Source organism: Pleurodeles waltl, chromosome 11, assembly GCF_031143425.1.
Source record: "Pleurodeles waltl isolate 20211129_DDA chromosome 11, aPleWal1.hap1.20221129, whole genome shotgun sequence".
Lineage (NCBI taxonomy): Eukaryota > Metazoa > Chordata > Amphibia > Caudata > Salamandridae > Pleurodeles > Pleurodeles waltl.
This window is the reverse complement of record NC_090450.1, coordinates 931944824-932089002: the sequence shown is the minus strand read 5'-3', so window position 1 is coordinate 932089002 and position 144179 is coordinate 931944824. Positions and strand designations below refer to the sequence as shown.

The window sequence follows — 144179 nt, the reverse complement described above, 5'->3', positions numbered from 1 at the left end:
GAAAGTTGCATGAGCAAGTTGATGTTAGGGTTTGGAGCAGCTGTAAGTTTCACTTGTGAACTATACTATTTCCTGGAATGCTGTAATTACTACCAGCAGTTTGCAAAGTTTACTGCATGTTGGCATTCATATTAAAATCAGATATTTTGCACTACAATAAACTCTTGCACGGAAAAAATACCAACATCCATCTATCCATGTTCTTTGTGCCGCAGAAAACAGTTGAAAAGTTGCAGGAAAAACTTGTCAGGGCACAGACCTAGGAAACGTGGAAAGCTTCGGAACTACAGGTAGCCCAATAGTCTGGATCTATACAAAACTTCACTAGCGTATTCAAAACGTCACACGCCCCTATCCAGTACCCATGGCCCTGGCGGAGAATTCCTTCCCGAGCTTAGGGCTCATTTACATCTCCCTTTTCTCATTTTCTTTGACGCTATGGCAGCATAAACAGTCCCCCACACAGAGGCGCATTTACAAACTGACGCAATGGTACCATTGAGCCGGTTTGTAAAGCCTTGCGCCACATTAAAGCTGCACCAGGTATAATGTATGCAAGGTAGGCGTTCCCCTGCAAAAGGGAGCTGCAGAAATTGCGCAGTGAAATCTACACAATTTCATTGCACCATTCTGCGCTGTCACAGCGTCATTTTTTTAACACCTGCTCAGGGCAGGAGTTAAAGTGACCCTGTGCTGCTTTCAATACCCCCCCCCAGCATGGCTGGACTAGTGTAAAAATGTTGACATTAGTCCAGCAATGCTAACGTTTAGCCCCACAACTGCGTCGGAATTTGTGATGCAGCTGTGGATACTGTGCGCTATGGAGCACTGTACTGTAAATAAAGCGCTCCCATGGCGTCGTTAGGGGGGTGCAGGGCAGTGCCAGAAAACTGGTGCATTGTTCACGATGCACCAGTTTCTTGTAAATGAGGCCCTTAAATCTGCCCAGGCTCTGATTCACTAATGCTTCTGTGTCTCTAGGAAAGTTACCCACAGAGGTCAACGCCAGTTAGGAAAGCCTTCAGATGGATATTGACACCCCCTTAGCAGGCTTTCATTCTCAGTGAAGACCACTGAGAGCTGAGCAGCGGTGCACCTAAACACTTTCATCTCTGGTGATAGCATGCTAGGAGAGCACTAAACAAAATTCAATTCGGACTGAGATGTAGCACTGAAACCACAGCTCTACAGGTAGTTGACAATGAAATGTATGCTTTGCAAAGGACAGACTTGCCTACATATCCTCCTGGAGCACTCTGCAGCGTTTGATTCAGTGGATCCTTAGAGATGTTATGAAGTCACAAGCTGGTGACCTTTCATCCAATAGGTAACCTACTACTCCAGGCTCATGCATGCTTGTTGAACATTAAACACTCAAAGCCCCATCCAGTTCCCAGACCATATGGGGGTCTCCCAATGTCATCTTAAAGATTAGTGGGGCCCAGGCCAGACATTTTGAAACCGACTGTTTGTAATTTTGCTACCCATTTTCTGCTGATTGTAGCCTGCATGATGCCAAACTTTCAGGACCCCAGAGAGCACAAAGACTCTCACCCTATGAGGTCAGAAACTTGTCTGTTAGTGTCAGGCTGGTACAGACTGGTCAGTCGTGCACTAAAGTTGTGGGTTAAAATACAGGGGGCATGTCTAAGATTTCCTCTGTGTGCATTGTACAATAGATCCAACGCTGGCAACAATGTGGGTTTATTGTGCTGAGACATTTGATACCAAACTTCCCAGCCTTCAGTGAAGCTATCATGGAGCTCTGGAGTTCGTAATGACAAACTCCTAGCCCATGTACTTAAAATGGCCTCACTGCACTTACGATGTTTAAGATTGGACTTAGACATTGTAGGGGCATATTGCTCATGCAGCTATGCCCTCACCTGTGGTATAGTGCACCCTGCCTTAGGGCTGTATGGCCTGCTAGAGGGGTGACTTACCTACGCCACAGGCACGGCATGGCACCCTGGAAGGAGTACCATTTTGACTTTGCCTTTTACTCCGCACCAGCACACACAATCTGCAATGGCAGTGTGCATGTACTTGGTGAGGGGTCCCTTAGGGTGGCACAATACATGCTGCAGCCTTTACTGACCCTCCCTGGTCACAGTACCCTTGGTACCACTGGTACCTTTTACAAGAGACTTAGCTGTGTGCCAGGGATGTGCCAATTTTGGAAACAATGGTACAGTTTAGGGAAAGAACACTGGTGGTGGGGCCTGGTTAGCAGGATCCCAGCACACAGTCAGTCAAGTTAGCATCAATAGTAGGCAAAAAGTGTGTGTGTGGGGGGGGTGGGTAACCATGCCAAAAGGTGCACTTTCCTACAATCTGGACAATTGGTCATGAGTGTCTTTTGGTTGGTTCTCTTTGAACTATACAAACCTTGTGCAAGCAGAGTCCTCAGAACAAATCTGGGTAAAATGTAACACAATCGTTTTACCCAGTAACTTTCAGCAGGTTTAGGCTGCCAAAAAGTATCAGGGGAACATTGCATGGGTGCAGTGCTAACTACAAATCTCTAAATTCTGATACTGATACCTGTGCCAAAAGAAGTTGACATAGGCCTCTGAATCTACCTCCACCTGTAATTAGGAGCTGAAAATGCCTTTTGCTAGATAATATTTCATTAAATAAGGCAATGAGAGATACCCCAGCAATATACACCTAAGGAGTATCATCTTATTAGGAGGTTTCCACCAGTCAGCCTGGTGGAAACAGTACAACTGCATTGGCCTTGGCTTCTCTGACATTCCTCCTGAGTGTAGTACAATCATCCCACTGGGCTGACCGGCGGGAACAGTGTTAGAATATTGACCTCGGCACCCTTGAGGGGGCCGAGGCCAATATACTAGCACGCCAGCACCATAGGAATGCCAATAGCAGATAGTGAGCATTCCGACAGTGCTGGGCAGGGGTCAATTGTTTTCTTTTTCATACTGACATGTTTTCTTGATGGTAATTGCAGAACTTTTTTCTGTTTTTCATTGGGGTGTTTTAATGTGGATCAGGTGGCTTCTTTCTGAGTGATGAATAAAAAGTTGTTTTATTTTTATTTTAAACACTTGTTTGTTAGTAGTTAATATGGGCTGAGGGCTTGTAGTTTTATTTTTAGCATTTAAGGGTGACATGCTATTTGGAACTGTTGCTAATTCACTTAATTTTTATGTGCCTTTTTACAGGTAATTGATTGCTGTAGTTTTTTGGTGGTTTGTAGTTTGTCGATGGTGTAGTCATTTCTCAGCAGTTTCTAAGGGTTATGACAATGTTTTTTTAATTATTTATAGTTTATTTTTTTTTAAATTGGGCATTGTTAAGTTTATTTAATAACATGTTTTATTAACATTCGAAGGTAGTTGTATGTTTTCTTCCATTTCTGTTTTCTGATTTTCCGTAGCAAGTATGGTAGAATATCATTGTCTTGCAGCTTTAGTAGTTTTTGGTGGAATACGTAATTACATTTGCGTTCCTTTTTGTGTTTTTAGATTAATTCATAACAAAGGGCCTCATTACGAGTCTGGTGGTCCAAGGACTGCCAGACTCATGGTGGTGGTCGGACCGCCACACTCCAGGCAACAAGCTTCCTGATGGGCTGATGGCGGTCAGACTTGTGGTCGGCCACAGCAGCACTGAACTCAGTGCCGTCGTGCTGATCACGACTCCTGTTTCCGCCAGCCTTTCCATGGTGGGGACCCCATGCCCCCCTGACCAGCACCATCAGAATGCGCACTGGCTGTAGACAGTGCGCATTTCGAGGGTACTGTTGTGCTACGTTATTGGCCTCGACTCCCTTAAGAGAACTGAGACCAGTACCGTAGCACTGTTCCCACCGGTCAGCCCGGCCGGAATGTCGTAATACAATGTTCCTGCCGGTCAGCCCATAATATGATGGGGGAACGCCGCTGTCATGACTGCAGCATCTTTGGTGGTTTCATGGTGAGACTGCCAAAGTCATAATGACCTCCATAGTTTTATTGGTTAGTTTGCTCTATGATTGTTTTTACTGGTTGGTGTTCATTTAGTTTGAATTTCTTTTAGTTATTGCTCCTCCTGGTGGACTAGTTAGTGTTTATTTTGTAATGTTAGATACATATTTCAGTTTTTTAGTGTCATTTTGGGTGCAATATTTACATATAAATATTAACTTACTTTTGTTTAATATTTATATTTTATAAGTTGCTGTAAGCATTTTTATTTTAATTATAATTTGATGTATTCAAATGTATATTTTTGGGGCTTTCAAGTTTATTTTTGTTTAAAATGTTTACAATGGTATTAGATTATTTTTATAAGGTTCTCAAATGTATTTATGATTAACGGAAAATATTGTTACACTATTTTATCAAATAGCTTTATTCTTTGCAATATTTATATGGTCGATATTGTGTGTTGCGATATTTGTGACAATTTATATGTGCATTTAAAAGTAACAATATTCTTGTTTCCGATATAAGGAAAAATAGATATTTTTAACATCAATATTTTCGCTATTGAGGTTTGTGTTTTTATTAGTTAAGCATAGGAAGACGATATTTGTGAGAGCAATGTTTATTTTCCAATATTTTTGTGCATTCGGCAGCATGCACGGAAAGAGCAACATACCTTTGAAGATTGTTCTTGTGCAGGAAGGTATTCCTGCGCAATGCAGGCACACTTGCACCATGATGCAAGGGTGCCTGCTTTGGCACTAGGCAGCACACAAAGCACCATTGTGGGGAAACAGCAGCAATACACCATATCTTAGTTGATATGGCGCATTTTGGCTGTCTCCCCTTCACACAACGCAGAGCATCAACATTCTTTGCTGCTCTGTGTTGCACGAAATGCAAGTAAAAACGCCCCGCAGTTTTGATGATGGCGGAAGTAATTTCCTTTGTATAGTCAAAATGTGCCTGGAACACTCCCAAAATGTGTTGGAGTCCAGGGGAAGACATTCTCCATGAGGATAAAAAGAATTAGTTAGAATTAAGGAAATCATATTTTCCCATGAGTACTTGAACAAGATGTACAATTACACATGCAGAAATGAAACTGGATTGTCAGAAGCAGAAATTCACAAAGTTTTGCCAGAAGTACTTAGAAACCGCTGACTGTTGCAGAGTTGTAGGCGTACTTCTGGAAAGCTTTGAGAGTTACTGAAATGTACATCTTCAGCCACCTGAGGTCGTAGACCTGCAGGTGCACATTTATGACTTTATTTGTGATTCACGCCCTTGGGCCCGTATTTATACTCCGTTTGCGCCGAATTTGCGTCGTTTTTTTCGACGCAAATTCGACGCTAAACTAACGCCAACTAACGCCATATTTATACTATGGCGTTAGAGGCGTCTAGCGCCAAAGTTCCCGGAATGTGCGTCATTTTTTAGCGTGAACCCCTTCCTTGCGTTAATGATATGCAAGGGAGGCGTTCCCGTCTTAAAAAATGACTCCCAGGCCTTTACGTGGTATTTATACTCCCGGGCAAAAGAGACGCCCGGGAGTGGGCGTGGCTAAAAACGGCGCATTTGCGCCGCTTTTTAACGCCTGGGTCAGGCATGGCGTTAAGGGACAAGTGGGCTCAAAATGAGCCCAGAGTGCCCTCCCCTGCCCCCAGGGACCCCCCCTGCCACCCTTGCCCACCCCAGGAGGACACCCAAGGCTGGAGGGACCCACCCCAGGGACATTCAGGTAAGTTCAGGTAAGTATATATATTTTTTTTTTAATAATTTTTTTTGGCATAGGGGGGCCTGATTTGTGCCCCCCTACATGCCACTATGCCCAATGACCATGCCCAGGGGACAGAAGTCCCCTGGGCATGGCCATTGGGCAAGGGGGCATGACTCCTATCTTTACAATGATAGGAGTCATGTTGATGGGGGATGGGCGTCGTTAAAAAATGGCGCAAGTCGGGTTAAGACGATTTTTTTGCCTCAACCTGACTTGCCCCATTTTAAGACGCCCTAACGTCATTTTTGCCCAACGCCGGCGCTGCCTGGTCTACGTGGTTTTTTTCCACGCACACCAGGCAGCGCCGGTCCGCTTGCGCCGGCTAACGCCATTCCATAAATACGGCGCCCGCATGGCGCTTCAGAATGGCGTTAGACGGCGCAAAATCTTTTGACGCTAAACTGCGTTAGCGCAGTTTAGCGTCAAAAAGTATAAATATGGGCCTTGGTGTCTAGTTGAATTGTTTTGAATTTACAAGTAATGTTGTGCAGCAAAAAAAGTTCATTATTTAGGTTGTCTCCTTACTGATAGGTTGCCCATAAACTGAATAATAGGCTGACTGTTGCACTGATATCTGCAGGTGAGGTTCAGGCATCGGGTGTAAAATTAAGCTGGGTTATTACAGTCAAGTGAATATTCATAGTGCTTGGGTGCGCATGGACATTAAGGCGTTTTGTCTTCTTGAGAAGCAACTAGTGCCGGCCCAGAATCTGCTGCGCAGCTGACTTCTTCCTTGAAATTCACAAATGTCCCCATGGGGAGCAGTCAAGACTGATTTGCATATGGCTGGGTCCAACCTGGGCTGGCATGATGAGCAAAAGAACGATGGATTAAACCCAGATCTGTGACTGGGGGTGAGTGTTTGAAAAGTTTCAGCACTCCGTCCATCATCCTTTTGTGTTGCTAAAGTTGCCCTAAGTGGCCAGGGTATGCCCAGACGTAGGTCCCTTGCTCACTGTGCCACTGAATTCAATCTAGCCTGTCAGATGAGGGGTGATACCCTGAAACTGGTCCCAGGATGCTTGTTTCCGGTCCAGGAAGGACCTGGCCTGGCAGTTCGGGCTGGACTGTTCCCATGGGGAGCAGAATGAAGACTAATTTCTATATGGCAGGTTCCAAACTGGGGTGGCATGGTAAGCAAAAGAACAATGGATTAAACCCAGATCTGTGACTGGGGGGGTGAGAGTTTGAAATGTTTCAGCACTCCGTCCATCATTCTTTTGTGTTGCTATATTTTTTTTTAAATAAGTCTTTATTGTTTTAAGAAACAAGAAGGGTGCACAATTCAGTAAATAATACTTGCTGCAGTTATCGTAGATACATTCATGTCAGGTGATTTCCAATCACGTTGTTGTTGATCAGCCAATTAGCATTATACATCACACTTATAGTACATATGACTTAACTTCCCATTGTATTAGTGCTTGCTGCAGCGCTGGTTCCTACAATTTTACCTATATTTGTGCAGTACCCTTACCAACCTATACAACAAACATTTACAGCCTTAAGCTATGGAGCGTGTGTGTCAGGGGTTGCAAATAAACAATACTTTGTGTATAGTGCTGTGGCATGGGGTGGCGAAAGGAGGGTTGTCTCATGTTGTGTTGGGTCTCCTGTGTGGTGAGCACACATGGGTCACCTGCATGGTTGAATGTCTTTTGACCTCCTCTAAAAGTCTCTGCCAGTCTGGTAGCCTGGTATGGGGGTTGCCGCGTGTGGTAGCTGTATGTGCCACTTGCTGTTCCGTGAGTATCCCTATCCACGAGTCAGATAGCTACAATGTGATAGGTAGAGCTGTGCCTGATTTCCAGCACATAGCTAGTTGGCGTTTTGCCAGGATCACCGCCAGATCCATGAATTTGTTAATAGGTTTGCCTTTTGCTGTGCAGGTCGTGATCCCTATTATGTAATGTGCCCCTTCCCTATGTAGAGGCTCTTCTATTATTGCATTTAAAATCCCGGTAACGGACTCCCAGTAGGTGACCACGTGGGTGCATGTCCATACCATGTGCAAAAAATCGGCTTTGTTTGATTGACAACTCAGGCATATATCCTCTGTTCCCAGGTATATACTCACCAGTCTTTTGGGAGTGAAGTAAGTGTGATGCAGGTAATAGGATTGTGTATATTTAAGCCTGGAGTTTGTAGATATGATCTTCAGGTACTGAAAGTCCCTGCAACCATTGTTTATCCATGAGCGTTATATGGGAGGCTGAGTCCCAGTAAGCTCTGAGCGCCTGAAGGGATTGTTCCTTGTCCATACGTAAAGCACTATATATATGTTAGTGACAGCTCATCGTGTACCCCCCTGAGTCAACAGTACCTGGAGTAGTGCAGAGGGTGTCGGTTCCCCTTGTGTTTTGCCTCAGTAGTGTTTGAGGTATTGTGTAATTGCGGCATATGTTAGGAAAGTTCCCAGAGATATGCCGTAATCACCCACCAAACTATTGAATGTGGCCAAAATCTGGTCCACAAAGGGGTCTCCCCATTCCGTTATGCCCACTCTCTACCATGTGGCTGCGTCCGACCCAGAGTGCATGTCTGCACATCCTGGTAGTACCCACAGAGGCAGCCCTGGTGCATATGGGAAGGTGGTGTTTGATGCGTGTATATGTGTTTCAGCATTTCTTGGCAATTTTCATTAAAACATTTGCATCTTCCCCTGAGGTGTCTGGGTCATTTTTCATGAACCACCTCAATACCTTAGTGGGTGGGGGGGGCAGTCCCAGTTGCTATCTCCCAATTCGTTCTGGTTATGTGATACCAGCCAGTGCATAGGCCATTGAAGTTGGGGAGCCGCATAATAGTGCTCATAGTTTGGTGCATCTAGTCCCCTCCTTGTCAATGGCATATACATTTTGTCCAGTGCCACCTGTCTCCTGCCCTAACCCCATATCAACGTTATCAGCATAGAGCGCATTTCGGTTACAATTTTGCGTGGGAGCAAGGCTGAATGGCTGAGAAAAAATATAATAACCTAGGAAGCACTAGCATTTTGGAAATGGCGATTCTGCCCATTGGGAAGAGGGGGAGAGATGTCCAAAACTGCAGTGAAGACCTCATGTCTGTAAAGACCCTGCCGATGTTTGTGTCTATAAGGTCCCTTTCCGAGTGATATATTCTAACCCACAAGTACTTAATGGTATCACAGGCCCACGTCAGGGGAGTGGGTGGTAATCATTCTCGTTGCTCTTCAGATGGAGGCGCTAGGGGAAACAAGCAGGATTTCTCCCAGTTTACCAATAGGGCAGACACGCTGCCAAAGTGGTGTAGGAGAGCCATCAATTGGTTCAATACCCTGACCTCATTGCAGAGACATGCGGAGACATACAAGAGCGTCATCGGCGTATAACAATATAATATGCCAGCTATCTCCAACCCATAGGCCCCATTCAGGTGCACGTGCCCGAAGGGCTTTTGCCAAGGGCTCCATTCCCAATGCAAAAATCAGTGGAGACAGAGGCCATCTCGATGGTGAATGGGTCTGATATCATGGTGCCTGTCTTCACTGACGCCAGTGGGGTGTTGTGAAGAAGGGCGATCCATTTAAGGAAGTAGTGGCCAATGGCAATTTTTTTTTTATACCGTCATCAGATACTCCCCAGCCCATTGTGTCAAATGATTTTTCTATATCAAGTGACGTAACCCAAGCCTTATCCCCCTCAGTTTTCGCCCAGCTGATAAGTAGGACCAATCGATGAAGATTCATAAACGTGTTCCGGCCCGGAATTAATCTATTCTGATCAAGATGAATAATTCCTCTAATTATGGGTGTCAATCTATTTGCCAATACTCGGCAGAGTATTTTATAATCTGTATTGAGCAGGGAGAGAGGGTGGTAGGATCCCATCAGTAATGGGTCTCTACCCGGCTTGGGTATCACTACCAACGTCACCTTGCACATGGATGCAGGCAGGATTCCCTTGTTATATGCAGTGTTTGTATGTTGCCAGTAGTTGTGGGCATAATAACGTTTGATATGCAGCATAGAATTCAATCTGCCACCTGTCGGTTCCAGGTGTTTTACCTCGCTCTTTGTGCTTGATTGCCTCTTCTATTTCCGAAATCGGCAACAGAGTTTCCAGGGCATCTTGGGCTTCTTGTGCTATGCGTGGTATGCTAATGCTGTTCAACAATGACATAATGTGGTCACCCTCACCCTTTTCCAGGGTGGAGTATAATTTCGAATAATACAAGCAGAAGGCAGAATTAATTAGACACCTGTGTGTTGAGTAGCTTTCCAACCCCATCTTGGATAGCACTGATTGGGACATGGGCTGGACCAGACCTCAGGAGCCAAGCTAACAGTTTGCCAGCTTTGTCACCCTCCAAGTGTTTCTGTGCTTGGTATTCCTTGTAGTCTCATTTACCGAGCCTACCTAGAGCCTCCTTATATGCAATCTGAGCTTTTGCTAGGGGGACTGCTGCTGACCCGTCTGTTGGTAAGAGTTGTTCATAGTGCTGCAGTTCAGGCTCTAGCACTTGAAGTTCCATGAGTAATGTTAATCTGGCACCATAAGTCGTTTTGATCGCATGACCCCTAAGTACTACCTTGAACGCATCCCACTCGATCCCTGCATCGGTAGCTGAGCCCTCGTTTGTCTCAAAGTAAGTTACAATGTGCTCCCTAATGGAGTCCCTGAATGCACCATGTTGCAGGGCTGACGTAGGAAGTCTCCACTAGGGTATGCATGGGGGGCTTCAGTTCCACATCAACCAGAGTTGCAGGGGAGAGTGGTCTGATAGCGTGCGACCAAGGTATTCTGTGTTGCCACTCTTTGTCAGTTCCTCCAAGCTACAATAAAAAAGGGCTATTCTAGTATGTAAGTTGTGCAACCCGGAATATTCCCGGGTAGTGGGATATAGACCCTTCCATGCATCCGAAAGCTGGTTATGTGTCACCCATCATCGTACGTGTTGTGTGATAGTCGTGGACTGGGCACAGTATACAGTAATAGTGGGCACGACAGGTCTAGGTCTATATCCGGGACACAGTTGTAATCCTCCCCCGTAGCATGGCACCAATATATTACGTAAGAGCGCTGTGGTGAGTGGTTGTAAAAACGTGGCCTGGTTGGAGTTGGGGGCACAAAGGGAGACTATTGAGATTAGTGCACCGTCTAAATTGCCTTCTAGTATTCCATATCTTCCCTGTGGGTCAGTCTGGGTGTATAGTATTTCTAGTGGCACCCCTGGTGCCACCCAAATAAGAGCCCCTCTGGCGTACCTGGAATACGTGGTTCCCACCAGTGTGCCCCGCCAGCGTTTGTGTACCTTCTCCATGTCCAGGGCGGTGAGGTGGGTCTCCTGCAGCAGTGTCACATGTATTTTACATTTACGCAAGTATTGATACTCTTAACAAACCCCGCCAAACTTCTGGCATTCCATGTCAAAAAAGAGTATTGAGACATTTGCATATTTGACTGTTAGTTCTACAGGTGTCCCATGATGCATCACTAGGACTACATAGAGACTTTTCCCCACGCCCGCCAGCCCCTCTCCCATCTCCAGTCTGTTCCCCTTCAATCATACACCTATGTATATGCAAACAACTGTATATACTTTGAACAATTAGAACAATTCCCCTGCTACATTCCAAGTGTGGCAGAAAACTCCCCATCCCAGGCTGCTGAGCCAGCGCGAGTTCAGCCAATAGCACTATGATGCAAGCAAGTGACACAGCTAACAACTGATCAAATTTGGATACATCTTTCATGTATGTGGGGAGAACAAGGTCAGGAGGCTATATGAATATCCTCTAAAATCATGTACTTCAATACCCAGCCCTTATAATGCGGACATAATCTCCACCTCTTATCACATGCATAATTAGGTGGAGCTTCCCTGATTGTGTTCTTTTATCTCTAATTCAGGCAGTTATTATATAATCTCATCTGCTGTTTGCAGGGTCACTCAAGGGCCGTCACCCAGCAGTGTATCTGCCAGGGCCCTAGCAACCTCTAAGTTGTCATTGTCTATGTCCTCCTGGACAGACGAAGGCGGGACGGTGACGACGCCCAGTGCTCCACCTCTGCCACCGCCTGGGCCCTGTCCTTGGTTGCCTGCTCCCTGGATGGGCCATCTGTGCCTGTTGTCGGCGGGCCCCGGTTCCCACATCTCAGGTCCCCTGACACCTGAGCTGGTGCCTCCACTATCCTGTTAGATATGTCCCTGTTTTCCATCCATATCCATGCCTCCTCTGGGGTGATGCAGAATATGGTGACCCCGTCGTACAGGATTCGAAGCGTTGCAGGAAACTGCAATGCATACTTAATATTGTGGTCTCTGAGGGTGTATTTGGCCAATAAGAAAGAGGACCGCTTGTGCTGCACCTCCAAGGTGTAATCTGGGTAGATTTGTACATTTGAGTCTTGCACTATCCACGGGTTCTTTGCGCGGGGTACCTGTAATATATGATCTCTACCTCTATAATTGAAAAGACGGGCCACCACCAGGTGCGGCGGTGCTCCGGGGGGGGGAGGCCTGCCTGGCACCCTATGAGCTCTCTCAACTGAGAATAAAGTTGAATGCTTACCCTGAAGTACTGTTTCCAGTACTCCATGTATAAGTCCAAGCTAGGGCCCTGCACTCGTTCCGGAAGACCCACTATGCGTATATTGTTGTGGCGGGATCTGCCTTCTTGATCCTCTGCTCGTTGTCGTAGTTGAGACATTTCCACCCTGATGTGGGAGGTGGCATCTGAGACCATTGGTCTAAGGGAGGCCATTGTAAACTCTGTAGCTTCAACTTGTTCCTTCAGTTTCTTGTGGTCTTCCCGCATGTGGCCCATATCGATTCGCAGTGCGTCAATCTTGGGTTCCAGTGTTGTTTTGATATCGAGTACAGCATTTAGGATCTCATCAACCCTTTGAGAGTGCTCCACTAGAGTCACCTCCAGCGGCTCAGGCAAGGAGCGCATAAGTTCTCCAGTCACACCACAGCCCTGTGTCCCAGGGGCACCCATCGTTGGTCTTTCCTGCTTAGTGCGACCCATCCCTGTTCCGGAGTTAGTGCTATTGTTATAACGGTTGACTCATCAGCAAGAAACAGCAGGCCTAGTTAGTTTTGTGTGTTGAGACTGTGCTGGAGCAAGGGCACCCCAGGGGTTCGTGCTGGCCCTCACCGAGGTACAAGGTTTATTGACGGGTACTTGCCCATGGTCTGCTTGCGTCAGGGAGCTCTCAGCCTGCTTCTGCCCACTGGGGTGCTCTTATTGCACTCCACACATTATACGGGGGGCCATCCGGTGCGGCTCAAAGTGAGTATCTGATTTTTAGGGGATACCCTACCCAGATCTTTGCTGTATAATGACATAGTCCCCGCACCCTGGTGCCGATATCATTGGCAGCCCTTCTCCCATCCCTTTGTGTCCTCCTTACTTTTGTTCAATGTTTGCTGGCATCGCACTCCACCTTGTCTGGTCTGTGCCTTCTCCAGCCGGCAGTGCATTGACTGTGGTGGGTGCAGGGGGTGCACCGCAGCGTGCTTTGCACACTGTGCCTCCACCTTCTGCAATGCTTCTCAGGGCCTGTCTCGACGTTCCGGGGCTAAGGAACAGGGCGCTTCAGTTAGGCCCCCAATCCTCCTCCCTCGCCGCTGGGGTTTTGCCCTCTCAGAGTGCGTCTTGTCTGTTCTTGGACAGCAGTCTCTGGTGCCTTCTCCGGTTGTCCCTTCTCACACACATTGTGCTCTCTGCAACTCTCCCCTCTATGGGCCCCAGAGGGCCCGCCACGGCCCTTGGGAGCGGTCAACTGTATGCTTCTCTGGAAAGCACCACCCGGAGCGATAGCTGGCACCCAGGTCTGTAGTTTTGGTGGGCCAGGAGCTCTCACATCCGGGTCCCCAACGGGAAGTCCAGCAACGGGGGGCACCCGGTGCAGTCCCTGGCCTGATGCCGTGATCGCTCTCCTGATGCAGACTGCAGCAGCACTCCTCCGCTCACGGCTCACGACCCCTGGGCCCCGGCGGGTCTGCCACCACGCCACAGCCCTCAGGAGCCACCAACTGCACTCTTCCCAGGGGAGCAAGCCCCAAGCGCCAGCTGTTGCCTAAGTCTACGATTGTGGCAGGCCAGGTGCTCCCGGGTCCCTGACAGGAGGTCCAGCCACAGGGCACCCGGTGCAGCCCCTGATACGATACCACGACCGCGTTCCCAAAGCAGGCCGCAGCAGTGCTCTTCTGCTCGCGGCACAGGCCTATTATATTCCACCTGTGCTGGAGGCGATCGGGTGCAACTGGTGTTGGGGGCTTCCATTTCAGTTGATTTAGGGGTCTGGTGGGGTGATATAATCAGGATAATCTTAGGGCCTGGCGCAGAGCCGATTTTCAAGCGTCCACTCCGGTCGCCATCTTGGCCACACCCCCCTTCTGTTGCTATGGTTTATAACTGCAAGAAGCACTGTGCACTGCATTTGTAACGTACCTCTAATTGCTGCCTTTCACGGTACGCAAAACTTTCACCTGAGAGCAATCTGCACATCAGACAGAGAACCTCTAGATTAACTCTTTGTTTAACTGGTGATCAGTTTATGCTTCTTTGAAAGATGGAAACATGGTCACGTTTTTGAAAACCCCATACCAATCTGACAGTCATATCTGGAGTCATGGCAGCCTCTTGATGCCTCGCTGTGGGCACCCAAGACCTATTGCATTTCAGTAACCTAAGTGGACTAACCCACAGACCCTGATCGACTGTCCGTGCTGGTCCTGAGGAAGATCTTAAAATATCAATACATTCACTTCTACACACCCAATAGACAATCCTGCATCCGATCAATCATTTCCAAAGAGGAATGATCAAATCTGAGGAGCAGCTGAGCGAGAGTCAACCCATGCAGCACTCCAAAGTGAACCAATACTTCAGCCCAACTGAAAGGGTGGAGGAAGACAGATTGGGACCTGTTCGCTAGAAAGGAGGACAATGATGATACAGCACAGCGTTCCAGCACACCGGTCCTGAGATGATCCAGCAGAACAGAATGATTAACCTATCAAATGCCGCTGAGAGATCCAACAGCAGAAGACCTGCATCTGTCTTTCCTCCAACCAGCCGTGGGCATCCACTTTGGAGACCAGCGGTGTTTCTATAGTAAGTCCTGCCTGCAATCCCGCTTGCCCTTCATCCAGGAACTTATTTGTTTCTAGGTGTCTCCTAAACCACTTTCTGAAGTGTTCTTCTACAATTTTTGATACTGCAGGTAATTGTGTGATTTGGCAGTTGTTCCTCAGGTTGGAAGCATTAAGGCCCATATGTACGAAAGCTTTTTCCCATAGACACAGAATGGGTAAAATCCTTTGGTACATCTGGCCCCAAGCCTTTAAAGGAATCAGCAACAAGACTGAAAGATATGTACGAAAGCTTTTTCCCATAGACACAGAATGGGTAAAATCCTTTGGTACATCTGGCCCCAAGCCTTTAAAGGAATCAGCAACAAGACTGAAAGGTCTGGCAGTGGCTGGAAAAAAGTCCTTAAGGGCAGATACTGGGCATGTTTCATCTGAGGACCCTGAGTTACATGTAACGTCAAATACTACTTAGTTGAGTAATTAAGGCCCAGTTAAGAAAGAAATAAAAATCTACGAAATAGACATTCACCACACCTAACTCAGATGTAGTCCTTTATGCTTATTTAAAAACTCAAAAATGTAAGTTTAGAAATACATGAAAATCACAGTTTTGTAGGCCTACTACTATTGCCCCAGGCTGTACTTAATTGAATTGTCTGTAGTGACAACAATTCAAATTTTTGGATGAAAGGCAGTGCGCACAGCACATTTTCCCTGTTTTCAATCCACACAAAAACTATTTGCTATGTAATGTGGCCATGTTTGACATATGTTCTCAACCCTAAGTGCAGATGTATCCCAAACTGTTTTATAAGTAAAGTTAGATGTGCCATTAGCTTGTGAAAAGCCACTGGGAACCGCAGGAAATACCCAAAAGATTATCTAACATTTGTAATGCCTACTGTGGGTAAGGGTAAATTTTATTATGAAGATTAGTCCCAGAGAGAAACAGATTATTCGGGTGGCCCTGGTACACGTGCTAGCCCATGTGCGTATGCTGATCATGTAGTTTTCCCTTGTTAGACTTGTTTGGGAGCAGACCTCTGCATCTGGATGTGTGCTGCATCTTTTCTCTCACTGCAAGTCTACTTTGGTAACTTGTAGGCATTTTGAATGTGAGTATATACTTCATGTACCTTTTTTCTCACAACTGACTCACCAGGTGTAATTTCTGTATTTTTGTGGCAGTTACAGGTAGTACATAAGGAAAAAAGCTCTAGGACTTTGCACACCCCTAATGGCTACACCCAGTCCCTCCTCGGTCATTGAAATCTCAGCAAGTATTAATCAATTGTTCCTCTAAAAAATCAACAGAAAACATACGGCGCATCCCAATAACATACAGAGTTACAGAGGAATCTGTGACATTACCCTCTTGGACGCTACTGTACATGACCTCCACACCAAGAGTGCTCCAAGCCAGGTGTTATTGGTGTGGAGGACATGTCAAAATGTTAAGGGCAGGTAACCCAGCTGGTGCTGACGGAATAGGCTGACTCCACAATGGGGGCAGACATTGCTGCATGGTAAATTATAGGGAAAAATACAAAGTTTATTTAACTTAATATTCAAGTATTTACAATGAATATTCAAAACATGTTATATTAAGTATTCATGCAAATTCATTTTAAATATTTATTTTAAATGGAGAGCAAAAAAAATAAATGATGCATAATTATTAAATTGATTCTGGAATAAATCTTTAATGGAAATATATTAAATTCATTTTTTTCCCGAAGTTTAAAATAAAAAATCCCACCTAGAGAAGTTTTTTTATTATGAATGAATTATTATTAAAAGTGATGTACATAATTAATTGAAGTTAATTTAGTTATATTTTAATACAAATTGCTGTTACATTATTTTTTTAATTTAAAATGGGATATTCAAATATTTTAGAATTAAATAATAAAAAATAATTGTTTATGTTTTTTTATATTGGGCTATATTTATTTATATGTTTAATTATTTAAAAAAATGCAATTACATTTAACATTATTTCCTATAGACTTTTATTTCAATTCCCTAAGTCCATTATTTTCTGTGGGAAAGTGTTGTAGTACCAGTAGTTGGCCATGTGTGGAGTTAGACTTACTACAATTCTTTTTGTTTTTTTAATAGAAACTTACACTCTTATTTTGTGACTAGCCAAAAGCAGTACAAATACTCAAAAGTGAAAATTACTCAAAAGTGTAGGTCACCTTTGTGAATTAGGCCCATAGATCGCAATCTTTTAAGCAAGTCGGTTGTCACGTTAAAATGGGATCTTTTGTGGCCTTTTAACTTGTAGAATTGAGGATGTACATTTTTCAGTTTGCAGCACTTGTTGCTTTGAGAGACAAAATATCAACATCATCTATTTAGCTGCAAAACTGCAAGGAAAACGGTTTCAAAGTAAACTCGAGACTGTCTGACCCCATTTGGGGCTCAAGCTGCAAGAACAGCCTATTGGACCTCAATCGTGGGGGTTGAGGTTGTTCACCTCTAATGTCCCTGAATCCATCCTTCAGTGGCTCTGGAAAGTGGGCCAAGGACAACCATTTCCAAGCTTGACTCTCAGGGGCTGCTAGAGTGAACAGTGATAAACTTTTCGGGAAGGTGGTGTAGGAGTGCACAAGCTCAAAGCTCATCAATCAATAAACAATCCAATAAAGTGAATGTCCAGCCCCGTGCTTGACTTTTCAAAAACGAAAGTACTTTATTACAATGGCATTTAACGCTACACACTACAAACAGCTGAATCACTGTAGAGTGACTGGGTGGTACTTTGCAGGTGCTGTGACCACCCCACTTCCTCACTGTCTCTCAGCTCTTTCCCTGGGTCTACATAGCCCTCTCTATCCCTAGAGGACCCCATCCTTTCCCTGTGGCACCTGTGTCCATCGACCAGTTCACCTGTATCCCCACCTGTATCCCCTGGGGGAAAAACAGTAATAGTCTTAATCTAGCACAGGTTTCGTTTTATCATGCCCAAATACAGTGCTTACTCAGTCTTTAGTGTCTCTTACATGCCTATGGATGGTTACAGTCCTTTTAGGGTCTGCTTAGTTTGCCCAAAAAATTGGAGTGTTCCCACACTCTTTCATGAGTGCTGGTGCACTGCCAAGTAATCTGTGAGTGTCTCCCACCTCAGGTGTTGGCCTGTGTTCAGCTGTGCACCTGCTCTGGACCTTCTAGTGTGCAGGAGCGGGATGAGGCAGTCCTGAAATAACACAGTCCTGTCTGGACCAACATTAAGGGCCTGATTAGGAGTTCGGTCTTCCCTTCCTCCAAACTTTTGACAGGAAGGTTGCCGCCACACTGGCGATCTCCCCGCTAGACCCATTACGAGTTTCCCACTAGGCTGACAGGTGAAAACCGAGCGGAAAACTGGTGGCAGCATTGTCTCTGGCTCAAAATCGAGCCAGCGGCAATGCGGTTGCTGCAGGGGGCACCAGAACCCTTGCAATGTCCACTGTCTGCACAGCAGACAGTGAACCATGTGAGGATGCTGGGCCGAGGGACCCCTGCACTGCCCATGCCAGGCAAAGGCCTTGCCACATATCTAAAGGAAGTCTGTCTCCACTCTCCTCGCTTCAGAGTCTGAATCGTCCTCCAGCAACAAGAATGTGAGAAATACACTTCCACAGTATGGGAGCTGAATCTTCACCTCCTTCTGGTGCATGGACACACCATAGATATCCAGAATGGATCCTATTGGCCTCCATTACGCTGGCTCACTCATACACATCATGCATATGCCACACAGGTTACATGTATCAACATGCGTAATACACACTCGAGTGTTAGCCTGGAGTACTGGGTAAGCACATAGAAATGGAACTTTGCACTAGTGGGCCAGTAGGCCTCCACGTCAGTGACTCAGATAAAAGGTAGGGTCATATTATGGATCCTCAAATCACTGTAGCTGCCACCAATATCCGGTATGCGTGACTCTCTGTGCACACCCTAAAATAGCATACTGCCAGAGCCAAAAATCGAAAGTCTAGGTAGATGATACGTACGTTGGGCTCTATAGGCAGTTGAACAAAATATTTGTATACCAAGCAAGAGATATTAATGCACCCACAATCACAGGGAAAAAATTGCCTGTTTAAGGAAAAAAAGTACTTAAGTGCGTACATGTAAGAAAATCAGAAAACTCAGCGAAGTATGGGTAGGTCAGTAATGTTGATTAGTGCGCGCGCTCACTTAATAAAAGCTTGGTAACTCTCCTAGCAGCCTGCGGCTCGGTTACAAACCCTGCGTTGCTCCTTTAAGCGATAAAATGAAACCATACCCAGGACTCCCCACTTCAGCTGCAAAAACAGTAGGTGGTTTCCTAGAAAAGAAGCAATGCAGTGGTGTACCAGAGAGGAAGAGGCCAGCTGATCACAGCATGGACTGATTGATGCCTGCCAGGCCTGAAGCCCAGCCGAAGAATCCGTCTGTGACAGGCAAGGCTCCCACCCCAACCTTCCACGGCTCCCTCCGCAAAGAAATAATGTAAAATCCTATCTGGGCATTTACTTTCCTGAGATAAGGTTACTTGGAATTCGGAGCCCTCCCACGGAGCAGCAGCGCAATAACGTTTATGTAGTCTTGCGAAAAATATTCCATCTGCTAGGGGAGGGGGAGTGAGCAACATACATCTTGAGAAAACTAGGGCACAGGGCAATCCTGGAAGCTTTAACCCATGCACTGGGACTACTCCACCCCCACTCTATACATAGCTGGGCTACAACAACTTGGCCAAGTCTCTTGCTGGGGGTTGAAAGGTTGCAGTTTCGTAAGATTTCTCCTTCACTTTTAGGTGAGTCATCACCGTAAATATTAATCAATATTAGTTTTAATATTAACAAGAGAAGGTTACCTTTGATTAAGTTGCTGCCACGCTGGATAACTGAAAATCTAAATAAAGAAGTTAAAAATTAAAAAAAAGCCTAGTAATCATCAAAGCAACGAGACCTTCTGATGTCTGTCAGTGATCCTTCTCACATTACTCAGTGGCCGCTTGCGGTATTTCAGGCAGCCCCTCTCTTGCAATCTACCTCTGATGGACCTGCGGTTTGGCACCCCAAAGCCTGGGGGTAAGGCAGGACCACAACATCTGGTCGTTCGCCACCTCCTCCCACCACGGCGCCTGCGATGCCCCTTCAGTTCTGTGCCTTTTGATGTGAGTGGGTGGGTTGACTCTTTGTGGTAGAGCAATGTTGTTGTGCCATCTGGAGGTACCTTTGAACCTCATCTAGACACCACCATATGCCTTTTTAGTGTTGAGCGCACAAGCGCTCCCTCCCTGTTGTAATCTCTCTTTGGGCTTTTAACCACGCCCATGTCAAGCCTGTCACTTTCATTGGTTCGTGAGCTATCCTTTTAAAATCCACTTGATTTCATTAGTGAAAGGCTTGCATACGTCATGCCTTTTCCAGTGTTTAGCCCTCCTCGAGGGCACTGGCCAACTACTGAAAACATACAAGGATCCATGTTTTCAGCCTGGTTTCTGGACTACTTTATCTTTTTATTTTCCACACAGCGCGATTGCGCTGGGTTTTACATAGCGCAATCACGTTTTGTTTTTTTCTTTCAATTTGTTTGGCAAGAAAAGTCCGGTTAGGAGTTTACGACGCAAATTGCTCTAACTCGAGCAAATGCGAGACCCGTTGCATTGCAAATGCTTGTTAGAAATTGCTGCTCTGCTGGTCTTTAGCCATTAGCTACATCTTCAAGCCTTTTATTTGCTTATGAAGACATTTATCTTGGCTTTCCTAGGCTTTTTCACTCTGCCCCTTTCATCCCTTAGTCTTGAAGAAGGAGGATAGGTGCCTGTGGGTCTGGGGTTGAATGACACTTGGGGCCATAATTAGAAGAAAGTGGAGCATCACTGGTGATGCGCCACTTTTCTTGTGGCTCCCTTACGTCCCCTAATGCTACCATGGTAGCGCCACATTTACAATATAGCGCACCATGGCACATGTTAGGGGCAATAGCCTAAAAAAAAAGGACGCTAATCCAGTATAGTGTTAGGCAGGTCCGATTCTGACCGATATGTTGACTAAGTCGCTGTCCACTAGCATCATTCCTCATCAGTGGAAGCACGCTATATTGAAACCTCTGCTCAAGAAACCCAATTTAGATGTGGCCGTCCTCAACAATTACAGGCCAATCTCCTTGTTGCCGGCCTTCTCTAAGATACTGGAAAAACATGTGAACACTCAACTCTCTAATTTGTTTGAAGAGAATAATATTCCTCATCCCTCCTAGATGGGCTGCAGACCTCTACACAGCACGGAATCAGCCTTGATTGGAGTCACGGAAGAGGTCAGGAAGCGCCTTGATCATCAGCGATTATTCTTGTGGATCTCAGTGCCACATTTGACACTGTCGATCATAACATTCTACTTCAAAGAATAAGGGAGATTGGACTGACAGGCAATGCACTGAGCTGGTTCTACTATTTTTTCGAGGAAAGATCATTTTAGGTGCTAGCTCGATCTTTCTTCTCCAACTGCTTTAATAGCAGCTGGGAAGTGCCACCAGGCTCTTCATTTAGCCCTACTTTATTTAACATCTATATGTCGCCACTAGCAGAGATAGTGGAACCATATGGTCTCTCTTTAGTTTCATATGCTGATGACACCCAGCTGGTGGTCTCATTTTCTACTGAGCAGAACTCATCTGTGTCCGCACTTACCCCCTGTCTATGGGCATTATCGGAATGGATGTCTGAGTGAACTTAAGTTAAATGGGGTAAGACAGAGGTCATGATCTTAGGCCATTATTCTCAGCCGAATCTCATTTCCCCTGTACTTCACTCGTTGGGGGATTTGCCTCCTACCAAGGGACACATCAAAAGTTTAGGAGTATGGCTCGACCCATGTTTGACCATGGATCATCAGAATAAGAAAATTTCCTCCACCTACTTTAGTACATTCAGACTCCTAAGAAAGGTGTTTGAAATACTTCCACCTATTGCCAACAGACTCATCATCTAGGGACTCATTATTTACCATCTAGATTATGGGACTGCCCTATACCTCGGTGCTCTGAATTCTGTGAAAAAGAAGCTACAGGTTGTGCGGAATACTGCTGCCCGCCTTCTCTTCGATATACCTAGGAATGAATCGGCCACATCAGCTCTTTCTTCTTTGCATTGGCTCCCAGTGGAACAACAAATAAAGTTTAAAACATTGTGTTGTATCCACAGAGCACTCTATAACAAAGGCCTGCCGCTTTTGCAAACTGTTGCCTCTTTCCATAAGCCTGCTAGACATCTCAGGTCTTGGCCGCCCTAGCCTCAATCCCTCAAATAAAAAATCTAAATGGGGCGGAAGCTCTATGGCCTATCTAGGTGCCAAGTTGTGGAATTCTTTGCCCCTGGGCCTACGACAAACCAGTTATGAACTCTCCTTTTGTCATCTACTAAAAACTTGGCTGTTTTAATTCCCTTCCCTCAGTCTGTGTTTTGAAGATGTCCGTATAGCACTGGGAGGCTTTTGGGTAGCCATGTGCTTTATAAGTCCTCATAACATAACTTAGCTAACCTACAGCACGTGACATGGATTAATCATTTGTTACCGATTAAAAACACCTCATACCCTTGTGTTCGCTAACAGTGTACTCACTAACGGATTGACTAGTCTCGATTTCACTGACCGTTGCAGATAAATTAAGTTTGTAGTTAATGGTGCATTTTTAGTATACCAGTTTAAATGTTTTGAGTTTTTGTTTGGTACACTGGTGTTTAGAGCAGGCAAGTCTCAAGCATGATTATGTTTTGAGGTTTCTGGCACAGAGCAAGTTTTTAGCACATGGATAAACACGAGGGCACTTTATCTATTTGTTGATGAATTGTTTTTGTCACTATTAATTGGTGTTAAGGTATTCAATTAATTTAATCTTGCTTAATTCTACCTCCCTCTCCCACTTATTTTCTCTTTTCACTGTAATTTTTACTACCTTACCTGGTCTCCCCACCATATCCATGATGCCGACAAAAGTCATCATTCTAGTTCTCCAGTGTGCACCTCAGCTACCCGGCACTTCCTGTTTGTTCAGCCCTCTGTTTTTAATGCAGTGAATTCACACATATGGCAGCTAACTTTTTTGCTATTTCCTAACAGTTTTTCAACTGCTCACCAAGTTACAACTTACAACAAAAAACAGCTGATTATTAGTCACATAGGTGAAACCTAATGCATTTACCAATGCTTGTTTAGAAAAGCATTGGCTTCCGTTACGTTGGCTCCCTCATACACATCATGCATATGCCACACAGGTTACATGCATCAACATGCATAATACACACTCGGGTGTTAGCCTGAAGTACTGGGTAGCACATAGAAATGGAACTTTGCACTAGTGGGCCAGTAGGCCTCCACTTCAGTGACTCAGATAAAGGTAGGGTCATTCTATGAATCCTGCTTAAAGCAGAGGGCGGTGGCTCAGACTTTGTGGTGTTGCTTTTTTGCCTAATTTTTTCTTTGATCAATTTCTTTTGTTGGGCTGCTTTTATTTCCACGTAGGTTCACTAGGTTGTGTGTGTCCCCTTTTAACTCATAGGGGTTTTGCTAGTTTTTTTCCCTTTGGGTTTTGTGAAAATCAGAATGTTTTTTTGTCATGTTTTTCAGGTAGTATTAGTTGCAGAATGTCTACATTGTAGTAAGATCCTGTTATTGGCTTTTCTGCTGGGGATACGAATACCAGGTTATCTGCTTGAAGCAGGCAGTGAATATTTGTATGTACTAATAATCCCGGTGTTGTTGACTGATTAGGTTGACTGCTAGGTCAGTCATCTGCATGTTGAGCAAACTGTGCTTCCCTATTCTTATTTGAACCAATCCGCCTTTGTGTTCACTATTTCCACACTCCATTCTGTCTAGGTGTACACTCACTTGATTATACCATAAACATTTCATTTTATGACACTTGATAATAACATATACATTTAATTTCAAGGGGGTTTAGGAGGATTCTATTGTGCCATATTGTAAAACGACTAACAAGTATTCATTTTATTTCAGAGAAAACTGGTTTTGATTGGTATTTCTTAAATAGCAAGCAATCTTCAGTGTTTTTCACGTTCCTATATTGTGCATTTTTCTGCCATTTAATCATTTTCAGTATATGTATATGAGTTGCGTTCTACACAATCTGTAAATTGTATGCACACAATAAATATACATACACGTCACACTGAATATGACAATTTTTGTATATATAATTTTTTCAACACTTTTTATTTTATTGTTTAAAGCAATTCGATTTTTTTGTGCGGTTACTGTCCATGTTTGATGTTAGTAATTTAAACAACTTTTTGGATGAAAAATCTTTTGATCAGAATTTACTATATTTTTCTATACATTCATCACTACAGAAGGCATATAAGTCGAGTTGGCAGTGTCCCAACAGTCTATCTTTTATTTTTTGGGAAGCACTGCTACTGAGTGTTGCGTGTTGCCTTTCAGCTATGTCAGATTGCTGTGGTTGGGCCAGGAGTCCTACATTTTATGGATTCAAAGTTTGAGTCCACTGAAACAAGGGCAGGTTGGAGATCAGATGTAGGCTCTGACCTCAGGTTTGGAATGGATTAAGGTAATTTTGTAGCCTGGGTCCCAGGACACAAAGTGCCCTCTCTCTGCTACCAACAGCTTGAAGAATATATGGCCCATATTTAAGAAAAAGTGGCGCATCAGAGCTAATGCGCCTCTTTTTCCTGTGCCCCTCTACGGGCACCTAACGACACCATGGTTGTGCCGTATTTATAATACGGCGCACCATGATGGTCGTTAGCACAATAGCGTCAACATTTTTGACGCTATTGTGGCGCTTTGCTAGACTAGCATCAAAAATGTAGACGCTAGTGTAGCAAAGTGCAAGGATGCTCCTAGGTTTCTAAGGGAGCATCATTTTAACAAGTGCCTGTTAAAAATGACGCCAAAGATGGTGCAGTGAAATATGTTACATTTTACTGCACCATTTTTGCCGGCCTCCTAGCGCCAGAATGCCCCCCTTGCATACATTATGCCTGGTGCAGGCATTATGCAGTGCAAGAGTTTACAAAGTGGCGCAATGGATGCATCAGGCAAGGGTCGCTCCCCTGGGGGGGCAAATTGTATTTAGACCATTTCTGCCCCCCTGGGGGCAGATTGGCCAATTTTAGGTCAATCTGCCCCCAAGGGGGCAGAAACCACTAGGCACCGGGGATTTGTTTTTTGGCGCCAATGTCACGCAGGGGGAGCGACCCCGTAGGCAAGGGTCGCTCCCGGGGGGGGGGATGGGGGTTGGGGGGGGCAAATTTATTTTAGGCCATTTCTGCCCCCCCGGGGGACAGATCGGCCTATTATTAGGCCGAACTGCCCCTGGGGGGGGGGGCAGAACACTCTAGGAACCAGGGCAATTTTTTTTTTGTGTTTTTTTTTTTTGTTGTTTCTTTTTTTAGAGATGGGGAGCGACCCATCAGGCAAGGGTCGCTCCCCTGGGGGGGCAAATTGTATTTAGACCATTTCTGCCCCCCTGGGGGCAGATTGGCAAATTTTAGGTCAATCTGCCCCCAAGGGGGCAGAAACCACTAGGCACCGGGGATTTGTTTTTTGGCGCCAATGTCACGCAGGGGGAGCGACCCCGTAGGCAAGGGTCGCTCCCGGGGGGGTGGTGGGGGTTGGGGGGCAAATTTATTTTAGGCCATTTCTGCCCCCCCGGGGGACAGATCGGCCTATTATTAGGCCGAACTGCCCCCGGGGGGGGGGGCAGAAACCTCTAGGCGCCAGGGGAATTTTTCTTTTTTTTCTTTGTTTTTTTTTTTTTTAGAGATGGGGAGCGACCCATCAGGCAAAAGTCGCTCCCCTGGGGGACAAATTGTATTTAGGCCATTTCTGCCCCCCTTGGGGGCAGATTGGCTGAGTTTAGGTCAACCTGCCCCCAAGGGGGCAGAAACCACTAGGCACCGGGGATTTGTTTTTTGGTGCCAATGTCACGCAGGGGGAGCGACCCCGTAGGCAAGGGTCGCTCCCGGCGGGGGAGGGTGGGCAAATTTATTTTAGGGCATTTCTGCCCCCCCCCCCTGGGGCCGGCTGAGCTACAGGCCAAACACCACAGGTAGGCACCTTGCAAAAAACACCTCTGTTTTCTGTGAAAAAATATGTTGTGTCCACGTTGTGTTTTGGGCCATTTCCTTTTGTGGGCGCTAGGCCTACCCACAGAAGTGATGTACCATTTTTATCGAGAGACTTAGGGGAACGCTGGGTGGAAGGAAATTTGTGGCTCCTCTCAGATTCCAGAACTTTCTGTCACCGAAATGAGAGGAAAAAGTGTTTTTTGGGCCAAATTTTGATGTTTGCAAAGGATTCTGGGTAACATAACCTGGTCAGAGCCCCGCAAGTCACCCCATCTTGGATTCCCCTGGGTTTCTAGTTTTCAAAAATGCACTGGTTTGCTAGGTTTCCTCAGGTGTCGGCTGAGCTACAGGCCAAAATCCACAGGTAGGCACTGCTTTTTATAAAAAAATGTGATGTGTCCACGTTGTGTTTTGGGCCCTTTCCTTTCGTGGGCGCTAGTCCTACCCACACAAGTGAGGTATCATTTTTATCGGGAGACTTGGGGGAACGCTGGGTAGAAGGAAATTTGTGGCTCCTCTCAGATTCCAGAACTTTCTGCCACAGAAATGTGAGTAACATGTGTATTTTTAGCCAAATTTTGAGGTTTGCAAAGGATTCTGGGTAACAGAACCTGGTCCGAGCCCCGCAAGTCACCCCTCCTTGGATTCCCCTAGGTCTCTAGTTTTCAGAAATGCACAGGTTTGGTAGGTTTCCCTAGGTGCCGGCTGAGCTAGAGGCCAAAATCTACAGGTAGGCACTTCGCAAAAAACACCTCTGTTTTTTTCCAAAATTTAGGATGTGTCCACGTTGCGCTTTGGGGTGTTTCCTGTCGCCGGCGCTAGGCCTACCCACGCAAGTGAGGTATCATTTTTATCGGGAGACTTGGGGGAACGCTGGGTGGAAGGAAATTTGTAGCTCCTCTCAGATTCCAGAACTTTCTGCCACAGAAATGTGAGGGACATGTGTTTTTTTAGCCAAATTTTGAGGTTTGCAAAGGATTCTGGGTAACAGAACCTGGTCCGAGCCACACAAGTCACCCCTCCTTGGATTCCCCTAGGTCTCTAGTTTTCAGAAATGTACAGGTTTGGTAGGTTTCCCTAGGTGGCGGCTGAGCTAGAGGCCAAAATCTCCAGGTAGTCACTTTGCTAAAAACAGCTCTGTTTTCTGTGATGTGTCCACGTTGTGTTTTGGGGCATATCCTGTCGCGGGCGCTAGGCCTACCCACACAAGTGAGGTATCATTTTTATCGGGAGACGTGGGGGAACGCTGGGTGGAAGGAAATTTGTGGCTCCTCTCAGATTCCAGAACTTTCTGCCACAGAAATGTGAGGAACATGTGTTTTTTTAGCCAAATTTTGAGGTTTGCAAAGGATTCTGGGTAACAGAACCTGGTCCGAGCCCCACAAGTCACCCCTCCTTGGATTCCCCTAGGTCTCTAGTTTTCAGAAATGCACAGGTTTGGTAGGTTTCCCTCGGTGGCGGCTGAGCTAGAGGCCAAAATCTACAGGTAGTCACTTTGCTAAAAACAGCTCTGTTTTCTGTGATATGTCCACGTTGTGTTTTGGGGCATATCCTGTCGCGGGCGCTAGGCCTACCCACACAAGTGAGGTATCATTTTTATCGGGAGACTTGGGGGAACGCTGGGTAGAAGGAAATTTGTGGCTCCTCTCAGATTCCAGAACTTTCTGCCACAGAAATGTGAGTAACATGTGTATTTTTAGCCAAATTTTGAGGTTTGCAAAGGATTCTGGGTAACAGAACCTGGTCCGAGCCCCGCAAGTCACACCTCCTTTGATTCCCCTAGGTCTCTAGTTTTCAGAAAAGCACAGGTTTGGTAGGTTTCCCTAGGTGCCGGCTGAGCTAGAGGCCAAAATCTACAGGTAGGCACTTTGCAAAAAACACCTCTGTTTTTTTCCAAAATTTAGGATGTGTCCACGTTGCGCTTTGGGGTGTTTCCTGTCGCCGGCGCTAGGCCTACCCACGCAAGTGAGGTATCATTTTTATCGGGAGACTTGGGGGAACGCTGGGTGGAAGGAAATTTGTAGCTCCTCTCAGATTCCAGAACTTTCTGCCACAGAAATGTGAGGGACATGTGTTTTTTTAGCCAAATTTTGAGGTTTGCAAAGGATTCTGGGTAACAGAACCTGGTCCGAGCCACACAAGTCACCCCTCCTTGGATTACCCTAGGTCTCTAGTTTTCAGAAATGCACAGGTTTGGTAGGTTTCCCTAGGTGGCGGCTGAGCTAGAGGCCAAAATCTACAGGTAGTCACTTTGCTAAAAACAGCTCTGTTTTCTGTGATATGTCCACGTTGTGTTTTGGGGCATATCCTGTCGCGGGCGCTAGGCCTACCCACACAAGTGAGGTATCATTTTTATCGGGAGACATGGGGGAACGCTGGGTGGAAGGAAATTTGTGGCTCCTCTCAGATTCCAGAACTTTCTGCCACAGAAATGTGAGGAACATGTGTTTTTTTAGCCAAATTTTGAGGTTTGCAAAGGATTCTGGGTAACAGAACCTGGTCCGAGCCCCGCAAGTCACCCCTCCTTGGATTCCCCTAGGTCTCTAGTTTTCAGAAATGCACAGGTTTGGTAGGTTTCCCTAGGTGGCGGCTGAGCTAGAGGCCAAAATCTACAGGTAGTCACTTTGCTAAAAACAGCTCTGTTTTCTGTGATATGTCCACGTTGTGTTTTGGGGCATATCCTGTCGCGGGCGCTAGGCCTACCCACACAAGTGAGGTATCATTTTTATCGGGAGACGTGGGGGAACGCTGGGTGGAAGGAAATTTGTGGCTCCTCTCAGATTCCAGAACTTTCTGCCACAGAAATGTGAGGAACATGTGTTTTTTTAGCCAAATTTTGAGGTTTGCAAAGGATTCTGGGTAACAGAACCTGGTCCGAGCCCCGCAAGTCACCCCTCCTTGGATTCCCCTAGGTCTCTAGTTTTCAGAAATGCACAGGTTTGGTAGGTTTCCCTAGGTGGCGGCTGAGGTAGAGGCCAAAATCTACAGGTAGTCACTTTGCTAAAAACAGCTCTGTTTTCTGTGATATGTCCACGTTGTGTTTTGGGGCATATCCTGTCGCGGGCGCTAGGCCTACCCACACAAGTGAGGTATCATTTTTATCGGGAGACGTGGGGGAACGCTGGGTGGAAGGAAATTTGTGGCTCCTCTCAGATTCCAGAACTTTCTGCCACAGAAATGTGAGGAACATGTGTTTTTTTAGCCAAATTTTGAGGTTTGCAAAGGATTCTGGGTAACAGAACCTGGTCCAAGCCCCGCAAGTCACCCCTCCTTGGATTTCCCTAGGTCTCTAGTTTTCAGAAATGCACAGGTTTGGTAGGTTTCCCTAGGTGGCGGCTGAGCTAGAGGCCAAAATCTACAGGTAGTCACTTTGCTAAAAACAGCTCTGTTTTCTGTGATATGTCCACGTTGTGTTTTGGGGCATATCCTGTCGCGGGCGCTAGGCCTACCCACACAAGTGAGGTATCATTTTTATCGGGAGACGTGGGGGAACACTGGGTGGAAGGAAATTTGTGGCTCCTCTCAGATTCCAGAACTTTCTGCCACAGAAATGTGAGGAACATGTGTTTTTTTAGCCAAATTTTGAGGTTTGCAAAGGATTCTGGGTAACAGAACCTGGTCCGAGCCCCGCAAGTCACCCCTCCTTGGATTCCCCTAGGTCTCTAGTTTTCAGAAATGCACAGGTTTGGTAGGTTTCCCTAGGTGGCGGCTGAGCTAGAGGCCAAAATCTACAGGTAGTCACTTTGCTAAAAACAGCTCTGTTTTCTGTGATATGTCCACGTTGTGTTTTGGGGCATATCCTGTCGCGGGCGCTAGGCCTACCCACACAAGTGAGGTATCATTTTTATCGGGAGACGTGGGGGAACGCTGGGTGGAAGGAAATTTGTGGCTCCTCTCAGATTCCAGAACTTTCTGCCACAGAAATGTGAGGAACATGTGTTTTTTTAGCCAAATTTTGAGGTTTGCAAAGGATTCTGGGTAACAGAACCTGGTCCGAGCCCCGCAAGTCACCCCTCCTTGGATTCCCCTAGGTCTCTAGTTTTCAGAAATGCACAGGTTTGGTAGGTTTCCCTAGGTGGCGGCTGAGCTAGAGGCCAAAATCTACAGGTAGTCACTTTGCTAAAAACAGCTCTGTTTTCTGTGATATGTCCACGTTGTGTTTTGGGGCATATCCTGTCGCGGGCGCTAGGCCTACCCACACAAGTGAGGTATCATTTTTCTCAGGAGACATGGGGGAACGCTGGGTGGAAGGAAATTTGTGGCTCCTCTCAGATTCCAGAACTTTCTGCCACAGAAATGTGAGGAACATGTGTTTTTTTAGCCAAATTTTGAGGTTTGCAAAGGATTCTGGGTAACAGAACCTGGTCCGAGCCCCGCAAGTCACCCCTCCTTGGATTCCCCTAGGTCTCTAGTTTTCAGAAATGCACAGGTTTGGTAGGTTTCCCTAGGTGGCGGCTGAGCTAGAGGCCAAAATCTACAGGTAGTCACTTTGCTAAAAACAGCTCTGTTTTCTGTGATATGTCCACGTTGTGTTTTGGGGCATATCCTGTCGCGGGCGCTAGGCCTACCCACACAAGTGAGGTATCATTTTTATCGGGAGACGTGGGGGAACGCTGGGTGGAAGGAAATTTGTGGCTCCTCTCAGATTCCAGAACTTTCTGCCACAGAAATGTGAGGAACATGTGTTTTTTTAGCTAAAATTTGAGGTTTGCAAAGGATTCTGGGTAACAGAACCTGGTCCGAGCCCCGCAAGTCACCCCTCCTTGGATTCCCCTAGGTCTCTAGTTTTCAGAAATGCACAGGTTTGGTAGGTTTCCCTAGGATGCGGCTGAGCTAGAGGCCAAAATCTACAGGTAGTCACTTTGCTAAAAACAGCTCTGTTTTCTGTGATATGTCCACGTTGTGTTTTGGGGTATATCCTGTCACGGGCGCTAGGCCTACCCACACAAGTGAGGTATCATTTTTATCGGGAGACATGGGGGAACGCTGGGTGGAAGGAAATTTGTGGCTCCTCTCAGATTCCAGAACTTTCTGCCACAGAAATGTGAGGAACATGTGTTTTTTTAGCCAAATTTTGAGGTTTGCAAAGGATTCTGGGTAACAGAACCTGGTCCGAGCCCCGCAAGTCACCCCTCCTTGGATTCCCCTAGGTCTCTAGTTTTCAGAAATGCACAGGTTTGGTAGGTTTCCCTAGGTGGCGGCTGAGCTAGAGGCCAAAATCTACAGGTAGTCACTTTGCTAAAAACACCTCTGTTTTCTGTGATGTGTCCATGTTGTGTTTTGGGGCATATCCTGTCGCGGGTGCTAGGCCTACCCACACAAGTGAGGTACCATTTTTATCGGGAGACTTGGGGGAACATAGATTAGCAAAACAAGTACTATTGCCCCTTGTCTTTCTCTACATTTTTTCCTTCCAAATATAGGAGTGTGTGTAAAAAAGACATCTATTTGAGAAATTCCCTGTAATTCACGTGCTACTATGGTCACCCCGGAATTCAGAGATGTGCAAATAACCACTGCTCCTCAACACCTTATCTTGTGCCCTTTTTGGAAATTCAAAGGTTTTCTTGATAGCAATTTTTTACTCCTTATATTTCAGCAAATGAATTGCTGTATACCCGGTATAGAATGAAAACGCACTGCAGGGTGCAGCTCATTTATTGGCTCTGGGTTCCTCGGGTTCTTGATGAACCTACAAGCCCTATATATCCCCACAACCAGAGGAGTCCAGCAGACGTAACGGTATATTGCTTTCGATAATCTGACATTGCAGGGAAAAGTTACAGAGTAAAACGTAGAGAAAAATTGATGGTTTTTTCACCTCAATTTCAATATTTTTCTTTTTCAGCTGTTATTTTCTGTAGGAAACCCTTGTAGGATCTACACAAATGACCCCTTGCTGAATTCAGAATTTTGTCTACTTTTCAGAAATGTTTAGGTTTCTGGGATCCAGCATTGGTTTCATGACCATTCCTGTCACTGACTGGAAGGAGGCTGAAAGCACAAAAAATTGCACAAATGGGGTATGCCCCAGTAAAATGCCAAAATTGTGTTGAAAAATTGGGTTTTCTGATTCAAGTCTGCCTGTTCCTGAAAGCTGGGAAGCTGCTGAGTTTAGCACCGCAAACCCTTTGTTGATGCCATTTTCAGGGGAAAAACCACAAGCCTTCTTCTGCAGCCACTTTTTCCAATTTTTTTGAAAAAAACGAAATTTTCACTGTATTTTGGCCAATTTCTTGGCCTCCTTCAAGGGAACCCACAAAGTCTGGGTACCTCTAGAATCCCTAGGATGTTGGAAAAAAAGGACGCAAATTTGGCTTGGTTAGCTTATGTGGACAAAAAGTTATGAGGGCCTAAGCGCGAACTGCCCCAAATAGGCAAAAAAAGGCCCGGCACAGGAGGGGGGAAAAGGCCTGGCAGCGAAGGGGTTAATAAAGGTAAACATGTTTCTACAGTTGTGTCATACACTGCATCCTCTGTGCTACAGCTCCTCTCTCCCAGGTACCATTCTACCAGGTGCTGACCTCTCTCAGGCACCTAAGCACACCCAGGGGCCCATTTATCAAGGGTTTTGCATCACCCTTGCATGACTCAAAAGGGTGCAAAAATGATGCAAAACCTGAGATTTATCAAGCCACAAAAGGACACCTTGCTTGGTCCTGCATGACTTGATAAATCTAGAGTAATGCAAGGTCGTGCAAGTCGTTGCCTTGCGTTACTCTGCCCCAGGGTGTTAAACCTGGGAATGTGTCAAAATGATATGCCTTGCCAGGGGAGGTGCAACAAGGAGAAATATCCTTGTTTCTTCTCGTTGTTTCCTCTTTCGAAGTGTGCTGTATTCTGCAGCACACTTCAAAAGAGGAAAATGCCTCTGAGGAGTGTGTTTGTGCAGGAAGGAGCCCTTCCTGGACAAAAACAATCCTGCCTATAACACAGGCACCCTTGCAGCACGGTGCAAGCTTGCCTGTGTAGTTCTAGGCAGCCAAAAGTGTGCCAGCGCAACGCAAGGACAGGAATGGGTGGGATCATGTTAAATAATGCGCATTCCTGCCCTTTCATGCAGCGTAGCAAGGTGGCTTGCTGCGCTACGAGAAAGTTTGATATATGTGGCCCTCAATGTCCACAATGCACAGGGCAGTTCGAAGGTCATTGTTAAGCATCCAGCCTTAACCGCTAGAGCCATTTGAGATGGCTCCTGCTTTCTGTATGTGTCCTGGGTCTCTGCCCAGTAGGATTCAAGTGCAGTGCAAAGTACACAAAGAATCTTGAGTTTGATGTTTGCTGATGCTAGCACTCACCAACAGCCAGTGGAGAGCTCTCAGCACAGGGATTCTGTAGCCTTGGGCATTATCTGGCAGTCTCACGCGGAAGCCTTGCACCATTCGGATTAGTTTTTGGGAGAGCAAGGCGCAGGTGATATTGCAACTTAGCTATTGGCAGCTTAGGCTTCTGTCCTAGTGGTGATGTGAGAGACATGCTGAAAGGAGGGAAAGCAGCGATTGACACAGCTGATCTCCATATTGCCTCCAATTAAGGATCAAGTCATATTCATCTGAAAATAGCAAACTGTAAATCCATGCTTCATCTTGTTTGAGTCTTGGCAGCTGACAGATGTGCAAGAACCACTGATCTCAGTCCTGTCCCAACCCTTCTACACATTGGCCGAAATTTCCTAACCTTTGTTTTGACTGCTATACATGTCATTCTCCTCTTTATGAAATCTCATTATTTCCGAAGGTGGCAGATGGGTTGTGGTTGTAGTGTCATTTTAAAGAATTTTGTTTGGTCCATTGAGTTACAGATTTTTTTACCGCTCAGGTCTTGTGTATCTTGGCTTTCCTGAGCATCATCGAGGCACATTTCAGGAATAATGACAGTCAAGAATATACCCTTAGTGGTCATTTTTCTTTTTTACTTGTCTTGGCCCATTGTTAGATATGTGAATGGCACTGAGCACGACAGGGTATCGATTTCAGATCTGCATCATGTTGCCCTGTGTTTTTTTCCTAGAATAGAATTCTGCTAAATTAGGGGAAGCATTACTCATAAAATGGTGCAGTATTAAGGTTCAAGAGTCCTCAAGAATCCACTAATATTGAAAGACTTTTGTTAATCTAAGACCCGCATTCTTCCAAGGAATATCCTAGAAGTCACTCTTGGGTACAGAACGGATCAGAAGATCAAGTGAAGGTACAGGTATACAGGTGGCCAGGCCTTTGCATACAGGTGCCCAAAACTCCAAAATGATATCCCACTGCATGCGAGGAGGCTCTCTTCAAATTAGTTTCATAACCACACTCTCTCACTGGCTTGACACACTGCTTTGGAACGCAACCACATGACAATATTTTAGTGGTGAGAGGTAGTACACCAAACTGTGCAACAAGATGCTGGAAAGTAGGTTAACTTGGCAGTAGGCATATGTTCAAATGTGAGTTTGATAACATTGCAGGAAAGAACACACATCACCTTGAAATATCTTTAAAATAGTTTAATAAGATAGACTGTCATTTTTATTAAATTATTTTTATTAGTTGTGCCAGAAGATATTATTAAGAAATGTATATACAAAAATAAGAGTGTATCGCTAAGTACCTGACCTCCACATATACAATATTAAAAGTGCTGCATGAGCACTTCAACAACTGTATTTAGAAAAATAAAATTATTATACATCTGCAAGCAAGAGCCAGTTGCATTTTCTATCTCTGACCATTCACATATTTAAAAGCCCAGGGCAGAGCACAATTTAGATATTAGGATATTTTACATATTATTATATTGGCTGAGAAAGGTATTGAGACAGCACAATGGATAAGGCTAAGCAGACACAGGTGCATTTTAGTAAGTTGCCTAATATTTTCTAGTAAAGTAACAATGCAAAGTCACATTTCTTTAATGGCACTGCCAGATAGATTGCCAACTAGAGTTAATAATATCAAATGTATTCTATCAACATTTTAATTGACGATTCCACAATAAGATGATTGAAAACATGTAGAGCCATTAAACATCTCTCACTCATCCATCCCTGCATACAAACAGACTTTTTATTATTAATCCCATGGAAAATAAATAGTCTATAAACATAAACACAAACAACTGGTTCCCACCATTGTGGATTTTGGGAATGTACAAAAGAAGGACAGCTTTCAGTCCAACCACAGCTGTAATTGGTAATGGTGATGAATGACTTCTACACAGTTCATTGGAAGCCGACAAACTATTTAGCATGCCCATCTTTAAGAGGGATTTCATGATTACAAATTTAAATATCATATTTTGTCATTCTAATATGCCATTGTTGGTATTAACCTCCTTCCCACTTCCCACTAATGTTCCAACCTCCAGTGTCATACCGCATCACTTTCCACCATTAATCTCTTTCTTCAATACATGGACTCAGTTTTGATTTCCAATTTAATTTCTTCAATTCTATTTTAATCTTTTTTTGTCTTTTCCCTCAACCTTTTATGATTTTCCCTTTTTGTATTGCCTTTTTTCTTTTTCAGCCTTCCTCTTTTCTTCCTATCATCTCTTCTATATCAGTTCCTTACCTTCTTTTGTTTCATAATCATATATTTCATTCTTTCCTGTTTTCCTTTCTAAGATAACCTTTTTCTGTTTCTTTTTTTAATCCGTCCTTCTTTACTTTATTCACTATCTCCCTTTGATTCCATCTCATCCCTTTCGGTTCTCTTTTTTTTAATCACCTCCACACCCCTTTCTCAGGGCCCTTTTTCCTCTCTATTTACTTTGGCTCTTCATCTCTTTAAGCCGTGGTTATCATTTCCGTGGCGCTATGCTGTGCCACTCTGATTAGAAAAGAATGGTTGACAAGGACCAATCGTTCATGAATGTAGACCAGCTTCTACAAGAACTAACAACATTCAGTTTCCTTCTTTGTGCCCTGAACTTATTCCTTGTTTCTCTTTTGACACCCGTGGACGAAACGTTGCTAGTGTCTTCGGGAGGAATGACAGAAGCAGCAGGGGAGGTGTCAGAGCCCATCTATTAAATGATGTCACAATTCACCTAAAACTAACTGTTACATCAAACAAACAGAGCATTGTGGAATCCTTATTGCTGGTGTTTGTTTCTATTACAGAATCAGAGAAAAAAAATGTATATTTTCTCTTTATCAGGGGGCCAAATGCAGGCAATTTAAAATAGGTAAGGTGAGAATGAAATTGAAGGAGTGCCTCTAGTCTTGCTGGTGGACTTGCACATCACACAACATGGTGCAAATATATGTTCTTCTGTATTTTTGTGATATGCCCATGACAGATAACTGCAAATAAAACGTTGGTCTCAAATGGAACATTTAATCCCTGAGTGACCATGCTGATCCACAAAAGCCAGATTCATGCCAGATTTACAAAGTATAAATTTACATACAATGATTTTGAATGTGAATCATTCCCATAATCAGTGGTTTTCCTAAAACGTGGCATGACGCTGACATTTATGGAATATAGTTTGAACGCCTCGTTTAAATCCTTCAAGACAACCAGACATTAGGCATGGTCTTGGTTCCTTTGGCACCTCGGTGCTTTTTAGGAATTTGCTTTTTGCCTGAAAATGATTTTAATTTTTCATATTTGAGGATGCCAATCTAACAAAAAGTATGACCCATTACTGATTCAATGGTTATGACACTGGACATTGGCTATTGTAAGAATGTGTATACAAAATGATTATCTGCGATATTACCTGCAATTTTTGCTACTCAAATTCCTTGCATTTTTGGCCTCACTAGACCTATTTTTTTTTCCTTTTACAGGCACTTTTCATTTTTTTATTATGTCTCGCCTTAAATATCTTTCATTGGGTCTTTTGCACAATGACATTTGCTGACATTATTTTTCGGCAAATCTTTTAACTTTGACAAACGTTTATATTTTGTCTACTTTGAAAATTCTGTGATGCTACAATGTAGTTTTCTGAAAGGAGATGTATTAACAACCCTAGCTATCTTTTTTCGAAATCTGAGGGGTGTATTGAAATCTAAAATGTTCTTTACCTACTGACAAAAACAATCCCAAAAAAGTTCAATTTTAATATTTACTGTGTATGTGTAAAATAGACTGCTAGTAGTCCTGCACCAAGAAGTAAAATATGTGACAGATCATGACAATGCCATATGATGATTCAATCGATGGCAGTGAATCACATATCTTGAGTATTTCCTTTTGCACATTGCTCCATCTACTATCAGGTTGCAGTCCCTTAAAAGCAGTTGCTACTGGTACTAATGCAGGTGCCGCTCTGATTGCTCAGACCTCAGCAGTCTTCAAGTAACTCCTGAAATTATTGCCAGGGGAACATGTTAGTTTCCATTAATGGCACTGAATGTTTTTATGCTTACAAATCCATTTGAGGTACATGATAAATTTCCAAACACCAGAATGTGGATGACCACCAAGAAAAGTACCATGATGCCATATGATACAGACTGATGGATTTCAATTATCGGAACCAGTTTGAGTTATAGGAAGCACGAGTACTTTTTTTACATCTTCCTTGCATGAAACAGGCAAGAAGCATCACCAAAGGCCGTAGAATTTAAGTCCATCAGAAAAGGATTAAGAGCGCATGAGGTTGACAGTTTCCGCCAAGTAGTACAACGAAGAAATAAAATTCATCTTATTTTCGAATTGCATGAACATCGAACTGCCTGAATGCCTTCTGACCACATCTGGACCTTGCGTCCAACTCAACAAACTCCAGCTTTATGGTTCCATTGTTTGATGTTAGAGGTGCTCTGTGTATATCATGCACGGACTGGTTTCCTCACAGTGCTGTAGTTGCACGCTCGAGGCAAACCACCGTTTACTACCCCCAAAGGTGTAGTTCAGGGTGGTCCTGTAAATGTTCTTGGTGTGCTTTGGGAAGATGATGGTTGTGGTCTGGAACCGTAAGGGCTTTTGTCGAGGTTCAAAGACCAGCTGTGACTTATAATTCCTCCACGTGCAGTTTGGGGTAGCAATGACTGTTTCGCTGTATGAGGTGACTGTAGGGACCTGGGCGTAGAAGATGTGGTCACTGTAGTGCTTTTCTGAGTCATATTTTACCTCTGAGTTACATCTGTGGAAGAAAAGATAAGAAAATGCGAGAAGTTTGAGAAGGCTGTTGTAAGAGACAATAAACATACCTACGACTCATTAGATGCCTGTCGTCCAATAATAGCACAGGAGGCAAATTATCTCTTCCGACTTTAACAATATTTGTATTTTGTATTCACTGTTTGTATAGCACCCATCATAAACTTCATTGCCTCTTGGGCCTTGACTAATAGTTGCTATTGGGGTAAAACTCAATGGTACTCATTTATTATATCTCAGAAGAAATTAAGGCTGTGGGGACCTATCACTCACCCAACTGAGCAGCCCCACTGTCTTTTTACCATAATTTAGTTTTTTAGCTCATGGAAAGAAAGAGTCAACATGGCTAGATCACTTCCAATTGCTCTTTTTGATTTATGACCTCCACCGTGGCTCATCCCTGACACCATGGGGCATATTTATACTCTGTTTGCGCCGGAATTGCGTAGTTTTTTTTAACGAAATTCCGACGCAAAACTAACTCCATATTTATACTTTGGCGTTAGACGCGTCTCGCGTCAAAGTCAATGGAGTTTGCGTCATTTTTTAGCGTGGACACCTACTTTGCGTTAATGATATGCAAGGTAGGCGTTCCCGTCTAAAAAATTGACTCCGAGCCATGTGCGCCGTATTTACACTCCCGGGCAAAATTCACGCCCGGGAGTGGGCGGGTCAAAAAAAATGACGTACGGCCGCTTTTGCGCCGTTTTTTAGCGCCTGGACAAGGCAGGCGTTAAGGGACCTGTGGGCTCGGAAGGAGCCCAGAGGTGCCCTCCCATGCCCCCAGGGACACCCCCTGTCACCCTTGCCCACCCCAGGAGGACACCCAAGGCTGGAGGGACCCATCCCAGGGACATTAAGGTAAGTTCCGGTAAGTATTTTTTTTAAAACAAATTGTGGCATAGGGGGGCCTGATTTGTGCCCCCCTACATGCCACTATGCCCAATGACAATGCCCAGGGGACATCTCCTGGGCATGGCCATTGGGCAAGGGGGCATGACTCCTGTCTTTGCTAAGACAGGAGTCATTTCTATAGGGGTTGGGAGTCGAAAAAAATGGCGCAAATCGGGTTGAGGCGAAAAATTTGCCTCAGCCTGACTTGCCCCATTTTTTGCCGCCCAAGCTCCATATCCCCCTACGCCGGCGCTGCCTGGTGTACGTCGTTTTTTTTCACGCACACCAGGCAGCGCCGGCGGCTAACGCCGGCTAACGTCATTGATTAAATACGGCGCCCGCATGGTGCTTCAGAATGGCGTTAGCCGGCGCTAATTTTTTTGACGCAAAACTGCGTTAGCGCAGTTTTGCGTCAAAAGGTATAAATATGGCCCCATGTTTTTTAATTTATTTATTTAACAGTCTAATGTAGGGCTTGGTGGCATATTTTCAGGAGTAGATGGAAAATAGGGGCTTTTGAGTCTTTCTGAAGGTGAGGAGGGAGGGTTTCTGTTATGATCTGTTTTTATGTTATGGGTGTCAGAGCTGTGTCAGGGCCTTTGGAACTTTTGCTAGGTCATCAAAGGAAGGTTCTGGGGTTAGCACCTTCTGATGAAGAGAGCTGTGTTGAGGTTGGTGGTGTCTGTACATCTTGTCTTAATGAATAAACTTCAACTGACCTGTGATCGGAGTCTGGCTAATTTAAAGTGAGTACGAGGGAGTAGAACAGATCATAACTCAAAGGTAGATTGCCTCGATCGAAAATCAAACTTTTGCTAGGTCATCAAAGAAAGGTTCTGGGGTTGGCAGTTACTGACGAAGAGAGCTTTGTTGAGGCTGGTAGTTCCTGTACTCCTCGTCTTAATGAGTAAACTTCAACTTACCTCAGATTGGCGTCTAGCTTATTAATGGGGAATACATTCTTAACAGTTTCGTTTTAAGATTGAGAGATCAGTGAATTTCAGGCGGTGATATGACTTCAGATGTATGTAGGACTTCTTCTGGGCTAGGGTTGTTCTGAATTTTTGGAACCCCAATTTACTGGCAATTCTGCTGTTGCCTCCCTTCTAAAAAAAGGCGGTCATCATTGCCTTTCACAGATATATTGGTAAACAACCCTTTGAAAGTGTGACTGCAGCTCCTGTTGATTTGAAGATTTTGGATTTATCAATGGTGGAGGGGAAACAAGGGTGAGGAAAAACACTGTCTGTTTGGGCACCTCATCTCAGAAAAGATGCTCCCATGAATGCCATGATGATGCTATTTGGGACAGTCCATCTCGCATCAGGACCACTGGGAAGTGATGGCGAGGTCGAGGTAGTGCAAGACATACTTTTTTTTAAAAGCCTTTATTTATGGAATTTTCAATACAAAACAAGTACCAAACAAACAACAACCACCTGCGTCCAGGTGGAAGAGGCATAGCGGACAGAATACTACAATAACACTGTGACAATATTTGTGACTCCCACACCCTGGCAGCCCACATCTCTTCTGACCCTTGGATACATGGGTAGATTTCGCAACTGGCCCAGGACGCCCTCCCGCTGGGTGCCGCACTAATGCAAGGCACACTTAGGTCCTCATTTACAAGAATCTGATGCATCAGCTCTGATGCGTCAGATTTCTTGTGCTGCCCTACCACTCCCTAACGACACCATGGATGCGCTATATTTACAATACAGAGCTCAATGGCGCACGTTATCACAGATGCGTCAGAATTTCTGACGCATCTCTGGAGCTCAGCACATGCGTTGCTGGACTAGTGTAAAAAAAATGACGCAACTCCAGCAATGCCAAGAGGCCCTCGTTGAGAAAAGTGCTGCGTCGGTTTTATGCCTGCTCTGAGCAGGTGGTGTAATTCTGATGCAGTGAAGTCTCAGAATGATGCAGTGAAATGTTGTAAATTTCACTGCGTCAGTTCTGCGTGGCTTTTCCTGTGGGAATGCCTACCTTGCATATTTTATACCTGGCGCAGGTATAATGTGACGCAAGGCTTTACAAACTGATGCATTGGGCCCAATGCATCAGTTTGTAAATGTGGAGCAGTGTAAAGCACTGCTTGCTCCACCGTTGCATTAAAAAAAAAAAACTCAAGGGTGGCCCAATGGCCTTGTAAAGAAGGCCCTTAGTGCCTCACATAAAGTGTGATGGGTTGGGTTCTGATGGACCGTGACAGTGGTAACTCCACAGCTGCACAGCGGCTGGCCTGCCATAGAGTTCTTGCCTGCTCCTGTAGGGAACTTTTTTACCCAAACTGCGCACTGCGGTACTGCGAGGGCACTTTTGGAGGAAACACATTACCAGAAATGTTGCCATATATATGTTTTGTTTTTCAGGAACAAACTCCTGAAAAGGGGTTTTGTTTCTGAAAAATAAAACATAAATGTCTCGGAAGTTTTCTGCCATTGTGTGTGGGACGTTTGTTATGTTTTTTGCTGAAGTGGCCGAACGCTACCAGTGTCAGAAGCTATGCCCTAAACAGGGTAGGACATCCAACGCTTTTTTTTTTAAAGATGCCATCTTACCACCATATTTTAAACGACGCTCTTAGTAGTCAGCAAGGTTATGACATTTTACCTAAAGATCTGCATTATTTAACAGTTACATAATGGAATGAAGCGTAGTCTCAACTCTTGGGACCGAGTGGGGCAGTCCCAGCACTCTACTGTAATAGGCCTTGCCACTGACTGGCAGTAGTGCCTTCCCATTACCAAAGGACTGGCTCAGATACTTCGAACGGAGTGGTCGCTTGATATTATAAAATATAAGTGCTATTAGTAACTAATGTAGATCTCAGAAGTACAAAGAGATGAGATATCAATGCCAAAATGTGCTTTCTGACTTGTACAAAGATCTCTATGAAGGATGTGCGTGACCCTCTGACCTATAAAACTGTTGTTACTGTATCCTCCTTGTGAAATAAATATGATCTTACTGGCTTCCCACCTCTTCCGGATAAACCCTTTCCTTGAGCTCCTTAATACGATTTTGTATATTCGCCTGGATGGTGGGATCCCTGCAACAATCAGAGCCTTACAGGCTTCAGCTATATTACGCTCTAATTCCCTTAGCCTATTACTCTTCTCTTTCTTTCTAGAGGCAGCCAGGCTAATCAGCCTTCCCGGATAAAAGCTTTATATGTGTCCCATTTAACATGGATAGGGGCTGAACCTTCATTGAGCTAAAACAAAAGTCTAGGGTATCACGTTTCAACTGCAAAACCAATTTCTTCTCCCCTAAGAGCAATCTATCAAGGATCCGCCTAGGAAGAAAGGAAGGGTGAACCTATTGCAACTCCAGTTGCACAGCAGTGTGATCTGACAGATGTGAGGACAATAAGATATCCCCTTAGCCTTGTTCCTCAATCTAGAATCTATTTTTTAAAATCTATCCTCGAGGCGTGGCCGTACTTCTTATTAAAATAAGTGTATTCTCTTCTGTGACTCTCCCTCCTACCCCAAACGTCCAAAAGGCCCAAATTCCTCATCATCCTATGAATACACTCCTGCATCTTTGGGCAATTAGCTGTTGGTCTAGAAGTGGACTTGTCCAGAACGGAGTCTAATACAACATTAAAGTCACCGGCCATATAGTTTCCGCTTCCTGCTAAGTGTGAATACAACTCCGAAAGAGGAGTGGGATCATCTGAGTTGGGGCCATAGTACTCCACATATATGTATCCCACACCAAATATTTTAATATTGGCACTTAGCCAAACTGGCTTGCACCGATCTTTTCACTATAATAGCCAACCCTTTGACACTACAATTTTGATCTGAACCTGCAAACTGACTAATCCATCTCTGAGATTTTAATACTTCCTTCCATTCCTCCAGACGTAAATGAGTTTATTGTAATAAAATAATATCACTATCCAATTGATTTAAGTGTTCCAAAATCTTCCTCCTTCTGCCAACCACCCTATGTTTGTTTACATTCCAAGTTAAAATCTTCAGGCTACAATCTTTAGCTTGTTCCTTAATTATATTCTTACTATCTCAAATGTTACCCTCATGAGATCATTATCTTTGCCATGGACGAAGACTATCATTTTTTTGTTTTTCTCCCACATGCTCCCCACCCTGTGCCTACCAATATCCTAACCTCTACCACCTGTGCAAATTTCCCCCTCAAAAGTGTGCACCCCATACCCACCCTTCTAACCTGGGGGAACCCTCCCTTTATCCAAAATTACCCATATCCTTTGAGATCCACCTCTCCGCTGCAGCTATTTCTTTGTTTTAGTCTGCTTTATCAAGCTCTCTACCTCTGAGGGCTCGCTAACATTAAACATTTTGTTGTTCCACATTACCCTAAGAGTGGCTGGGAACTTCAATTGCGGTGTTGCACCTAGTGACTTCAGTTCCTATATATTCCTCCCCAGTTCCCATTGGCGGGTAAGGGTAGTCTTAGAGATGTCAGATCTAATAAGGAAATGCCAATCCCCCTCCTTAAAGCTCTTTGCTTTCAGGGCCGCAGAGACCATCTGTTCCTTAACTGCATAGGAGCGAAAGTTGACCAAAATGTTCCTAGGCATTTCTCTGCTAGTGTTGGTTCTAAAGGGATCCCAATGTATTCTCTGTATTTTTGATTCGAGGTCCAGTGAGGCGACTAAAGGAATATGTGCCTTAATTAACATTATAGTGAAACCTTTAATGTCGCCACCTTCTGCTCCCTCTGAGATGTTCAAAAATCTTAGATTATCTTGCTTAGAGTTGTTTTCCAAAGCTTCTAGTTTGTCCCCTAGTTCTTTTCCTCCTAATTTCAAGGTATGAATCTCCTTACTATTGTCCTCAACCTCCTCCCTTAATGCCCATAGAGAGGTCTCCATACTACTCAAACTCTTGGGGCCATATTTATACTTTTTGACGCACAACTGCGCCAATGCAGTTGTGCGTCAAAAATTTTAACGCCGGCTAACGCCATTCCAAAGCGCCATGCGGGCGCCTTATTTATTGAATGACGTTAGCCGGCGCAGCTGACTGGTGTGCGTCAAAAAAAATGACCCACACCAGGCAGCGCCGGCGTAGGGGAAAATGGAGCTTGGGCGTCAAAAAATGGGGCAAGTCAGGTCTGAGGCAAAATATTGGCCTCAACCCGATTTGCGCCATTTTTTTTTACTCCCAACCCCCATTGAAATGACTCCTGTCTTAGCACAGACAGGAGTCATGCCCCCTTGCCCAATGGCCATGCCCAGGGGACTTATGTCCCCTGGGCATGGCCATTGGGCATAGTGGCATGTAGGGGGGCACAAATCAGGCCCCCCATGCCACAAAAACAAAAACAAAAAAAATACTTACCTGAACTTACCTTAAGTTCCCTGGGATGGGTCCCTCCATCCTTGGGCGTCCTCCTGGGGTGGGCAAGGGTGGCAGGGGGTGTCCCTGGGGGCATGGGAGGGCACCTCTGGGCTCCTTCCGAGCCCACAGGTCCCTTAACGCCTGCCCTGACCAGGCGTTAAAAAATGACGCAAAAGCGTCTGGACGTCATTTTTTAAGGCCCGCCCACTCCCGTGCGTCATTTTTGCACGGGAGTTTAAATAAGGCGCACATGCCTTAGAGTCATTTTTTAGAAGGGAACGCCGACCTTGCATATCATTAACGCAAGGTATGTGTCCACGCAAAAAAATGACGCAAACTCCAAGATCTTTGGTGCTAGACGGGTCTAACGCCAAAGTATAAATATGGAGTTAGCTTTGCGTTAAAAAAAACGACGCAAATACGGCACAAACAGAGTATAAATATGCCCCTTGGAGAGCACAGTAAACTTCTTATCCAAGCTATCACAAGAGCACTGAATTTTTACTTGATTGCGCTTGGAGATCTCAAATCTATCCTTAACCTCTTTCGTCAAGGAACGGAGTAAAGATTCTAGACCCTCGTTCTCCCCAGCCTTCAATAATTCTGGTGGGCTGTCCTTGCTCTCCTGAGGTGCTATGTTTTTTATGGCTACTGCTTCCTCCGTCCCCTCATCTAGTTGTGCAAGGGTTTGAAACCTGTTAGTATGTGCTGAGACCGAGACCTCCCCCATAGCTACCTGAGGCAAGTTAAGTTTCTCTGGGTCAGGAAAGTGTGTGACATTTACCCTGTCAAACTAGGGTGGGACGTGTCCATCTAGGGTGGTCCAACGTTTTTTGAATCTTAAACCTAAGAGAAGATGTAAGTTTGGCTCCTCCCCCAACTATATTCGCAATGCCATCAATATGTCCCAAATCTTCTTGCGTGGGTGGGATAACCCCACTGTGCCTTTTTCCTTCCAACCGCAACAGACCTAACCCAGCTTGATTATTTCTTGTGGCATGACCCCACTTCTCCGGGGACTTACTGTCTCAAAGTCTGGTGGTCCTAATGGTCCTGACGATGATGAATCAGTTTTGGTGCCCGGGGCCCTCCTAGAGGTCGATGCAGCAGGTGAGTTGGCAGCTCACTTATATCTAGACTTGACTCTGCGCCCGACCATGCTTGCAGAACCCCTCACAGGGCTCATGTGTGAGAGAGACATAGGGCTCTGCTCTGTTATGCTTCTCGAGCCTGCAGGCACAAGGCAGAATGGTGGAGACCGGCTTGTGCTGACCCTGCTCACTGGGCCCCGGAAGCCAATCTGGGCCATGGCATGCCGATCCTGGCTCATTCCTGAGGTGGCTCACAACCAAAGGAGTCGGAGCGCCTCTCTCTCGCTGTGCTGAGGGGGACAGCAGTCCTGAATACGGCCGCCCATGCAGTTCCACCAGCGCTATCGACAAACCTCTGAGGCAGGCGTGCCTGAATTACACGGCCGCCTCAGATCTTATTGATGGAGAGGTGGAGCACTCGCGGCCTGCACACTAGCTAGCTGCCATGTTCCCTGTTCAGTAAACCATGCCTTGCCCAGGTAAATCTAGGGCTGGCTAGATCTCGCTCTCATGCTCAAGGGCTGCTTTAATGCAAATTTGCTTAATATTTAGGGAAATCTGCACAACTATTGATGTCCAGTTACAAACATTTATGCTAATTATGTCTTCTTTAAAGTTTTAGACTTCTGTAGTTAGAGCACTCAAACATTAAACCTGCTTCATTTCCCTGTGTGCACTTCACGTTCTGTCTGTGCCTTGATGGGCCCTTCCATACACTATCCCAGCTGCTCACAACAGTTGAAGCAGTAAACAGAAACTGCAGAACCTACATCTGGATTGTGGAATAGGCCAAATTAACAAAACGTGTGCATTTTACCCTAGTCCTCCAGTATTGAATGCAGCTGGTCACTGCCTAACTGAAGGCAAAGGCCTGCATGGTTTCAAGAAGATGCGAGTTGTCGCGATTCTGGTCTGTCCATCCACATACTGAAGTCACCCGCTATAAGGATGTTCTTGGCTCTCTGGTGGTACAAGGTCAGTTCAAGAACTTCTCCAAGGATGAAGAGCCAGGGCCTTTGTACCATAGATAACTGCAGCAAAGAGGAGCCGCTTGATTCTCCACTCCAGTCGAACATCTTGCAACCAGTGGTGAAAAATGGTCAGCATAGGTGATTGCGTTATCACCCAACCAGGTTTCTCTGAGGTCCATCATGTTGACAGTGAGTTTAGCAAGTAGTAAAGAAGAGGGTATGGTCAACCACTCCTGGAAACAGGTAGGTGACAGCCAATCAATCCAAGCCTCAGGACTTCACATTATACATGCCAACATGACACTGAAGATTTTTGTATAAAAAGTGGTTGTGAAGTTGACTCTAACTGCCAACCTTCAAGCCACACCATTCCAACCATCCCATAAAGAACATCCCAACAATACATTTAGGGTAAAAGATAGGCAAATACCAAAACAGCAATAATAAGGATGACAATACCACAGTGGTGTCACCTTATTTCTTGTACGGATTCAGGGTTGACCTCAATGCTTTCTCCGAAGAATACGGGACACATTCTCGGCCTCGTGTCGGATGCGGAAGAGCTCAGAAGCAGGTAAGGTATCTGAAAGGAGAGAGAATGGATAGTCAAGGTAGGGGAAACACTACCAAGCCTTTACTTTCTTTCAAACTCAACAAGGAAACATTTTGATATAGGAAAGCAATGCAAGTAAATGCACGTAATGATAAAATAGACTACACAATTTCCCAGAGGGCTGAGTTTGGTTTTGAGTTGGTAAGCAATTTAAACCTTTTTTACTTTATGAAGGAGGTGATAGCTATAGAGGAAAATCCCCTGGTGATTTTTTTTCTGAACCATACAGTATTGTAGTAAAAATGTAACTGGTGGATTTTCCGCTGCATTCTGCTTTCCCTCCAGGATTTAGTGGCTATTCCATTAACACCCAACCCTAAGGTGAGCTATACCTCTTAATGGAAGCTACATTGCGGGTGCCCTGTTGAATTAATGTATCTTTAAACTGAATATAGCCGACGCCTTGAGTATATCCTACGACATTCTCTTGGGCTCTCAGATACACCCTTTGATGCCAATTTTACCCAGAAGCCATTACGATTGTTGTACAAACAGCATATGTAAAAAAAAACTTCAAGAATTGTGATTTCTTAATTCTGACATAATTATATGTAAATATAGCAATTGATATGACCCAGTCTATGGCAGTTGTCACTATAATCCAGTGTGACAACATTCTATTTCCTTAGCCTTGCTGGGAGTCAAACTCATGAACTGCAGGCCACGACACATGGCAGCAATGAGCGATTAACTCACTCAGCCACTTTGCCAGCTTTAAACATACAACCAGTTTTATTTATGATACTCGCTCTATTTCTATTCGGTTCACTCTTCTGTTTTATTTTACAACCAGTTCTTCTAGCACGGTTCCTCCCATACTTTTCTGGTAACAGTTTAATTACTGTTGCATCCCTAGTCCTGCATTTGCGTGACACAGAGGCATGCACATGTTATATTTTTATGAGTCTGAGGTGGAAGTTATTACCTACGGAAATTATTTCTCGTTCTAAATTACCATACTAGACACAGGTCAATATTCAGAACAGGATATGTGCTTTGATTAAGGCTTAGGCTGTTATATGATTGTAAAACTCTGACATAGTCACAAACTGAGAGATAAGGAAAGCTGGTCGGGGGGAGATGATGAAACAGGTGACCATGCGAGAGATGTCGCTTAGAATTCTCTGCTACTGCCGAAACCTCAGAGTAGCTCTGTCCTCTGCAGAAACCATGCCTTTTCTGAAAAGTGAGCCAACCTGTGAAATTTTGCAGAACTTTACAGAGAAAGCAAATGATGCTATCACAGCTTTAGAAAAGTAAATACAAATTCTTCTGTAAACTTATCACTTAGCCAACTGTAGTGCTTTGAGGATAAAGGACATGTTGGTTCATGAATGTGTGCAATTTTTCCTCCTAAAAACCTAAGACTCTGCAAGAAACAAGATAAAAATGTTAAGATGAAAACGTATTCCTTTCAGGAACCCATTACTTACCTTCTGGAATCCTCCATATTACCTTCACTGTCCTGTGATTCTCCAGGAAGAGGTGGAGCTGGACTACATAATCATTCCAAATCCAAGATGATGGAAGCAGTAGATTCTTATGGCTGCTTCCCAAATCAGGGCGGTTCCTTTAGTCCAGTGATGGTACTTCCTGTTTTCTGGAATCTTGCACTGGCCATAGTCTTCCAGAAATAGGTGGAGCTCGACGAAACCATCATGCCCAATCCAATATTGTGAGCACAGTGGATTCCTATGGCTGCTCTCTAATCCAAGACAGCCTCTGCATTTCTTGTGATATAAGTTCACGTTTCTTTGTTATAAAAGACTTTTGAGGAATTCAGAGGAAGGCATGCCAGAATGCAGCCTATAGAATTTGTAACTGTGATCTTTGTTCCTACTTCTGGATTTTCCTTGGATTCACAAATCTTCTGCCAGTCTTTTGTGCATGTCTTATGATTCCTGATTCTTCTCTGCACAGTGCTAGGTAGCTTAATGTCTTGATCTGCAGTTTTAAATCAAAATCGACTCTGTTTCTCTGAACGTCTTCTTCCATCTGCCTCTGGAGGTTTCCCTACCCACTGCATGCCCATCATTATCACTTGTTCATGGGCTTGCCTTTCAAAAATCCTTTATCATTGGTAAATGCTTTACGTTTGACCCTCCTTGGGGCAGTTTTGTGACCGTCTTGCAGACTGCCCCGTTACATGGATAATTGCACGTTTGCCGATACGTTTGACTGTGAGCAAACTTCTTTTTCCCTTTGTGTCTCTCCTTTACACTCATGCTTATGGCTGCAATGGCGCTTTGAACGGACTTGCTTATGTGAAACTGTTTTACTTTTCATTTTCAATTTCTGTGGCAAGAAAAGTCCAGTTAGGAATTTACAACGCTACTAGCTCTAACTCGAGAAAACGCGAGACCTGTTGCATTGCAAATGCTTGTTCCTGCCTTGCAAACTTTCTTAAGGGCACCTGCATACCTCACACTGCTGCTCTGCATAGGTGGCTTCATGGCTACAGGAAGGAACTCTGCTAGCAACAGGTAGTACTGAAGTTAAGCCAGAAGCCTAAGTCACTTCAGAACCTGACACCAACAGCATTTTGACATGAATGGGTTTTATGAATAATCTGAATTTAGCAAAAAAAATTGCAGAATTCCAAAGTTGTCTTTATCGTTTCACGCATTATTTTTTACTAGAACCTACACTGTTCAGCATTTTCTATCAATGGTGCCTCAAATGCAGTAGTGCCAGGATCCAGAGGCCGAAGGGTTCCACTAAATCCTTAATAATGCTGTATTTTGCCACCAGCAATGAACTTAGGGGACTATTTTCTTTGCTTGCCCCAGGGCCCAAGACACACTTCCTATGCCAGTATTTTTGTATAATTCGATTGTAAAATTAAATACTGATGGATGATTCAGCAACTGTGTACAACACCTACAAAAAACTATTTGTTCCTGCCTAATATTTGTAAAGTCCCTGGACACTACTGTTTCACCAGAGGCTGAAATTATTATAGAAGAGGTTTGGGCCCAAATTTGCTAAAGGTTTGCGCTGGTGCTCACATGACACAATGCATAATCACAAATAATAGCAGGCAGGGACTAATCAAATCATTAATTGTACTAACCAAAGCACTCACTTTTGGTTAATCGGGTAAATTACTTTCCCATATTTATTTCATTGATTTTCAAAAAGCAGTGTGTACCTCAACAAGATATCATATAAAATCATAGGTAATAACACATCATATTACTAACTAATTTCACAACACAGTGTCTAAAAACTAAACACATACAATACATCGAAAAGGGAAATGCCCAACGGGAATACTCAAAAGGGTCACTATGACTCGATTTACCATGTGATCCTGTCTTAAACAAATGACCAAGGAATTAGCACCCAGCTGTAAACACCTAACAATTTTTTAAGGTATTATAAATGTTAGTACAATTAATGATTTGATTAGTCCCTGCCTGCTATTATTTGTGATTATGCTTTGGTAGTACCCTGAGCAGGTTGGGGTTATAGGGTATTCCCCTTCTTTGTTGTGCACATGACACAATGCGACACAAAGTGTCGCAAAGCATGGCCAAGTGGTGCAACCAGCAGCAATGGATCAACTTTCATGCACAAAAGATAATCTACCTGTAAGTCAACCCTCGCTCTGCGCCCAGACCACTACATGCAGTCCCCTGCTAATGTATGCATAGACAGCATATCTAGGACAGGTTGACACAAAAAACCTTAGGTTTCGGTGCAAAATCAGATCTACTAAAATAGCGTCTTCTGCCTCTGCCCCAACCCTAATGCTATGTGGAGGCAGGCACAAGCAAGAGGTCAAGGGTTATATTGCCTGATATAACTATGTGTAGCATGTGTGCTTAGCCCTAAACCACACAGTTTACATGTTTGGCCCTGTGGGGTCTACAATGTGTTTCACGTCTGTATTCATTGTCAAAAGTAGCAAAATACAGAAGATTGTGTGTCTTTTCAAAGACTCTCCATGTTGTCATTCATAAGATAATTACAAATAGCTGTAATGATTGACAGCATGTAGAGTTAAAAACCCGAAAGAGATTTCCTTACATAACAGAATATTTCAACATGTGTTTGTGTTATAATGAGAATATTTTCATGTGGGTTTATTGTTTTAGTATATTTGGCTACTTAGGGACTCATTACGAGAGTCTTCATACCGCCACAATTGTGGTGGCGGTCAGGACCGCCACTGTTGCGGCGGTCCGCCCACCACATTAAAGCCCTGGGAGTCAGACTACCAAGGAACTGCCAGTACAGCAGGATCCATGATCCCGGCGGCTTGGCAGTTGCGGAGATCGTAATCCGCAGGGCAGTAACACCACCATGAAAAGGCTGGCGGAGAACAGGTGGAGGGGGCCACCGGGGGTGCTCCTGCACTGCCCATGCACTTGGCATCGGCAGTGCAGGGTCACCCCTGCCCAGAACTGTTGCAATGCTCACTGTCTGCTTTGCAGACAGTGAAAATTGAGAGGGTGCTGGTGCACCCTACAGGCTACAGCATTGCTGCTGGCTCGATTACGCGTGGAGGAAAATGCTGTAGCCTGTTTGCCTCTAGACCGGTGGGCGGAAACTGAGGTTTCCGCACCCCGACCTAGTGGGAAAGTCTTAATAACTCTGGCGGGGTGGTTGCCACGAAGGCGGCGGCTACCCTGTCGGGAGTTTCGCCATCCGCCAAACTCTTAATTAGGCCCTTAATGTGCTAAAACCTGACAGGCATTAAAGTATAAGTGCACATCTATTGGTTAAATAAATGTGGAAATATAAGAGTTACATCTTAATTTATTCACAAAACACAAAATAAATATTGATAAATACTGACAACAATTGAGGCAACTCACACACTGAATAACAAGTTTACACCAGTCACTTTGATTCACAGGTTTAAACATCTCCACCCCGGAACTTATTCTTCGGATAGCTGTGCTACAGCTTATAAGGACAACCAGGCCTGTCTACATCCGCCATATTCCTGCTTATTCTAACACAATGATCTGTAGTTCATATATTTAAAAAAATTATTTTGTGGGTGTGTGCGTGCGTGTGTTTGTGTGTGTTCATGTGCATATGTGTGTATTTTGGTGTATTTGAATGTGTTTTTAAAGGAGCCCTCTGGTGTAGAAGAAGAACAGTTCTTTTTACTCACTCCTGCTAGACAAACACTCACCAACAATAGGTATTTCCAGAATGTGGTTTGGTTTGATGATGTTTGTTTGGATTGTGGGACCTAATGTGAAAGTATTTACCAGATGGCCTTACAAGAAGGTGTCAGGCTTTCCACTAGCATTAACTGTCAAACCAACTTCTCCTGGTTTACATCTGCAGCATCACCTGTGGGCCCTCGCTAGTCCTCTTTAGCACTCAAACAGAGGGACTACAGGCGCAGTCGTGTGGTACACTATCTTGGCACTCATCAAATTGTCACCTGGTGAAGAGTTGATTTCACACAGAGAGCATAAGCTGAGCTGCAAACAGCTACACAGGGTGGTTTCCAATTCAAATACGTTTTGGACTGGGAGGCGGGTTGTGTTTTTGGACAGCATAAGAGTGGCTGTTAAAGCTCAAAGCTCCATCTCCTTTCCAGATCCCGACCTCTCAAACATCCCTCCATGGCTGCCACACGGTGGAAAATATTTCAAGGTTGGCATGCCTGGGACTGCAGTCACAGGACAGGGATGGCTCGCACAGTTTATCAGTGGGCGCCATATTTGGTCTTACCCATTTCCCCATGATGTCTCCTGTGGGCTTCATTAACCAGGCAGTGAGCATATCAAGCTTTTCATTGGTCGGTGCTGCATCGTGAAATTCTCACTGTTGCACTTTGATGTTGCACCATCTGTGTTTCGGCCCAATATGCGGAAGTCCCTGATCAGTGAGGTGGCCACTCTGGAGTCAGGAACAAGGACTGACAGCAATGCAGTGGAAATTTTAGAGTTAGCCTCTCTGCATCTATTTGTTACTTATGTGCCATCAAACATTCATATTGCGTGGCAGACTCCTGGCATGCTTGCAACATGCATCATGGTAGCCAACAGCCAAATGCTAACCCGCTGCTACCTGGTGTGGTGTTTCTTTGGTGTGCTCACAGCACCAGCCACTGGTAAGCCAGTCTGGCCTGCCCAGCTCTTTGTGTGTTGCATTTGTGGTTTCGTGGCCTCTTCCACGCTCCCATATTATATTCCTCTCTCTGACAACCATCTCAGCAGTTCTGTCATGCAACAGAAGGACTGCTTTCTGCGGGTATGTGTGAGTGGCCGCTCTTCAGTGTGTCAGGTGCACTGTGTGTGTGTGTTTGTGTTAGGAACACCTAATGTCTGTGTGTAAAAGGAGAGATTCTTATCATACCGTGGCCAGATTATCTGGTACATAATGTATCCGCGTGTATGATAGCACAAATGCATATGGCAGCAGTACCTAAGCCTATGGGGCTAATGCTTCCCAGATGTTGAGGTAATCTGGGCATATGGTGCCTATGCCTAGAATCTGAAGAGAATGCCTCCCTACATTAAAGCACAACATGCAGGTCCTATAATGCAACACCACATCCCAGGCATGCGCAATCCATCCTTCCAAGCACAAACACATACATACCTGAATACAAAACCACACCCCAAAGCTCCCCCAAGCCCCCTCCCCAATATATGTTGTATTAGGGGCAAAATTATAGTGACAGCTATTAAGTGATGTCATGACATGTCTTAAAGTCAACCAAACATCTACTGACAAGGGATCATTCTAGAATTATAGCGATTTTGGTACTGCAAGAAAAAGGACTCTTGTGTGAAGCCCCTGCCCTTCAACTACAACAGAGACTTTTAAACATCTTAAATGACTCGCCAAGAACCCTCGAAAAACAAATATTAAACTTAAGCTTCTATATCCAAAGCATACCGCAAGGCATAACATATTTGAGCTTATCTGTTTTATATTTAAATATAGTATCTCTTCGCTTTTACTTGATCCTGAGCAATTATGAAGGCAAAATATGCTTCAGTCTCTTGTGTCGAAGAAAGGAAAAAATAAGAAAGGCTCGTATCAGGTTTTATTGCCGGTGAGGGAGAGAGGTGTGTGGGGGCACAGACGGCGCGAACCCAGTTCAAGGACGGAGGTGTTACAGCGATGCCAATCTCCAACGGGAAAATGCTGTCTTATGGCATTCCTCCTGGCTCCACGGCGCCCCTTTCCTAATAGCGGAATCTGTCAGGGGAGGCTAAGTGCCTTTTTAATGACTTTCCACGTAACCGCCGTCAGCTGGGACGGAAACATTCCTTGCTATGAAGTGAGATGTGACTGAGAGATATCCGTCATCCAGGAGCCTCCGAGGTTTCCCAGAATGCTCTCGTCTGGTAAGGTCTTGTTTGGACAGCAGGGAGATGCATTGAGTTCACCGCTGAGGGGAGGCCTGCTAGAGCCAAGGCCCGCCTCCCGAGACGGGGGCGTGTAGACATTGGACCCACTGTGACAAATCCTTGCCAAGTTTCCAGGATAGCCAATCACTGTGTAAATAATTTCCATTAGCATCTATTGTGTATGCGGGTCTCATGTGGATAGCCTGAAAATCTGGCATGGTGCCAACCCAGAAGGAAGGCGACGTTGGACACCGCAGTCTTAGACTCTCCTGGCCTTGGAGACCGCCACAAGCCAGACTTTTGCTACAACTCATGAATATGTAAATATACTGTGTCTAGTTCCATTATATGAAAATTCATCTATGAATATGCATTAAGCAAATGCTGGAAGTATAAGGCTGGCCCCAAAATGTTGTTCCTTAAAAGAACGTTTTGTCTGCAGACAGTAGGAACAAGCATTTGCAATGCAATGGGTCTTGCATTTGCTCGAGTTAGAGCTATTAGCGTTGTAAACTCCTAAGGCCCCTTTCCCTGCAGTACCTTTAAAGAAGGGGTGGGGTGGCCGGGAGTGGGCATATGGACGGGGGTAAATTATAAATAATTTTGTTTTTTTTAAGCGAGCGCAATTGTAGTGTGTCAAACCTTGAATTCGCCAAGGTAGCGCTAGGATAAACAATGGAATTAAACTGGTAGTGATGCAAAGCGCTCAATTACTGCCCAGCAAGATTGTGCTGCATAAGAAATAAAAATAAAAAGTAGTCCAGAAATCATGTGGAAAACATGGAGTCGTGTATATTTTCAGTAGTTGGCCGGTGTGCTTGAGGAGGGCTAAACACCGAAAAAGGCCGGACATATGCATGCCTTTCACAAATTAAATCAAGCAAATTTTAAAAGGCAAGCCCACGAAATAAACGAAAGTGATGGGCATGACATGGGCGTGGTTAAAAGCCCACAGAGAGATTACAACAGGCCAGAGCGTTTGCGCGCTCAACCCTACAAAGTAGCCGCTGCTACACCATGACTGCTTACTTGTTACACTTATGACAGTCTTTGCTACACCGATAGTGGCCACTGCTGTCCCTCTGACTGTCTCTGATGGCGCTTCCCCCTCTATGGTAGTCTTTGCTATCGACATGCTAGCCTTTATCACCCCGTGCTAGCCTTTGCTAACCTTATGATGTATTTTGCTACCGCTTGGTGGTTTATGATGGCCATGATGGCCTCTGTACCCCTTGAAGGTCTTTGCTGCCCTTATGACAGAGTTTATGACCTCTATAAATGTCCCCAGATTTGTTACCACCTTAAATTAGTTGAAATGTTTAGACTGTTCGCAGGGACAAGCATATAGCTCATACTGAGAGTTGTGTGTAACATGCACCTATAGTTGATAAGGGAGGAGATTCAATCTATCTTTTGTGGCTAGATCGCTCTTCTAAGGAAGGGGGGTACAGGGTAAATATTGGGGTGGCTGCCACACAAAGGGATCTGGGAGGAAGATCTCATAGTGGGCCAATGAGTGTCATGATACTGTTTGTGGCACACGTGGCAACTGGGACCCTGTTAACATCCCACAAACATCTTGTTTAATATACCTCATGGCCTCTGCCCTCCAATATACCCCGAAATCATCCAGCCCACCCGAGGGCAGGACTGATCTCCAAGTCTTAGTGACCTAATTTCCTGCAGTTTAAAAAAAAGAGGCAAACCCCATATCGAGTGATGCTTCAGGCACTCCTGTAATGAGACAGCCTGATCCAAAAGTACTAGTCAGCCATTAGTGCCACCTTTTAACAAGGTCCTACCTGGCCTGTCTTTCCCCATCAGCATGTGGTGTACTAAGGATGCAAGTGCAAAAATCACAGTGAGGCCGGGTGGCCCTATTTTCTGCTGCGCCTGCCCGAGGCACGCCCACAACACGTTTGCACACACCATGCGAGCTCTTAGTGTGTTGAGATCCAGGGTGCATGCGCGTCCAGAGAGTATGTGCTGCGCGACACACAGCAAAGGTTCCAGAGAGAGAGACAGAGATGGATCTCTGTCCTTCCAGCGCCCCTGTGGCTAGATTCCCGCTACATTAATGACCGAAACATGAACAATTGTGAACAAGGAAGTGGAGAAAGAGAAACAGGAGGCAATGCAGACAGCAACGCAGCGCGGTATGTTGTTTGTAACAGCAAATTTAAGTCACTGCTAGTGCCTAACAGGAAAGGTCTTTTCATAGCTTGTGCAAGGTGAGAAGTGATGAAACAAGCCTGTTATGTGCTCAGGGTGAGTTCCATCCTTTGAGATCAAGGCACCAGAACATCTGACTTGTAGTCCTGGAGTTAGTGCATTTTAGCAATTCAGGTAAGGAACTACTGTTGTACCTGCAACAAACTAGTTGATGGTGTGCCAGCTTATGGGATCAGCATATCCTGGAGATATGCTGACTGTTTCAGGTATGAGCCATCAACTATTAAGTAAGGACTTTAACATTTGTGTCAATAAAAGCAACTCTCATTAAGAAATTGCTTAAAATGTATTTTAGGGCCCGATGTACGACGCCTTTTTGCAATCGCAAAAGGCGAAAATCATTGTTTGTGACCTCAGAAAGGCCAGGTACGTGCCAGGCAGTGGTATGTATGATTGTTTTGTGACCGTGAATGCAGTTGCAAAAGAATCACAGTTAACACCAATTTGAAATTGGTATTAACCCATTCGCCAACGAGAAGGGGTCCCCATGGAACCCCTTCGCCGTTGTGAATGCATGTGAATATATTTTTTCAGAGAAGGCAGTGGTTCCACGGACTTTTCATTTTTCTTTTTGAAATGCTTTCCGTTTTAAAAGGAAAACGGGCTGCATTTAAAAACAAAACAAAAAAAAATGCTTTATGTTTAAGCAGTCACAGACATGGTTGTCTGCAGAGCCCAGCAGGCCACCATCCCTTTGAGTGTGGCCATTCCCAATGGGGTCGCAAATTGTGACCGACCTCATGAATATTAATGAGGTAAGTGATTTGCGACTCTACTGGGAATCGCTAAATGTGTCTGAGACACATTTGTACATTTCATTTTGAGAGTCTCTAATTGCGATTCGCAATGAATTGCAATTAGGTACTCACAAAATGAAATGGTCGTACATCTGGCCCTTAGAGCTGTCTAAATTATTGCATAGTGATTATTAAAGCAAACAGGATGATAAATTATTGCTTAATGATTATTAAATCAAACAAGAGGATAATTTCCATATTAGAAAGGAATACTTATGATTTTAAACAAATGCATTCTCACCTTCCTACCTTGGCCCCATCCAGAACAGCTAAACATAAAAAATGGTCAGTATTTTTGTTTCTGGGAGGTGGCAGCCCTACTCTCACAGAAGGTCAATAGCATTATTTTCCTAAACCTATGGCAGCTCAGGGCTCCAGATACTTAGAAGAATAGAAGTAGTTCACTGAAGTGCAGAAGCTAGTGCTTTGTTTGTAGAAAGAAAGTTCAGCGGCCAAGAATGTTTCTTAGGAATCTGCTACTGGGGCTGCCGAATGGCAAAGATGCTGAATATCAGGGGTGTGTATAATTTGTATACTTTGCTTTCACATTATTTTACAAAATGTTGGTAAAATTGCATGAAATTACACATAAAAACATGAAATGCAAATCTGTTATTTTGCTCTATATTTTAGTGTGAAATTAATTCTTGTGTCAATTTTCGATGCAAGGATGCATTTCATGCACAAAATAGTGCAAAAAAAAACATAATGAACAACAGCGGATTGCAGTCTTTTGTTCCTGTGCAACTTTTTACTGATAGTGGCATGTTCGCAAATTTTGTTTATGACAAGTGGTGTGTAACTATGCAAAGTGACGCAATTGTGTAATTTTGGGAATTGCATGCAACAGTCAAAATTATGCAATTTATGCTGACGTAATTTAGAATTTTCCGAGGCCTATTAAAACCAAGGATGCCCAGTTTTGATTCCAACTCCTACGCCGATGACACACAACTTATACTTTTCCTTGTGGACAAGACACCCAACACAAGAAGCAAGTTTACCATCTGCATGACTGAAGTCAGTAACTAGATGAAAGCCAGCTGTCTCAAGATGAACATTGACAAGGCAGAAGAAGTGATCTTTGACAAGAATATCTCATCACAGGACTCCAACTGGTGGTTGGCCAAACTCATATCTACACCCATTCACAGCTCCCACACTAGGAACCTCAAAATCATCATCAACAGGAAACTGGACATTACCTCACAATTCAGTGCCATCAATGGATCCTGCTTCCAAACCCTGATGATGCCGAGGAAGATCTTCAAATGGCTCCCAAGCAACACCAGAAAAACCATCACTCACGACCTAGTTACCAGCAAGCTGACTACACCCTATATGCCAGGATCAGCAAACAACTCACCAGAATACTACAAGCCATTCAGAACTCAGCAGCTAGAGTCATCCTCAACCTCCAACACAGAACTCACATCACTTCACACCTCAGGCAGCCCCACTGGCTCTAAATACACAAACATGCTCATTTCAAACTCCTCACACACATTCAAGACAATACACAACTTAGACCCCACCTACTTGAACACTCACATCTCCTTCCACCAACCACCCAGGCGCATTCGGTCTGCAGGACTCCTACTCGCATACATCCCATGCATACACAGAACCAGATCAAGAGGATGGGTGTTCTCTTCCATCGCTGCTAAAGCATGGAATGACCTCCCACTCCACACCAGAACCTCCTCCTCTCTTCTTGAATTCCACAAAAAGCTGAAGACGTGACTTTTCTGTTAACCAACCTACCCTAGACAGGGTTAGGCACACACACTGCTCCGCAAGAAGATAGCCTCCCTGATGATAGTGCACTTTACAAATATGCAAACATAACAACATAACTCATGCCTCTTTCTTCCACCACCCCACAACCATCATCCCTGTTTTCTCTGTTTATCACTGTTTTCCTGTTTTCTGTTCCTCCTCCTTTTTCCCTGTTCGGTCTCTCAAAGTCTGATGATGGGAAGTAAGTCACGGATCCCAAACAATGAGTGCTGCTGTCGACAACCTTAAGGCAATAGCACAAATTAAACACTCGCCAGATTCAAAAACACAGGGCAGCACTCCTGCCCTACCTTGCACTCGTACAGCGGTGTAAATATGTTATGTCAGGTTAATCATACTTCTAGAGCACACTGTGACCTAATAGGCATCCAGGCGATGAGGTTAATAAACAAATTGACCCATCGAATTAGAAGAAACAACTAAAATAGAATGAAAGAATGAATTAATTTTGTGTAAAGCAAGGTCTTTAAGGCTTTTCTGAATGGCAGTAAACATTGCAACTTACGCAGAAAGGGGGGTTTTGAGTTCCAGAGAAAGGCAGCCCCCGACGAAGACGGGCCTACCCCTTAGTCTATTAAGGTACTATGACCAGATGGGAAACATAAGACCACAACTTTTGAGAAGGAGAGTATTGAAGAATTATCTGTTGGTGATAAAGTGATCCCTTTCCATAAAAGGCTCTGTGACCAGACACAAGGGCTAACAGCTAATTTGTTTCACCATTGGGAGCCATTGTAGAGCACTGAGAGCTGCAGAGGCAGATGTTATAAATGCCACTGTAAGGCCAGTCTGGCAGCAGCCTTCTGAATACTTTGGAGCTGTTTTAGGAGCCCGGCTGGCGAACTGATGTTCAAAGAATAACACAGTAGTCCAGCGACTAAGGATGGTTACCTGGGCCACCAACGGTTCTGCAGAGGGTGGTAAGAAAGGTAAGATTTTACGCAACATACGTAACAGTGAAAAACAAACCGCAGATAGATGGTTGACCTGGCTAGTCAGAGGCAGCTCAATACGAAGATAAATGGCTAAATTAGGCACAGCATCTGTTGAAGGAGGGCTGCTGGGTGAAGCTGGCCAAAGTCTCTTAGGGATGGCAGAGGAAGGGCAACAACTGGGATAAAATAAGACCTCAAACTTTAGTGACATGTGTCATCCAAGAAGCAACAGCTGCCATACAATTTGAGGAACGACATACGGGGTCGACTCCATATTGTCAACAGAAATCAACCTATGGGTGTCATCAACATAATTCATACAATGAACCCCATAGGATTGTATCATCTGGGTCAGTGGGAGATGTTGATATTGAAAAGGGAAGGCCAACGAGGAGTCCGATGGTGTGCCCTGCGCGAAGCCTTGAACCGAGAATGAAAAGATGGTCAATGCAACTGACCTGAGACAAACAAGGGTCCTTCTGTGCAATAAAGGAGAGTTCTTCTGGGGAAGAAGCTGCCTCATGTTAGTGAACATTTTGAGGCATGTTTTAGACATTTTGTCACTAGGTTTCAGGCCAAACAAGTGCTACTTGAAACAAATTGGTGACATTTTGAGAAGTGTCTGCGAGCGAGGTGTTGGAGTCAAACATGGGACTTTTTCCAAGTCAAAATGTTGGTAATTATTAGAGTCCAGTGAGTGAAATTAAGGAGGATCCGAATGGGATGACTTAAAGAATGTTTCTTGATGACAAATTATGGACACTTTAGGCCAAAAAAGAGACTGAATTTTAATATTTCACTTCGCTCGCTTGATCACTGGTGCTCAGTACAATTCACGTTATGTTTTTGGCTGAAGTGATTTAAAACAGCAATCAACGCATAGTTCTGGTAGTAACTGCAATCTCTAATCAGGTGGTTATGTACACTAACATTACCCACCAATATCTAAAAAGTATTCTCAGTCCAGAGGGGCACTAATATATTCATGATAACCTGCTTAATGTAGCGCTTCATGATTCCCTTCTACTGTTTCTAACTTCTCTGAGTAACAAACACTACTTTTACCCAGTGGCATAACGAAACTTGAGCCCCCTCTGCAAAGTACCTTGTGGGGGGCCACTGCCCCCTGGACCCAGTCAGAGCCCTGCCACCCTTGCACAGTGTACTGTGCTTAGGCGGGCCCGTGGAGCTCGAAATCACCCCACCTCCCTGCACAGAGGGAGCTGCGGGGGCCTTTGTTACACCACTGCTTTTACACACTTTGATGTTAATCAATTTACAAACTTAAAGAAAGATCTAAGGCTGAGTCAGGCTTGCTAAGATTAGAACGTGTCACCTGACGAGAACCACGTGTCAGTGGTGAGCGTTCAACTGGTTGAGCAGTTCTTTTGCTTTCTACACAGGAATTTTCTTTTATTATTTTCACAATACAATAAAGTACTCTTTGAGCTCGGTTTCCTTTAAAGCCATCATGCTAGTAGTCTGTGAAGGCTGCCACTGAGGTGGTACCTTCCTAGGGCCCGCTGCAGCATCCTTCTCCAGCCACCTCCGGGTGGCCTTTAATTGGACCATCTGGATATGGAAGCGTCTGTTCCATCTACCTCCAAGAGAATAAATACTATGGCCCATATTTATACTTTTTCAGCACCGCATTTGGGTCATTTTTTGACACAAAAGCGGTGCAAACTTGCAAAATACAATTGTATTTTGTACGTTTGCCCCGCTTTTGCGTCAAAAAGCGGCACAAATGCGGCGCTATAAAAGTATAAATATGGGCCTATGTATCAATCAGTGCCGGATTACCAGATAGGCAAAGTAGGCACTGGCCTATTGGCCCCACTCCTTTGAAGGGCCCCGCAACAACGGATCAAAATAATATTGATTTGATCTTGACAGAAAATTACAATCAAGCTTTCTTAAATTGTTTCCAAAAGATAGGAAAACATGAATCAACTCAAAGAATCGAAAATTTTAGAGACTGCAGAGAAAATACTATATTAATGTAAAGTACTCGTTAACAACTTAATAAACCATAGACATCACATTCACATAACAGTTTCTCTCTTAAAAGCTCATCTTCTGTCAGCTATCAGCTTTTAAAAACATTTGGTGCAAACTACATCTGCGTAATGTTTCGTTTTGTGCAATAAAATTGGTTTATTTAAATTTTTGGTGGGTAAAATTAAAAATGGATTAGGAGATCATTTTTGAGGGGGCCCGAAATTTCGGGTGCCTAGGGGCCTCCACAGGGTTTAATCCAGCACTGGTATCAATGCACTATGGGCCTGCTTCACAGTGTCTGTAAATTCAATTTACACATGAAAATACCCTTCATTGTGATTCACAAAACTTCAGTTTACATTTGTAAAAAGATTTACTGACAAATACTCTTCTCGTAAATAAAAATACTGGCAGGCACGGGGACTAGAGTTTCCAAGGAAGGAGCGCCCTGAAAGTTTAGAATACACCAAAATTAACCTTTTGTGGGTAGTCACCGAGCTTATCTCAGCCCACTGCCATTATTGATACAATCAGGGGTTTGTGATGGCCTCATGTTAATGTGTTAATCACTTGCTCTGCACCTTCTAATGCTTTCTGCCAGGATTGGAGTGGATGGAAATCTGGGCCTGTATTCGCAAACTGGGAAAGTGCACCCTAGTATGATGAATGCGCTGACCTCACGACAGCTGTGAACTTGTGGTGCCCTGGGGCAGCGCATTCAGTGAAATACAGAGCGACTGCTTTCAAGCCGCTCCATGTTCCTTAGTGCAGATGGCACACTGTCTGGGCCTGATCCTCTAGCAGGCAGGCGCAATGAGAGAGTGCACCTGCCTGATGGGTGATGTATGGGGAGAGTCCATGGGACCCCCTGTCCACAAACCAGAGGGCTGCCCGCAGGGTGGCAGTGACTGTGCATTTTCAGTGCACCTCGTAAGGGGATGTTTGCCTCTGCACCTGGGTCTGTAATACGATGCAGGAGCGGAGGCAAAGTGATTTCCTCATTTGCATGGGGCCACGCCCCCATGCAAATGAGTGAACGTTCTCTCACGGTAGCGCTGGTGCTACATGTCCTCCAGTGCTATCAGTATTACAGAAGGGGCCGCACAAGCATCTCTTAATCTCGTGGTAATTACAGATTCCCAGAGTATCAATAATGCCTGTATGAAATTACCGCATCAGAGAAGCCCCAATGCACTAAAAAGAGGAGGGCATGTAATATTAACAAATTTCTCTAAACCCACAGGAATGGTTGACATTTTGGTGACCTGATTACCGTGCATTTCTGTTAGGGCAAAACCACAAAGAGACTCATGAAATTAATAAATTAACATTTTTTTGAAAGGTTTGAAATTTTGTGCAAAGGTTTCAAGATTTGAAAGAGCTCAAGTATGTGCAGCAGTGGGATAATGAAATTGGTGGGCGCCCCCCTGAAAAGAACAAGGAGGCCCCCTTTCCCTCAAGACTCACTCAGGCCAGGTGCTGTGCTGAGAGCCCCCCCTAGAGATCGTCCCCTCTCCCCCCACCCCACCCCTCTCTCCAGGGGTCGTGGGGGGCTTTGTTACGCCACTGGTGTGCAGTTCCTTGGATTTAATTTATTTAAAGGAAATTGTTGCTTTTTAATCCACCCCTGCTGCGGTTCTGCCTTCACCTTTCCTTTCGGTGTGGCTGTCCCATTCGTTTTTACGTCTGTGAAGAATGTTTTGCACAAATGTGGCCAGGCAAGCAAGAAAAGCAGCAGGTGTTGACAGTTATGGACGAAAATTTGAAGACAACAGCAGCTCTCCTTAACAAGTTTCATATTTTATTAGAAAATGTGGAAAACTGAGCGTATTCCAATCCACTGCTGTTACGTAATTGGGCGACCCTTTCTCTTCCACAAACTGGAAAAAAGAAACATTTCCTCGTTGTATAGAAACCAGACCGTGGGTCGGAGTCAGCAGCATTGTTGGGGTACGGCGTCTCCATTCGGGTTCTCTGGTGGTAAGCAGGCCACAGAGAAGCGAAACGTGAATTCTATTTTATTTCAAGACATTTTAAGGATTATTTCGCTGGGTAACATACAAGAGCGTGGCAATACATTCACATTTTTGGTCAATTGTGCTACTTTTTAGATTGCCAAACGGAGTTCGAACTGAAAAACACAACTACAGGCAGCCAGACTATTGGAGATGGCAGATCTCGTATCAGAAGACCAACGCCGTCCAGGGAGACGAGGGCTACCCACGGCTATTCTGGTTGCCTGGCAGCAGCCTATTAGTATGGTCCTAAATCAGGGACCTTCTCTGATTGGATGAAAGAGCAACCGATCAGTTTATGGATGTTTCAAAGTCTGATGTCGCCAATTCCAGTTCCTACCATTTTGGCATTCTTTTACTCATTCGGCGCCATCTGTTTGTAGCATAATATGCCAAATGGATTACTGGCCCTTCTCTGATTACTCCCTCTTTTTGGGGTACATCTGTAGAGCACCCTGCTGCTCTTATGGCTAGGGTGGTGCTGTGTAGCTACCTATGTGTTGTAGTTCTTATTACAATTCTAATTTGCATGTCTATCTTTTACATAGTCCCACCCATCACACCTCCAGGAGCTGCACCCATAACCGCACCTCAGTGGTCATCGCTCACAATATGAAAACACTTCCCACATAGGCTCAAAACAAGAATAGCACATTTCAAACCGCACAAATTAACTTCAATAAGAGACTTGAATCATTCATCATATTCACTTGTACTGTTACCAGATGCCAGATGCTTAACGCAAACAAGGAAAATCCAGCAGAATCTCCACCTTCCATGAAGCCCGGTTCATGACTACCACTCTCTACTCTACTCGCTACAGGAAGCGGAGCGGTTGCAAAAGCTGCTGATGGGACCATACACTTTACTACTCAGACACTCAATAACCTGCAAAAAATTGCACATCTGCCTCTTCAAAAAGCACCTAGCTTGCTAGCAAACAAAGGACACAATGCAAATAATTCGCCTTCATGGTTGGATTGCACACCACTTCGTAACCTCACAACTTATCAAATGCCACACCCCATCACACTCTTTATGCTCAGCTGACCTCCACCTCATTACCGTGCTCAGGGTAACCTGTCCCTCTTATAAACCACATTTTTCAAGCTTCTTCATCTTTTTTTACTGGAATGCCAGGTTACACCAGTCTAAAACCACCCTCTTCTTGACTGAGTTGAAACAAGAAATTAAATTGGACCTCCAGGCACGATAATGGCCAATCGTTGTGAACCCTAAAATCCCCCTGACTCTTCCTACATAAGGTAACCATGCACACATCTTAAATATGCTTATTTCATTCATGTTCTGATGTTAGAATGTACTTGTATTAAGAAAATTACATCACTACTACCTTGTAACAATTAGCTCCACATATGGAGTGACATCAAAATGCTTCTGACGTGACCTCTTCTACGGAAGGATGGAACCATGTTTTAACTACTAGGTCCTTGGATCAGCTCCACCTTCAGGTGCCTCTCCCATTGGCAGGAGTGGCTGTGGGTTGACAATCAAGGCTAGAAATGACAAGGACCACACTACCCTGCAACCAGGATACCAACTCGGGCCCCACTGCTTCTTTCAGGGACTGAGGTGGCTTAAGGTAACTCATTGGAGCTGGTCCATACAATACAACACATGTGCATTCACCTTCCTTTATTACACAGGTCGAACACACTTGCAGCCACTATAGAGACCATCTCAAAACCCCACCTTGTTGCCACCAACAGTCTACATGCCCAACAAAACAAGGCCAGAAGGTAAACCATGAATCAAACAGACTTGTTGTGAAGGAGGCTGCATGAGGGTTTTGTGCTGTGTTGCACAAACTAGGGAGTCACAATTAACTTTGCTTTTTTGGGGGATCCATTTATAATGTGGGATGACATTTCCCCAAATGTCAAATGATATTGCAAGTCTCCTTGGTGTTCCATGGCCTAATAAAACCTCTTGGTTTGCAATCTTTTATTTCTCTGTTGTTGTTGTTGTGAACTCCTAGGCGATTTGAAATGTCCTTAGAATGTACACTTGTGTGTATGTTATGCCACATCTAACATCTGACCTGTAATATATTAATCCTCATGTCTTCCAGCCTACTTCAGCCCACCATTGCAACTGCTTTGTTAGGCACGGAGGGGCAGATTTATGGAAAGTGGCACTGCACCGATTGCCGCGCCACTTTCCCTGCGCCCCTTTGCACCCCCTACCACCACCATGTGTGCGCCGTGTTTAAAATACAGCCCACCATGGCGCAGGGTAGGGGGCAATAGAGTCATTTCTCATGACACTATTAATGTACTCTGCAGCGGTAGTGCCAAACTGTTGGCGCTACTCTTGCAGAGTTCATAGAGGCCCATTCTAAAGAACAGAAGCCCCCTTTAAACGCCTGCTCTTGAGCAGGCGTTAAAAGTGCCGTAATAAATAGCACAAGGAAATCCCATAGATTTCCTTGCACCATTTTACCAGCTCCCCTAACGGGGGGATGCCCCCCTTTGCATACATTATGCCTGGCGCAGGTATAATGTAGCACAAAGGGTTACAGAGAATGCATTGCGTCACCCTGTAAATACAGTGCGGGGATTTTGGCCTTGTTGGGCCACATTAATGTCAAAATAAATGACTTTAATGTGGTGCAAGGTGGTGCTAGGGTCCTACAAATATGCCCCAAAGTGTGTACACTGCTCCTGTGTACTGCCTTAATAACTATGTCCAGCTATTCTGTCAGAAGAAGTAATTGATCTCCCAGTGCATGCAATACATCTGATGTGATCACTTTTCCAGTTAAGGGCTATTCTTTTGTTAGGCTTTGTAAGTAGATTTTAGTTAGGCCTGGGTAGATGTTTCGTATGAGGTCATTTGCTAAGGCAGACTGATGATTCGGATGTGCCACTTTTCTGACATTAGCAACAGAGCGTCATGCTGGACTCCCGCTCTACCTTGTAAGTAGGATTTCCCAGTGGTCATCCCAGTTAGGCAGTGAGTGTTGCTTCGAAACACCTCTAAATGATGCTGAACTACCTCCGAGCTCCATTGAAACATCTCAAAGTTACTCTGGGTATTTCCAACAAATCATGATAATGTAGGAGGTCAGATAACATCACATTTCAATGATGTTGGAAGGGCAGGGCTTGTGCAGTCATTTCTGGACCGAAGTTAACTGTATAAATATTATTCTTGGATCTGCCACTGTGCTCCCTCTCTCCTCTTTCACTTATGCTTTTTCCAGCTGTATTTGTAACAGGGAAACAGTGGTGGACTGGGAGCTAAAAACAGCCGTGCAAATGTGTGCATGGCAGTGCGAAATGTGCTCACGCTTGCCACTTAGTGTGTTCCAAGTACAATGAGTCCAAGAATTTGAGAGAGGGGCTAGGAAAATATATTCATTGTCAGCAGATGCCTCACCGACCACCCCAGCAAACACCAGTTCCTCAACATCACTAAGTACAGTTTCAGACCCAACCACAGCACAGAAACAGCACTCATCGTGTCTCTGTGTAGCATTTGACAAGGTCTCCCACCTCATTCTCGTCCAGAGCTTAGATGAGCTTGGCATCCAAGGGCCCGCTCATGGACATCATTTAGAGCTCACAAGGGGTCACGGCTGCAACCCCTGGTGTGCCCCTAGCAACCCCTGGCACTGCCTTTACGACCCCTTGGCCCCAGAGGTGGCAAAATGAGTGCCTGGAAAACACAGGCAACTCGTTCTCATGGACGTCAGTGAGGACCCACATTCCTGGTTCCCAGTCAATTTTTACTACCCAAATAGTGAATAATATTATTCACTATTTGTGTAATAAAAATGGAGTACAATTACCTGAACTATAACCCTAAGGCAGCTAATGTAAGTAAAACATGTTTTCAAATGTATGTTGAGAGTGTGTTTATGTGAAAGAGAGTGTGTGAATTTGTGTGTATGTGTAACCATGTGTGTGAGTCAAAGTAAAGGTCAATTGGTGTGGTGTGTGGTGTCACTTTCGTTACAGCTGGCATTTCGGTGAATTGACACCCATGCGCCTGCTCTCCACTGGATCTGTTCCTTCTTGACAGGCAGAACACAAGCTGTTACCCTGCTCCAATACTCGTTGGAAAGCCGCAAACTCATGTGTGGAGTGCCAAAAGGTTTGTCCTTCATCCTTAATCTCTTCAGTGCTTACATGATCCCTCCAACCAGGGACATCACCCCCACAATATGAACATCCTCTCCTATGCCGTGACATGCAACTTGTACTCTCCCTCTTGCAGAAGATCCAACACACGGAGCAAGTTCACTGCCTTCATGACCTAAGTTGCCACCTGGATGAAGCCCAACTGCCTGAAGCGAAACACCAACAAAACAGATGCAGTGATTTTTGGCATGAACAGCTCACCATGGACTGTACCTTTTGGCCAGCTGAACTCGGACCCGCACTTAACACCCATGCAAGGAACCTTGGGCTCATCATTGACAACAAACTGGACATGACCTTGAAAGTCAACACCGTCACAGTATCTTGCTTCTCCATTCTGGGATTGATGGTGAAAATCTTCAAATGGCTCATGAGAAACACCTGAGGAATTGTCACACACATCCTTGTCACCAGCAAGTTGGACTATGGGAACACCCTTTACACAGGAATCAGCAAGTAACTCACCTGAAGACTTCAAGCCCCCAGAATTCGGCAGTCAGATTCACCCTTGACTTCCTTCACAGAAACCACATCACACCACACCTCTGGGAGCTCCACTGCCTCCCAATACACAAACATGCACAGTTCAAACTCCTCACTCATACTTCCAAGGCACTTCACAACATTGGCACCATCTACCTAACCAGTTGCGTCTCCCTCCACAAACACCTCTGCTTAGCTGGGCTCCTACTTGCACACATCTCACGCATACACAGAAATTGCTCCAAAGGCCAGGCTTTCTTCTATGTTGCTCCTAAAGCTTGGAGCGACCTCCTATTTCACATCAATTCCTCCTCCTCTCTTCTTGAGTAATGTATGAATCTTAAGACCTGGCTTTTCGCTTAGCCCCGCCCACCCTAGGCGAGGCTAGACTCTCACCTACTTAGTGCCAGAAAACCCTTCCAGGTGCGAGTGTGCTTTTAGAAATCAACATGTCTACAAGACAACTGAGTGTGTTCCTTCAGGGCTGTTTGCAATGCTGGATAGCTGACGACCTCTCCATCCAGCCACCCCTTGGAGCAGCCTCCTAGCGCTCAGCCTACTATGTATTATCCTGAGTGTTACCTGGCCAGTACAGCCCTGGAAGGTAAACTTCAAACATTGCCAGAGATGAGAAGACGTGTTTGCATCTTCAAGAGCATTAAAACATCTTTAACTTCATTGAATGTATCACAAGTTTCCCAGATCTAACATCCAGAATACAAAATAATTGATTTTGCAGCCAAGTATGTCATGCAATCCAAGAACAAATTCAAAACATAAAATCATTACAAAATCAAGACTGGATTCCCTTAATACAGCCACACATACTCGAGGGGCAAGATGCCCATTATATATGTGCACTCATATTTGCCCAATAAACAACTGGGATCTGTGACCTTGGACGTGCTGTGTAGTGAGTGAGCAGGGATGCAGTGGTGTGCTGTGGTGCAGGTCTAGGCCCGCTGTCTGTGCCCACTGCTCATGCCCATTGGCTTCCATGAGTGACTTGGGTATCAAGATGGGCATCAGTGGAGCGGGCATGTGCAGTCTAAACATAACTTTAAAGAGTGACTAAAGCAGAGCTGTCGAAGGTTTTTGCAAGGCCCAGGTCAAAAACTTAATGAATGTTTCTTCCAATTATGTCAGGTGGCAAGAGCCCTTAATTTTAAACATATTAAAAACATCCTACAGGGAGGAGAAAGAAAACATTGCAGCTCCAGCATGTGATACCAATTATTGCTAATGTCTCTCTCTGCCTCATCATTATTGAACAAACAGGCTTGCTTTAAAATAAATCAATCAATTAGTTTTGCAGCAAGTATGTGGGGAGCATGGGTCCTGAAAAAAGTACCAGGCCAGGAGCATAAGCACATGGCCTGGAGCGGGGAGCTACCCTCCCTGTGTGACGGCCCTTGATACAAGAGACTCCAGATAAAACTGGTAACACCATTTAAAATATTATTTTCATTACTCTATATATTTCCCAATGTGTTGATATTGCCTGCTTTCATTGATTTCTTTGGGAACGTGTTGCAGTGCCAGTGGTTGGCCATGTGTGGTGCATGATTTACTCCAAGGATTGGCAAGACATTAAGGCCTATTATTCAGCAGTACAATTGTAGCAGATTTAAATGTGTCTTTTGCGAATTGCAATGGTTTTACGGATATGAGGATGTGTGTTTTGAATTAGCATGCCCCTCTCTAAAACTATTCTTCAATTGATATTATCCTTCCCCCTTTAATCAGGATTAAACATTCACCAATTTCAACCCCTCCTGCTTGCCCCTACCACATTTACAACTAAATTGTATGCCAATGTGAGCGGAGATCTCTGCCACCAGGGCAGAGATTTCCACAGAGAAATGCCAGACGAGACAGAGGTGAGGTTACTGGCAGGGGGCTTGTGAAATGCATTTAGGTACTCAATATAGCTTTGGTTCATAGGTCCCAGTTTGCTGACATAACCTATTGTGTGACTTGGTAATATAGAGGTGCACATACTCACTATCTAGAGTCACTGTTTGCTCCAGAGAAGTACTGGTACTCTTCCTTTCACATTTAGGAGGTGCTGGCACTCAGTTCCTGACAGTACCTGTCCACTTAAAGCGCTCACTCTTTATTGAACTGAATTTGCAACATGGCCAGTATTGTTAACAAGAGAAAGTCAGATAATATTTCCTGTCTCTAAATATGCTGAGCAGAACTACCACTTACCTAACCTTTGTAATATTTTTAACAAATATATACTCTTGGCATTGCTTTTGATTCAGATTCATGGCCAATCGTCTTTCTTCACAACAAATGGCCTTCGATTACTTTACAAAATAATTTGAGCTGACCATATGTCAACACTGTGTTTGTCTAGGAGAAAATCTGTGCTGCAGAGGGCACGATAGCTTTTATTGATGTAATGTAAGTATTACACATATGGGCTGACCAGTATGATTGTGGGTCCATTGAGGCCTCTTCTTCAGGTAAATAATATGATGACAAAGTCATAAATTGGTTTAAAAGTTATGGCTTCTAAACAAGACTCATTCGGTCTGATTACAAGTCATGCTTGCATTAGTTAATTTCGCTCAGCCTGATAAATAGTGGTCAGGTTTTTTCGATGTAACTGGTATAGAAGTATCTGACCCGTATTAATGGCCAGAAAATTGCATAGGATTTTGGCGAAAGGAGCAGCAGCTCATAGCAGGTGGTAAATATGTGCACCAAAACCGCATAGGATAGGGGATTCCGTATTTTAGGATTGGAATAATCTCCATCCCACTATCATAATTCCTGTTTCCAAGGGGTTTTACTCAGTGCTTAATTTGTGCTTGTTGTTTCCGGTGCTGAGCACCGGCACTTATTTTTGAGGGCCGGCGCTTATTCTTCTGCCTCAAGTATTTGCTGCGAGCAAAAGACACATATGGGAAAGACGGAGGAAGAGAAAAACGAAAAACCACCACAAAAGTAGAAAGTTGCAAGCTGCAAGAGTGAGCTGGAGGGGCAGGGAGTGGCTTTAAATGGATTGAAGAGGCCCGGGATGGCTTCAGGGTTACGCTGCCTCAGTTTTCCTTGTTCACACATTTAATTGCAGCAGCCGCATGTTTAAAAGGAAGGCTTTGAGCACCGGGACGTTTTTATTTACAAATTAATCACTGGTTTTACTCGTAATTGCATGGTACTGGGGTGATCTTACAGCATGGAAATGGTAAAATCACATTAAACATTAGAGACCGAGAAAGATGTTCCTAATGTGGGTGGTGAGGAGAGATCACCTGGCCGCTAGTAAGAATTGCGCTTGGAAAACCTTCTTCCCAGTCCAATTTTCTTGCCTTCGAAGAAACCTCAAGCATTCACTTTCAACCACCCTTCCCCCAACAAGGAGTTACTGCCAATAAAGGGTTAACATGTTGCTGTAAGTACTGGAAGGAGCCATTTCTGGTCTGACTGCATTTTTTACCAGGATCCTGTTTTATTCCTACCTTGAAGGCACTGAAAAGCCCAAGACGCCCCCACCATCCTGCAGTCTAAACAGAGACAAGAACATTTACAGAGCAGGTGGGAAACCCTCTGGGAGCTGTCTGACCTATTCATGTGTCACTGATTCAGGTCACCTTACTAATTTTAGGTTTCTGATTTCAAGTGAGGAATCATTCTGCAGCAAGGGGTGGATTTTCACTACCTCCACTGTGGAATGGGCCCATGTGATGAACAGTTTCAAAGATGCCAAGTTAAAACTCAAGCCCCTTTAAATTCAGTTTTGCAGATGTAGTCTCTGTATGCTGGAAAGGTGATCACCTCGATACAATCCTAAATTCTCTCAACTGCCTTCCCTCAGAAGCCTGAGGCTCCGTTGACAGTGCTTGTCTGGCCTATAAATCAGTGCCATTGGCATTATGCATCTCTTGGGCAGCTCCATTTTCCTCATAATGTAAGTTTATAGCAGTTGCCATGTACTACTGCATAATGGTTCTAGCTCAAGTGTATCAAAAGGTTTCTGACAAAATGCTGTATGTGGTGCTGTGATGTGCAGTGACAGACCCTTTGTGTAAGTTACGCCTTCACCTTTTGGTAGCTGATTGCTGTATTTGGGTGTTAAACATGTATTAACATGAGTGAAACTTTTGCCCAGGCTCTATTAATATCCATTAAAATAAAAAATGGTACTTTAACAATGCCACAAAAACGTGCTGCTTTAGGCGTCATACTTGAGTCAACCATGCCACATAATTTGGTGCACCATTGCTGAATAATTGCAGTGGCCCTGTCTATAGTGTTGTGCGCACAGACCACACCAAATACTTATTTCGAAAACTTCCCTTGTCTCCTGGGTGGTGATCCATCTGGAGTAGGACAATGGTGCCCAAATGCATGCAAGGAAAATGGACTCCCATCTCCTGTTTTGAGTGCAAAAAAAGAGCCCTAACTGGGGTGCAATGGGCTTCAATGCACCTGATGCACTATTGATAACTATGATCCCAGAGAAGGGAAGCCCTGTGTCCTGAAAGCCTCCAAGCTCAAGAAGCTGAAAATATTTTCCAGGGCCCTCCCAACTTGTGCTCATCACCTTTTACAGATTCCTTTTTCAAGAAGGTTGTGGAACTGGCTCAGCCTTCCATTCCCAGGCGAGGCTGTGTATTACAAAATCAGCTTTTCCATGTGCAACTAATTCACACCATTCTTTGTAGTAGCTTAGCAAAGGCACCATGGACCTTAATGCAACAGAGGAAATTGGCTCTCTGATCACATGCATGGCTATAAAAGCTACCAATAACTGGGGTGCAATGGCTCTCATACCCCTGTGCCCTGAGACCACTGCACCTGCTGCACTATTGATACCTCCCACTAACTGTTTGACCATCTGCTTTTCATAGCTCACTCTGCTCAAGTCCTCTGCTGTCCTTCTGTATAACTAGTACTGTACATTTTATAGAATGATTTCTTTTTTTTTTTTACAAATTTCACAGGTTTTTCTCGAAATACATCTCCCTATATATTCTAAAATTTCAATAATTTGCCAACCTGTTCTCCCTATTTCAGCCCTGCTAAGTTTCCCAGGTCCGTGTGTGATGTGCTGCTCCAGTCCAGGTTTTTTCTTTGAATTTTGGGATTTGTAATTGTATTTATTCCATTGTAAAACAGGACTACCAGTCCCAGAATTCAAAGGAAAAACCTGCACTGGAGCTGCACATCACGCATTGGACCTGGGAAACTTGACAGCTATGCTACTCTACAATTTACATATATTCAACTCAAACTATGTTTATGAACATGGTATATAAAACCACAACATAGGCAAGCATTGACAAAGCCAATAGGTCTGCCTTGGATTTTGGGTACTGACTTATATATGCAGTAGACACATGGTTATGTTATGTATACAGAGCCTCTGTGAGAAATATAGTTCCTTGTACTTTTCATATATATAATAAATATAGTTCAGTGTACTTTTGAGATGTAAAATAGACCCTCATGCATTGAAATGCAAACACTCCAGTGGAGTTAGAAAAGTGCACCAAATAACCAACAGCATAAGATGAGAGAGCAATACTCCAATGGGAGTATCCAAAGTCCATTCTGTATATTTTAAAGACTCAGTAACAGTAGGTCATGCAAACAGCTGCACTGTCAAGCTGGGCCTAATAAAAATGGCTGATCTCCTGATACCACCGCTCCATTCTCCACGACCACCAAAGTACACTAATCTTTAAGACTGTGACTACATGACAAACATATTGCTAATCCTAAGGTGCTACTGTGGCACCTTGATCACACAATCATCCATGGAATGCACAGTCAGCCATACAAAAAAAGTTGGCAGTATAGGAAATAGTAGTTCATGGCCAGCATTACACGTAGGACTCACTGAGTTGGTCTGCCTTTAACTGGATACACCAAGCACAGACCTGCTCAGTGTCCCCTCCCTGATGACTGTGCTGTCCTCAGCACAGCTGCAAACTCACACCTTCCTTGGGGGCAGCACATCAGTGAAAGGTTGACCGGATGTTTCAATCTGGCAATCTACCTTTCACTGTGCAGTCTTCACCCCAGGCTGACTTTAATAGGTGGGCAGCGATCCCCTTGCAGTCACTCACTGCACCTGCCTGTAGGGGAATGTGTAGGACCCAACTTCTCCCTTTCCCCCTTCCAAGGAGCACCGTCAGGGGTGCATTGACTCTGGGTTCCCTCTATGTGGCACACAGTCTGTGTGCCTCTTAATGGCCTCTGCCCATGTCTCTAATATGGCCTGGGCAGAGACATGTAGAGATTGCATGGTGCCCGGCCAATACAAATGAGGAAATGCCGCTTGAGATTGTGCCACATTCAGCCGTCCCAGTGCCATCTGTATTACAGAAGGGGTCACACAAGTGTCTTGGGCTCCTTCTGTAAAGTGTCACGCTGGCACAGAAAGCAGTGCACATGACCCTTGAGTTCCCCCTTGCACTTAATAATATAAGGTCCCAGACGTACTCTTGTAAGTACTCTTACATGCTTTTTCCACTTAGTCTGAAAAATCATACTCCCATTAGTTAATGTTCAAAGAGGGCACAATCCTTTCTGTTTGTAGTACACAGTGAAAATCCCCATCTCATTCCCATCTTAGATGTGTTGGGGAAGTCACAAAGGCTTGTAAAGGTATCTGAAACAACCCTACTCCCTCTTTAGGTTCTCCAGAAGGCATTTGTGAATAGGCCCCAATAAGACCCAAAGATTTATTTTTTTGCAGCAGACCCGCTGGGTGCAGCTGAGTCTGTGGACTTGGTGCAGGAGCATCTTGTCCAGGCTGCTCTAGGTAGTCCCAAGGTATAGCAAAAGTAAGTGTGTGGTTTAGGGATGGGGTTGCTGATTTCCAAGACCGAAAGGGGGCTCTTATTGCATCGTGATGTAGACTCCTCTACAGAGTCAGGTCTTCTACTGAGTAGGATTGGGGCAGTCCTGATGGATACAGAGATGTTGTTGGAGATTCTGGGTACATAGGTGGAAAAGGCCTGTTGCCTTGTTTTTATGTTTTTGCACTTCTTTGCCCCATTCTGATGGTGTCCTGGCTGTGGGTGTGCCCGGAGCCACTGGAAAGGGTGACCTTCTGAACTAGAAAGGCAGGGGTGCAGGCCATGACGGCTTTATAAATGATGAAGCTGGTTTGAAGATGGTGCAGGCTGGCAGGGGCAGCCAGGGGAGTTCCATCAGGTTGGAGTGATATGTTCATATTTTTCAGGCCTTTGTGAGGTGTGCTGCTGCATGTAGGATGCCTTCAAGGGGGCACTGAGGAACCTGGGATGCTGTGGAGAAGGGCAGTGCACCCCCCAAATGCAACAATACAGGGGCTTGAACAGCAGTTCGGAAGCCACTTTCTAGGTGAAATGGTTTCACTTTCTTGAGAATAGTGGTACCAGGCTGCTTGGATTTCTTTGTAGTGTATTCTGAGGGTGAGCTTGATGTCCAGGGTGAATCCATATGACCTTACATTGGATGAATGTGGTACCTTTCTAACTATTTCTTCTCCAGCAGGTATCTATCATGCCAACCGTTGCTTGCAGCCTCAAGGGGTCTACATTTAGGTAATGGTAGCCTTAATGATGCTTTGATATTGTTGTGACACATTTGTAATGAGAGATTCTCAAAACGCAGAAACCCTGAGTCGCTCTGAACATCTGAGGTGATTCCTGATTGGCTTATACTTTACCAGTTTTTGATATTATACCCAAATTGCCTTGAATTTCATTGTCAACCCTAGACCTCCTTAAAACGGATATATTTATACTTAAGTCTCCATGAATTTGATATTCATGGCTTTAGGTCATCATGTCGAAACTGAAAAGACTAAAAACAATTATATTGAAAACAAAATACCGAAATGTGAATACCTAAAAGAAATTACAACAAAGGTTATAATTATAATACTGAAATGAGTGGAAAAAACCTATTTGTTAAACAATGCTAAACTTAAGCCAGATGCTAGCCCTAAACATGTGTCTTAACAGCGTTTAACAGAGTTCCAGCTCTAGCAAGGACAATAAAGCTAACCTTAAAACCTTAAAAAAAACCCTAGCTCTATGGCTTGACCCTAACACTGACAGGAACCTTAACTCATGAAACTATGCTCACGGTTAAGCCAGTTGTTAACCCTAGCCTGTGCCTGGACCCTAAACCCTGAGCCTCAGCCTACTGGCAGCTTTTCTTTTCAACTTCAGAAATTTAAGTTAAAAAAGGCTTTACATATGCTTTCAACTAAACTCTTTTAAAAATTGAAGTATAATAAATTTACATCTCAGTATTTTTGTTTTAAATATTTTCATGATATCTATTAGTGTGGCATATTAGTATAAAAGCTGAGAGAGATGGCAAAATAATATTTTATTATACCTATTAGCTGTATATATTTTAATAATTTTTGCAAACTACACTTAAATGGGCATCAGAATGCTGTACAATGTGCAATTCATCTTTTTTTATATATTATATTTGTCCTGGGACAATGCATTGGATCCATTTGGGCCTGATATACGAAGAGACATGTCGCAAAAGGTGGTTGCAAATTGCACACGGAATATTTGCAAACAGTCTCAGATTTTGTGGTGCAAACTATGTACTAACAGACCAGGTTGCACAATCTCCAGTTGCAGGGGGTCACCTAATGAATAATAATTATTAAAGTTGTTATTCGAGACCCCTAATATTTGCTACAGACACAGCTATGGTGGCATGTAAGGAACAAGAGACCACCATCTTCCTGTTTGCATTCCCATAAGGGAAACTCTTTTTTTTTTTTACTGGTTGTGTTAAAGGAACTGGTGGTTCATCGGGGATCCCCTGGACCACTGCCTACTTCCCCGAGGCAGCTGCCACCTTTCACAAAGAGGAAGGTGTCCAGTCATTTACTACCTCTTTTGAGATGTTGTTGGTAACCGAACAATGGTTCAAACCATTGGTGTATAGAAAACAGAATTGCAATTAGGAAGGAATGTGTTTTTCACACACCTTCCTAATTGTGAGTAAGTATGGGTGTGTAAACCCACTTAGCACATACCAAAAAGCCATCTTACAGTCGCAAACTATCTGTTTGTAAAACATAGGCTCTACAATCACAAAATGGCTTAGCACATCAAGCCCTTCATTTTGATTTTGGTGTAGCACAGACCTAGCTCCTGGAAGCACCAGAGTGCTTTACAGTAAACATTTTTATCGGCATCTTGGATGTGGTCTAGAGATACATGTTGTGGAAAATTTGCACATAAGAGAAACAGCTGTGGACAACACAGTTCCAAATTAGATTTTACACATTTACACTACCAATATTTACTACCTGCCTCACATGGAAACGGTGATTTTCCCAGGATCACACAACAATTTAGTCAAGTGCATTAGCCAAGATCAGAACCCAGATCCCCAGGTTGAAAAGTCAGAAATGTAGCCAGGAGGCCATATTGACTCTTTATGTGTGGCCTGACAGCCTTTTCAGAAACGTGGCCTGTTTGCGGATGCTACTAAACAAAATCTGGAAACTGCTACTCCATACCTTGCTGTTACAGGAGATTGTAGTGAATTATCTCTCTTTGGCTGATCTGTTCCACTGATGGTTTACAAAAAAGAGCCCACCTGTTATTCTAGAGCAGGTAAACGTGTATTTTCTTCCTCTTGTAATGACATTGATTTAAAGACCATGGTCACAGGCAAAAGTGATTGCGGATTCCGCTCTTTGGGCTTCCCATGTCCCGCTGGAGATTGTGGAGCTCATAATTACTACAATTACTTCATTACAGGGAACTGAGGCTCTGCCTGTGTGGCAACAGCACCTTCTTTGCAAATGTAAGTGTGTTTCTGGCGCTGCATGGCCTTTGTGGGGGGGGTGGGAGAGGAGGGGAGAAAAGACGAGAGAGAGAAAGAGAGACAGAGAGAGAGAGAGAATGGGTAAACACTGTCAGTTCAAGACACACACTATACTTGTGAGGACCGGTCCCCGCAGTGTGTTTGGGTAGACTCAAGCGAGTGTATCAAAAAACAAAAAGTGCAGTTATATTTGCCTCGGTCCGCTTTATAACCTTCCCTACTATCAAACCGCACGTGGAGTTAGAATATTAAATACACACCTTATTACGGTCAATTGTCGGTCCTCATAAGAGTGTGTGTGTGTGTGTGTAAGTTATATATATATATAATCCTCAACAGATGGATGGAACAATATCCACCAGACGGCTGCACTAAACCCTTGATCGTCTCCAGATCGTAAGGACGAAGTCAAATTCAAAGTTCAGAGTTGAATTTCATCAATTTTATTCCATATAATGGTTTCACAGTTTCCTGCACAGAATGTCTACATATATACCCAGGGAAAAGCTTTCTCAGCTTCGAGCGCTAAGACTGACATGGGGATTTTTCTCTTGCTGGATTTCTCAAATGTTTGGCTATTTTTCATGAATCCTGATTGTTCTGGTTCTGCTAATCATGTGAACACATATTCCATTCAGATTGCTCATATTATAGGATATATTTTAAAATCATTACTAAGAGTGGTTGTTAGGAAGAGTGGATCTCTTTTGGCTTACCTGTGTTATGTATCAGTGTAATATCTGCTTCCATTCTTGATTTGGTATCTCTCCCTTACTCGTGCATTTTCATAGCTGCCTGTTTTGAACTGTTTATGAAAAACAGGGGTAAGGACCATCTGTATTTAATCTGTCTGTTTCTCAGCTCTCTCATTATCTCCTGAAGGACCCTTATGTTTATTCAAAGTTCTTTGCGGGAGGTCCTGGAACACCTGGATCACATTGTGTTAATTTTTAACATTCTCTGTCCATCTTGATTCTTGGGATATCCCGTCTTCCAACGTTGACTCGGCTAACTTCACTGTATCTCTAGGGTGGGCTTTCCATTCATTTCTCTGCGGCCCACCCTGAGGACTCAGACTATAGGATTTGAAATTCGTCACCATCCTGAAAAATGTGGGAGAGCAGAGTGGCCCAATAGGTCTGACCATCATCTTGTTGTGTATTTTCCTTGAAGTTCCTAAGCCTTATATTGTTCCACCGAGAGTGATCTTCGAGGTTGTCACTTTTCTCCAATAGTTATATTGTCACACAGGCAGAGATCTTCAAGATTGTCACATTTGTCCCAAAGTTCCTTCATCCTGTCACTGATACTTGACAGTGTCAACAACCGCCCTTACAATGTAAAGTGGTGCAAACTTACAAAATATATGTGTATTTTGTAAGATTGCGCCGCTTTTGCATCAAAAATTACACAAATGCGGTGCTAAAAAAGTATCAATATGGGCCTTAGTTCTCCATGAAGTGGTTGCTGAACGAAAGAAACCTTAGAACTTTTTCAAGAGCGTTGAAGGATGTGGTTTAAGCTGCAAAGGGGTATGGTGACCAGGGGGTGCCTTCCAGACATTAATTGTAGGGTGAGAGGTTAATCTGCAATACAAATTGAAACTAAAAAGTGTGTTCTGAGACCCAAAGTTTCAACAGAAGCCCACTGTTGGTGCTGCTGAGTGCCAGGTTTGTGGATAACTAAGGCCATTTCCAGGTCATGCCTCGTTCTCCCACCATCCTAGACTTCCCGTCTGTTTACCTCACTCTTGTAGGTTCTAATTCTTCTCAGATTTCTTCATTTGTCACTGTTTTTTAGGTTGAGCGCGTGAGCACTCTGGCCTGTTGTAATCTATCTGTGGGATTTTAACCACGTCCACCACACGCCGATCACTATCACTCGTTAATGGGCTTGCCTTTCAAAAATCCTTTGATATCATTGCTAAATGCTTCACGTTTGTCCCTCGTTGGGGCGGTTTTGTTACCGCCTTGGCCATCAACCCAGTTACATGGATAATTGCACGTTTTCCGATACGTTTGACTGCGAGCGAACTTCTTTTTCCTTTTGTGGCTCTCCTTCGCACTCATACTCATGGCGGCCGTGGCACTTTGAATCGGCTTCCTTATGTCAACTGTTTAACTTTTCATTTTCAATTTATGTGGCAAGAAAAGTCCAGTTAGAAAATTACAACGCTAATAGCTGTAACTCGAGCAAAAGCGAGATCCATTGCATTGGAAATGCTTGTCTGTCTTTCTTTCTCCTTTACTATCCAGGGAATATTACTCTTTACACTGCCAATTTGTGGCTGAGGTATTAAAGGATGCGCAGTGGTCTTTCTTATGAGCCACGCCAGCAGCTTTGAAGATGCACCCACCTTCCTATGTCAGGACAATATTATGCGTCTGTTTGTCTGAATTACACTGCATGCAGAGGACTATCTTTCCACTTAGGGCCGGATGACCAGTTCCTCGTAATTTTTGACCTATGTGCAAAATGGGTCAGAATTACAAATTTTAAGGTATTTAACGTATCCGATAATTATCAGACACGTTTAATAACCCCACCTTAGATAAATTTTGGCAGGTCAAACCTGCGAATTTAAAAAAAGGAAAAACATATGGGCCCAGATTTATGAAAAAGTGCTGCATCAGCATTGATGCGCCACTTTTCAGCACCCCCGACGGCACCTAACAACATCATGGTTGCACCGTATTTAACAAACGGCTCACTATAGCGGTAGTTCGAACAATAGCGACAGAATTTCTGACACTATTGTGGAGCTTTGCTACAGACGCCTCAAAAATGTTGACGCTCGTGTAGCAAAGTGCAAGGAGGCCCATTGATTACAATGGGTGGTCATGTTAACACTTGCCCTTGAACAGGCATTAAAAATGATGTCAAAAATGGTTACAGTGAAATCTTGTAGATTTCACTGCGCCATTTTTGCTCCTTCTAACGCTGGAACGCCCTCCTTGCATTCATTATGCCTGATGCAGGCATAATGTGGCGCAAGAGGTTCCAAAGTGGTGCAATGCATGCATTGCAACACTTTGTAAATATAGCGCAGCGAGACCTGCCTCTTTGAGCCACACTAGCATCAAACAAATGACACTAATGGCGATCCAAGGAGGTGCTAGGCCTTCTTAAGCCTCGCCCATGGTATTTATCATGCCATGTGGATTTTGGAGAGATAAGCACCAAAGTCCACTGGTATTCCAAATGAACTTGTGATAGGTGTTATCTATTTCACCTAATAAATAACGTACCCCGTGGTATTGCTATTTTCCAGATCGTAATAGCTCGTAATTAAGGCCATATTCTGTGACTGAAGGATATTATGTGGCACGTTCAGTGGCAGTGACCTTTGTCAATGTCTAATGACCTATCCAGGGATGTTTAGGGTACCAGGACCTCTTCCTCCCAGTGGGCTCCAGCACTGGGCAGCTTCAGGCTACACTGAGGCGCAGAACAAGAGGTCATTGTGTGCACTGGAAGCTATGCCGCATAAGCATCTTACAGCCCTGACATGTGCCTACAGAACGAAAGCTCCTCTTTTGCTGGCCAGTATTCATACTGCACTGCAAATATTACAAGAATTCCAAAAACTCTATTTGCCACCCCGATCCTGGCTTCACAAGCATCCCGACTTCTGCAGTTCAAAATCCAGGTTTCACTTGCTAACCTACACACCACCAAGCCCCTGCCTGCGACTTCAAATTGCAGGATTTTATTCTAGATAGCATCAAGGCAATAGCAATAAACGCACATTACCATCGGTATACAGTGTTTGCTGTGTCAAACATTACAATGACAAATTATGCCCTTTTTAGCCTCCATACAGGTGAGTAGTATTTTTATATGTAATCGTTCTCCACCCTGAAATTACCACCTGGCGGTAAAATGTATATTTACGAAAGTGTGCCATTGTTCACAATTCTTGTCTTTTCTATCACAGATAATTCAACAGAAGCAAGCGGAGACTACAACTCCCAGAATGCATGACATTGTGTGATGAAAGACCAGAACCAGAAAATGGTAGCCTAACGATTGAGGTTCCAACCCTAGTTCGTTTACCAGATTACTCAGGATTGGAAACACAATGTCCCGGTGGCATCAAGATGTCAGGTAACTCCACATAAAAACACTATTGGTTAACTACAAAACAGGTCTGTGTAAAATAGAAGTTAGTATTCTTGAAAACCCATTTCTCACTCACTTTGAGGATGATTGGTTCCGGTTTTGTGATGTCTCTCTTATGCCAGTCCACAGTTCTTCCCTTTGAATGTAAGGGGGGGTGGGGCAGCCAGTGCACTGGAGATGCTCAGAGATTTTTAGGTTTTGCCTAAGATAGCACATGTGCTGTATCTTGTGCGACAGTTGTCCCCTTGTAATGAGCTCAGAGGCCGCTCGTTGCTTACCATAGGTTGGCTTCGTTGTCACTCTCATTTGCTTACTGTTTGTTTATCAGCTTCTGTGGGCTTTCCTTCCTCTTCTTGTGTTTGTACTTTTCCTGGAGCATGGATGCACCACTGCGTCCTCCCACTGCTCAGTTTATCTGGCGCTACACTTTTCTTCTTGTTTAAGCACTCTACGAGAGTGCATGTGTTTTCCAGCTGTCTCCGCCATGTACTTCTCCCCTCTCTGTGTTCCTCCATGGACAGGAATGCTATGTAGCCTGGTTAATAACTATTGGCAAAGCCAAGAGGGCACAAATGCAGGACCTATTAGCTTTGCCAATGCTTGTTCTTGTTTTCATCCCCTGCCCTTTCGCCTTCTTTCCATTCTTGTTTCTTTTTAGTCATTCACTTCTTTTCTATTATTTCCTCCCTCTCATCATCCTTTCTTCCTTTTTCCTTCCATCTCTGATTCCTTCTTTCATATCTATTTTTTTTATTTATTATTCCATTACATGTTCCTGTATTCTTTCCCTTTACATTTAACTGCCATTCTGTGATCCTTCCTTCTTTATGTCTTTCTTTCCTTGGTTTGCTATTCCTTTCTCTTTCTTTCGTCTTTGTTTTTCTTTCCTTCTCCTTCCATCTTTCTGGTCTTCTTCCCATGTTTCGTGTCCTTCCTTTCTTTCCACCGTGCTTCCTTTCTCTCCATCTTTCGTTCTTTGTTCGCCTTTTTTCTTTTCTTGTTTCATGCTCTCTCAATCCATTAGCCTGTCACTTATTTTCTTTGCCATTTTCATCATGCTTTTCTCTTTCTCTCAGTTATGGTTCTGGCCCCTTTGGCACCACTTCACCTCCTCCCCACAGCTGTGTTATGATAGCTTCTTTCCTGCATCATTTAGGAGCTTCTGTTTCTATCTTGTGACCCTGAGTCATAGATAAAAGTCAAAGAGCAATCTAATCTGACCCAGTGGTACCAGGTATAGAGAGATGATTCTACCTTATGTCCTTGCCTACTAACAAAGCCACCTCCTGCCATCAATGAGTCCATCTGCAGGAGCTCTGACTCCTACACCCAGGACTGCACCAGCCCTTGCAGCAGGTGTACCTTAATTAAACAACAACCAGGCACCCCACCTCGACTGTGGCCTCAGATGCTCTGCCTACAAGCTAGGAAGACCACGCTCTGGCTGCAGTGGTGTAACAAAGTCCCCTGCAGCCCCCACGGTGCAGGTGGGGCCGAGCTCCAGGCCCCCCCCCTAGCACAGAACACTGTGCACGGGCGTCAGGCCCCCTGACTGAGTCCGGGTGGGGTTGTGGGGTCCAGCTACTTTGCAGGGGGCGTCCCCTCAAGTTCCATTACGCCAGTGACTGGGTGATGACTAAATATCGCACCGACTTCATGCATCTCTGATTGGACCACAAAGCCTACCATGGCCTACCCAAGGTGGCCTCACCAGAGGTTCTCTGCGCTAGCTCTCTCCAGAATATTTGCGACTGAATTACAGAAACCAGGTTGTGATGGTAGCAGGGGTTGGTGGGATCATGAAACTGGGACAGTACTTGACAGAACATTTTTTGTTTCTGCCTTACATTTTGTGTACACTTTAAAGCACAGAATACATGAGGGTAGAGTCACAAAGGCATTTGTGAGTATGTGAAGTAGAGCTCCTGTAGTATGCTTTTAGATGCTCTTACACAGCTTTGTGAACTGCCTCAAAACATATAAAATGGGAATCGTCAAATGGAAAGAACACAAGTTTTCACCAATGGTTTTGCCAATGCTTGCGGGGAAAAAAGTAACAATAAATTGCTTTCTGTGTAAAATGCCTCTAGGGGACATAGAAGAGAACAGTACAATGGTTACGTTTACTTTTCTGATGTGACACAGTCTCAGCTCTCTTCATACGCAAGACTCCTTATACAGTCTTACCCAATATTTTATAAACAAATTATACACACATAAAAAAGCAGAAAATTAAGTAGTTACTGAGTCAGAATTAGTTATGTAGTAACACTGGAGCACTGACACTGGGACACAGACATACTATCCCTGCAGTGGCATCTCTAGAAGGGGCCACTTAGGGCCTGCATCTCAGCACCATTTATCCTGGTCCCCCTTTGTGCCCCACAGCCACAGTTGGTGAATGTGCCAGGAAACTACACAGAAAAAATCAGACAGAGTACATTGCATGTCACATTAATTTGTCAAACTACCTTTCATTGCAAAATAGTGTTTGGTAAAAATGTTTAAATCTAATTTTGTATAGCCTTTGTAGATGGGCCCCACCAAATCTGTTTGTTTCCCGATGTCTGCTCTCCGCTGCTGAAATTCACTTCTAGAGACCAGTGTCAAGAATATGGTGTAGACCCTGGGAAAGACATTGGGAATTAGGCACAAAGATGCCAAACCCTGATGTAACAGTCACTGAGGTCGAGGACACCAGGGTGGCAGAAAAAGGGTCGTAGACGCGAGCACAGCCCAAAGGCACGCAACTGTTGACAGCCATCAGTGCTTAGAGGCAGGGCTGGACTGGTCTACAGGCAATCTGGCAGTGCCAGAATGGCTGGTCTGACAGATTAGTGTATGGGCAGTTTTTTTGGCTGCTTGTGGGCCAGTTTTATGGTCTGGTGGGAGATGTTAGTGTTGATTTATCTGCAGTGCGTAATTTGTAAATAAAAAGGTGCTGGTGCTTTAAGCCCTCCTCTTAAACGACATCTCGAACCTCTTCAATCCATTTAAAGCCACTCCCTGCCCCTTCAGCTCATTCTTGCAGCTTTCTACTTTCTCCCTTTGTGACACTTTTTCGTTTTTCCCTTCATTCGTCTTTCCCATATCTGTCTTTTGCTCGCAACAAATGCTTGAGGCAGAAGAATAAGGCCCGGCCCTCAAAAATAAGTGCAGGTGCTCAGCACCGGAAAGAACAAGCACAAATTAAGCACTGTTTATCTGACATTATCACAAGCATTGTCTGCAGCAAGCACAAATGCATGCAGTCTCCCATACCATGAAAGAACCTTATAGACCTTGTTTTTACAAGTTTAAAATTCACCTATGTCTCCCATACCATGAAAGACCATATAGACCTTGTTTTAAAATTCACCTGATATGTGGCCTACAATTTCTGTTATCTGATTCGCTAATGGAGACCTCTTTTAATTTCTTGCCAGGGCCTATTTTCAGTACTGACACTGCTTAGAGCAGGAGTATTCTAACTGGGGGACGAGAACCCCTAGGGGGGCCTCAAGTGACCCCGGGGGGCGGGGGGAGGGGGGGCGACAGGCTCCAGCCAAAAAGCATTAAACAGATGTTTTGTTTTAAGCAGAAACATGTTATTGCATTTTTAAAAAGGTTACAGTACCCAACTACAATGTTTAAATATGTCTAGACATATTTAAACATTGCTACCTTTATAAAATATTTGTTAAAAATTCTGAGGGGGACCAATCATTTTTTTTTTCAACTGGGGGGGTGGCATTAAAACGTTTGGAGACCACTGGCCTAGAGGCAGAGCAAATGGTGTACCGAGTTTACAAAAATGCAGAAAAACACACACGATTGTGACACCATGAGATATTGGGATATACCACTCTGTGTAAAATGTCAGTACTGGTAAGAAATTGCACACCACATCGTCGAGAGATTTCAAGTTACAAGCAGGCCACACAAGTGTTTCATTTGGTATTGCTGATTTCTTTTTAAACTAATCACAGTCACTTAAACACAGTTTTCGCCACTAATCTGTACATTAAGTGCAGCCATTGCGTCGAGGTGCAGGTGAACTGCACGTGACCACAGGCGCCCCCGCATCACCAGGGTGACAGCCTGTAAAAATGTGTGCAAGGCCAGAGCGAGTTAATTATTCACTTTTTGGGGAAACAGCAGTCACATTCCTCCTGCGAAAGAAACTGCAGTATAATTACCACGTGCAGATTTGCTCCCAGAGGACAGTCAGCAAAGTCAAACAAATCACAGAAGGCGCTCTCCTTGCTTCTATGTGTTATAATGCCTGATGAGTATGACCAGGGCCACTGGAATTATGCGATTCCTCGGCTGTGCCTTTTTCACAAAATATTGCGTTTGCCAAACAGTACATTATCTGCTGCAAAATCTGCAGCTTTTAACAAAAAAAATTGTTTCTGGCTCAAAAGGATCAAAGGCTACTAAAAAGGCAGCGAGGTGGGTTCCTGCGCAGAGGAAGACCCTTTGCAAAGGTTTACTGGTCATCTTCCTGTTGCTTTTACCAGTATTTCGTTTTAAACTGGTACTAATGATGTGAAATCTTTGTCCAGACAGTATTTCGAAGTGTAAAAATTACAAAATAATGTAGTGTCAAAAAATGTGCTGCATTATGCCGCATAATTTGCTTTTTTTCTTGCTGCATAATTTAGTCAACCCTGCTGCATAATTTGATGCTCTACTGCCGCATATTTCCAGGGGTCCGGAGTATTACTAAAAGCCATATTAAATTGATTCTCCTCTGCCACATAATTCCAGGGGCCCTGAGTATTACTAAAAGCCTTGTTTACACCATGGCAGGCTGTTGCCAGAAGGTCAGAGGCCATGACCTTTGCCCCCTGGTGGTGGGTCGTCTGCCTTATTTTGAGATCCCCTCCAGCCTGACAGGGCTTTCCGTGAAGGCAGCCACCACAGTGATGTCTCCCTGCACAGGGCTGCAGCTTCGCCGAGCAAGCACCATGTTTAAAGGGGCCAATGGGTACATTTCTTCCTTATTTAGAGGAAGGGAGTTTGTTTTCTCTAAACAAAATACAAATGTTCCCAATGTGCAGGAAGTTATCTCCCTGTCCCTGCATTTTCCCCGACTTTTAGTCTGTCACGCCTGACATGGAGGGTAAAGGGCATGAAACATCTGCGACCCTAAACACACCTCATTAGGCAGACCGGCCTCTATGTCAGAGGTTTACCAGCGGAGTCTGTTGTGGCAGACTGTAACAGGCATTTGCAATGCAACGGGTCTCGCGTTTGCTCATGTTAGAGCCGATAGCGTTGTAAACTCCTAACCCGACTTTTCACCTATCGGGCAAAAGTGCATTTATATACGTAACCCGAAAAAGTGCAATTAACTATGTAAAGCGCTCGACTTCTGCCAAGCGAGATCGTGCTCGTAAATTAGAGAAAAAGGAGTCCACAAGCCCGATGGAAAACAGCGAGCCTCGCATGTTTTCTGTACTTGGTCGCTGCGCTCGAGGAGGGCTAGCCACCGGAAAAGACATGACATATGTGTGCCTTCGACTAATGAAAGCAAGCAGATTTTATTAGGCAAGCCCAAGAAACAATAAAAAACACTGACGTGACGTTGACAGGGCTCCGAGCCCTTTTCTGAACACTAAAGAGTCTCGCTGCGATACGCATGCGCGAGCGCATGCAACGCAGGCTCGACCCTAAAAAGAGTGTGGCATGTGCATCATTTAGGGGTCGCCCCGCAACCCTGGCTTGCCCGCTGTTGCCCCTGGCACTGCCCTTGCGACCCCTGGACTTAGAAGTGGCAAAATCCGTGCCAGAACACAGTGGCCGCTCTCGGTTGGGGCTCCACTCTCTATGTTTTCTGTCAATTTTCTTTTACAATAATAGTGAAAAATACGATATTATTCACTTTTAGTGTAATACAAATGGGATACAATTAGCTGGAATATGACCTTCCCTAACAACGGAGGTATGTAAAAACTGCTTTTAATGATATATCGTGTGCGTTCTTGCCAGTGAGTGTGTGTTTATATGAGAGTGTGTGTAACTGTGAACGTGTGTATGTCTAAGCATGTGTACGTGAGTGTGGTGAAGGGCAAAGCGTAACGGAAGTGATGTCACTTCCGCTACTCCTGCCATTTTGGTGATCGATGACGTCTATGAAGTGGGGGGGGGGCGAGTTTGGGGGCGGTGCTCCTACGTCACCTAGCTATAAATAAGGCGTTAATCATGGGAGATCTTTTTGAGCCTTCTTGGCAATGCGCACTGTTATACCCTGAAGTCCTTTTGCAATTGGTAACATGCCTTGACCCTAAGGCCTACTTTACTGAACGTTTCCCTGTGTTAGGGCCTAAAGATTGTTTTAAACTAGGAGAGTTTACTCTGCTTTTCAATCGTTCCTCCTTGTCTTGAAGCCGTAGTAACAGGCCATTAAGCCAGAAAAGACAGTTTAAGACTGGCTAAAACCAGGAAGGCGAGTCAAGAGACTCTCATCAGTTAGGGAAGAGAGATCTTATTTATGAAATGTGGCCCTGCTTTAAAGCATCCTTCAGACTGTCCTAAGCAACAAAGACAGATTTAAGAATGTTTTGAAGCATGAGGGACAGTCCAAAGGCTGTCTCAAGCTAGGAAACGTGGAACTGTTTTACAAGGCCTTTCTTTTGCTTAAAACAGTCTTTAAGCCATCTTAGGATCATTGGGTCCCCCCTGCAGTAGTAGTGACATGTCAACCAAGGGTGGATGAAGTCCCTCCAGTATGAGGACGGGCTCAACGTTACAAATCTGTTGTTCACAACGATTCTGTCGTGAGATCCCCATTTTCACCAACTGTTCACAAGTATAAATGACCTTGTCGCTTACCCTCATGACTGTACGCGGCCTGTCAGACAGCAGACCAACGCACGAGTGGAATGCGCTTCATATAAAGGTTTTGAAAGCTATGTCCATCCAGTTCTATGTAAGTTATGGTTAAGGCACACATTTAGTTTCACTCAACAATAGAGACATTTCCCTCTGGCTGATGTAGCAATAAGAAAAATGGGAAAATTCGTGAGCCAGGGGTAGCCTAATAATTGGTATCTAAGCCAGAGAACCTTAGCACTCCCCTAGTTGCAACTTGGGTTCGTACTTTCATTAGGGGCGAGTGAAAAGCGCTCAGTCCCCTGATGTAATCTCTCTTTGGGCTTCTAACCACACCCATGTCACGTCAGTCCCTTTTGTGGACTTGCCTTTTCAAATCTGCTTGCATTCATTAGTGTAAGGCATGCATACATCATGCCGTTTCCGGTGTTTAGCCCTCCTCGAGCGCAACAACCAACTACTGGAAACATACAAGGCTCCATGTTTTCCGTATGATTTCTGGACTACTTTTTCTCTTTATTTCGCAGCGCGATCGTGCTATGTTTTACACAGCGCGATTGCGCTTCTCTTTTTTTCTCCATTTAATGTGGAAAGAAAAGTCTGGTTAGGAGTTTACAGCGCTAATAGCTCTAACTCAACGTAATGCGAGACCCGTTGCACTGCAAATGCTTGTTTTTACATTAGTAGCACTTTCCACCAGGACTGCAACACTAGTGATCGACAGGAAGTAGTCTCCCACATAGTGCTGCTGTCTATTTAGCGTGACACAGCTAGGCACTGATGAATGTAGCCACACCAGTAATGCACAGAACCAATGCTTCTCAGCAGAGCTGGCATATTAGTAATTCATCTTTCCAGTACTTCCCAGGAGTGCTGTCATACTATTAATGCATAGAACCAGTACTTCTCACTAGAGATGGCATACTAGTGATGCATTGAACTAGTACTTCACATCAGAGCTGTCTCGGCAGTGATGCACAGAGCTGTCATACTAGTAAAGCACAGTACCAGTTCTCCTCAGCTGAGCTGTCCTATTAGTGCACAGTACCAGTACTTCTCAGCAGTGTTTATACTAGTAATGCACAGTACCAGTTCTCCTCAGCTGAGCTGTCCTGCTAGTGCACAGTACCAGTACTTCTCAGCAGAGTGTTCATACTAGTAATGCACAGTACCAGCAGAGTTGTCATACTAGTAAAACCCAGTACCATTTCTTCTCAGCACAGCTGTCTTACTAGTAATACACAGTACCAGTACTTCTTAGCTGAGCTGTCATGCTACTAAAGCACAGTACCCGTTCTTCTCAGCAGTGCTGTCTGACTAGTAATGCACAGTACCAGTACCTCTCAGCTGAGCTGTCATACTAATAAAGCACAGTACCAGCTCTCCTCAGCTGAGCTGTCCTATTAGTGTACCGTACCAGTACTTCTCATCAGAGTGTTCATACTAGTAATGCACAGCACCAGGTCTCCTCAGCTGAGCTGTCCCGCTAGTGCACAGTACCAGTACTTCTCAGCAGTGTTCATACTAGTAATGCACAGCACCAGGTCTCCTCAGCTGAGCTGTCCTGCAAGTGCACAGTACCAGTACTTCTCAGCAGAGTGTTCATACTTGTAATGCACAGTACCAGTATGTCTCAGCAGTGTTGTCATACTAGTAAAACTCAGTACCAGTTCTTCTCAGCACAGCTGTCTAACTAGTAATGCAGAGTACCAGTACTTGTCAGCTGAGATGTCATACTAGTAATGCACAGTACCAGTACTTCTCAGCTGAGCTGTCATACTAGTAAACCACAGTATCAGTTCTCAGCAGAACTGTCATAGTAGTAAAGCACAGTACCAGTACTTCTCAGCACAGCTGTCTTACTAGTAATGCACAGTATCAGTACTTCTCAGCTGAGCTGTCATACTAGTAATGCAGAGTACCAGTACTTCTCAGCTGAGCTGTGATACTAGTAAAGCACAGTACCAGTTCTCAGCAGAGCTGTGATGCTACTGAAGCACAGTACCAGTACTTCTCAGCTGAGGTGTCCTACTAGTAATGCACAGGATCTCATAGTTGGTATATATTTAACTGCATAATGCCACCACTAGTTTACAGGACTGCTGTGCTTTTAATAATAAGTGAAAAATAATTTCTGGATTTAGCGAAGACTTTTTGATTTTACTAACAATTCATTTTATGTATATTATACTTATTGGCACTTCCAAACCTCTTCATCCACTGGGCTGCTACTGTGTCAATCATATGTATCTTCCACCCATCGCAGCATACAGCATTTGGCAATGGGCCAGCCCATTTTAGCCACTGACTAACTTCACTTTCAGTAGCAGCATTCTGCCCTTTCACAAGGAGCACATCCGCACACCAAGTGATTCCCTTAAGTGTCAGGGAGTGCTATGACAATGTGTGTCTTTGAGATCAAACAAAAAATAATTTTGCTCTTAGACAATGTTTTTTTAGATGAATGAGGGTCCATAGGCTTCTCACCAATAAAGTTTTGCAAAAACCATGAAAAAACGAAACAAGCACTGACATCCAAAAAGGCTGATGGCCAACACCAGACCCACAGGCTAGCCATTGCTTGATTGTACTTGGAATCATCAAACATAAACAAGCATTGCAAATCTTGAAATACTGCACATCAAAGCATGACAGCAGATGCCACTGACTGTAGGCAGCCTCCTTTTTATATCAAACATTTTTACTGACTTTTTTGGCACATGATTAAAAACTTGGGCATACGCTCTGGAACATATCATAATAAACCAAGGAGAAACATCTGCACATCCCACAGTAAACAAATGGTACATGTTCGTCGACATCGTCCCCAACCCTTTCAATCCATCCCGTAATAGGCCGGCCATTCCCCCTCTTCATGTCTTGGCATAGCTCAGAGGACACCCATGTGTGGAGTATAGACGCTTCTCCTGCTTCGCACACAAAACAGTGTCCGGTCTCCGCTTCGCCAGGGAGGGGGCTCCAGCAGATTTGCAGTGTTTGGCGATCTCTCTTTTTGCGATCAGTGGCCCGAGCCCCACAAGTGTCCGGTGCCCCTGAAAGCCCCCAAAGGTGATCCAGGATGCTCAGCAGGGCAACCTTCAGCAAGGCTTTACTCGGGGTTCCCAGTAGGCAGTGAAACAAGTTTTTGTGAACAGTATTGTGTCACTTGGTTCCCTAGCCGTTCCAGGCATCCAAAGCAGGTGGGTGATGGAAATCTATGGGCTTTCCCCAGCTCACTGGGTCATAAGGTGAGTGTGATGGAAGTAAGGCAGCCTCATAAAAAAAAAATATATATATATATATCATTATACTTTCAGGAAACCTGAGAGTATAGATGTGTCTGTGGCCATGATCACATGTGAATAGAGACAATTCGTATTTCTGCATGACAAAGATTTTGGGTGCCTGGCAATGTCTAAGAAGTATGAATCTACATAGGTGGATTTATATTGCAAAAACCGAACTACAAAGTTAATGAACTCACAGAACAAGAGACGGGGTTTGCAGGTTCCTCCCTCCCAGACAGGAGGTTGAAACAGCACCCCTGCCCGTACACAGCACCGAGGTTCATTGCAAATGCTCTGTCACAAAGTGCATGCTGGACACGTGGACAAGGCAGGCGCTCTGCATTGACTCCCTGCTAAAGACAGTACCAGCACTCTCTTTCATAGCAGCACAGTACTACTTGCACATGCAGTGTCAGGGGCTGCTCGCTGGTAATAGCGGAGGAGGGTTGCCCCCCTTCTCAGTCAGGCAGTGGTAAATAAAATGATAATAAAATAATTTTATTAGCATTTTATTTGTCACTCTCTGACTGAGCCATGCAAGTCTAGGGCGGGGTGTGGCCAGGCCATAGGGAGGAGGTGTGATGGGCACCGTAAAGTGCGCATGTCGGTTTGGGCGGGCATTGTAGGCCGGCCAAACTGACAAGTGCACTTACATTTATCCAACCCAGCTGTGTTACACAGCCGGGTCGGAGAAATGAGACAGGCTCCCTGTGCCTGAGCGAGCCTCAAACCAGCCCGCTCAGGCCAATCCCAGCGCTGCTCTCATGCTTGGTGTAGCATGAGAGCAGCATCTGGATTGGGAGTCAGTGCCTCAGTGACTGCCGGGAAGAGAGGAGCGACGGAGGCAGCAAGGATCGGAAGCGGCAGGTACGATTTTTAAATGTATTTTTAACCCCCTCCCCCACCACCGATCATACCCCTCCTCCCCCCAGTGCCCAACCACCCTTGATTGGCTGCAGCCTCCACTGTGCAGTGTGCTGGTTTCTGGAAAGAGACAGCACGGATGTGTCCTATTGGTGGGTGCTGGCTACCTGAGAACTTCCCTGGGGCACTGCCAGAGTGAATCCTCCTGGTTTGTGGGTCTGTATGTATGTATATGGTAGTTCTATAGCACAAACCTAGCCAAAAGCTAGCGGGGAGCGATACACAACCAAAGATAAGCATAAAGTCAATGAGTGATAGGAGAGGAAACTCAGCTGTGGTCTCTCCCCTCGGCTCTAGTTGCATTTCAGGGCAGTGCGTAACTTCTGTGATCCAACCTAATGACAGAACTATACACAATACATTAAAATATACAATTGAAAAACGGCCAAGTTTCCAACACAATTATCCCATTTTCCAAAATCACCTATGACACCTAACATGAAAATGTTGCTGAAAGTTAGATTACAAGACAAAATAAAAAATACACAGTAAGAGGTACATTTTCAAGGAGTTGCCCAGCACTTGCAGGGTGAAAATAAAATGTCAACAAATTCAAGAAGTAGCAAAGCCAATAAATAGCTCTCGACTTTCGGACCTAGTGCTTGGACAGCACCCCTAAAGCTGTGCATTGTGGCTAAAAAAGAAAAGTCTGAGTTGGACTGGTAAACATAAAGGAGAAAAGTGGAAGCAGGCATGGGGAAAGCAACGCACTAGCGGGTGGAAGCAACGCAATGGCGGGTGGAAGCAGGCATGGGGAAAGCAACGCACTAGCGGGTGGAAGCAACGCAATGGCGGGTGGAAAAACCTCTTTGCGCGCAGGTGGGGAAAGCAACATAGAGGGCGCTGGGCGGAAAGCCCACAGAGAGAAGAATGTGGAGCAGGGGAAGCAAATGGATGAGAAAGCACTATGTGGAGTGGAGAAACACACAGGTGAGGAAACTATGCAAGTGGGAGAAGTAGACAAAGGCAAGAAGTATCACGGAGGGCAGGATGGAGAAAAAAACACACAGGCAGAAAAGAGCAACACGATCATGGCGGAGGGGGAAGCGCACGAGGGAACCAGCTGGAAAACACATGCAGTCTTGCGGGGTGCTTAAACAAAGAGAAAGCAATAGCGCTAAAATAGAGAGCTGTGAAGGACACCTACGGTGTCCATGCTCGGGGGGGGGGGGGGGGGGGAAACAAGCTCAGGAAGAGAAAGTTAAGCCCACAGAAGCTAACGAATAAGAAGCAAGCAAAGGACAGTGACAATAAAGCTAACCAACAGTAAACAATGGCGGCCTCTAAGCACTCTGCAAGGTGGCAGTACATCTTGCAACAGACAGCGCATGCGCTGCCTAGTACCCTAAACCTAAAAATGTAGTGCTGCCCCAGCGCTGCTGACCCCGTCACAGAGTTTAGAAGCAGAATGCACCAGATTTATAGGGTGTCGAGAAACTGGTGAGAACCGCCAGGCGGCCCCTGCACCTCCTCGGCTCTGCAATCTGATTCAGTCCTGTTAAAGCCGCAGCTGGGAAAGGCATATAAAAGGTTTATAGCGAAGAATGTGCTTGCACAGGAACCCAAGAGCCGCGCGCTTTACGGCGGGTTCTGGAGGGGCAGGAGAGCGGCTGGAATGCGGGCGAGCATCCCTTCTGGGATAAACGGGCTCGTGATGCATGCTGGGACGTGGGGTAAACAGGTATTCCCAGGGGGGGCTGCACGGGGGCTACAACTCTACCGTCCGCTGGGCTGGAAGCTCGTGCTGGACTAGACAATCATTTAAGTATACCAATATCACTAATAGACAGAGGCAGCTTTTTTTTGGAAGGACCCCAGTACGTGTACAGGGCAGTAAAGGCTTTTAAGGATTGTAACACTTGTACGGGACAGTGTCGGCTCTTAAGGATTGTAATACTTGTACAGGACAGTACCAGCTCTTAAAAACTGCAACACTTCTATAGGACAGTGCCGGCTCTTAAGGACTGTAATACTTGTACAGGACAGTACTAGCTCTTAAGGACTGTAATACTTGTACAGGACAGTGCTGGCTCTTAAAGACTGTAATAACTGTACAGGACAGTACCGGGCTTTCAGGATTGTAATACTTATACAAATCATTAACGGGTTTTAAGGACTGCAATACTTGTACAGGACAGTCCCGGCCCTTAAAGTTTGTAATACCTGTACAGGACAGTACCGACTCTTAAGGATTGTAATACCTGTACAGGACAGTGCCGGCTCTTAAGGACTGTAATACCTGTACAGGACAGTACCGGCTCTTAGGGACTGTAATACCTGTACAGGACAGTGCCGGCTCTTAAGGACTGTAATACCTATACAGAACAGTACAGGCTCTTAAGGACTGTAATACCTGTACAGGACAGTACCGGCTCTTAAGGACTATAATACCTGTACAGGACAGTACCGGCTCTTAGGGACTGTAATACCTGTACAGGATAGTGCCGGCTCTTAAGGACTGTAATACTTGTACAGAACAGTACAGGCTCTTAAGGACTGTAATACCTGTGTAGGACAACGCTGGCACTTAAAGAAAGTAATACTTGCATAGGGTAATACTGACACTTAACTGTTTATACGACGAGTACACCACTAGCAACACTTCACAGAAGGTCTGCAGTACTTGTACAGGACAGTACCAGATTTTAAGAGGTGTAGTACTTATATAGGACAATACTGGAACTTAAAGAAAATAATACATATATAGGCTAATACTGGCACCTAAATGACTGTAATACGACAAATACAACATTAGCAGCACTTCCCACAAGCATTGCGATGTTTATGTAGGGAGTACCAGCACTTAAGGACTGTAATATAACTAATAAAACGTTACCAGCACTTCACGCAAGCATTGCAATGTTTATGTAGGGAGTACCAGCTCTTAAGGATTGTAATATGACGAATAAAACATTATCAACACTTTGCACAACCATTGCAATATTTATGTAGGGAGTAGCTGCACTTAAGGACTGTAATGTGACTAATAAAACATTAGCAACCTTCGCACAAGCCATGTAATACCTGTGTAGGGCAGTCTCAGCACTTAAGGACCGTAATATGACTAATTAAACATTAGCAGCACTTCCCACAAGCATTGCAATGTTTATGTAGGGAGTGCCAGCTCTTAAGGACTGTAATATAACTAATAAAACGTTACCAGCACTTCACGCAAGCATTGCAATACTTATTTAGGGCAGTATCAGAATTTAAGGACTGTAATATGACTAATAAAACATTAGCAACACCTCGCAAAAGAATTGCAATACTTGTGTAGGGAAGTATCAGCACTTATGGACTGTACTGTGACTAATAAAACATTGGCAGCACTTCGCACAAGCATTGCTATATTTATGTAGGGAGTACCAGCACTTAAGAAATATAATATGACTAACAAAACATTAACAACCTTCGCACAAGCATTGCAATGTTTATGCAGGGAGCACCAGCACTTAAGGACTGTAATATGACAAATAAAACATTAGCAACACTTCGCACAAGCATTGCTATATTTATGTAGGGAATACCAACAGTTAAGGACTGTAATATGACTAATAAAACATTAGCAACACTTCGCACAAGCCATGTAATGCCTGTGTAGAGCAGTATCAGCACTTAAGGACTGCAGTATGACTAAACATTAGCAACACTCCACACAAGCATTGCAATGTTTATGCAGGGAGTACAAGCACTTAAGGATAGTATTGTGAATAATAAAACATTAGCAGCCTTCGCACAAGCCATGTAATAACTATGTAGAGGAGTATCAGCACGTAAGGACTGCAGTGTGACTAATTAAACGTTAGCAACACTCCACACAAGCATTACAATGTTTATGAAGAGACAGCATTAGGACCTGAATGCCACAATAAGAATAATGGACTAGTACTGGCACTTCACAGAGTACTACAGTCCAGTTTTGGGACAGTAACTGCACGTCTTAGTACAGATTGCACAACCTGTACGTAAGCGCCACCGCACCATGCACTGCAGGTACCAGCACTTCTTCTCAACAGCCCTGTAATGGCTTTAATGGACGTGTACCAAGGCTTCTCAGAAGCACTTCTGCCAGGCACTGTGCAAGGGAATGGACTCTTCACCTCTTGCACTTCAATCGCTGGAAAGTGCCAATGCCTGTGTGACGAGTATGCAGTCCCGGCGTGCACTTTACGCACAGAGTACCGGGGGCGCCTCAAGCAGGGCTTGGGTTTCCGGGGAGGTCAGGGCTCACATTCCAGCGGGTGCTGGGGGGCCCTGTGTAAATACTGCCATTGTCTGCCAGCCGCTGTCCCTGGGCGCTCAGCAGCCAGCGAGGCGCGGCCCTCCCTCAGCAGACTCGCCCTCCAGGGCAATGCCAACCCCAGCCAGTGCCACCTGCTTCTAGGCAATACCACCTCTCACAGACAATACCACGACCTTCCAAGTAGCCCAAACCCGCCCAATATCACCCCACACAGCCAATGCCAGATTTTCCAAGCCAATGACATGATGCCCCAGCCAACTGCCCCCCCTTCGAGACAGTGCCAGCCACAGCTTACCGCTTCTTGCCAATACCACCTTTCCCAGCCAATACCACCCCATGCAAATACACTCGTCCCAGTAAAGGTTATAACTATCCCCCTCCCCAGCAAACCCCACAGCCGCTTCCAGCCAACACCACCCTCTCCAAGCCAATGTCACCCCATCCCATTCAATGCCACCCCCAGCCTTTAACTCCCCCCTTTCCAGACAATACCACCCCCTCCCAGTTAACCCATCCAATGGCACCACCTTCCAGTGAACGCCACTGCCTCCCATTCAATGCCACCTTTCCAAGCCTACGCCACCGCCTTCCAGCCAATGCCACCCTCCCAAGCCTATGCCACTCACTTCCAGCTAATGCCACCAAGCCCACATCACCTACTTCCAGGGAACGCACCCCATGCCAATGACACGCATTCCAGGCTATACCTGAAGAAAGTGAAGCACAACGAGCGCAAACATTACCATATTACAAGTAAATGTGTCTGTATAAGATGTTCCATCGACCCCCCTAACTGGACACCTAAGGAATCTGAAACACAGCAAAAGGAAGAGCTGCCCAGGGTCACAAGATGTGGATTAGTGGTGACACCGGGAATAGAATGCAGGTCTTTAAGTGCAGCAACCCACAGTGTCGCCACCGGACACATCCCACCGCCACTCGCTCAAACTGCTTGGGTGTTTGACCACTTGGGCGCTATTCACAAAGTTTTGTTTTTTTACCAGAGTAGGTGTGTCTTTCACCTGCCACAAACGTGATTTATTCCGGAATCAAACGGCTTAATATACAAAGCACTTTCTGTGGTTAACTCACGATTTCCCCTAAGAAAGGCTTGCATGGCCCTGATTTGATTCACAAATCTGTTTTTTCATTAGTAAACATGACTTATTCTCGGTAACTTTTGTGTACGTCATACCAAAGTGTGGAGTAGAACGCACCTACTCACAGAAAATACTTAGATAATCCATTTAGGAGTAATCCACACCAAAGACAGGAGTAAATTACATTGGCTCTCACAAAAAACCTTTGTGAGTGATGGTGCACGGTCACTGGGGGACCCCCTATTCTTCCTTCCAATAAAACTCAGCTCCTCATCCCTGAGGTTGAGTCATTAAACCACGACCCCCGCCAGTGGCAGGCACGCCTTCTAGTGCCACCGAAGGCAACTTACTTACCGCATTTATAAAATGTGAAAATACACAAGCATGGCCAAAACAATGTAAGCAATACATATACGAGGGCACAGTCACTGAAATTGTTTATCCATTCCTTTGTAACCCTGGAGTAACTGCTCCAAAGTGATCACACTGTGCAACAAATGTGACACAGTGACAAGTGTGTTGTAAAAACTTGTCCTTCGACTCAGGAGGATTTGCGGACAAGTATGACCTTGTGAGTCAAATTGTATTATGGTCATCGGCGCTTTGACCTCTACGTAGAAATGGAGGTCATTGTAAAGGCAGCGAGTGACTGGGAGAGCGCTCAACCTGTAATTTTGAGGGGACGGGTCATGGGTGAATACAGCAGAAGTTATGTCCATCACTGAGGGCCCTATCTACTTCTTAATTCACTCCCCTGGGTGATTCACTCATGACTTCCCCTTCTAAATTACCTGTTCTGTGCTCTCCCAATTACTCACTCTCCTGGTGATGGCCTCAATATCTGTGTAGAGGTCGAAACGCCCTCAACACGTATTTAATTCCAACTCTGGCCACATTCCCTGCTTGATTCACTCATGACCCGTCCCCTCTAAATTACAGGTTGAGCGATATTCAGATGACTGACTGTCCTGATGATGACTGGTGACCTCAATATCTGCACTGAGGTCGAAACGCTGCGGGATATAATACAATGAAACTCGAGTGGCCGTACTTGTTCTTGAATCCTAAATCGAGAGGCTTTTGTTTTACGTGTACACACTTGTCACTCTATCACGTTTGTTGCACGCTGCGATCACTTCTCGGCGGAACACCCCATTGCCATCAAGGAATACATAAATAATCCCTTGAATATGGATTGTTTACATTCTTGTGGACATGCTTATTTTATTATGTTCTAAATATGATAAGTGGCACATCTGTGGGTGCTTCTTGCATCCATCTGAATTGTTAATTGCTTTCAAAAATGAGCCTAGTGTGAACCTTGTTTTTCTGTATTTCAGGTGATTTCCCATAATTCCCTGTTGGCATATTAGTTATCCCTTGTTTACTATTGGAGGCAACCTAGGCACTAGACAACAGCCTCTACATTCAAGCCAATATCAGTCGACACATATGTTGTAAGGAGTTTCGTACTGCCAGGCAAAAGTATAGTTTGCCATTTGGATGCTCCCCCTACCCTAGCAACATGGACTTTTTGGGGGAAGGCCGTACGGGGCGGCGGGACGGGGGGAGGAAGGGGCGCTTTTGTTGTAATCTGGCGCCTACTGATATTCTTTGTGGTCGCCCCGGAAGGCAGCCGCCCCCAAATCTTAGAAGGCAGTTTAACTCGGAGTTCACATCTCCTTCCTTCCTGTCTAAAAAAAACCCTTAGATTTTACTGTTCTGCAGTCAACATCCCAGAAGCACTAAACTCAGGTTCCAAAAGCTCTATTAGACTACAAAATAATAATAAGGCGCCATACAAAAGCACATAACATGACGACAAGACCACACCCACTGACCTCTCTCCAGCAAGCTATACACCGGTGTTCCAAAATACCCTCTCGATGCCTCGTTACTTACGCCTCCTTTGATGTGCCTACCAGGCGTGCAATGAATGCACACAGGTTTCCGTGCAGCGGCCCGTGGATGTCAGACTGCAGCTGGCACTGAGCTGGGTCCCCTCCAGGCGGGCACTCACCTGCTGAGACTCTGCCCAGACCGCGGGCCTGCCTGCTGGCCCAATTTCCTTCCCCTACGAGAACAGTAATGTGGCAATACGTCTGGTGCAAGGGCACACAGTGCTGCCCGTTCTTTCATTGCCAGTCCACATTGTTGCCACATCCCGAGGCCTGAATGAGAAGCTGCGCACAGACCCGGCCCCATGGACAATAGCTGCTCTCTGTACGATTGCAAAGAGGGAAGTGTCAGGCGCGGGTGGCGTATATTTCTAATATGGTCTATCTAGGCGCTAGTTTCACTGATAGTAACCCCCAGGACTTCTACAGAAAGGAGTCTTAGTCAGCAGACATTGTTTACACGCAGGACCACCGGGCACCCCGCCAGGAGGAGGGTCCAAGCCACGACTTGAGAGAGACGATGACTAGGTAACTGATTTCCATTTAGTTTCATTGCGTGTAAATGTATTTTATGTGGATATACTGAAAATCTGGCATGGACCTTGAAGCATTAGACCGACACTGAAAACCACTGGTCGAACGCAATGCTACTGGCAATGGTGGTTTCTAGCTATCTCAAGAGGGTGCACTCAAACGTCACAGGAAAGAGGTGATTTCCCAGAATACATCGGTTCGTGCTTGTATCTGAGCCCCGGCAAGTTGAAACCTCTGAGAATTTGTGCACCTGGACAGCTCTAGCACCCTATTAAAGTATTCTATTGTGGCCATAGCGGAATTATTTTCTGACTGCTAGTGCCATCTCGAATCTACGTCATTTCCGGCACCCTTACTTTGACAACAAAGGATGGTCTGACCACACCATCCACTTACCCCAAGGACTCAGGTGATGTGTGAATACTTAACATGTTTTCTCTGCATGGAAAGTTATAAATAGGGCATCATTTAAAGGTATGGAAACAAACTGAGGTAAGAAACAGCAATCAAAGATGGTACCTTAACTTCTGAATGTGTCTATTGTACAGCGTGTACTGGTGATAATATAAAATGGTACCAGCCAGTGTCTCTGTTCCCTTTCTAGCTCTGATCAGATGAAGGATGCTTTCGTGTGTGCTGCACAGTCTCTAATTCACTAAACTGGAAAGGCAGTGTCACACCCACAGACCCTCAATCATTCAACTCAACCGCTACAGCTCCAAGCCACTGACAGTGGCTTCACCCACAACCCATAAAATACTAGACCCACTGTGAACAAACCCAGACTGCCCAGGAATCACAAGGTCACGCCAAGAGACACCACTTGGATGAGGCCTGCTCCATCATCTTCACAATCGAGGAGGAAGAGCATGGGTGGGGTGGCAGAACTTACCCCCTGTAGTAGGTTCATGCAAAGATGTTTTTACAGCAGCGAAATTCCCCCGGTTTTATTACTTTGATAAGTTTGTTAAATGTATGCAGACTTTGCTTTTACAAGAGTTCTTCTAACCACAGTGACCAATACATGCTGAATCTGTCTGAATCTGTTGCTGTAAGTTTACCCATAGTGACAAAAATTGATGAAGAAAATCTGAATTTTCGGGCAAATATGGGAAAGTGACAAACTCTGAAACTTAGTGCAGTTCCCAAGATTGCAAAATCAACAATTGCAACTGTGCACACACCTACTTAGTAGATGTTGTTGAAATCTAGCGGGAGTGTAAGCCTTCCAAGCTGATTTAGCACCACAAATATCAAACACGACAACACTTAACATATGCCACAGCACCCCGGAGGCCCATGCGACCACGACTCGCCCATATCTGAAAAAGTGTGGATAAGTGGGGATTAGAACTCAGTCTTTCTGGCTCTGCAGGTGGCAATTCACCACAGTCATTGAACCTCTACCAGGGTGTTCGCCATCTGCTGCATCCTTGCTTCCACCATCACGATACAACCAATCACGGCTCTGCTTTGTAGCTAGGTTTGTGCTATATGTCACATACATAGATGCATACATTGCTCTGTCATGGAGGTAATGGCCAAGGGGTGGAAGTGAATCAAACAGGACATCTTTTGGGAGGATGCTAGACAGGCCTTACCACTTTGCCTCCTTTGGTGTCTTGTCTGCAGCCGTGTCCTGGGTGGTCGATGAAGGACGTGACGCTGCCCACAGACTTGCCTTCCACGACCCCGGGCGACATGGAGTAGAAAGGTGGGCTGGGGCTGGGAGGAAGGCCGGAGTCTGGACTATCCAACAAGCCTTCCCGGTTCTTGTCCTTAAGGCCGTCTCCCATCCCCTGGAGGTTCAGGTGACCGACCATGTCTGGGAAACCCCCAACCAAATCCAGGGAAAGGGCACCTCCAACCGGCGTGGCCAGCTCTGCACCCTGGCACAAACTCAGAGCCCAATGTGCAGCGTGAGAGGGAACACGTTGAAGAGCCGGGGAAACCTAGAGGAAGACAACATGACGTTAGACAACCATGTACAGACGTAACGCACAAGACACAACAAACTGTCATAATATTTTGTATATCAGATCATTTCACAAGAGGTCTCAGGACTGCATTGATTCCACATTCCAAATGGAACCTTCAATCATGATGCTTTTTGAAAATCCAGCAGTGCCAGCTGTGCACCCACTGAGCAAACAACTGTGCACTACCTGAGGAAGGCACAAGTCGAAACATTGTGGTGTAAATATATGTTTGTTCTTTGGTGAGTCCATCAGTTTGACTCACTTCTTTCATGGATATTTAGGCCCGTATTTATACTTTTTTAGCGCCGCAGTTGCGTCATTTTTTGACGCGAAAGCGGTGCAAACTTACAAAATATAATGGTATTTTGTAAGTTTGCGCCACTTTTGCGTCACAAAATGACGCAAATGCGGTGCTAAAAAAAGTATAAATATGGGCCTTAATTTCTTTATGACTCTTTGTATCCTTTGGGATCCAGATTTTTGCCCTGGCTGGCTGTTGTTTTCCTGTGATCGATCGATCGATCTATCTATCTATCTATCTATCTATCTATCTATCTATCTATCTATCTATCTATCTATCTATCTATCTATCTATCAATCATTAACTTCTATTTCAGTCGAAACAGCTTTGTCTCACCACCCCTGCTCAGATGCTTCCCATTCTTTCATTACTGTTTCCAGTCTTCCCTAAGAGACTCCCCCATTAATTCTCAAAAACCTTTTAATTCAAGAAGCACTCTTCCTCCCAAAAATTACTGCATCTCGTGCTGCCCTTAGGCTTGAAAAGCCCTCTCCCACTCCAACTCATCCGCTCCACAGGTGTGAAAATGTGATAATAGTGAACCTTTCCTTGCAGGGTTTGTTGCACCTTCATTAATTTTATGTCATTTTTTTGACATTTTAGAGGGGCCTCTAGTGACTGATGCTACCACAAGTCTCAAAACCCAGCCAGACGTGGTGTAACAGAGGGGCACACCAGGATGCTCATTGTTAGAGCTTCTTGAGGGTGCGGGGTTGGTTAAACCGAGCTGGATGGCCTCTTCAAGAATATAAAAGGCACATTCATGAAGGTAGAAGGGCAGTAAAGCGGGCTAGCCAGGCAAATATTTGCTCTTCGGTCTGGGAATATGGTGTTATTGACAGATCCCCCCACGTGCTATTAAAACCAGGTCAGTGTCGCTGTGCTGCACCTGTGAGCACGTGACTCTGTTTATTTACCAAACTGCACCAGCAAGAGCTTCGCAAAAGGTTTTATTATTAATAACAATGATCGTATCATTTATAGAGCGCATTATTCACGACCGAGGAGGCAGCTTGGCGCTGAGCTCATAAATTAAACTGCGGGGGAAGGGATGGCAGAGATTTTTAGTATTTGTGTTCTGTGATTATTTGCAAAGGGGGCTGCTCAGCTCAAATTTCGCACAAACCAGCCACTCCTTTCCTTACCCCAATTAACTGCGTGCACCATTTACTGCAGCAGCCGGGCACCAGAGATTAGGTTTCCTTGCAGTGTCCAGAAAATCTGTGTTTTGTTTGTCAAAGCTGTAAAACGTTACCGATAATCTCCATGAAGCATTAAAATTTCTACAGAAAACTCAGGAAGGACATTTCTTTTGGAGCTTTAGAGAAGTTTCTCCTACGGTGTCTTCTGGGCTCCTGTCCCAAAGCCTGCTGGTTAGATGGGTCGGTGGGTTAAGCTGCAAAGATCTGTGTGTAACATTACTTACAAGTTAACTTTGCAGCAGGGCTGGCTCGGCCTATCGGCTTTCTAGGATCGATGCAACAAGGAGTATACCGCTGGTTAGTAAAAACTCTTACTGATCAAGTGGAAGGTAGGTCAGCATGTGGTCTGCGATGGGCAGCACATGGGTGCTGTTATGAACGTGAAATTAAAGTGCCACTATTCTCTAATTAAATCAGTTATCCTGACTAAGGCTGGCAGTGCCCACTTAAAAGTGCCGGCCCTGCGAACTTAAAAGTTCTGAACCGCTCAGAATATCAACATCTATAACATTAACGTATAGCAGTTCTGCTGAAGGGTGCAGACATTGTAGTAGGACTTCCTGTTAAAAAGTGCAAATACTGTTCAATGAAAAGTGTAGGGACCCTGCTGCGGAGTGCCGGCACTGCCCCATTAAAACGAGAGCAGCCCTGTTGAAAAGTGCAGGTACTGGCACATTAAAATATCAGCAGCTTTACTGGGAAACGGTATTGTTATGGCACTGAAAGACTTTCTGAGAAGTGTTAGCCAGCCGGTAGCGACCCATTCAACGTACAGCACAGTACTGCCCTGTGGTAAGTACAGCATCCCCTGCTCACAAGTGCAGGCACTGCCTGGCCCACCGAAGCGACAGCAGGCTATACATTTACTGTGCTTGCCCTTTAAAAGCCCATCAGCCCTGGTGCGAAGTGCCAGTACTGTGACATTTAAAGTGCTGTATTCCACTCAGCAGAGCAGACTCCTGAAGGCTGGCGTACCTGCCTATTTAAAGTGCTGCAAGTGCAAGAGAGGAGACCGCGTCGGAAGAATCGCTTTAAAGCTCAGCAGAGCAGCAGAACCAGCACTCACCGCTTGTAAGGAGGTCCGTTCCGGCCCCGGGACTGTTGCAGCTCTGAGCTCCCTCCACCCTCGCCCTCTGACTATGAACCGCACTGAAGGCACTGCCTGCTTTTCTGCATTCCCTGGCTCCTAGAGAGAGAGGCATGCGTGTACTCCGTGTCACGTGGCACGCGCTGCAGCCCGATCCAAGCAGGGCGCAGAAGGCATGTGCCTCCCAATAAACCCTACATGAACATTAAACACTGGCACGGGGCAACAAGAAATGTAGCTTGCAAAAACACTTACAAATGTGTATATCAAAAAGAGAGCAGGAGATTTGTGGGGTAAATTAAATCGCTACATGTGCGTTAGATAAAAGAATGACAATAAAACACTATAACGATTTCCTAGAATTAAATACAAAAAATAAGACTACACACGTATTAATATTGTTGCGTAACAAATTACATTTTCTTTAAAACTGCATTGGAAGCTGAGGACAATGACAAACATAATACAGGGATAAAAACAGAACTAAATACATTTTTTTCTAAAAGTATTTTGAGGTTGCAAAAGTAATATTTCAACTCTAATGTAAAAGACATGAAGGATTTAGCCATTAGCCAATGTGCAAAACACTGCAGTGCAGAGGTTACCACTGGATCCCGTGCCATCAGGGGCACATTATCCAGCCAGGGCTTTTAGCCAGCACTTTGAATTCTTGTGGTTTCACGTTACCGTGAAATGTCAGGCGTGCCTACACGTCCCAGCATGCAAATCTCTGTCTGAAAAGTCAGCACTGGAAACAAGCGCTGCTCATGACATGGGGTTAGTTGACAGCTCTGTGGCACATATAAAAAGTTTCTTATTCATCACCCACCAAAATCCCAGGGGTAGCGGAAGTGACATCATATACAATTGAACCGTATCTTTCATTCACACAAGCATGCATGCTTATCATACACACGTACACATAGTCACTTCAACACACTCTCATCCGCAAGCACGCACTCAACTCATATTTAAAGCATTTTTTACTTACCTTAACTGCTAGCGAGAGACATATTTCAGCTAATTGTAGTCCATTTTTATTACAGTAATAATAATGAAATATTATTCACTATTACTGTAATAAAAAGTTGATAGACAACAAGGAAAGCAGAGTTGTAAACGACATCCATAAGGACGAGCTGCCCTTGTATTCCTGGCACTGACTTTGCCACCCCTGACCAAAGGGGTGGTCGCGGCTACGACCTCTGGTGACCCCCTAAATGACGTCCATGTTGTTACTCGTTCCCATTCTTGAAAAAGTATTTGGTGTGTTGTACGTATTTATGCGGTGCGCTTCCTGCAACTGAGCTGGCATGACGTCACTGTACTAGGTGGTACCTTCTCGCCCTGGTTTTGAGTGTTTCCTTTATCACCACAAATGGTCGCACTGGAATACAGCGCCTGGCTATTCTCTTGTTCCTGCAAACACTTAACACACAAGCGATTGTGCAAGAAGGCCACACGAATTCCTCCCACCACTTCCTGCAGGGCGGCATTCACCTCGGCATTCCTTGCAGGTAATTGCGCTGAGTGGCTGCTGACAACGCGACCTACAACTGCACCCGCAATTAGCGCACGTGAGTGCAGGGCTGGTGCAAGCTTTGGCGTTGCCCTGGGTGAGGTACCTTTTCTGCACTCCCGCCGCCATCTTCCAACAGGTGGGTGGGGGGTGATGTTTGTTATTCAAATGCGCAGTGTTCTAGTGATGAATGTCCTTTCTTTACTCTCTTTGACTAGATTACAGAGGTCTCCAAACTTTTTAATGACGCGCCCCCGCCAGTTGATAAATACAAATCCTTGGGCCCCCCCTCAGAATTCTTCACAATTATTTTATAAAGACTGCAATGTTTAAATATGTCTAGACCTATTTAAACATTGCAGTTAAGTACTGTTACAGTTTTAACAATACAATAACATGCTTCTGCTTAAAACAAAGCCCTGTTATCTGTAAAATGTTTCTTTTGGCCAGAGCCTGGCGCCCCCCTTGGGATCACTTGAGGCCCCCCTAGGGGGGCCCACCCCCCAGTTTGAAGACCTCTGGACTAGAAACAACCCTGCAGCTTCCAGTACTTCAGGGACTCATCAAACAAAGATGGCTACAAGACCTAAAGGGCGGCCAAGGTAATGCATAGTGAACTCAATAGAGCGCCACTTGATGTTGTTGTTTTTTAAAGAGTATTATTCAATATATATTTTAGGTACAGATATATTTAAAACATTATCACAATGAGCCAGGTGTGGTGGTTCAAGAGATTAATGCATCCTTTGCTCACCCGACCTGCACAGGTTCAAATCCTACTGGGCCCATTCAGCCTTTCATCCTTCTAAGGTTAATAAAATGACTGCCACTGAGCGGGTAACAATAAACATCCATTATCTGTCAGTGGTGCCACCAGCCCCTTTGGGATGAATATGCAATTTGCAGAGATGCTTGTTTTGTGTTTTTATGCTTATTTGATTTTGATCTTGTCATATAGTAGTTTTGGTGCAGAGCCAGTATGACATTGGAGGGTGCCTGTTGGGGGTGGCACGTTCTGGTTGGCTGAGATGAGACCCTAGCCCGGCAGAACCTACCACTTCCGTCAGGGGTGGGTGATTACACTTGCTGTATAACCTGCGCTCACCCTTTGGTAGCTTGGCACTGAGCAGTCAGGCCTATCACAGAGGCTATGTGTAAAGCATTGGCACTGAACTCTTACACAACAAAGGCACTGAGGGTCACAAAAGAGACTTCACACGTTGTGTCTGTAAAGAAGATTTGTATTCAACACACACATTAACTAACACAACAAGTACTTAATGTACTCCTAGGCATCAACCACATTTGGAAATAACACTACCAGTATTAGGCCCAACCACGTTAAAAAGACATCAACAATATGAACACTTGGTCAGAAAATTCTACTTGACCTCCCAACACCCTCATGCGGTGCAAAATGTTGTCAGCACGAGGCCCACCCTAGCAATTATTACAGGTCAATGCCACATAATTATAGGGTGCACCCCACTTCACAACTATAGCAGCAATGTGTACACACCAATAAATACAGTACTTTTAAACAGGCTAAAACCAATGTCAACCGTGATAATCTTTTGCCAAGGAAAATAACATGTACGGCAACACTGCTGTGCTGCACATTTGATCACAGGCAGTCGTTGCCACACACACTCACTCCACACCGGTAAGCGGTGCCACGAATATCAGGCAGGCTCATATAGCATGCACTTGCACACACTCGCTCCCAGCATCCTAATGAGGTGCACTGATATCTGGAAGGTCAGTGGTTACTGTACTTCAAGAGCCCGTGGGCCCAAACCCTCCTCCACCCTTCCACCAACCCCTTCTATCTGCTCCCATGGGCTCAAGATGAGGAAAGCCTTTCCCTTTGTACTATGCCGGACGCGCCCAGAGTCACACTTTTTCAGGGTCCTGGGGTAAAGGGTGGTGACAAGCAGATACCAAACTGATCAGGCAGCAGTCGACAAATGGAAGTTTGGCCCCACTCGGAAAGTTTACTCAAATGTCTCTGCACCACGCCTTCCGACACAGGGCCTGTTCTGCAAAGCACAGGGAGAGGGTCACCGTAGGACACCTGCCGATCACAATAGTGGCCAGCCAAGCCAGGCCCTCCAGTACAGGATTCTGCTCCTCTGCGCCCACCTGGAAATGGGGCACAACGTCTGGTGTGCGATGACTTGAATCGCACCAGATAATTCCAATCGCACACAAAGAGTTGCCAATGCCATGCCTCCCTGGAATGAGGCACGATGTATGGTGTGCTATGCCTTGAGTCGCACCAGAGGATTCCAATCGCACACCAAGGGCTACCAATTCTGTGCCTCACTGGAATGTGGCACAAAGTCTGGTGCACCATACCTAGAGTCGCATCAGACAATTCCGGTTACCCACAAAGATTTACCAAATCCGTACCTCCCTGGAATGAGGCACAACACCTGGTGGGCGATGACTTGAGGCACACCAGACTATTCCGGTTACACACTAAGATTTACCAAATCTGTACCTCCCCAGAATGAGGCACAATGTCTGGAGTGCGATGACTTGAGTCGTACCACACAATTCCATTCACACGCAAAGATGTAAGATCAGAGGTGCCACATGCAGTAGAGTGCTGTACAGGTACAACCCCGCCTCTTAGGGTCGCAACCTGAGAACGAGACACCTCACGCAATGAGGATGCATTCCGCATGTCACATGAGAGAAATGTGGCATGGTCGACGTAGCGGGCCACGTAGGGTCCTGCAACCGATCAATCCGCTCACCACCAAGAAGACGCTTTTGCGTGTCGAGGCTGTAGGAGGCTGGACTGGCTTGTAGTGAGTACCAAGGGGTACTTACACCTTGCACCAGGCCCAGGTATCCCTTATTAGTGTATAGGGGTGTCTAGAAGCTTAGGCTGATAGAAAATGGTAGCTTAGCAGAGCAGCTTAGGCTGAACTAGGAGACGAGTGAAGCTCCTACAGTACCACTAGTGTCATATGCACAATATCATAAGAAAACACAATACACAGATATACTAAAAATAAAGGTACTTTATTTTTATGACAATATGCCAAAGTCTCTCAGTGAGTACCCTCAGTATGAGGATAGCAAATATACACAAGATATATGTACACAATACCAAAATATGCAGTAATAGCAATAGAAAACAGTGCAAACAATGTATAGTCACAATAGAATGCAATGGGGGCACATAGGGATAGGGGCAACACAAACCATATACTCTAGAAGTGGAATGCGAACCACGAATGGACCCCAAACCTATGTGACCTTGTAGAGGGTAGCTGGGACTGTAAGAAAACAGTGAGGGTTAGAAAAATAGCCCACCCAAGACCCTGAAAAGTGGGTGCAAAGTGCACCTAAGTTCCCCAAAGAGCACAGAAGTCGTGATAGGGGAATTCTGCAGGAAAGACCAACACCAGCAATGCAACAACAATGGATTTCCAGACGAGAGTACCTGTGGAACAAGGGGACCAAGTCCAAAAGTCACGATCAAGTCGGGAGTGGGCAGATGGCCAGGAAATGCCAGCTGTGGATGCAAAGAAGCTGCCACCGGATGGTAGAAGCTGAGGATTCTGCATGAACGACAAGGGCTAGAAACTTCCCCTTTGGAGGATGGATGTCCCACATCGTGAAGAGTTGTGCAGAAGTATTTTCCAGCCGAAAGACCGCAAACAAGCCTTGCTAGATGCAAGGGTCTTGGTTAGGGTTTTTGGATGCTGCTGTGGCCCAGGAGGGACCAGGATGTCACCATTTGCGTCAGGGGACAGAGGGGGCGCCCAGCAAGACAAGGAGCCCTCTCAGAAGCAGACAGCACCCGCAGAAGTACCGGAACAGGCACTACAAAGTGGAGTGAAATGGTGCTCACCTGAAGTTGCACAAGAGAGTCCCACGCTGCCGGAGGACAACTCAGGAGGTCGTGCAATGCAAGTTAGAGTGCCGTGGACCCAGGCTTGGCTGTGCACAAAGGAAATCTTCGTGGAGTACAAAGGAGCCGGAGTAGCTGCAAAACACGCGGTTCCCAGCAATGCAGTCTGGCGTGGGGAGGCAAGGACTTACCTCCACCAAACTTGGACTGAAGAGTCACTGGACTGTGGGAGTCACTTGGACAGAGTTGCTGAGTTCAAGGGACCTCGCTCGTTGTGCTGAGAGGAGATCCAGAGGACCGGTGATGCAGTTCTTTGGTGCCTGTGGTTGCAGGGGGAAGATTCCGTCGACCCACGGGAGATTTCTTCGGAGCTTCTAGTGCAGAGAGGAGGCAGACTACCCCCACAGCATGCACCACCAGGAAAACAGTCGAGAAGGCGGCTGGATCAGCGTTACAGTGTCGCAGTAGTCATTGTTGCTATTTTGTTGCAGTTTTGCAGGCTTCCAGCGCGGTCAGCAGTCGATTCCTTGGCAGAAGGTGAAGAGAGAGATGCAGAGGAACTCTGATGAGCTCTTGCATTCGTTATTTCAGGAATTCCCCAAAGCAGAGACCCTAAATAGCCAGAAAAGAGGGTTTGGCTACTTAGGAGAGAGGATAGGCTAGCAACACCTGAAGGAGCCTATCAGAAGGAGTCTCTGACGTCACCTGCTGGCCCTGGCCACTCAGAGCAGTCCAGTGTGCCAGCAGCACCTCTGTTTCCAAGATGGCAGAGGTCTGGAGCACACTGGAGGAGCTCTGGGCACCTCCCAGGGGAGGTGCAGGTCAGGGGAGTGGTCACTCCCCTTTCCTTTGTCCAGTTTCGCGCCAGAGCAGGGCTGAGGGATCCCTGAACCGGTGTAGACTTGCTTATGCAGAGATGGGCACCATCTGTGCCCATCAAAGCATTTCCAGAGGCTGGGGGAGGCTACTCCTCCCCAGCCCTGACACCATATTCCAAAGGGAGAGGGTGTAACACCCTCTCTCTGAGGAAGTCCTTTGTTCTGCCTTCCTGGGCCAAGCCTGGCTGGACCCCAGGAGGGCAGAAACCTGTCTGAGGGGTTGGCAGGAGCAGCAGCTGCAGTGAAACCCCGGGAAAGGCAGTTTGGCAGTACCCGGGTCTGTGCTAGAGACCCGGGGAATCATGGGATTGTCTCCCCAATACCAGGATAGCATTGGTGGGGCAATTCCATGATCTTAGACATGTTACATGGCCATATTCGGAGTTACCATTGTGAAGCTACACATAGGTAGTGACCTATATGTAGTGCACGCGTGTAATGGTGTCCCCGCACTCACAAAGTCTGGGGAATTGGCCCTGAACAATGTGGGGGCACCTTGGCTAGTGCCAGGGTGCCCACACACTAAGTAACTTAGCACCCAACCTTTACCAGGTAAAGGTTAGACATATAGGTGACTTATAAGTTACTTAAGTGCAGTGTAAAATGGCTGTGAAATAACGTGGACGTTATTTCACTCAGGCTGCAGTGGCAGGACTGTGTAAGAATTGTCAGAGCTCCCTATGGGTGGCAAAAGAAATGCTGCAGCCCATAGGGATCTCCTGGAACCCCAATACCCTGGGTACCTCAGTACCATATACTAGGGAATTATAAGGGTGTTCCAATATGCCAATGTAAATTGGTAAAATTGGTCACTAGCCTGTTAGTGACAATTTGTACAGAGACAGCATAACCACAGAGGCTCTGGTAAGCAGAGCCACAGTGAGACAGTTAGGCATCACACAGGGAACACATACCTATAGGTCACAAACTTATGAGCACTGGGGTCCTGACTAGCAGGGTCCCAGTGACACATAACAAACATACTGAAAACATAGGGTTTTCACTATGAGCACTGGGCCCTGGCTAGCAGGATCCCAGTGAGACAGTGAAAACACCCTGACATATACTCACAAACAGGCCAAAAGTGGGGGTAACAAGGCTAGAAAGAGGCTACTTTCTCACAGAGGCCACATAATGTAGGGCCACACTCCTTGAATGCGGCCCGTTCCTTTGGGGCTCCACACCAGGCAATCCAGTCTTTAGACACAATACTTGGGTCCGGCCCACACCGCCGCTACCAGATGGGATCCAGCAGATGACGTGGGCACTTAAGAGGGCACCGCTCTCCAGATGTCACCAGTAGAAGGTGTAGGACTCTCTTGGATGTCTTTGATGTCCCTGAGACCTCCGCAAGAGAACAGGGGGCAAGCCAACAAACCCTTGGGGAGAACACTTCGGGGTGCCACACAGCATCAGGTAGTCAGCCCAGGCCAGCCACGATTCAGGAAGGGTGCGTATTCGCTTCCAAGGGCAGTAACTACTCCTTGTGCACAACAGATTCCTTTGGCTTTGTGCATCACGCAGTCCAGTACCTCTGGTCCTGCGTCCCCCCAAGCGTATCTCTAATTTGCAGCAGTGTGGCACAAGTAGTTATACTGTAGTGTGCCTTTGAAGTTAGGGGTGGTTCAGAGGGTTCCTCTTTGAACCACAGATTTCTCCCCCTATATTTCAGTCCTGTCTGCCATGGGGCAGTGGAATGCAGATCTTAATCTTTAGTGGGACCATAATCTGGCTCCGAGAAGCCAAGTGTCAAAACCTCTCCCTCCAATCTATCCAGCCAGGCCCTCAAATGTCAAAGGTTTGTCGTTCCAGTTGCATGCCCAAGGCTTATAGCTGTTGCTGGCGAGTGCAGAGATGTGTTCCCCCCATCCTCCAGTGCGAGTCGAATTTAAAAGGCACACCAAGTGTTTTAGAGCATAGAAATGCCCACTTTCTAGAAGTGGCATTTTTAAGTTATTATTGACAAAATCACCTTCACCATAGGCAGGGGATTATCAGGGAGATTTTGATGCTAGGAAACATTATGAGGCTGCTCCACTGTAATCCACTATTGCAGCTAGGAATAACTGTAAACTTTCCCCTTGTTAACCTTTGGGCAGAGAAGCTCTCAGGTGGAGTAAAAGCACTCATGGGTATTCCTCACTCCCTGGGCATGTGCACCCTACAGGACTTAGAGGTAGCTTTCAACATCAGTATATCTAGCAGCTTCAAAAACAAATCACGCTGGACACCGAGGACGATGGGTATTAACTCTTTGGATAAATTCTTTGACTTGGTCTGTAAGGACTTTGACAATTACTTATTGAAGAAAAGTAGATTTTTACGTTCGTCTAAAAATCTGAATTGTCATGAGCTAAGGGCATTAAAATCGCTCCAACAAGAAAAGGAGGTAATTATCAGACAAGCCGATATGGGCGGCAATGTAGTCATTATGAATAAACTGGATTATGACAATGAGATTTTGTCTCAGTTGAATGATGTTACGTGTTATGAACGTGTAAGGGGTAATCCCATTCTAACTCTTACTCATAAGATCAACAACAGGCTACTTGCCTGGCAAAAACAGGGGCTTCTCAACAAGGACGAAAGCCTTCATCTTAAAGTGGACCATCCCAGATTTCCTTGTCTTTATAAGTTACCCAAAGTACACAAAAAACTCCCTTTTCCACCTGTAGACCTATTGTGGCCCGGGATCTACTCAGTGGCAAACACATATTTTGTACTGGGGTCGCTACATGGACGACTGTTTCTTAATTTGGACGGGTGGTATGGATAAATTGATGGAATTCTGTGAATTTCTGAACTCAAACACTATGAATGTCAAGTTTACATATCAATTTAGCTCGGAGAGTATTGAGTTTCTTGATGTGGAGCTTTTTGTTGTGAATAACAAAATACAGAGTAGGCTTTTCCGCAAGGCAACGGCATGTAACTCTATTCTGCATGCCCACAGTGCCCACCCGACCATCAGATTGTCTCCATTCCGTATGGTGAATTGGTAAGAGCACAACGCAATTGTAGTTTGGACCATGAATTTTTGTGCCATGTGGTTGACATGGGGATAAGGTTTGCCAAACGGGGTTACTCTAATCACGTGATCAAGAAGGTGCAACGACGGGCCAGACTACTTTAGAGGAGCAACACTTTATAAGTAAAGGATGTTACCCACAACGACAAGAATTCAGACAAGGTTAGATTTGTTACAGACTACAATAAATCATCATTGATTTTGAAGAAATTTATTTTGAAACACTGGAATGTATTACTTCAAGATGATTCTTTGAAAGATGTGGTTCCTAAGAAAGTACTTACTTCCTATCGCAGAGGTAGAACTCTGAGGGATATTCTGAGCCCCAGCTTTACAGTCGCTACGCCCACTAAAACATGGCTCTCACCACGGGGAGTGGGTTTCTTTAAATGTGGACATTGTGGTGTATGCCGTTGGGCCTGCCATAATATTCATGAATTTTCCGCTTGTAATCAACTGACTTATAAGATCACTTTGATGATTGACTGTAATACCTCATTTGTTATCTATATAATGCGCTGTAAATATCTTCGTATATATGTAGGTAGTACTATTCGCTCATTGAAGGTCAGAATTGGTGAACATGTCAGAGCTCTTAAAAACTGTGATGTAAGATATCCTGTTGTGGCACACATTATGAGTTGTGACTCACAGTATGCTCATAAAAGTTTTGAGTTCTTTGGATTTGAGCAGGTTCCCATGAATCCGAGAGGAGGCAATAGGGAATTGGCTCTACGCAGGAAAGAAGCTATATGGATTATGAAATTGAGAGCGGTGGAGTTTGGACTTAATTCTGATAGGGAGCTAGAATATTTCTTGGGTGACTAACTATTGACTCCAGTACTTACCACAATATGTAGTTTGATGTTTTGTTTTATAGTATGTTTGTTTTTCTACCTGTTCCTCCCATTTTATTATCTAGGCTGTTAATGATGATTTTCTGTTTTATACACAGTCAATGTTATGTGTAACGTTATCCTTGTAATATACAATGATTGATTTAGTTTCTCTACAACATTTGAGTTGATAACCTGAATTTACTTTTATTGTTATATATGTCAGACACTCAGTCAGGTAGACTTATGGATTGGTAACTCACCTTCATTGAATCAGTATTCATTGATCAGTTATTCGTTTATTTCACCTTATTCTTTCTTGACCTAATATGTACTTGGTTTTTCCTTTTGGTTTGTTTTTGATATGGATAGGGATATTTGGCTTCAATTTGGCTTCAATTTCTATTTACGAGTCGTTATGTTGCTTCAGTAAGTATGGCCTAACGCTTGGTGTGCACAAGTCCTCTTTCTGTTTCCTTGGCGGTGGTCCTTTGTCTATTGCTATTGATTACTAGGCTTTATTTCTACTTCTGCATGCCAGCGACCGCGGACAGTGTACTCGCGGTCGTTTGGGACGCACACTTTGCTTTTGATACTCGGTAAGTCAGGATCGGGCTATGCGCTCTTGACATGGCGCTTTTTTGCTTTACGGTGATTACACCAGCTAAGGGTATTTTGCTTAATGTGCAGCTTGGGATTTTTTCTCTCCTTGCAGTTTTGTGGGGATTAAACTGATGTGGTCTAATTGAATATACGGAACTTCCAGTACGGACACTTTGTTTTTTTTTACGAATGAGCTTATTCAGGTACATAAATTATTCTTCTAATTTTCTTTAACGGGTCTGGTGATGGTTTTAGCACTATTTAGGGTGTTGGTCGTTTTTCTTAACATGGGTGTTTAAACTTTATTCAGTTTGACCCGGACTGTTGACATCGCGACCTTTTGGTCTTGAGGAAATCTCGTCCTACTATGATGTTTCTACTTTGAGGTAAATGTGAGCGTTATAGTTAGTTATTCTGATATATGCTATTTATTTATATATTTCTACACTTTCACATTTCACTGGATATTATACATGACTTTTTGGGTGTTCATTATTTTTATTTTTTGTTTGCATGTTCCACTATTAAGTTTTATCTGGTTCTTGCTTGAGATATTTTGATTGCTCTTTTTCAGGTTTAACTTCCAGGTTCACAATTTGCAGTGCACATTTTCTATTGGTTTTAGATTTTGGTCTTTTGCACTAGGGGTCTTTGGTGATCTGTTTGATTTATTCTGTAGCGCACTTTGAAATTTATGTCTTTTATTCGGGAGATGTTCGGGTTTCCCGTTACTTTCAGTTATTCTTCTTTTTTCTTGAGTCTTTCTCCTTCTTCTTCTTGATTGTGTATTATTGGGTATTGATACCTGTTTCAAATACCTGGTAAATTTTGGTTCTCCACTCAAATGTTGTGTCTATGCAATTTACAGCCCTGAAGAAGTCGTGTGGGATTTTTATCCCGTGACGAAACACGTGTTGGCTTGAATGCATCTCAAGATCCGTTTTTGCGTCTCAATCATTTTGTGAAGCTTCAGTGATCGGATACTTTGATGATTTCATCTTCAGAGAGAACTGTTCTTTATAATAAACTTTGAGAGACTCGTTCTGGTATTACCTATTTGGAACCGTGTAATTATTTCACTGCATTACTTTTGTATATATTCATGCTTTTGCTATAACTGTGTTTGAGTGCCTCACGTAGGTAATTCCCTTGTGCACACACAAGCCTGCAATGGTAGGTTGGACACATGTTTAAAAATACCAAGTGCACTTACATAGGCCTGCTATGACAGGCTGGTCACATATTTGAGAACACCATAGGTGCAAGTGTGCACACACAGGCCTGATATGACATGTTGAATGCATGTTTAAAAACACCATAGGTGCAAGTTTGCACACACAGGTAAGCGCCCCTTCCTAACATATGTAGGAAAGGCATGCGCACTTTCACACTGTGTTTACAGTCAGAAAGTGCCCAGAGGCCTAAGGCGACTAAGAGAGAATCAGCAAAACCTATGAGAAAAAGAAAAATGTTTGGGGAAACACTACCTCAACACGTAAGGTCTAACAAGTGATCCCCCCTGGCCGAAAGTATGAGGGGTCCTACCTAGCCTCTATGTAGTCCTCCTCATTGGGGCAGAAAAACCTAGATAGACCGCCTGCATTGGAGTGTTTTACCCCTGGGGCGGTGCTCCACCCTAAAGACCATCTCCTGCAGGGAAATGAACCACCTCAACAGCTTTGGATTCCTGCCCCTCATCTGAATCAGCCAACTGAGGGGTCTATGGTCCATCTGAACCAAGAAGTGAGTGCCAAAGAGATACAGCCTCAACTTCAGGGCTCAGATCACAGCGTAAGCTTCTCTTTCAATAGTGCTCCACCTCTGTTCCTGGGGGAGTAGCCTCTGGAAGATGAAGGCTACTGGCTGGTCTAGGCCCTCCTCGTTCAGCTGAGATATTACTGCCCCATGCCATGTTCAGAGGCATCCATCTCAATGATGATTTCCCATGAGTAGTCAGCGGCCTGGAGCACAGGAGCTGTGCACATGGCCTGCCTGAGGGAGTCAAACTCAGTTTGGCAGGCCCCAGTCCATATTACATTTCAATGCTGCATCTTTGAGGTCAGTTCTGTCAAGGGATTCACAACACTGCGATATCCCTTGATGAACCTCCAGTAATACCCAGTGAGGCCCAAGAAGGCTTTGACGCTCATTTAGGTTTTGGGGGGCTCCCAGGCTAGGATGGCTTCAATCTTTGCTTGGCTGGTTTGCTTCTTACCCCGGCCCATCTGGTGTCCCAAGTAGACCACTGATCCTTGCCCTATCTGGCGTTTACTGGCCTTGACAGTGAGGCCTGTTTGTGGCAAAGCCTGAAGTACCTTCTGGAGGTGGGAGGGATGATCCTCCCAACTGTTACTGAAGACTGCAGTATCATCCAGATAAGCACCTGAGAAGGCCTCCATACCGGCAAGGACCTGGTTCACCAGTCTCTGAAAGATGGTGGGGGCCTTCTTGAGCCGGAAGGGCATGACCCTGAATTGGTAAAGCCCGTCTGGAGTGGAGAAGGCAGTTTTCTCCTTGGCTCCCTCAATGAAGGGTGATCTGCCAGTACCCAGAGGTGAGGTCGAAGGTATTTAAATACTGTGCCGCACCAATCTGTCAATCAACTCATCTGCCCATGGAACTGGATGAGCATTTGTCCGGGTCACTGAGTTAAGTCCCCTTTAGTCCATGAAGAACCTTAGTTTGGATGTAGTGCCCACAAGGGCAGATTTCAGTATCAAGGCCACTGGACTGGACCGGGCTGCTACATGGTTCTATGACCCCCAGCTCTAGCATCTTAGACACCTCCGCCTTGATGCTGGACCTCACCTTATCCAACAACCTATAAGATTTGCTCTTGTTAGGGAGGTTGTCGAATGTGTCCACCTCATAGGTGTGCAGATGGGTAGTCCCCGGTACAAGGGAAAACAGCCAGGGGAGCTGCCCCAACACTCTGTGACAGTCCCTCTGCTGGTCGAGAGTAAGGGTGGGGGACAGGATTACTCCTTCCACCGACCCATCCCTCTCCTCCAAAGTCAGGAGGTTGTGGGTTGGTTCACTCGCCTCCTCCTCCTCCTCTCCATCTTTCACATTAGCATGGTGACCTCAGACTTCTCAAAGTGTGGCTTGAGACGATTGATGTGGAGTACCCAGAGGAGCTGCCTCGAGGTCTTGAGATCCTCTGGGTAGGTGGTCTCTCATTCCCTCTCAATCACCTCATACAGCCCATTCCATTGGTCTTGAGGGCCCCCAGCTCTACAGCCTCTATCACCCACACTTTCTGCCAAGCTGTCACCTCTACAGGAGCGGTGATCTTGATGGTTTCATGACATCCTGGCTGGCTTCTAAGTTGTGGGAGGCTCGCTTCCACAACTTGGCCATTTGGCTTCAGAAAGCCAGCTTGTCGCTTACTACATCCCTGGGAGCCCTCTTTGGAGACAGCTCCCAGCCCTCCTTGACCAAACTCAGAGGACCCCTGATTGGGTGCCCGAATAGAAGCTCAAATTAGCTAAACCCACCCCCTTCTGTGGGACCTCTCCGGTAGGCAAATAACAGGCACGGTAAGAGGACATCCAACTTTTTCCTCACAGCCTCTGGCAGGCCACTGACCATGCCTTTCATGGTGTGTTGAATATCTCATCAAGATCATTACTTCTGGGGTGGTAAGGAGTGGTGAACTTATGTTACTCCACACTTCTTCCACATTAATTGCATGTAAGCTGACATGAAGTTTGTGCCCCTGTCAGACACTACCTCCTGGGGGAATCAAACTTTGGTAAAAATTCCCATCAGGGTCTTTGCCACCAGTGGTGCAAATGTGGTCCTCAGAGGGATTGCCTCTGGGTACCGAGTGGCATGATCCACCAGAACTAGGATGAACCTGTACCCGGCAACCGTCTGGGGATCTATAGGCCCTTTTATGTTGATACCCACCCTATAAAAGGAAGAGTCAACAACAGGCAAGGGTTGAAGGGAACTTTAAGTTTCGGCCCTGCCTTGCCACTAGTCTGTCTGGTCGCCCAGGTCCTACAGAATGCATCTGAGGACACCCTGAGTCTGGGCCAATAAAGGAGAGGAGCAAGCCACTCAAATGTCTTGTCCCGGCCCAAATGTCCTGCCAGGGGAAGGTCATGGGCTAGCTCCAGGAGGAAGGCCCGATAACACTGGAGGACCAACACGGCCCTTTGGGCCCCTATGGCCAGGAGCTTTAGGTTCACTGTAGAGATGATTGTCCTCCCAGTAAAGGTGATAAGTCCCAGAATCATCACCAGCTGCTTGGGCTTCAGTTTGTTGCCTCAGGCCCTCGAGGGTGGGGCACTCTCTCTGTACCCTACAGAACTCCTTGCTGGTGGGGCCTCCTCGCACTTGCTACTCAGCAAGCTTGGGCAGGGCACCAGGTTGAGCAATGTCCTCTTCAGCGGACTCCGGGGCGGCCTCAGCCAGTTCCCTGACCATCTCACCGGAGGTACATTCCGCAGCAGGATTCCCCTGTCTTAGTCCTCTCCCCCTCTTAGGAAGCCAGAAGGGGCTGGAGTTTAGAACAATGGCCCAGCCCCTTCTGGCTTCCTTCTCGTATGGCCTTGGACCGTGTGGTAGCACAGATCCATTAGGTTAACCCCAACTTCTCTACATGAGCCCGGAGCGCCACTTCTTTCCAGATAGTATGCTCCAGATCATTACCAAACAAATAAACCAGTGGCATGGCGGGGCTCACAGTGACCTTCAACAGACTTGAAACCCCCCCACTCAAATGATACCTGGGCCCCCGGGAAACAACCCTCTCTGTTGTCAGCCAGCATCACTTGATGGGTAGCTTGGGAGTTGACCTGCTGTGGGGAGACCGGCTGACTCATTACCATAGTCATGCTGGCCCCTGTATCCCTCAGAGCCACTACTTCTTGTCTAATGTTGGTGACCCTCTGTCTATATTTTGCTGTGTTAGCAGGCACCTGGATCCTGGGAACTATCTCACTGACACCCAGGGACACTAGGGTAACACCACTAACTTCCCCGCCCATTACCTGGGACTCCCTCCTCCCCCATCACTACACTTTATGCTTCCCACCCCTGCATCCTTTCCTCCAGCGGGTGGGGGCACTCGCTTTGGGCACCTAAGTAAGATCTCCCTTGTAGTGTCAGTACCCGTAACACTTGTAGCACCCAGGGGTCCTGGGGACAGACTCTTGTCTGGAGAAGTTTTCTTTGAGGGACCAGATTGGGGACCTGACCTTTTTCCCGGGGGATAGTTTTGGGGGCTGGCAAAAGATTCCTTCTTTTTGTCACGCCCCTCTTTCTTTTGGGGGATCCTGCCTCCCCTTTTGGGAGTCCCCCCTCAGTGATCTTTTTGGACACTCGGATGCTGATCCAGAGGTCCGCTTCCTCAGCAAGCTCCCGGCAATCCACCAGCTTAATGTCTACCAAGTGTTGGTGCAGGTTGATAAAGCAAGTCTCAAGGAGGTGCTCCCTCAAGATTAAGTGGTATAACCACTCATAATCATTTACCTTACTGCCCATCACCCATCCCTTCAGTACCTTACTTGCATAGTCTAAGAAGTCAATCCAGTTTTGTGTGGTCAGTTTGCAGCTGCCCCTAAACCTCTGGCGGTATTTTTCCGGGGTCAGTTCAAACTTATTGATCAGCACGGCCTTCATGGCAGGGTAGTTAGTCTGACCCACCACATCTAGGGTAAGGAGGGTGTTCCTTCCCACAGGGGGCATGTACCTACCTCCATACTTCTCTTTAAGGATCCGATGTACCTTCAAGGCCACCTCATAGGGTGCCAACCATTTGTTGATGTCATCCCCCATCTGGTAATCGTGTACCATACTGTTTGGTATTCAACTTCTACTCTTGTTATAGACACTGCAGTGGCACTGCTGCGGGGTGGTCAGGTTGACGTGCGTTGGTCTCCAGTATCACCGGAGGCGTCAGGGCCAACATTCGCTAGTGCTGGCGCGGGACGAGGGCCCAATGAAACGTGGACTCGGGTGATGGTACAAGTATTCTGGGCCCTGAGGGTGAGTCCCAACTGCCTCTACTTCTGTAGGTCTTGCCTTTATTTTTTTTAAGACATGTGACCCCCAGGCTAAACCACGGGGGCCAGAATTACAGATGAGGTAGGCTGCCCACCCCTGCAGATTACAGCCTATTGGTCCCTCCTCACCCGCGCACTTGTTACATCACGAGTGCGACATTACATTCCTCCCTTGTTTTAGAACAGTTACACCCCAGAACATATTTAAAACAGACTTCCCCACACTCTAGTCCGGGGAACTCACTAGTGCATTATACGGTTTCTTAGAGTGGAGGGGACAAGATTGCCCCGCAGATGGTATCGGGTCTGCTCGCTTCTCCCGCTGGGCAGGGAAGGGCCGGGGCCGCTTCCAGCTCTCTCTCTGCTCGGCTGTCCTGTGGGTGACTCGCCTTACGCACGACCCCTCTCAACTCTGTCAAGTGTCAGGCAGGGATTCTGCTAGTGAGACATTGTCTCCATCCTCTTTGACGGGTTCCTCCATTTCTGACCCTGTGCATGGGAAGGTGGGCGCATGGAACTTTTTAAAATGCAAAATATTTCTAGAAAATACTTCACAGCCATGCTGAGCAGTCACTCTGGTGCCATCTAGGTGTGTGATTGTCCATGGGGACCTCTCAAATGGAAGCTGAAATGTGCTGCCTGGACATCGGTCTCTGAGGGGCACCTGATCTCCCACTCGGAACGTAGAGTGTCATGCTCTGCGGCGCTGGATAGCACAGGCTTTGGACTGTTGGCATTTGGCGAGGACTCTCTGGTCATCCAGCGAGGCTGTGGTCTGCCCTGGATGATGGGGGATAGTCTTGCACTATTCTGCCCATTAGAAAGTGTCCCGGGGCTTGTCCAGTGGTGGAATGAGGTGTCTGGTGGTACTCTCTGAAAAATGCACGGATGTCCCATTCGTATGGTTGTTGGTTAGCATGAGCGATTCCAATTAGCTTGTTTAGTGTCCACGTGAACCGTTATGCTTCCCCGTTGGCTTGTGACCATCTCTAGGTGGTTCTTCGTGCGTGATGTTCCAGGACTTGAGGTACTCAGCCACGTCATGACAATTAAATGGCAGACCGTTGTTGGTTGTCAGCTCTCTGAGCAGTCCGTGTGTGGCCTTTATCCAGCTTGGGTAACACTTTGTGAGCCCCTTGTGACAATATAATTTCTACTTTGGGGTTTTTGGAATAGTCATCAATGACTACCATTGTGTCCCTTCCATCAGGTAGGCTGCTGAAATCCAAACTAGCACAGATCCAAGGTTGCTGTGTCCCATTTTAAATTATTACAGGGGCAGGGGTTGAAGTTACACCGGTGTCTTGACACCAGGGCCAGGACCTCACCAGGGCTTCTACCTCCTCATCCATGAGTGGGAACCATACTTTTGTGCGCAGCTGATTCTGTCCAGCCTGGGTGAGTTGTATCACTTGATCATTGCGGCTGGCGGGAATGATGAGTCTATGTCCTTGAAGCAGGCATCCTTCTGGGTCAGCAACTTGCCTCTTGGCGGACATGGTATAGTCTCTCTATGATGCGTCGCCCCTCAGGTGTTTCTGAGCCCATCTCTCTTTAAACTGGTGCCACTAATTGTTTCTCACAGCTTCCAAGGCCTGTTGTAGACATTCATCTTGGGCTGTGGTTTGTTGTATTTGATGCATGAAAATGGTTAAGGGACGGGACCTGTCAACCACATACCGGACATACTCCTCCGTCTCCTGAGCTTTGTCTTCTTCACCTGTGGTCGCTGCTCTGGGGTTCCTGGACAGATAGTCTGACGGGTTGGTGGAACCAGGCCGGTACTCCATCTGACAGTCCTATTCTTGCAGTTGCAGCATCCATTTTTCTGTTCTCGATGGTGGTTTCGATGCAGTCCCTTGGAAAAGGGGAATGAGGGGTTTGTGGTCAGTGGTGACCATGAATTGCCAGACATAAACATAGAGATGGAAATGCTGGCACCCCAGGGGATAGCGATGACCTCTTTCTCAATCTGTCAGTATTGCTGTTCCGTGTCTGTGAGGAATCGGCTCGCGAGGGCCACTGGGGCCCAATCTCTTCCTTCTGGTCTCTGTATTAAGACTGCCCTTAGTTCTTTTGGTCCTGCACCAATAGCAATGGTGGTTTCTTTTCGGGGGTCGTAGTACATGAGGGTGGTGTCGGAAGAAAGGGCCAATTTGGTTATTTGAAATGCTCACTCTTGTGTCGCCCCCCGTGCCAGGGCGTGGAGGATTTCGTTAGTTACGTCAGTGTGGTCAGGTCAGGGATGAATCTGCTACAGTAGTTCACCCTCCCTTAAAGGCTTTGGACTTCGGATTCGGTGGTTGGGGTTGAGGCTTCTTCGATATTGCATACTTTTTCTGGGTCTAGGGCTATTAGTTCTGAAGAGAATGTATATCCGAAAAAGCTGAACCATTGGGTCAATAATTCACACTTGCCCTAGTGGAGGGTAAGTCCACAGTCTTTGATTCTTTGGAGCACTCTTCTGAGTCCACTGTTGTGCCTGGGGATGGACTTCACATATATCAAGATGTCATTGCTGATGTTTATTACCTCATAGAGGCCCCCTAGAATCTCTCTGATGGTATTTTGGAAGACCTATGTGGCCCTGGAGATGCAGAAGTTCAGTCTGCCATATCTCCGAAGGGGCGACATGGGTCGAAAAGGTGGTTATATACCGCAATTCCTCTGCCAAAGTGAGCTGGTTGTATCCTGATCACAGGTCGACCTTGGAGAATCAGCATGTCCCCTTAGTTCCGCTGGTAGGTCGTCTACAGTGGGGGGAAGGTGTTGTTCTCTTTTGATTGCTACATTGGGCAGCTGCATGTCCACACATATGTACACCTCCCCTGGATGTTTTGGTTTTCTAGTTACTATAATCGGGGCACCCACCGGGTGGGCCATGATACTTTTTAGATGATTCCTTCTGCTTCCAACCTTTCAAGCTCTCTCTCTCTCCACTTGAGGACTCAAGTGGAATGTGATCCTTTGGTGTCTCAGTTCTACTGGCTTCACCATCTGGCCAATGTGGTGTTATTTCTTTTCCTTTTAGACATCTGCTACCTTTGAACACTTCAGGAAATTCATCTAAGATGTGGGTCACTCCTTCCTGGTCGACACTTACGGCTTCTGCTATTCTGCACCCTAGCAGCATGCCATTGCCCTCTTCCCTGATGTAGACAACCTAGTTGCAGGACTCTGTCCCACGTGTGATGGGTGTTTGGAACTATCCTTGAATGGCTAGCGGTTTGATTTGTCCCTATGGGAAGACTTTGATCTAAGTTTTCTGGAGGGGTAGTGGTGGTTGCAGCTTCTAGTACGTTTCTCTGGATATTAACTTGATGGATTCTCCGGTCTCTACTGTGGCAAGTACCGGATGGGTGCCCACATGTACCTGACATTTGGGGAGATGGTGTTGAGTTTGTGTTGCTGTCCCCACAGTGAATACAGCATGGACCCTGTGTTCAGCCTCTTCATCGTCGTCCATGTCACTATGAGGGTCTGATAGGGTGTTGATGGTGGATCGGATTGGCTCTTTTTTGCTGCAGCGACATACTTTTGCAAAGTAGTTGTACTTGCCACAGGCTGCACATCTCTTTCCTTTCACAGGGCAGTCAGCGGGGCAGTGTGTGGGACCACTGCAGTATCCACACGACTTTGGTGATGGTCCTTTCCCTGAGGCTTTTCTTGGTGAAAGGGTTGACATGACAGCGTTGACAGGTTCTGTCTTTATAGTCTTCTGAAGAGCGGCCTCCATATGAGCTGCTTGAGCTTTGGATAGCTCTTTGTTTCTGCCCATCATTAGAATGTCTGCTAGATATTTTCCAGGTTTTTTGCAGGATGCACTCTCTTAGTTTTACAGACATGCAGCCCTGACTGATCTGGCCTCGGATTTCTTCTCCTTCATCGGTGAAGCCACAAATGCTTCCTAGCTCTTTGAGTCTCATGTAAAATACATCAAGGGACTCCTTCTCTTGTTGTCTGACGATGAATCACTCATAGTCTCGGTTGACCGTGGGTGCAAAGTATGCGTTGACCCTGTTATGAGGGTCACATGTGGGTTGCTTCTGGTAGTGGTTAGATATTCAGTCTAACTCTTTGCCTCCCAGGTGAAGGATCATGCCACTTTTTCTCTCGTCCTCTTTCACCATTGCGTCGAAGTAGAGGCCCACCCAATCTTTCCATGTGGATGCTTGTACGGATGGGGTGCCTTCTATGATGAATGGTTCTATGGGAGGTATGTTGCACATTTTGGTTTTGCATTTGGTGACGTGCGTCTTGCTTTAGTGGTTGGATGGGCTTCTGTCACACTTCCTCGGCTTCCTTTTCTTTGCGATTCCTTGCGCAGGCATGATACCAGGGGTCACCTTGTTTTTGTGATGGGAAGCTGGTGGAGCACTTGAGTTGGGAGTTGGACACTCCTTTCCATGTCGCTGGGCCCTTGCAAGTTCGTTGTGGGTTGTGGAGGCTTATGTGAATCTAAAGAGTGGTGTTTCTCTTGCCTCATACCTGGGTGCTGCTGTATGAGCGCTTGCCGCATGGGAGGCATTGCTGTCCTGTGAGTGTGTCCCCTGTGAGTAAGGATGGAATTGCACCTACCACTATAGTTGCATCAGAGGCTAGGTCCACAGGTCTTCTCCTGGTTTCTCTGTGTTCTTCTTTTCCAGTTGCATGGTGCAGTTGGGAGCATGTCACTGGTGGAGTGCTCACCACGCTGTATGCTGTTGTTGCCAGGGGCGAGGCTCATCTGACACGAGCACCGCATTTTCTCGCGGGCGTGTCCGGGCACCCTGAAATGGGAAGTTTTTTTTTCAGCGAGGGGGCCTACCCGCCCTTTTCGCCAGTTTGTGGTGACATCAGGTTGACGTGCGCTGGCCTCCAGTATCACCTGAGGCGTCAGGGCCAATGCGTGCTGGTGCTGGCCAGGGGCCGGTGCCCAATGAAACGCGAATGTGGGTGATTGTACAAGTATTCCGGGCCCTGAGGGTGAATCCCAACTGCTTCCACCTCTCTAGTTCTCGCCTTTTTTTTTTTAAGGCACGTGACCCACGGGCTAAACCACGGGGCCAGAATCACAGGTGAGGTGGGCTCCCCACCCCTGCGGATGGCAGCCTATCAGCCCCTCCTCTCCCATGCACTCATTTCATCATGAGTGCGACATTACAGCTACCACCATTACTGTTGTTGGAACCTATTTGTAGAACTCTATTATCCAACTCTCCGAGGCTCAGCTCATGTGCCATCTTTTTTTTCCTCCATGGCTAGTCTTTTCTCAGCCAGAGCTTGCTCTTTGCCCAATCTGGCCAGGACTTGCTGTAATATCCTGATGATTCTGTTCCACGCGCCGTGCGAAGGAGGATTCGAGCTGGTAGCGCGTGGAACAGAACACAGGAAGAAAAGGAACGGAGCGTGGTGGAGGCAGCGGCCGTTATGGAGTCTCCCTCCCGGTATAGCCTGCACAAATAAACTATTCCTTAATATACCCACCGTGATTTTCCTTGGATCTTTTCACTGGCGACGAAGGGTGCGGTGTGCGGCTGTGCTGACCGGGAGGAGAGACAACAGCGCATTAGACGCACTGTTCTGGAGAGGCGACGGCTACGTGATCTTCTGGATCAGCTGTTTGTTTTCATTTGCCGGATTCACAGGGAAATTAACTCCGCCCTAGCAGAGAGACGGCTACGATCGTCGTGTGGGAGTGTTGCTTAGCAACAATAAAAAATTTCCTTTGAAGGTCTTCGTCAACAGCAAATGGTCGTGTGGTGGTTGCCTAGCAACTGTGAGAAGCTTGCTCTGGAGTTTTCAAGCCCGTGTTAGTTGCTAAGCAACTGGAGACACTATTGCTTTGGTGCTTTTCAAAGTCAAGTTAATAAATATCCTGGCAACAATTTATTTTGAAGGGGTGGAGCCAGTCTTTAGTTGAGCAACTGGAAGTACTGTTTAATGGATTAAAATAAAAAATAAAAAAAATATATATGTTTTTGGCAAATGTATGTATATAGTTAACTCCAAAGCTAGAAACAGTTACTGGGATTTCATTGTATAAAAAAAAAAAAAAATGATGGAAGTTTTTACAGCGCCAAGTTTTTTTCTGAACACACCTGGGGAACCCATCCTATCCTGGGACGACTGGAAAGATGGTTTCGAAGCGTATGTCTTGGCTGTGGGTGGAGATATATTCACGGTATCCAGAAAATTGGCCATGTTGAAGCACTGTTTGGGAGCAGAAGGAAGGCGCATTTTGAAACATTTACCATATCCTTATGAGGATGAAGACCAGAATGAGGATGAATACGAGGTTGCCATGGAATAGTTGAACTCCAATTTTGGAAAGAAGAAAAATGTTGTTGTGGAGCGTTTAATTTTTTTTAAAAGAAGCCAATTTCCTGGAGAGTCTGTTGAAAGTTATGTGGCAAGTTTGAGGATTTTGGCTGCGACTTGCAATTATGGTCATTTTCAGGATGAAATGCTAAGAGACCAACTGGTTTTGAAAGTTAATGATAAAAAAACTCAAGAAAAATTGTTAAATACAGAAGATTTGACGTTGCAAAAAGCCATAGACTTCATCAAAAGAATTGAAATAACGAGTGATGGCTTAAAGGAACTATCTACTGCGTCTGGAGCTGTTAATGCGGTCAATGGAAGATACTATAAGTTCAAAAAGGAAGATTTAATTGGAACTTCTGCGAAGATGGAGGGGAGAAAAGATATTATTTGTTATAAATGTGGCTTCAAGGGGCACATAGCGTCTGATGTTTGCTGCCCTGCGGCTGGGCAAGTGTGCAGGAAGTGCAAGTCCAAGGGACATTTCGCAAGAATGTGCAAAGGGAAGCAAATGAGCGCAAGGAGGGGTAGAGGAGCAATCAATTCAGTGGGAAGTGATAGTGAGGATATTGATTCTCTACAATTTATTTTGCAGGTGGTGGATGTTGGGAGTGTGAGTTCCAATGGTCCGCACTGTGTAATTAATATTGATGGGGTAGATGTACTCGTGATGGCTGACTCAGGGGCGAGATATACTTTGATTGGAAAAGAAAATATTTCTAGTTTTCCGGTGCATGATATTAAACCTCCCGATGTGCGTTTTCTAGCTTATGGTAGCAAACCTATTGAGCTTGTGGGGTATATGGATGCTTCTCTAGAATTTCAAGGGACAGTAATCAAGTCGAAAGTATATTTTGGGGAGGAAGGTACCAATTTATTAGGTTGGCTGCAGCAAAAAGACCTCGGCATAATTCTTCATCCTAATCACCCCGATCAAGTATTGGGGTCGAAGTCCAGCGTACACATGGTGCAAAAGGCCAACTTTGTAGAGGAATTCCCTCAGGTGTTTAGTAATAAGTTAGGAAAGTTTAAGGGGTTTATGCATAGAATTGTCTTGAAGCGGGATGCTGTACCTAAGGCGCATAAACCGCGCCCCGTCCCTATTGTGATGAGGGAACAATTACGACGAGAATTATCTAAGTTGTCAGAGCAAGGTGTGATAGAAGAAATCGAGGCGTCGGAGTGGTTGGCGCCAGTGGTGATTGCTAAGAAGGCCAATGGTGGCATGCGTTTGTGTGCGGATTTGCGTGAACTTAATGCTGCTATATGGGTGGATAGACATCCTCTGCCCAATATTGGTGAAATGTTATCCACAGTGAAGGAGGCAAGTGTATTTTCTACCTTGGATTTATCATCAGCGTATCACCAGATTGAGTTACATCCTGAGTCACGTGCATTAACCTTTTTCATTACTCCAGAGGGGGCGTACAGATTTAAGCGCATGCCTTTTGGTTTGGCGTCAGCGTCATCAGTATTTCAACGGGCAATGCATCATTTACTTAAAGATGTCTCAGGTGTTACTTATTTTCAAGATGATATCTTGGTGTTTGGTGGAGACCAGAGTGAACATGATGGTGCCATGAGAAAGGTTGTGAGTGTTTTAAGGGAAAGAGGGCTGACTATCAAATTGGCGAAGTGCAGGTTGAGTGTGCCTGAAGTGGAATATTTGGGACACTGCATTTACAAAGATGGGATTTCGCCTAAACTTAATTTAGTAGAGGCAATAGAAGGCGCGCCTTCTACTGCCTGTAAAGATCAATTGAGATTGTTTTTAGGTCTAGCGGAATACTACTCGAAGTTTGTTCCCAAGTTCGCCGACAAGATGGTACACATGAGGAAGTTGTTATGCGTGAGGGAGCAATTTGTATGGAGTGAGAGTTGTGAGAGAGAGTTTCGTGTGTTGAAGAAACAAATTGCTTCAGCTCCAGCTCTTAAACCATTTGACACCAGGGATGAGATCATAATTAATACTGACGCCAGTTCCGTGGGAATGGGAGCCGTATTAATGCAAAGAAGAGCTGGAAAAGAAGTGACAATAGCTTATGCTTCTAGGCCGTAGAGTTCATCGGAAATGAACTATTCCACCATCGAAAAGGAGGCGTTGGCATGTTGGTGGGGTGTTGACCATTTCCGCAAGTTTGTGTGGGGTTTGAAATTTGAGATTCGTACTGATCATCGTCCGTTGGTAGAAGTATTTTCGACCAAGGGTGCGGGTAGGGTGTCCAGAATGTTGGAGTACAATTATGATTTGGTGTATTTTCCCGGAAAAAGAAATGTGTTGGCTGATTGTCTGTCCAGGCTTCCTGTGCAGTCGGTTCTGGGTGGTAAGGGTGAACCTGAACTTGATGAACTCATAGCCTCTGTGGACGTGGATGTAGGATGTGTGACAGAAGCCAGAATCTCACATGAAGAGTGGGTGTCTGAGGTTCAAAAAGATGTCGTGCTACAAGAGGTGATGGGTTATTGTCGACAAGGGTGGCCAAATAGAGGTGGTGCTTCTTGCGATGCGGAGTACTTTTGTCAAGTTGGTGTAGAGTTGTGTATGGTGAATGGAGTGGTGTTCAGGGGTGAGCTGTTGGTGGTTCGTACTGTTTTGCGGGAACGAGTGTTGAAATTGGCTCACGAGGGTCATCTTGGAATGAGCGTAACTAGGAGGCGGGTCAGATCAGAGTATTGGTGGCCAGGGCTAGATAGGGATGTGGAACATCATGTGAGGGAGTGCATGTTGTGTGCATGGAGCGACAAGTCTCAAAAGTTTGTTAAAAGTGATCTTGTGTTTGACAAATCGGATGGTCCGTGGAAAAAAATAGCCATTGATATTATGGGTCCGTTTAATATTTGGGAAGTGTACCTAAATATGCTTTGGTGGTTGTGGACTATTTTTCCAGGTGGCCGGTCGAGAAATTTGTAGAAAACATAAATACAATGTGTGTTGTGGAGTTCTTGGTGGATTTATTTGACTCAGAAGGGATCCCTGGGACAATAGTTTCTGACAATGGTGTGCAATTCGTATCAAATGTCATGAAAGATTTTTTCTGCAAATTTGACATAGAGCACATCAGAGCATCTGTTTATTACCCACAGAGTAATGGTTTGGTGGAGAGGTGGAACAGGACGCTGAAAGAGGGGCTGCAATTAGCGATTTATAATGGTATTAATTGGCGTAAGGCAGTGAAAGATCTGGTTTGGTCCTACCGTACTACTCCCCATAGTTTGACGGGAAAGTCACATTTCGAGGTCATGAGAGGTAGAAAACCGAGGGCATTGTTGTCAAAAGGTGTGGGGAGAAAGAAGTTTGAAATGAGTGAAGTACCTGGTGATTACAAAGTTGGTGATTGGGTGCGAGTGGTGAAGGGTGCATGGACAGCCAAAAGGGAATCAAAATTTTCAGAGCCTTTGGAGGTGAGAAAAGTGTACAAGTATACCTTGTTGCTGAGTGATGGCAATGTGTGGAACCGTGGGAAGGTTATAAAGGTTCCTGCACGGTTTAGTCAGGAGAAGTTGTGGAAGGTGGGAAACAGTTTGGGAAACAATGTTGATAACGGTACTACCAGTACTAGCGAAACCCCATTGAATAAGAGTGAGCATGTGGGTGTGAAGGTGAGAGATAAGTCGAAGTTGAGAAGGCCTAAGAGACTTGATGACTTTGTCTCTGCTTAGAGTAAACTTTGTTGGTAGAGTAAACTTTGTTGGTATCATCAATGTGTTATGCTTCACATTTATGTTTAATGTATCCATGCATTACATTTATTAATCACATATCTATTCATGTTAGGTGATGTTTATGCATTCTATGATGTTGTTGTTTATTTTATTTATTAATCAGATATCTATTCATGTTAGGTGATGTTGATGTATTCTATGATGTTGTTGTTTATTTTATATGAGGGAAGGGTGGATGTGTAATATCCTGATGATTCTGTTCCACGCGCCGTGCGAAGGAGGATTCGAGCTGGTAGCGCGTGGAACAGAACACAGGAAGAAAAGGAACGGAGCGTGGTGGAGGCAGCGGCCGTCATGGAGTCTCCCTCCCGGCATAGCCTGCACAAATAAACTATTCCTTAATATACCCACCGTGATTTGCCTTGGATCTTTTCACTTGCTCTTCTTCTAACTTAGCAAGGGCTAGGGTCTGCTCCTTGGCAGTCCTCGCAAGCTCTAACTTTAACTTCCTTTCTTCCTTTCTGTTCTACAGCTCTTCTGGGAACAGGCCCCTCGAGGATATGCTGCTATAGGTTCTAGAATGGGCCCCCAATACTGGGAGAAGAGGGTCCTCCCCTTCTATATGTTGTCCGTCAGGGCCCCCCGGCCCTGTTCTGACTCTTCACCATGCTCTAACTCTCCTACGTTATCCACTCCCCCCTCGGGGTGGACCTCCTTGAACTGTGCCACTGTGTAGGTGTCCAGATCAGCCAGCTCAGACTCTACCTCAGGTAGGGCCTCAGACATGTTAGTGAACTAATGGAAGCAGAGACAGAGATCTATGAGGAAAAAATAGGTCACCCATACCCAGTTACCTCACTGTCTCTTATGGAGACACCTTAGGAAACAAAGGATCACTTTGAAGTTGTGGCATGCTGTTAGTTATCGCGTGATGCTGGGAAAATGCAAGTCCTATCCCACAGCTTGACCACCAAATGTTGGAGGTGGCACGTTCTGGTTGGCTAAGGTGAGGCCCTAGCCTGGCAGAACCTACCATTCCCATGAGGGGTGGGTGAATACACTCACTGTATAACCTGCACTCACCCTGGAGTAGATTGGCACTGAGCAGCCAGGGATATCACAGAGGCAATGTGTAAAGCATTGGCAGATCACTCTTACACAACAAAGACACTCAACGTCACAAAAGAAGCTTCACACGTTGTGTATGTAAAGAAGATTTGGATTCAACACACACATTAACTAACATGACATGTACATCATGTACTCCTGGGCATAAATTACATGTGGAAATAACACTAGCAGTACTAAGCCCACTGTGATAAAAAGAGATCAACAATATGTTCACTTGGTCAGAAAATACTACTTTCCCTCCCAACATCCTCATCCTCATGTGGTGCAAAACGTTGTCAGCATGAGACCCACCCTAGCAATTATTAGAGTTCAATACCACAATGTTATAGGGTGCACCCTGGTTCACAACTAAAGCAGCAATATGTACACACCAATAGTTAGAAGTACTTTTAAATAGATTTGTGGGCCTAGGCAGCACGGGAAAAAGCCAATGTCAACCATGATAACCTTTTGGCAAGTTGATTATAGGCAGTCACCCCCACACACATTCATTCCACACCACTACATGGTGCCATGGATATCAGGCAGGCTCGTATAGCACTCACTCGCATGCACTTGCTCCCAGCACCCTAATGAGATGCACTGATATCTGGTAGGTCAGTGGCTACTGTACTTTCAGACCCCGTTAGACCTAACCCTCCTCCACCCTTCAACCCCTCAACCCCTTCTACCCTGCCCCCACAGGCTGGAGATGAGCAAAACCTTTCCCCTGGTACTAGGCCGGTCATGGCCAGAGTCACACTTATTCAGGGAAAGGTGGGGGAAAAGCAGATACCAGGCTGATCTGGCAGCATTGGACAAATGGAGGTTTTGCCCCACTCCAGAAGTTCTCTTAAAGGTCTTTGCACCGTGCCTTTCAGCAGGGGGCCTGTTGTGGAAATCATGGGGAGAGGGTCACTGTAGGACACTTGCCGATCACAATAGTGCCCATTCAAGTCAGGCACTCCAGCAACAATTCCACTCCTTCGCACCCCCGGGAAATGGAGCACAATGTGTGGTGTGCGATGACTTGAGTCTCAACAGACAATTCCGATCACACACAAAGAATTGCCAGTTCCACACCTCCTTGGAATGAGGCACAACGTTTGGAGTGTAATGACTTGAGTCACACCAGACAATTCCGGTCACACACGAAGAGTTGCCAATTCCATGCCTTCCGGAAATGAGGCACAACATCTGGTGCACAATGCCTTGAGCGGTACCAGACAATTCCAATCGCACATGAAGAGTTGCCAATTCCGTGCCTCCCTGGAATGAGGCACAACGTCTAGTGTGTGATGCCTTGAGTCACACCAGACAATTCCGATTACACACAAAGATTTACCAAACCCGTACCTCTCTGGAATGAGGCACAGCATCTGTTGCGCAATGGCTTGATTTGCACCAGACAATTCCGGTTACACGCAAAGATTTACCAAATCTGTATTTCCCTGGCATGAGGCACAACATCTGGTGCGCAATGACATGAGCTGCACCAGACAATTTCAGTCACACGCAAACATTGACCAAATTCAAACCCACCTGGGATGAGATCCAGCGTCTGGTGCGCGATGACTTGAGTTGCACCAGACAATTTCGGTCACACGCAAAGACACAAGTTCAGTGGTGCCACACGAGGTGGATTGGGGAACTGCTACGGGTATGCCCCCACCTCCGAGGGTCACAACCTGCGAATCGGACACCAATGCAATGAGGATGCAGTCAGCGTGTCGCACGAGAGAAATGCTGCACGGTTGACGAAGAGGCCATGTGGGGTCCTGTAACAAGTGAATCCGCTCAACACCAACAAGATGCTTATGTGTGTTGATTCCCCACAATGCAGGACCACACTCCTTGAATACAGGCTGTTCCTTTGGGGCTCCGAACTAGGCAATCTGGTCTCTAGGCACAATACTCGGTACCATGCTTGCATCACTGCTACATGATGGGATCCAGCAGACGACGTGGGCATTTAAGAGGTACCTCGTGGGAGGTCTTTGATGTCCCTGAGAGCTCCACTAGAGAACGGGGGCAAGCCAACAAGCCCTTGGAGAGCACACTTCTGGGTGCTGCACAGCTGCAGGCAATCAGCCCAGGCCAGCCACGATTCAGGAAGGGTGAGCTGTAAGGGCAGTATTTACTCCTTGTGCACAACATATTCCTCTGGCAGTGTGCACCATGCAGTTTAGTACCTCTGTTACTGTGTCCCCACAAGCGTATCTCTAGTTTGCTGCAGTCTGGCACCAGTAGTTATAATGTAGTGTGCCTTTGAAGTTGGGGGTGCTTCAAATGGTTCCTTTTTGAACCACAGTTGTCTCCCCTAAATTTTAGTCCTGTCTGCCATGGGGGCGTGGAAGATCTTAATCTTTAGTGGGGCCATGATCTGGCTTCGAGAGGCCAAGTGTCAAAACCTCTCTCTCCAATCTATCCAGCCAGTCCCTCAAATGGCAGAGGTCTGTCATTTCAGTTGTGTGCCCAAGTTTTATAGCTGTCACTGGGGAGCGCACAGATGTGCTCCCCCCAACGTCCAGTGTGAATTTGAGTTGAATTTAAAAGGCACACAAAACATTTTAGAGCAGAGAAATGCCACTTTCTAGAAGTGGCATTTCTCAGTTATTATTGACACAACCAACTTCACCATTGTCAGGGGTTTGTTAGGAACATTACAGTGATAGGAAACATTTTGAGACTGCTCTACTGCAATCCACTATTGCAGCTAGGAATAATTGTAAACTGTCACCATGTTAACCTATGGGCAGAGCAGCTCTCAGGTGGAGTGAAAATGCACATGGGTATTCCTCAGCGGTGGCTCCTCCGCAATAGCAGAGGATCGTCGCCCCCCTTGCTAAGAGCCAGCAGCTGTAAAATAAAACAATATTTCATTATCATTTTATTTTACAGCTGCGGTTCAGCCAGCAGCATGTGCTGGGAGGGGTGGGGCTGGGCCATGAGAGGGGGAGAGAAGAAGGAGTGTGGAGTCTCTGGCCTAAGTGCACATGTGTGTTTGGCCGGCCGTCTCAGGCTGGCCAAACACACATGCCCACTTAAGTTTCTCCAACCCGGCTGTATAACTGAGAAACTGCACAGCCTTCAGTGCATTGCCTAAGCACCAGAACAAGCTGCTCAGACCAATCCTGGTGCTGCTCTCATGCTAGGATTAGCATGAGAGCAGCACCAGGATTGCTGGGGAGCCTGTGCTGGTGTCCCAGGGAATGCTGGGACACCAGAAGCGAAGAGGAAGGAGGCGTCAGGAACAGATATGTTTTTTTTAAAATTATTTATTTCCCCCATCCCCGTTATCCCCTCCGTCCCCCTCCTTGAGATTTGCGGCGGCCGCGGCTGGTATTCCCCACTCCAAGGGTATGTGTGCCCTTGCACACACTCAAACCTGCAATGGCAGGTTGGACACGTTTACAAATACCATAGGTGCAAGTGTGCTTACATAGGCTGGCTGGTCACATATTTGAGAACACCATAGGTGCACGTGTGCACACACAGGCCTGTTATGACAGGGTGAATACATGTTTAAAAACAACATAGGTGCAAGTTTGCACACACAGGTAAACACCCCTTCCTACCATATGTAGGTAAGGCGCATGCACTTTCACACTGTACTTACAGTGGGAAAGTTTCCAGAGGCCTAAGATAAGGAGAGAATCAGCAAAACCTATGAGAAAAAGCAAAAAAGTTTGAGGAAACACTACCTTAGCGTGTCAGGTCTAACAGTTCCTGGGCAGTGGCTGACTCTTCCAATGTAATACTGATATATGATGATGGGTTACCCAGCCCAGGTGGCCTTTCAGAGGTTATCCTGAAATGTTACTATCTGCACCCAGCTCCACTAAACTCTCACAATAAATCAGGGTCATGTAGAACACTCATATGGCCAGTGAAAAGTAAGCATGCAACACGTTGTACTGGAATAATGCTGCAAAAAGTAAATGCATACTCTTGAGTAAGTGCTTAGCATGTGTCCCCCAAGATAAGAAAAGGCATATACTGTGACCTCAGGCATAGATCACCAAAGATGTCGAACCAATCTCAAATAGAAGAGCCTTTCAAAGAATATAGGCTTTGACCCCTGCCAAACGACCCTTTTACTGGTTACTAAGGAAAGAAATGAAAGCAAGAACCCTCCTCAAGAAAAAGGGTGTCTCTCTGTAAGGTCTTTAACTCACAGGACAAGGGGGGATTGAGTGCCCCACATAACAGACTGTACTATGCAGTGGCCCAGTTACAGTGGCCAAGGCGATGGATATCTCAAGATTCTAACCCGGAGAGAGCACATATAAATAGAGAAATAGGGTGGTGGGTGCAGATTATCGACTGGCTAATGGACCTTCCTCAACAAAACAGACACCCAGGGGGTAAACTAGCCTGAACTGCCAAATACTGTTGGCATAAGTATATACAACCCAAGGGGGTGACTGCACCATACTCCCCGTCTCTCCCACTATGGGCTCCCCCAAACACCAGTATGACTCTAATCCATCTCAATATCAGGACCTGGATGAAAGCAGGGCTGGTCACCATGGATAATATCTACGCCCATAAACTACTGAAAACATACCAGGAGCTCGAAACCCAAAATGTTTCTGGGAGGGGGCAGTTTCTGACCTATCATGCATTAATAGAGATTATAGCTGCAACGTGGGGGCCAGAACGTCGGGAACTAAAGACAGATGATGCATTGCTCCTGCTCCTTACTCAGGGTGCAGGCCAAAGAGCGGTCACACTGACATATAAAGATATGTATGCTAGGTGGACAGACTCCTGAACATCCCATGCTCAGAGAGAAATGGACAAACGTGCTTGGGCAGGAGCTGATTAACAAGCAATGGGATGTAGTACTGGTGAAGGTCAACGAGACATCCAGAAATGCGTGCCTCAAAAACACTGAATTTAATGATTTACATCAGATGTACCTAACCCCCTGACTGCTTCAGCACATGTTTCCAAGGGTGAATCTAAAATACCCAAGATGCACATGTCCCAGTGGTGACTTTTACTACATGGTACAGTTAAGTGTGGCACAATGGTTAGAGCGGCAGACCCTGATGCAGAGATCTGGCCTGGGACCAGGGTTCAATTCCCACCTCGGCAGGTTGTGGGCTCAATTCCCTTGGACCAGATAATTCTTGCCTCGGTGCCTAATCTAGTTAATGGGTCCCATTCTGTAACTCTTGGCAACAGCTTGCTTAATCTCCACAATGGCCCTCACAGCGCTTGGATGCCTGGCTTCACCCTGGGGGCTGCCCAGGAATGGGTGCCTCACAGGGAAAAGCCAGGAGGGATTTCACAGCGGTATGTGTACAGCGCCTTGAGACCCTAATGGGTGAGTAGTGTGCTATACAAGTGTGAAGGTTTTTTTTAGTTTACATGGTATGGGCCTGCTTAAAAATGCAAAAATTCTGGACGAAAGGCCATACTTTAGACCTTTTTTTTAGTAATATCCCTAATCTTACTTTCTCCTCCTCTCTACCTCTACCCTGGACCGATCACTATTTAGTGTCACTTACGTTTCCCTATAATGCTCCTAGAGAGACACAGCCCAGGTGCACCACAATGGGTCGTGCTTGGTCGAAGTTGGTACCTAGCACTTGGCATATGGCACTCTGTGCTTCTCCCTTAGCCAGTGACCATTAATACGGTGGACCTGTTTAACAAATGGATTTCTACCTCTTTAAACTCAGTTTTGCCTTGCAAACTGAGGGTGAAAAAACCTGCTCATAAGTCTAGTCCCTGGTTTTCGTCTTCTCTATTGGACCTTAGAAAGAACTGTAAAAAATTGGAGAGTATTTGGAGAAAAGATTATAATCCTTCTGCTAAAGAAGCCTATAGATCAGCTATTAGATCTTACCATCATAATATTAAGACAACACAAGCTCTATATTACAGCAGTAGAATAGAGAACTCGTCCACTTCTCAGAAAGAAATTTTTCAGATCTTTAAGGAGCTCACTATACCCCCTATGCCGCCCCCCCGGTGGCCACCCTTGTCGACAATAACCCATCACCACAATGTTGATAACGGTACTACCAGTACTAGCGAAACCCCATTGAATAAGAGTGAGCATGTGGGTGTGAAGGTGAGAGATAAGTCGAAGTTGAGAAGGCCTAAGAGACTTGATGACTTTGTCTCTGCTTAGAGTAAACTTTGTTGGTAGAGTAAACTTTGTTGGTATCATCAATGTGTTATGCTTCACATTTATGTTTAATGTATCCATGCATTACATTTATTAATCACATATCTATTCATGTTAGGTGATGTTTATGCATTCTATGATGTTGTTGTTTATTTTATTTATTAATCAGATATCTATTCATGTTAGGTGATGTTGATGTATTCTATGATGTTGTTGTTTATTTTATATGAGGGAAGGGTGGATGTGTAATATCCTGATGATTCTGTTCCACGCGCTGTGCGAAGGAGGATTCGAGCTGGTAGCGCGTGGAACAGAACACAGGAAGAAAAGGAACGGAGCGTGGTGGAGGCAGCGGCCGTCATGGAGTCTCCCTCCCGGCATAGCCTGCACAAATAAACTATTCCTTAATATACCCACCGTGATTTGCCTTGGATCTTTTCACTTGCTCTTCTTCTAACTTAGCAAGGGCTAGGGTCTGCTCCTTGGCAGTCCTCGCAAGCTCTAACTTTAACTTCCTTTCTTCCTTTCTGTTCTACAGCTCTTCTGGGAACAGGCCCCTCGAGGATATGCTGCTATAGGTTCTAGAATGGGCCCCCAATACTGGGAGAAGAGGGTCCTCCCCTTCTATATGTTGTCCGTCAGGGCCCCCCGGCCCTGTTCTGACTCTTCACCATGCTCTAACTCTCCTACGTTATCCACTCCCCCCTCGGGGTGGACCTCCTTGAACTGTGCCACTGTGTAGGTGTCCAGATCAGCCAGCTCAGACTCTACCTCAGGTAGGGCCTCAGACATGTTAGTGAACTAATGGAAGCAGAGACAGAGATCTATGAGGAAAAAATAGGTCACCCATACCCAGTTACCTCACTGTCTCTTATGGAGACACCTTAGGAAACAAAGGATCACTTTGAAGTTGTGGCATGCTGTTAGTTATCGCGTGATGCTGGGAAAATGCAAGTCCTATCCCACAGCTTGACCACCAAATGTTGGAGGTGGCACGTTCTGGTTGGCTAAGGTGAGGCCCTAGCCTGGCAGAACCTACCATTCCCATGAGGGGTGGGTGAATACACTCACTGTATAACCTGCACTCACCCTGGAGTAGATTGGCACTGAGCAGCCAGGGATATCACAGAGGCAATGTGTAAAGCATTGGCAGATCACTCTTACACAACAAAGACACTCAACGTCACAAAAGAAGCTTCACACGTTGTGTATGTAAAGAAGATTTGGATTCAACACACACATTAACTAACATGACATGTACATCATGTACTCCTGGGCATAAATTACATGTGGAAATAACACTAGCAGTACTAAGCCCACTGTGATAAAAAGAGATCAACAATATGTTCACTTGGTCAGAAAATACTACTTTCCCTCCCAACATCCTCATCCTCATGTGGTGCAAAACGTTGTCAGCATGAGACCCACCCTAGCAATTATTAGAGTTCAATACCACAATGTTATAGGGTGCACCCTGGTTCACAACTAAAGCAGCAATATGTACACACCAATAGTTAGAAGTACTTTTAAATAGATTTGTGGGCCTAGGCAGCACGGGAAAAAGCCAATGTCAACCATGATAACCTTTTGGCAAGTTGATTATAGGCAGTCACCCCCACACACATTCATTCCACACCACTACATGGTGCCATGGATATCAGGCAGGCTCGTATAGCACTCACTCGCATGCACTTGCTCCCAGCACCCTAATGAGATGCACTGATATCTGGTAGGTCAGTGGCTACTGTACTTTCAGACCCCGTTAGACCTAACCCTCCTCCACCCTTCAACCCCTCAACCCCTTCTACCCTGCCCCCACAGGCTGGAGATGAGCAAAACCTTTCCCCTGGTACTAGGCCGGTCATGGCCAGAGTCACACTTATTCAGGGAAAGGTGGGGGAAAAGCAGATACCAGGCTGATCTGGCAGCATTGGACAAATGGAGGTTTTGCCCCACTCCAGAAGTTCTCTTAAAGGTCTTTGCACCGTGCCTTTCAGCAGGGGGCCTGTTGTGGAAATCATGGGGAGAGGGTCACTGTAGGACACTTGCCGATCACAATAGTGCCCATTCAAGTCAGGCACTCCAGCAACAATTCCACTCCTTCGCACCCCCGGGAAATGGAGCACAATGTGTGGTGTGCGATGACTTGAGTCTCAACAGACAATTCCGATCACACACAAAGAATTGCCAGTTCCACACTTCCTTGGAATGAGGCACAACGTTTGGAGTGTAATGACTTGAGTCACACCAGACAATTCCGGTCACACACGAAGAGTTGCCAATTCCATGCCTTCCGGAAATGAGGCACAACATCTGGTGCACAATGCCTTGAGCGGTACCAGACAATTCCAATCGCACATGAAGAGTTGCCAATTCCGTGCCTCCCTGGAATGAGGCACAACGTCTAGTGTGTGATGCCTTGAGTCACACCAGACAATTCCGATTACACACAAAGATTTACCAAACCCGTACCTCTCTGGAATGAGGCACAGCATCTGTTGCGCAATGGCTTGATTTGCACCAGACAATTCCGGTTACACGCAAAGATTTACCAAATCTGTATTTCCCTGGCATGAGGCACAACATCTGGTGCGCAATGACATGAGCTGCACCAGACAATTTCAGTCACACGCAAACATTGACCAAATTCAAACCCACCTGGGATGAGATCCAGCGTCTGGTGCGCGATGACTTGAGTTGCACCAGACAATTTCGGTCACACGCAAAGACACAAGTTCAGTGGTGCCACACGAGGTGGATTGGGGAACTGCTACGGGTATGCCCCCACCTCCGAGGGTCACAACCTGCAAATCGGACACCAATGCAATGAGGATGCAGTCAGCGTGTCGCACGAGAGAAATGCTGCACGGTTGACGAAGAGGCCATGTGGGGTCCTGTAACAAGTGAATCCGCTCAACACCAACAAGATGCTTATGTGTGTTGATTCCCCACAATGCAGGACCACACTCCTTGAATACAGGCTGTTCCTTTGGGGCTCCGAACTAGGCAATCTGGTCTCTAGGCACAATACTCGGTACCATGCTTGCATCACTGCTACATGATGGGATCCAGCAGACGACGTGGGCATTTAAGAGGTACCTCGTGGGAGGTCTTTGATGTCCCTGAGAGCTCCACTAGAGAACGGGGGCAAGCCAACAAGCCCTTGGAGAGCACACTTCTGGGTGCTGCACAGCTGCAGGCAATCAGCCCAGGCCAGCCACGATTCAGGAAGGGTGAGCTGTAAGGGCAGTATTTACTCCTTGTGCACAACATATTCCTCTGGCAGTGTGCACCATGCAGTTTAGTACCTCTGTTACTGTGTCCCCACAAGCGTATCTCTAGTTTGCTGCAGTCTGGCACCAGTAGTTATAATGTAGTGTGCCTTTGAAGTTGGGGGTGCTTCAAATGGTTCCTTTTTGAACCACAGTTGTCTCCCCTAAATTTTAGTCCTGTCTGCCATGGGGGCGTGGAAGATCTTAATCTTTAGTGGGGCCATGATCTGGCTTCGAGAGGCCAAGTGTCAAAACCTCTCTCTCCAATCTATCCAGCCAGTCCCTCAAATGGCAGAGGTCTGTCATTTCAGTTGTGTGCCCAAGTTTTATAGCTGTCACTGGGGAGCGCACAGATGTGCTCCCCCCAACGTCCAGTGTGAATTTGAGTTGAATTTAAAAGGCACACAAAACATTTTAGAGCAGAGAAATGCCACTTTCTAGAAGTGGCATTTCTCAGTTATTATTGACACAACCAACTTCACCATTGTCAGGGGTTTGTTAGGAACATTACAGTGATAGGAAACATTTTGAGACTGCTCTACTGCAATCCACTATTGCAGCTAGGAATAATTGTAAACTGTCACCATGTTAACCTATGGGCAGAGCAGCTCTCAGGTGGAGTGAAAATGCACATGGGTATTCCTCAGCGGTGGCTCCTCCGCAATAGCAGAGGATCGTCGCCCCCCTTGCTAAGAGCCAGCAGCTGTAAAATAAAACAATATTTCATTATCATTTTATTTTACAGCTGCGGTTCAGCCAGCAGCATGTGCTGGGAGGGGTGGGGCTGGGCCATGAGAGGGGGAGAGAAGAAGGAGTGTGGAGTCTCTGGCCTAAGTGCACATGTGTGTTTGGCCGGCCGTCTCAGGCTGGCCAAACACACATGCCCACTTAAGTTTCTCCAACCCGGCTGTATAACTGAGAAACTGCACAGCCTTCAGTGCATTGCCTAAGCACCAGAACAAGCTGCTCAGACCAATCCT

General features: G+C 45.4%; 1 protein-coding gene across 1 annotated transcript; it reads right to left on the bottom strand.

The window, feature by feature from the left end:
- Positions 1-34346: 34346 nt before the first annotated feature.
- Positions 34347-106040, bottom strand: RFLNA (refilin A). Its single transcript, XM_069215019.1, has 4 exons — positions 105940-106040; positions 102993-103343; positions 46746-46855; positions 34347-37957 (listed from the first exon to the last, which is right to left on the bottom strand). Exons 2-4 carry the CDS (start codon positions 103212-103214, stop codon positions 37624-37626), a joined length of 666 nt encoding a protein of 221 aa, XP_069071120.1. The 5' UTR covers positions 103215-103343; positions 105940-106040; the 3' UTR covers positions 34347-37623.
- Between the last annotated feature and the right edge of the window lie 38139 nt (positions 106041-144179).

What these genes read in the sequence shown, in the direction of transcription:
- RFLNA (XM_069215019.1), bottom strand. Translation starts at nt 103,214, where the DNA reads ATGGTCGGTCACCTGAACCTCCAGGGGATGGGAGACGGCCTTAAGGAC. An exon ending in ACACCAAAGGAGGCAAAGTG is followed by an intron (nt 46,856 to 102,992) that starts GTAAGGCCTGTC and finishes CTCTCCTTTCAG; the next exon opens with ATACCTTACCTGCTTCTGAG. An exon ending in GAATCCGTACAAGAAATAAG is followed by an intron (nt 37,958 to 46,745) that starts GTGACACCACTG and finishes TTTCTTCCACAG; the next exon opens with ATGTAACTCAGAGGTAAAAT.